This window comes from Syngnathus scovelli, chromosome 8 (assembly GCF_024217435.2).
Source record: "Syngnathus scovelli strain Florida chromosome 8, RoL_Ssco_1.2, whole genome shotgun sequence".
Classification (NCBI taxonomy): domain Eukaryota; kingdom Metazoa; phylum Chordata; class Actinopteri; order Syngnathiformes; family Syngnathidae; genus Syngnathus; species Syngnathus scovelli.
The window spans coordinates 5,149,219-5,293,397 of record NC_090854.1 but is presented as its reverse complement, the minus strand read 5'-3'; the positions used below and the strand labels follow the sequence as shown (position 1 = coordinate 5,293,397).

Genomic DNA, 144,179 nt, shown 5'->3' with positions numbered 1-144,179 from the left:
CCTTAAGAGCCCTCCTCTAACGAGCCTCATGAGCCGCACCTGGGACCTCTGCCACTCTGCTCACGGTTGCTCCCTGTGGAAAAAGGAGGTACACCACCCCGGACCCTGACGATTAGCATCTTTCCGCTAACTCGTTAGCCTGCCCAGTATTTATTAACATGTTACACGCACACAAGTATAATATTTATATTTTCAATATTTATTAAAGAAAATGTGTGTTATTTATACTATTAATGTATTATTTACATGTTTGAAACAATTATTTAATTATTTATTTGTTTTAATAATAAAATATGCAATAACATGGTTTCATATACATTTATTGACAAACAAAAAATGTACAGATGAGCGGGTGACCCTACTTCACGGATTTCACTTATTGCGGGTGGTTTTTGACAGGGGTCCCCACCCCCCGGTCTGCGGACCGGTGCCGGTCCGTGGGTCACTTGGTACCGGACCGCCAAGCCGCACAGAAAAAGAAAATATATATTTCTTTTCTCGACGAGCAATTAATTCAGGTCAAGTCGCTACAATTGCGGTTCGTTTATTGCGGTTTCACTACATCACAGATTTTTTTTCCAAATTAAAAAAATAGAAATTCAAAATAAACTTTCTAATATGGGGAATTATGGCACGAAAGTTGCCCACACGCCAGCAGAAGGCAGGGGTGCCCACACAATTGCAGTGCGTACACTTGTACCTTTTTATATATAAAAAAGTTATAATAAGAGTTCTAAAAACATGTACAGTGTTGTATCTTGTTATAGAAAAACTGTTATAATAAAAAAAAGAGTTCTAACAACATATTTACAGTATGGACACTTGTACCTTGTTATATAAAATGTTATAATAATAAAAGCTGTTCTAAAAACATATTTACAGTATGTGTTAAGAATTCTCCATGTTGTGTTCAGTCGTGCTTTGATTTTGATTTGCTTTATTTTGGAGGCAGTTTTCAGGCGATACCACTTCCAATTGCTCCAATTGTTGGTTCACATTCCTTTAGAGGTCCGTTTTTGCGCGTTAGCACGATCGCGAATTAGCATCTTTCCGCTAACTGGTTAGCCTGCCTAGTTCATCTTGTTAACATGTTACACGCACACACGTATAATATTTATATTTTCAATATTCATAAAAAAATTGTGTATGTTATTTATACTATTAATGTATTATTTACATTTTTTAAACAATTATTCAATGTTTTAATAATAAAATAGGCACTTAAATGGTTTCAAAGACATTTATTGACACACATAAAATGTACAGATGAGCTGGTGACCCTACTTCACAGATTTCACTTATCGCGGGTGGTTTTTGGCAGGGGTCCCCACCCCCCTGTCTGCGGACCGGTACCGGTCCGTGGGTCACTTGGAACCGGGCCGCCAAGCCGCACAGAATTTTTTTATTTATTTATTTTTATCAGCAATCAATTAATTCAGGTCAAGACGCTCATCCCGGTCACGTGAGATGTTTCCCCAGTCGAACCCGCAAAGCTAGCAAAAATTAGTAAAAATTTACTTTGAAAAATATTTTAAAAAATTGGCAATTCTCTCCGTCGGTTCAGGTCAAGACGCTCGTCTCGGTCACGTGACATGTCACCTCAGTCGAGCCCGCAAAGCAAACAAATATGAGCAAGAAAGATGTTTGGAAAGCTTCTTCGGAAAGGGAAAAAAGCCCAATGAGGAGACGGATGAAAAAGAGGCTACGACTTATAAGAAAAGGAAAGCTGCATTTAAAAGAACATTTCTGGAGTCCTACTTAAAATCTGGATTTATCGCCACAGGTGACTCTGACGCGCCAAGCCCACTCTGCATAATATGTGGCGACAAGCTAGCTAACGAGGCAATGAAGCCTTCAAAACTGCTTTGGCACATGGAGACCAGGCATCCTGCATTAAAAGACAAACCTTAACCACTTCGGTTGTCATTGTCTCTGATTATGCCTAGATGGGACCGGCTTGTTTCTGAGAAACAAGCTCAGTGCTCCCACTAATTCAACGTAATGGTGAGTTTTATCATCATGTCGTTTGCATTTTCTTTTATGCCAGTCGTATCATTTTATTTCATCGTACAGTGGAGCCTTGGTTTTCGACCACAATCCGTTCCAGAAGGTTGTTCGAGAAGTGAATCGTTTGAATTCTGAATCATGTTTTCCCATTACAAATAATGGAAAATAATTAAATCTGTTCCACGCAAAAAAAAAAAAAAAACGCCTTTTTTAAGCATTTAAGCATTTTTAAGCACTTTCCAAAATTAAGTGGACCTCAGTGTGCAGGGAGCTTAATTTGGTCCGATCGCGCAAACCGCAGCGCGCTGGGCGCTCACTGTCGCATTGCTTTAGGAGTGTCTTTGTGTTTTAGGATGGCTTTATTGCTTCCACTTGCTTCCTTTGGAGGCATTATTAGAGTTGATGCAATCCTCAGAGTAATGAGAAGGTAATAACGAACGGAGTCAGTTGGCATGCGGGTCCTCTCGGCTCATCTCGAGGTTCGACAACCGAATTTCGTCCGACATCCGAAGCAAAAAAATCTCAAATTTTTTGTTCGAATACCGATTTGTTCGAGAACCGGGACGTTCGAAAACCGAGGCTCCACTGTATTTATATATTTATTAGAAATGTATTATTTATTTAAATAAATATATTGTTTATTTATATAAAGGCCGGTCCGCGAAAATATTTCTGACACGTAACGGGTCCGTGACGCAAAAAAAGGTTGGGGACCACTGGTTTTTAGAACCAATTATCCGCGATAAACGAGGGATTACTGTAGTTACCTATTTACAAGTTCATTTACAATGGTAATGGTTCGAGGAATGTCGGTGCGAATGGTCGGCCCCTATACATTTTCATCTAACCAAATCTGGCACTCGTTGCAAAATGTTTGGACACCCCTGGTTTAAATGTATAATAAAATGCCTTAAAGCATGGCTTCTTCCCTGAGTACTTGGAGCAACGAATATGACTTTTTGAGAGTATAAACAGGAGGTTAATCATATATAGTGCATCACTTTTGACGTGGGTATTTTTGTGCATACCAAACAATATACCCTTCCACAAAATAGCAAAATCTTGCACAATATTATGAACAAAAAAATCACAGTTTCTGCCAAAAGTCTTTCACAATGGGACAATGCCAAAATGAGTGTACTGCAGTTTCAGGACAGTCATTACAGAACGTACAGTTTACATCAATCTCTTTTTCAAATCTATACTTAATATACAGTTTGGTCTGATAGAATCTGTGTATCAGTTTAAAAGAGACTTCCCTGACCTTGTTGGTGATCATATATCTATTTGATAATAGCCAGACCTTTTTCCATGGTATCCCATCCCCTTGGTTGTCCCAATAACTCTAAACATAAGGTAAAGAAATTATGTCTCTTAATAAAACACGGATGGATCTAGTATTGTTGTTGCCTGGCAGGAAACGGTGTTAACGTTACCCCCAGAGGAGAGATAACGGAGGTTAAATCTTGGTTGACTCTTAAACAACATACAAACACCAGAAGGAATGGCTCCGAAAACCTTTGCATCGTCACCTGGGGTAACAGTAATGTTATGTTTCTTGAGAAATGTTTCATATGGAAGAAGGCCTATCATCATTGAAAAGTTAATCCACCCATTTGTTATTGTTTTCAAACCAGTATTGGAAGAATAGAGATTTGTGCATGTAAAGAATATCCCTATTGTTCCATATGAAATATCTGAGAGAAATTATGCTTGTACATGAGAGACCATGAGAGAAAAGCCTGTCGATGAAATGCAGACATTTTAACAGAGATTTTATCTATCTATTTGCAAACAAGGAAGAAATCAATACCACCCAGTTTGTACATATCATGGGCTGGAATAATATTCCATATTGAGGTGGGGTTTTTGAACAGTTGCCTTATCCAATTTATCTTAAAAAAAAGTTAAAAGTTAAAGTCCCAATGATCGTCACACACACATCTGGTTGTGGTGAATTTTTTCCTCTGCATTTAACCCATCCCCGTGTGATTTTGATCCATGCCCTGGGGGAGAGGGGAGAAGTGAGCAGCAGTGGTGCCGCGCTCGGGAATCATTTGGTGAGTATTATTCCGAGATTTAAAATCCAAAAAATTACGTCCACCACCCTCATAAGAACACAACAGACTTTTTCAAATACCGTATTTTTCGGAGTATAAGTCATGGTTTTTTTTCATAGTTTGGGTGGGGCGGGGCAACTTATACTCAGCGACTTATATGTGAAATTATTCACAAATGTTCAAAATGAAAAAAAAACGCAATGTAGTGAATGTTAGGGTTTTCCAGGTTACCTTTATCATAGGATTATGTTGGAATGTAGACTATAATGATTAACCAATCTTGTCTTGCTCTCACAACGCAGTAAAATAAAGTGGTTGCTTCCTCTGCTTGATTGACCAGCTACAATCAAAGTTGTTCTGTTTCCCACAACATCGTAAAACACCCCCTGCTCTGATCTTACCAGAGGCCGGGGGTTCACCAAACCTGTCAACTCTCAACCCCCACTCTGTTTCTCTTAATAAATATCCTCTTGCAGGAAGGAGAGTTCAGAGCTCTATTCGAATATCGCTGTACGCACAGCGAAGAATGGACTCTCTGTTGGAAATAATATACTTTATATCATTGGATTCTATGTAACTACTTTTGTGTGCAAGATTCTCCGCATCTGGCCTCGTGAAAATGACTTGGGGGCATATGGCAGTCATTAGCCGCGCTATACAATAAGCCCCACAGTTAGCTAGACATGTGCAGATCATGAGATTGTCATGGGACGGCTGAAGCGGACAAAGGTCTTATTTAAGTTGAAGTCATGAGTACGGCACAGCAATGTATTCCCAGAGGCACTAAAGACTACGTCTTTGTTGAGCTAATGGTCATGAGACGTCCATACTGCCCGTCCATAAGAGTACCCCCTGTGTTCTGTGGTAATGGGATATAACTATGGAATGTTCTTCCTGTCTGGAAACCTATTCGACCATGTACACTTGCCCCTTTGTCTCTCTCTCAATGAAAGGCACGGCTAAATTCGAGCAGAGCGCGTATCTCAGCCACACTTGCTGCGTGTGTTTGGGGTGCGCCCTTCTGCGCAGAAGAAAACGCTAAGCCAAAAAGACCTACCGCCTCTGAGATTGATTTCAGATGAATGTTGTAAACCCAACACTCTCCACCTGCAGGTGTCTAAAAGGACTTACTTGTCTCCCGTGTGGTTCTTGCAAAATAAGTTGGAGTGAGCAAATCTCTAACAGTGAAACAGCGATAAACGAACCGCGATGTAGCGAGGGATTACTTGCTAATTTGAACTGCAGCTGACGATGTCAGCGGCGCGGCGCATACGTCTTTACATAAAAGACGAGGAATTTGATCGATGGATTTAATGATTTGGAGTGACACAGATGGTTTGATAAAATTGTTGTTTATATTATAGCTATTTCATATATAGTTTATAATCGTTATATGGGCATGTGGAATAATTTGAACTGCAACTGACGACGAGTCCGACGTCAGCGGCGCGCACGGGGCGTTATTTACATAAAGGACGACGAATCTGATCGATGGATTTAATGATTTGGAGTGACACAGATGGTTTGATAATATTGTTGTTTATCTGGTCGTTATTTAATATGTAGTTTATATATCATTATGTGGGCCTGTGGAATAATTTGAACTGCAACTGCCGACGAGTCAGACGTCAGTGGCGCGGCGCACACGCGGCGTTGTTTACATAAAGGACGAAGAATTCGATCGATGGATTTAATGATTTGGAGTGACACAGATGGTTTGATAAAGGTGTTATGTATCTTATAGTTATTTGATATATAGTTTATATATCATTATATGTGCCTGTGGAATAATTTGAACTGCAACTGACGACGAGTCCGACGTCAGCAGCGCGGCGCACACGCGGCATTGTTTACATAAAAGACGAATAATTCAATCGATGGATTTGATTATTTGGAGTGCCACAGATGGTTTGATAAAATTTTTGTTTTTATTATAGCTATATGATATATAGTTTATATATCGTTATATGGGCCTGTGGAATAATTTGAAATTCAACTGGCAACAAGTCCGACGTCAGCGGCGTGGCGCACACGCGACATTGTTTACATAAAGGACGAAGAATTCGATCAATGAATTTAATGATTTGGAGTGACACAGATGGTTTGATGGTGTTATTTATGTTATAGTTATTTGGATAACTGTTAATGTTACGTCAGGCCCGTTCTCAGCTCCTCGTTTGTGTTTCATCACGTTAGCACAGCGTATCGTTTAGCCTGTTGTTGCTGGTTCATGTCTGTTTTTGGTGTTGGATTTTGTCAAATAAATTTCCCCCAAAATGCAACTTAAACTCCGGTGCGACTTATATATGTTTTTCCCCTTTATTGTGCACTTTATGGCTAATGCGACTTGTACTCCGGAGAGACTTTTAGTCCGAAAAATACGGTAGTGAATTATTTTTTTCCAATCAAAGTCAAAGTGTATCTCGTCAATTTCCTTTAATTTTTTTGTCATCTAGATGTAATGTCAAGGCTCCATACGTGAGGCATGAGATACCCTCTGATTTTGTTAACAAGATTCTACCTCTCAGTGATAAGTCTCGCATTAACCATTGGTTCAGTTTACGTTGTGTTGTTTGTATAAGGGGATCAACGTTTGAAGAGCTTCTTTTATCCATATTTGTACTTACTAAGATGTCCAGATATTTTACTTCAGTTTTTACCGGTACATTGTAAAGTTGCACATGAGGGCAATTTTTCATAGCAATAAACTCACATTTGTTAAGATTCAGATATAACCCATAGGCTCTTGAAAACTGTTCAACAGCTTTAATACTAACGGAATTTGTTTTTCATTTGTCAAGAATAGAGTAGTGTCGTCTGCTAGTTGAGTTACAGTCAACTCCCTACCCAGGGTTGAAAGACCTTCCATCCTTGTTTTTATGTGAGTCGCTAGAAGTTGTGCCACAATAAGAAAATGATAAGGGGATGCGGGCATTCTTGTCTTATGCCACGGTAAAGGTTAAATCTCGGGGATGTCTCCTATGGTAGTTTAATAGCGCTATTACAGTTTGTATAAAGCGTTTAGACCGCAGCAAAAAAATTGGCGCCAAAGCCAAACTTATATAAAGAATGAAGTTGTGTTCTATGGTGTCGAAAGCTTGGTAAAATTCCAAAAAGAAAATGTATCCATCATGTGCAAAACGTTCCTGGGTAATCAAGAATGTCCAAAACAAGCCTAATCTTATTCGTGATGTCTTATGGACATAAATCCTGACTGTTTCTTCAATTATAGTATCCAGTACCTGTTTTAGTCTTTTGGCAAAAATCAGAGCAAATATCTTATAATCATTATGAAGTAATGTGATAGGACGCCAGTTGTCAATCAGTGTGGTGTCTTTTTCTGATTTGGGAATAAGTGCAGTCAAGCCTTGAGTCATAGTTACAGGAAGCTGTTTGATCGTTAAACTCCTTTCTACATTCTACATATACTTAAGTACAAAGGGAGCCAAGTCATCAGCAAATTGTTTGTATAGTTCAGCTGTCAGACCATCTGTCCCAGGGGATTTCAAGTTCTTCAATGACTTTATAACATCTCGTACATCTTCGATTGTGATGGGTTTATCACACTTTTGCATATCCTCCTCTGAAATAGTTTGACTGCTTAAAAAATCTTCAGACAGCGTAGAAAAATATTTAGAGTGATACAAGTAGCGATACAAGTAGCCTCTCCGTGAGTCGTCACCTTACCGTTGTGGAGTGGTTTGCGTGGCCCAATGATCCTAGGAGCCATGTTGTCTGGGGCTTCATGCCCCTGGTAGGGTCACCCATGGCAAAAGGGTCCTAGGTGAGGGGCCAGGCAAAGCACGGCTCCAAAAGCCCCTTAAGACGAAAAAGATATATGGACTCAGATGTCCCTCGCCCGGGCGTGGGTCACCGGGGCCCCCCTCTGGAGCCAGGCCTGGAGGTGGGCCTTCGCCCATGTGGAAACGTGGGTCCCCCTTTCCATGGGCTCACCACCTGTGGGAGGGGTCAAAGGGGTCGGGTGCATTGTGAGCTGGGTGGTAACCAACGGCAGGGGCGGTGGCCAAAGGCAGGGACCTTGGCAGTCTGATCCCCGGCTGCAGAAGCTGGCTCTTGGGACATGGAATGTCACCTCTCTGGCTGGAAAGTGGCTCGAGCTGTTGTGTGAGGCAGAAAAATTCCGACTAGACATAGTTGGACTTGCCTCCACACACAGTTTGGGTTCTGGTACAAGCCCTCTCGAGAGGGGCTGGACTCTCTTCCACTCTGGAGTTGCCCACGGTGAGAGGCGTCGAGCAGGTGTGTGTATACTTATTGCCCCCCAGCTGGGCGCCTGCACATTGGGGTTCACCCCGGTGAACGAGAGGGTAGCCTCCCTCCGCCTTCGTCCTGACTGTTGTTTGTGTCTATGCACCAAACAGCAGCTCAGAGTACCCACCCTTCTTGGAGTCCCTGGAAGAAGTGCTGGAGAGCGCTCCTTCTGGAGACTCCATTGTTCTACTGGGTGACTTCAATGCTCACGTGGGCAATGACGGTGAGAACGGGAAGGGCGTGATTGGGAGGAACGCCCCCCCCCCATCTGAACCAGATCGGTGTTCAATTATTGGAATTCTGTGCTCGACACGGATTGTCAATAATGAACACCATGTTCAAGCAGAAGGGTGTCCATGTGTGCACTTGGCACGAGGAAACCCTAGGCCACGGGTAACTTGAGGGCCGAATTGGGTTCTAAATTTTGACCGGGGGACCGAACCGGGAGCAGATGGATTTAGTGTTTGTGTGAAGTAATAGGAATGACATGTAAAAGTCATTGCATAAAAGGTTTTTACTTTTATTAGGTAGTAAAGCATGGATAATCAAAAAAGCTTTTTGAAAACAAATGCATTTATTAACAGCATTAAAAAATATTTTACCCCCAAACTATTATTAGTGATTCTCATTAAATACGACACTGTTATTATGAACCAGGCCTGGTTGATGTAATATTTCCATTACTTCAGCGCCTGCTGGTCATATTTCTGAAAGATGTTTATCTAATGAGGTGAAATCACATCAAAGGGCAAACATTCTGACCAAATACATCATCTTGAAGAATCAGTGAAAGAATATGTACATCTAAATAAAGTAATAAAGAAATCAATAGTATTGTTGGTTTCTTAGGATAGAGCCAAGGTGTTGGTCCGTTAACCTAGATCTGTGAAGGGCTTTGTTGACGTTCATGTGGCTGAACGTCTGCTCACACATGTAGGTGGAGCCAAAATGTCCAGTCTTTTTTAACATTAACGGCACTCAGTGTGAACCTTTCTTTTCCTCAAGACACTCATTTTAATGGAAGGATTCCAGGGGAAGGTTTGTGGGTGGCATTAGCGTAAAACTGTATCTGAAAGCTCAGTGCGCGAATAACGAGAATGCTGACGTCACAGCCCGCACTCGAAATTCGACACTGATGGAAATAAAGAGCGGAGTGCGCGGGGTCCCTACTACTTAGTACGTACACGCAATTGTGAGTGCGCACTGAGCTTTCTGACACGGCTTCCGGGAGTAAATGTGCGGGTGGGCGCTTTCCCATCTACTAGGGAAACATAGTAATTGCATAGAAAATGACCCAAAAAATGTTTAATAATAAAAAAAAATCAGATTTTGTGGGCCGGATTAAATGGCTCCGTGGGCTGGATGTGGCCCGCGGGCAGTACTTTGCCCATAACTGCCCTAGGCCGCAGTTCAATGATCGACTTTGTCGTCGTGTCATCGGATTTGCGGCCACATGTTTTGGATACTCGGATGAAGAGAGGGGCGGAGCTGTCAACTGATCACCACATTGGCTCCAATGGTGGGTCCGACCTGGCAGGCCCAAATGTACTGTGAGGGTCTGCTGAGAACGTGTGGCAGTATCAGTCAGGAAGAGCTTCAACTCACACCTCCGGCAGGGCTTTCCCCACGTCCCGGAGGAGGCGGGGGACATTGAGTCCGAGTGAACCATGTTCCGCGCTTCCATTGTTGAGGCAGCCGACCGGAGCTGTGGCCGTACAGTCGTTGGTGCCTGTCGTGGCGGCAGTCCCCGAACCCGCTGGTGGACACCGCCGGTAAGGAATGCCGTCAAGCTGAAGAAGGAGTCCTATCAGGCCGTTTTGGCCTGTGGGACTCCGGAGGCAGCTGTCAGGTACCGGATGGCCAAGCGGAACGCAGCTTCGGTGGTTGCTGAGGCAAAAACCCGGGCGTGGGAGGATTTTAGCGAGGCCATGGAAAATGACATTCGAACGGCTTCGAGGAAATTCTGGTCCACCATCCGGCGTCTCAGGAGGGGGAAGCAGTGCACCGTCAACACTGTTTATAGTGGAGATGGCGTGCTGCTGACCTCGGCTCAGGACGTAGTGAGTCGGTGGGGAAAATACTTTGAAGACCACCTCAATTCCACCTACACGCCTTCCATTGTGAAAGCAGGGCCTGGAGACTCTGAGGCGGACTTTCCAATCTCTAGGGTCAAAGTCACTGAGGTAGTTAAACAAATTCCTCGCGGGCAAGGCCCCTGGGGTGGATATCTGCCCGGAGTTCTTAAAGGCTCTGAATGTTGTGGGGCTGTCATGGCTGACACGCCTCTACAACATTGCGTGGACATCAGGGACGGTGCCTCTGGATTGGCAGACTGGGCTGGTGGTTCCCTTCTTTAAGAAGGGGGACCGGATGGTGTGTCCAATTACAGGGGAATCACACTCCTCAGCCTCCCTGGTAAGGTCTATTCAGGGGTGCTGGAGAGAAGGGTCCGTCAGGAGATCGAACCTCGGATTCAGGAGGAGCAGTGTGGCTTTCGTCCTGGCCGTGGAACAGTGGACCAATTCTACACCCTCGGCAGTTCGCCCAACCAGTGCACATGTGTTTTGTGGACTTGGAGAAGGCGTTCGGCCGTGTCCCTCGGGAAGTTCTGTGGAGGGTGCTTCGGGAGTACGGGGTGCCGAGCCAACTGAAAGGGCGGTTCGGTCCCTGTATCACCGATGCATGAGTATGGTCCGCATTTCCGGCAGTAAGTCGGATTTGTTCCCAGTGTGGGTTGGACTCCGTCAAGGCTGCCCTTTGTCACCGATTCTGTTCATAATTTTTATGGACAAAATTTCTAGGCGCAGCCGAGGTGTTGAGGGTATCCGGTTTGGGACCTCAGCATCGCGTCTCTGGTTTTTGCAGACGATGTGGTGCTGTTGGTTTCTTCAAGCCGTGATCTCCAGCTCTCACTGGAGCAGTTCGGAGCCGAGTGTGAAGCAGTCGGGATGAGGGTCAGCACCTCCAAATCCGAGGCAATGGTCCTTGGTCAGAAAAGGGTGGAATGCCCTCTCTGGATCGTGGATGAGATCCTGCCCCAAGTGGAGGAGTTCAAGTATCTTGGGGTCTTGTTCACGAGTGAGGGCAGGATGGAGCGCGAGATCGACAAGCGGATCGGTGCAGCGTCGGCGATAATGCGGACTCTGTAGTGGTCTGTCGTGGTGAAGATGAGCTGAGCTAAAAGGCAAAGCTCTCAATTTACCAGTCGATCTACGTTCCTTCCCTCACCTATGGTCACGAGCTTTGGGTCGTGACCGAAAGAACGAGATCCCGGATACAAGCGGCCGAAATGAGTTTCCTCCGCAGGGTGTCCAGGCTCTCTCTTAGAGATAAGGTGAGAAGCTCGGTCATCCGGGAGGGACTCGGAGTAGAGCCCGCTGCTCCTCCACGTTGAGAGGAGCCAGATGAGGTTACTCGGGCATCTCATCAGGATGCCTCCTGGACGCCTCCCTGGGGAGGTGTTCCGGGCATGGCCCACCGGTAGGTGACCCAGGACGCACTGGAGAGACTATGTCTCTCGGCTGGCCCGGGAACGCTTTGGGATCCCCCGGGATGAGCTGGATGAAGTGGCTGGGGAGAGGGAAGTCTGGGAGTCCCTCCTAAAGCTGCTGCCCCCGCGACCCGACCCCGGATAAGCGGAAGAGAATGGATGGATGGATGGCATACAGTTTAAGAAAACTCAAATATCCTATCTCAAAATATTAGAATATCATGAAAAAGTAGTAGGGTATTCAACTAATCACTTGAATCGTCTATCCATCCATCCATTTTCTGAACCGCTTAGTCCCCACGGGGGTCGCGGGCGTGCTGGAGCCTATCCCAGCCGTCATCGGGCAGTAGGCGGGGGACACCCTGAACTGGTTGCCAGCCAATCGCAGGGCACACAGAGACAGACAACCAATCGCACTCACACTCACACCTAAGGACAATTTGGAGTCTTCAATCGGCTTACCAAGCATGTTTTTGGAATGTGGGAGGAAACCGGAGTGCCCGGAGAAAACCCACGCGGGCCCGGGGAGAACATGCAAACTCCACACAGGGAGGGCCGGAGGTGGAATCGAACCCGCACCCTCCTAACTGTGAGGCGGACGTGCTACCCAGTGCGCCACCGAGTCTAATTAACACAAAATACCTGCAAGGGTTTCCTGAGCCTTGAAAAACACACAGCTTGGTTCAGTAAATTAAATCACAAATATGAGGAAGACTGCTGATTTGACTGCTGTCCAGAGGACCTTCATTGACACCCTCCTGATGGAGGGTAAGACACAAAAAGAAATTTCTCAAAGAGCAAGCTGTTCACAGAGTGGAGTTTCAAAGCATAGCCACAAAAAGTCTGTTAGAAGGGGGAGATGTGGCAGGAAACGCTGCACTGCACAACGAAGAGAGATGACCGCAGCCTTAACAGCATTGTGAAGAAGAGTCGCTTCCAGAATTTGGGGGAGCTTCAAAGACAGTGGACTGAAGCTGGAGTCCAGGTATCAAAAGCCACTGTTCACAGACGTGTCTGGGAAATGGCCTACAATAGCTGTATTCCCATGGTCAAGCCACTTCTGAAGCGTCTGACTTGGGCTATGGAAAAGAACCACTGGACAGTTGCAGAGTGGTCCAAAGTCCTCTTTTCAGACGAAAGCAAGTTTTGTATTTCATTTGAAAGTCAAGGCTCCAGGATCTGGAGAAAGGCTGGAGAGGAGCGAAATCCAAGTTGCTTGAAATCCAGTGTGAAGTTCCCACAGTCAGCGCTGGTTTGGGGAGCCATGTCAGCTGCTGGTGTTGGTCCACTCTGTTTCATCAAGTTCAGAGTAAATGCAGCTGTGTACCAAGAGATTTTAGAGGACGACATGCTTCCGTTTGCTGAAAAGCTCTATGGACATGATGATTTCATTTTCCAGCATGATCTGGCACCTGCACGCAGTGCCAAAACCACCAGTAAATGGTGTACTGACCATGGCATTACTGTCCTCGATTGGCCTGCCAATTCCCCTGACCTGAACCCCATAGTTAATTTGTGGGGTATTGTGAAGAAGTAGCTAAAAGACACCATACCTAACAATGCAAATAAGCTAAAGGCCGCTATTGAAGCATCCTGGGCATCCATAACACCTCAGCAATGCCACAGGCTGATTGCCTCCATGCCACGCCGCATTGATGCAGTAATCTGTGCAAAAAGATTCCCAACCAAGTCCTGAGTGAATTAATGGCCATTTTCAAATGTTTGGTTTTGTTTTGCTGTTATAAATATTTTGTTTTTTACTTGGTCTGAGGAAATATTCTAATATTTTGAGATAGGATATTTGAGTTTCCTTAAGCTGTATCCCATAATCACTAATATTAAAATAATAAAAGGCTTGCAATATTTCAGTTGATCTGTAATGAATTCAGAATGTATGAAATTTTTGTTTATTTAATTGCATTACAGAAAATAATGAATTTTATCACAATATTCAAATTGAGACAGTCCTGTATATATAAATATATACATATATATACTATATACATATATATGTATACATGTATGTATGTATATATATATATATATATATATATATATATATATATATATATATACACACATACATACATACATATATACATATATACATAATAAAGGGAAATGTGCTTTTGGGAGTTTGCAAACATATTTTTTAAGGTTGTGTTAAACTTATAATCATATTAATATCTAGTATTAGAGTGCACGTGTGGATTGGTGGGGGGCAAAGAATGTGCAGGCAAACTGCATGAACTTGTTTTCTTGGAAGTGTTGTGTATAGGCCCAGACAGGGAGTACCGGACGGGAGAACACCTCAAGGTCGGGAATGAGAACAACAGCACGTCTATGTGTCTTGGACTTCGCGGGAAATTCCAACCACCTGACCTCCGCGATAGCACCGACACGGGGAGGAGATGGCCATCCACCAATCATCTCACAATATTTTGCATGCTTTAATATTCATATTGTGTTTCTTTAAAACTGGGCAACCCGGAAGAATGTGTCGTCTTTTGGTGGTCACAAAAACGCACGAGTTTTAGTGTGAGGGACCCGGGACCCAGGCCTGTATTAGTGCGCTTTGTCAGGAATAAACAATTGGTAAATTTGGTCTGATTGATCTACTGGTCTTCTCTTTGACAGAACGAACTCGCAAAATTGTTAGGTGCGCCAGTGTGTGGATTAGGACATAGCAATTTATGTGTTAAGTGTTGATCGCAATTTGGAGTCAGATCAATAACTAGAATCCGTAACCTAACAATTTCTTGGTGACCGCGGACGTGATGTCAAGAGAAGGGTAATTGACAACTCGTGGTCTTTAGCCAAGACACCGGACAGTGTCAGGGACACTGTCTCCCGGTCGGCGAACCGTTTGGAATAAGCGCACAACGTTGAGCTGGTACGACGTCTCCTCAAACCCTGAGCTCATCACCGATAAGGTAAGCAGAATACCTGTTACTATAAGTCGAAATGCTGCAAATTGAAAGAGGAAATTTAAGAGGAGACTGTCGTTCAGATCAAATAAGGTGTGCATGAAGTTAAGATACATACGGTGAATAAGTTTGGAACTTACGTGTGTAACGTGTAGGGTAAAGTCAGGGACTTGCGCGTACTAAGGATAGGTCAGGGACCTAGTGCTTCGTCGTGGCGGACAAGGGTGCGGTGACGATCGTATTCAAATAGCTGGGGTTAATAAAGAGATCCCCGAGGGGAAGTGAGGCCTCCTCAAAAAATATCCGGTGGTAACAGTTCCTCCTGTGAGAGATCAGACCGCTAAAACATCCAAAATGAACCAAATTGGGGGGAGAGAGTGTGTGCGCGCAGAGGATCCTCATGAGTGATGTGTGTTCTATGGAAGAATGGTGTGTTTAAGTTAAGTTGGTTAGAGAAACTAAGATGAGCAAGGTGTGGCAGTAGAGAAAATAAGGCATGTGACAGAAAGTTACTAGAACGGTGGCTTGATAGGATGAGAATAAGAGACAACAAATGTTGTGTAGAAGACATTGAAAGATGTCGAATGTGAACATGATGAAGGGCGCAACAGCAAAGTTGGCCTGCCCTTTGAGAGGTTGAGACTGATGACCGTGCCTGCACTCGCGCGTAGTCGCAGGTCTGGGCTGTGCGCGTGGGCCTGTGCTATGCTTGTGCGGGCGGTGGGCCGGCATCATGATTGTTGCAGGAAATGGCCAGCCTGTAACCAGTCAACATTGATGCCGCGACCCCCCCCCCGATAGAAAGTGGCAAAGAAGCTACATGAGAGATGGATTGTGCGTGCGTGCGTGCGTGCGTGCGTGCGTGCGCTCGGATGCGTGTGTGTGTGTGTGTACGTGCGGTTGTGTGCGCGCTCGGTGTGTGCGTTTATGTGCACACCCTGTGTGGGTGCAGGCGTGTGAGGAGGAAGACGGCATGGATCAGAGAATGTTCAAGAAAGGGGGGCTAACTCGTAAATAATGAGGAGCTATTGGGAGTAATCTGTTTGTCCTTTCTTTAAGGTTAGGTTAGGTTAGGTTAGGTTAGGTTAGGTTAGGTTAGGTTAGGTTAGGTTAGGTTAGGTTAGGTTAGCAACACGAGCGATTTAGAGGTTCAAAAGAAAGACAGTTAAAAGAAAATAACATTTTTGATTTGGACAATTGCAGGCTAACAAGAGCATGAGAAAGAAGGGTAGAGAAAGCGGTGAAAATAGACAAGGAAAGAAATGAATACAAGGGCATTTATCCATCTTTACATGATGTGACACACCCGAGTGCCCCGAAACTCGGAGTGAGCTATGTTGGACCGCCGCCGTACGGCGACCCCGGAGTAATGGTTCCGGTGGTGACGCTGGGTGGCAGGATGGTAGTGGATGTCGAGGGCGAAGGCGAAAGGGCGGATCAGAGTATTGTACAATTGATTGAACAAGCAGTAAATAAAGAGAGGCGACGGGCCCGGGAGGGGGACACATCCCGCGTGGACACATCCCGCGTGGACACCTCCACCCCCGGTCTGAGCCCTCAACCGTCCAATGTGACGAAAGGAGAAAGCTGGCATAGACTTACTGCCGAGAATGAGGAGCTAAAAAAGAAAATTGATCAAGCCGATGAGCAGCGTAGACAGGAAGCGCAGATGTTAAAATGGGCAACAGAGAGAGAGAGAGAGAGAGAGAGACACGGAGAAAATATAATTTGCGGAGTGGTCAGGGACAGATGACACAGGCCGAGGTGCAGAAAAATGAATTGATGTATCCGCTGGTGACCACATCGGGCGGTCAGCACTACGAGCCCATGGTGCTCCGTGATGTGACCGCGATAATGGAAAATATGCCCCCACTTCACAGAGGAGGCAAGGTGTGGCTGAACAAATTTTTGGCTCTGATGAGTGGGCAGAGCTGTACACTCGGTGACATGCGCCAGATGTTGGCAGGAGCATGCTCCCTGGTGCAACTGCAGGCAATTGAGGAAGCAGCAGGCACCGCGAGACTGGGGAGGGAGGTGCCCTTGCCACAAGTAGCAGCGCCCCTGTTTGAAAACATTAAATTGACTTTCCCACAACCCACCGATCTGGCCCCCACTATGTTTCCTTATGATGTGAAAATGTCACCTGCACAACATTATGTAACATGTGTGGAGAGTTGGATTGAAACTACAGGTCGCCATCCGGCTCTCACGCACGAAGCAGAGGTGCTCTTCCGAACGGCGCTGCTGGATGGACTTCCGCCAGATGTGAAGAAGCAGCTAATGTCAGATCCTGACATTCTGGTTTGTGCCGAAGAACGATTTAAACGTCATCTTTTGCATCACTGCAGAATGTTCACTGAGTCACAAGCTAAAGTTGAAAACGAGACAGACGCATTATTTAAACAGTTGTTGAAATTACAGTTGGCAAAAATGCATGGTGAAGCTAAACAGTCTAAATCACAGAAAAAGGAAATGCAAATGTCACAGGCTCTTCAGGTGGTGGGGCGCGGAAGGGGCCAGTTCCGGGGCGGATACAGAGGCCGGGGAGGGAGTGCACCTGCTTACCCGGGGAGGGCAGCAGCATACAAACCCCTTTCGCCCAACGCATGCTTCATCTGCGGCGAAACCGACCACTGGGCAAAAGAATGCCCACAGTATCGACCGCGCGGAGCCACCCGCCCACAAACGCACGGAGGTCAACATGATGATCTCTGGTGTGGACCATTTGAATAGGGCTGCCCGGGGAGCCAAGAAAGCAGTGGCCCGGCGGAGCCAATGCTTCATGTGACAGTGGAAGGAAAAACCTGTGAAGATGCTGGTGGACACAGGAGCAACTTATTCATCAATAAACACTGCCCTTCCTGTATCCTCACTGTCAAAGAAAACAACAACTTTAGTCGGCTTCTCGGGACAACCACGTACTCTGCCTTTTACCAAACCACTTGAAACTGTGATCACCCGGACAGGGTGTAGACTGTGGTACAAATACATCCATTCCACAGACACTCCGATCAATTTGATGGGAAGGGACTTGCTGTCAGCCGTTCAAGCCAGAATTCTGTGTGGGCCAGAGGGAGTGATTATTCAATTTCCAGATGGCGTCAGCATCCAGTGCTCACAGCAGCTACAACAATATGGTCAGTGGCTGATGGCGCCCCTACCGGCAGAAGCAGAAACTGCAACCATCTACTGGGCCAGGCTGGAGCCAGAGACCCCTGCTGGTGGCGGTGTGTTCTCGACCTACCTACTGTGGAAGCCTGGATCTGCTCACTGGCGCCATACCACCCACCTGTTGATCCTTTGCATTGCACTCTATATTATGACCGAGAAAGTGATGATGTATATCGGGATTTGTTTGAAGAAATTGAAGGGCACATGTGGGATTTAACTTCATCGTGCATTTTGATTGGTAAAGAGGGAGTCGCAGCGGCAACTGAATTGACATATGAACAAATGCAGTGGTTCAAAATGACAGAGAAAGGGGTGCCACACATTTCGCTGGCTCTTGCCCCAGGACACGAGGCCAGACAATTGGGCTCAATGGTCAAGCAGTTGTTGCAACAGACTGATTGGCGTAAAACTCACATTCCTAATTTGTACTGGTCTGAGTCTCAGAATGCATACCAAATTAAACAACCCATGGCAGACACAGGATTGCTGGAGGAGATGATGGTGTCCCGCACACACGGTAGGGAGTTAACTGATCATGAGGACGCTGAAGTAATGCTGGCGGCCTTGCCCGACACACTGTGGTCCCAGGGTCCATTTGATGTCGGGTTTTGTCATTCGGTGGCCCCTATTGATCTCCAAATGGATGAGACGCAGCCTATCAAACGGCCTCAATATCGTTGGCCGAAAGAGGCGGACCAAGGCATGGAAGACACTCTGTGTGGCCTCTGGGACGCAGGGGTGTTGGAAGTGTCCGACAGCCAAATCGCACTCCTTGCTGTGGCGTTACCAAACTAGGTGGAGCTCGGGTCAAGGTGGACAGGAGCTTCATTGTGCACTGAGTTTGATAGAACTGAGGAGATTTGATAAAAATTGAATAATGCGTAGAGCTACAGAGAAAAGCATCATAGTCAGAGATTGAACAGATTTGGATAAAACAAATAGGCTAAAACGGTAAGAAACAAGAGCGAGATCTGATATTTTGGCTCGTCAGGCTTAAGAAGTAGAAGTCGAGTTAGATACATTTTAGAATAGGACATTTGGACTAAATTGGATTCGGTCAAGAGGAACAGGGGCATTTTGGCATTTTAACAGGGATTGACAGCAAGGGAGATTGAGGATAGAAGATCTGGACAGCAATGACGTAAATTACATTAAAAACTGCCCATTCTAGGGAGAGGTGCTGGATGGTGTGACAGGCAGGATTTTTAGGAAGAGAAAAAGGGGCGAGTTAGACTCGCCAAGAGGGGCAATAAAGAGAAGCAGACTGACAAACATATTTGAGCTAGACAACAGGAAAAAGGGGGAGAGCCAAATGATGATGTAAAAATCCAGAGGGAATAGTCGGACCCATCTTTATTGAATTTAATTAGGATAATTAATAGAGATCGAGTTTGTAGGAGCAATCTGAGGTTATGGAGGCTCCCCTGACACGCGGGTCCCACAGTCGTCTCCCCCCAGATAGACATATATGACAATTTGCGATGAATCTGATGGGCGAGTTTATGGAAAATTAAATTGGAGATTTTACAATAGGTCATGTTGACAAGTATGTCCAAATGTGAAGAGTTACTATTAGGAGTCAATGTTTGCCTGCACACTAACATACTAACTTTGCTTAGTGTGGGAGGAGAGCTGAGTGATAGAGACGGATGTGTGTGTCTGCGAGTGTGTGGATGGGTGCGTGCGCATGTGATCATCTATGACTGTGTGTGCGCAGTATGATTGGCCAGAGAGGTCTGAAGTTGGGGTGATGTGTTTGCAATTGAGGATAAAATTCCTCTCACCTGAAGGGGTGGTACAGACTGGCGGTCTGGAACTGGTAAGTGATGAGTTCTGACCGGAACCATGGCTCAATGATCAATCAGGGGCACCATCGACAACAAAACGGTGTGATGGAGAAGGCCCATTTCAGTGATATGGTCAGACAAGACAGAACTAGTATCGAACAGCAAGACTTTGGACGATTTGACGTGTGACGACTTTGAGCTCACCCGACGGGGTGACGGACTAGGTGGACAGTGACCAATTGTTTGACGCTTGAACGTGTTTGCGACAATAGCACGCTCTGCTTTGTTTTTCTGTGTGACTTGATTTTTTTTTTTGCAGCATCAGCCACCAGCCAAGGAGCGGATTGCGCGTTGCTTGCGTAACTTGTTTTCATTCTTGCAGGTTGTCGATTGCATTCGTGGAAAGTTTGTGTTGGATTTACAAGAATATGTTAACCCTTGCCCTTTTGGTTTTTATGATGAACTTGTTGATGACGTGGTTTTCAGGACATGATCCGCGGGCGCCAGGATTCATTTTATGACTGTTTTTATTTTGATACTTGATGTCTGTTTTTGTGTGTACAAATGTCCGCTGTCAGCCGGGCTATAAGCTCACTGACAGCAGTGCGATGATTTTTGTTTGTGTTGCTGAGTGTGTGTGGTGGATAGTCAAGTTTCAAGGACTTGGGGTGATGGTCCCGGGGCCCAGATGGTAACTAGAGGTTCCGCAGGCCTGGCTACAATGAGTGTGGTGATGAGAGGGGACGCTTTGCAGGTTCCTTTTGATACGTAATGACACATTGGGTGAATGTGTCAAAGGGGGAGAGTGGTAAAATAGAAATGGGTGAGTAGGTTTCAATTTGTAATTGTGATATACAAAGTTTTTTCCAAATTCACTTGCTTTCAAGCTTTAACAGGACATGCCAGAATTCACCCAGCAATGATGGAAGGAGCAGAGGAAGACCAGTGACATCTGGTTGTGGTGTGGAGATGACAAATTATAGGATCGCTTGCCGAAGAATACATCAGGTATCTGTGCCCTCGTGTCGTTGATAATGCCTGTGGTGGTTGTCCCCATTGAAATACAGAATCTCAATTGGAACCTGGAGTCCCCACTGGCGGGGCTCCTGAAGCGAGCCAAAAGAGACGTTTTGCCCCGTGGTTGAGCGACGACGATCCAACATATATTGACACTATGGGAGTGCCCCGGGGTGTGCCAGATAAGTATAAACTCGTTAATCGAGTGTCCTCGGGATTCGAAAGTATCTTCCTATGGATCACCCCCAATAAAAATGTAGACCGTATTAATTACGTTCATTACAATGTCCAACGACTGGGTAATTATACAGCTGAATCATTTGCCGCAGTTCATGAACAATTGGCTGCAACGTCGTTAATGGCGTTCCAAAATAGAATTGCCAAGGAACATGGTGTGTGTGGAATGTTTGGTGATGCATGTTGTACTTTCATCCCAAACAACACGGCACCAGGAGGCCGACTGACCAGGGCGTTGGAAGGACTAAGGACACTGAACAAAAAGATGAAAGATCATTCAGGCGTACACACCGATATTTGGTCTGATTGGATGAAAACGTTCGGAAGCTGGAAAGGGATCATCATGTCTGTGCTTGTTGCTGTAGCTATTTTTATTACAATTATGATTTTATGAGATTGTTGTTGTATTCCATGTATTAGGTCACTCACTGTCCGGTTGATCGAGAAAACCGTTGGCCCGTTGCCACCGATGGGCCAATATGCCCTGGTGACTCAACATGAGCAGCGGGGGGAAGGAAGGATCGACAGCGCAATGGTAGCTGTTTGCTAAAGTAACGGGTGATGACCTCATAAATGAGGTCATGAGAGGGAATAAAGGGAAATGTGCTTTTGGGAGTTTGCAAACATATTTTTTAAGGTTGTGTTAAACTTATAATCATATTAATATCTAGTATTAGAGTGCACGTGTGGATTGGTGGGGGGCGAAGAATGTGCAGGCAAACTGCATGAACTTGTTTTCTTGGAAGTGTTGTGTATAGGCCCAGACAGGGAGTACCGGACGGGAGAACACCTCAAGGTCAGGAATGAGAACAACAGCACGTCTATGTGTCTTGGACTTCGCGGGAAATTCCAACCACCTGACCTCCGCGATAGCACCGACACGGGGAGGAGATGGCCATCCACCAATCATCTCACAATATTTTGCATGCTTTAATATTCATATTGTGTTTCTTTAAAACTGGGCAACCCGGAAGAATGTGTCGTCTTTTGGTGGTCACAAAAACGCACGAGTTTTAGTGTGAGGGACCCGGGACCCAGGCCTGTATTAGTGCGCTTTGTCAGGAATAAACAATTGGTAAATTTGGTCTGATTGATCTACTGGTCTTCTCTTTGACAGAACGAACTCGCAAAATTGTTAGGTGCGCCAGTGTGTGGATTAGGACATAGCAATTTATGTGTTAAGTGTTGATCGCAATTTGGAGTCAGATCAATAACTAGAATCCGTAACCTAACAATACATACGTATATATAGTATATATATTGTCACGGTCGGGGGTAGCATGGAGCAGGACGACCAAGTGCAGCTTGGACCAGGGTTTATTGAAGCAACTCAAAAGGCAAACCGACATGACTTAACAAACAATAACTTGACTGACTGACCGGGACGTGAAACAAGAAGATAGCAGGACATGACGGCATCAAGACAGTACGACAACCCCGAACGACAGCAACCGAAACCAAAACCAATGATCCAACAGGGAGTGAGGGGCAGACAGGACTTTTATACACGACAGGTAACGAGAGGCAGGTGGGAACAATCACACTGATCATGGGCACACAGGAGGGGAGGGGCGAGCACACAGACAGAATCCAAGACAACAGACGCATAGTGGAGCAGTTGGGGACGAGACGTGACAGAACCCCCCCCACAAGGGACGTCTCCCGACGTCCCAAAAAAAAAAAAAAAACTAGGGGAACCAAACCGCACCGCACTCGGGCGGCGACTTGGGGAACCGAACCGCACCGCACTCGGGCGGCGACTTGGGGAACCGAACCGCACCGCACTCGGGCGGCGACATGGGGAACCGAACCGCACCGCACTCGGGTGGCGACTTGGGGAACCAAACCGCACTCGGGCGGCGACTTGGGGAACCGAACCGCACCGCACTCGGGCGGCGACTTGGGGAACCGAACCGCACCGCACTCGGGCGGCGACTTGGGGAACCGAACCGCACTCGGGCGGCGACTTGGGGAAACAGAACCGCGCTCGGGAGGCGACCTAGGGGACAGAACCGCACTCCGGCGGCGACCTAGGGGACAGAACCGCACTCGGGCGGCGACTTGGGCGACAGAACCGCACTCGGGCGGCCACTTCGGGGACAGAACCGCACTCGGGCGGCCACTTCGGGGACAGATCCGCACTCGGGCGGCGACTGCGGGGACAGATCCGCACTCGGGCGGCGACTGCGGGGACAGATACGCACTCGGGCGGCGACTGCGGGGACAGATCCGCACTCGGGCGGCGACTGCGGGGACAGATCCGCACTCGGGCGGCGACTTCGGGGACAGAACCGCACTCGGGCGGCGATTTCAGGGACAGAACCGCACTCGGGCGGCGACTTCGAGGACAGAACCGCACTTGGGCGGCGACTTCAGGGACAGAACCGCGCTCGGGCGGCGACTTCAGGGAACAGAACCGCGCTCGGGCGGCGACCTAGGGGACAGAACCGCACTCTGGCGGTGACTTGGGGAAAAAAAAAAAAACTAGGGGAACCGAACCGCACTCGTGCGGCGACTTGGAAGTCTGTGCCGCGATCGGCGGCAACTCAGGAAGTCCGTACGGCAATTGGCGGCGACTCCGGAGTCTGTACCGCGATCGGCGGCCACTCACAAAGTCCGTACCGTGAAGGGCGGGATTCGGAAGGCGGGGCTGTGCGCGGCGGCAAGAGCCATCACACGCCGCAGCAGTGGGAGTGGAGCCAGGGACGATCGCGGGTCCGACGCAGCTGGCTTGGATGTCTGCTGACGTTCGCGGGTCCTGCGACGCTGGGGTGGAGCCCGATGGCGGCCGTGAGTCTGATGACGCCGGGAGGCACTCCAACGGCGGCCGTGGGTCCGGCGTCGCGGCACCAGAGTCCGATCGCGGCCGCAAAGCCGCTGGCGCCAGAAGCACTCCGATGGCGGCCGCGGGTTCGAAGTTGCGGGAGCAAGTTCGACAGCAGCTGTGGAACCCACGGCGATGGAACCTGCTCAGACGTGGATCGGGCGTCGCAGTGGAAGCTGGTGGTGGAGGGGGGGCCAAGCGCTGGTCGTTTTGGTGGTCGGATCATTCTGTCACGGTCGGGGGTAGCATGGAGCAGGACGACCAAGTGCAGCTTGGACCAGGGTTTATTGAAGCAACGCAAAAGGCAAACCGACATGACTTAACAAACAATAACTTGACTGACTGACCGGGACGTGAAACAAGAAGATAGCAGGACATGACGGCATCAAGACAGTACGACAACCCCGAACGACAGCAACCAAAACCAAAACCAATGATCCGACAGGGAGTGAGGGGCAGACAGGACTTTTATAAACGACAGGTAACGAGAGGCAGGTGGGAATAATCACACTGATCATGGGCACACAGGAGGGGAGGGGCGAGCACACAGACAGAAACCAAGACAACAGACACATAGTGGAGCAGTTGGGGACGAGACGTGACATATATATTTATATATATACAGCATAGACTTCTATTTTTACTACACTTTTAGAACATTTTTAGACATTATTTAGCCAAGACATCTGGTTCCCATATGGACGTCTATTAGACGTCAAAATATATATTTAGGAAATTACAAAGGTTTGCAAAAGATCAAAATGGGTTGTGATGAACGAGACCAACAATCTATCTGAAGCAGCCATAGTTGTTATTGCCATTCCATTCGCCTTGAACGCTTTGTGGTCGGAACTGGGAAAATCTGAGTGGGACCACCATGTTAGGACCTCAAATTTCGTACTGTCTTCAAATGTACACTTCGAGTACCTTATCCTGTCACTTCTTGTCATTTTATTTTACTCTAATGCCGTTGTGCAGTTATTTTGGGGGGTTATTTAATGCATTTAAGGCAGGTGGATGTGTGTGTTGTGAGCAAGTGTGTGTAGGAATGTGTATATGAGTGTGTGTGTGTGTGAGTTTATTTTTTTTTTATGGCGCAGTCTTGCGCTGACGCTGCTCTTTTATCTCTTTTTCTCTTGACTTTCTTTTTTCCTCCTTTCTCTTTCTTTTTGTTTGTAATGTTGAGTTGGCCTGGACCGATGTGTGGCCACGGTCGGGCCGTCACGGGTTTGGCTATCCATTCGGCGATGCCGGTGCCTCCTACCACACCTCGACGTGTGCAGATCGGGTCGGCACGGGTGGATATTTTTCCCGTGCCTGGCATTCGGGATGGCTGCGCGTATGGGTCGGTACCTGCGTGACTCAGCATAAACCGTCCTGCCTGGCAGTCGGGATGGCTGCACGTATCGGTCGGGACCAGTGTGACTCAGCAACAGCCGTCCTCGGTTGCAGACCAGGTCTGGCTCCCACGCCTTGGCCTCGCAGCGGCGACCCCTGTGACTGGTCCGCTCCCTTGTGCTTGTCTGTCTGTCTGTCTGTCCGTCTGTCTCTCTATTTCACACTACACACTTCACTACATTTATTAATCTGTGTCCAATAAATGATAAGTTCAGAATGTTTTTCTCAATGTTGTTATTATGAGTGACATTTTAGCCTGCAAATAAAGCACAAAACATCACCCTGACATTCGGCCAAACCAATCAGTTGACCCTGACCTCTATTGATCAACCGAATTTTGGTCTAAATTTAGACGAGATATCGAAGAGATGTCTAAGGTTCGCTAGGATGTGCATGTGTTGAATGAATACCAACATCCTTAAATGTCTGTACTGATCAGATTATTTTAGTCACTTTAAAAGTTGATAATAATACACCTAAATCTCGATTTGACGCGGATTTTGGGGTCTAGAATTTTGGAATCGCATTAACCCCCAAAGTGCGTTGTATAGAAAGTCTTGTTTTTATAGAAAGGCATGTTTTTAGGCAACTAAAGGGGTTCTTTGTTGCGTTAATTTATGTCAGGCATGTTGTTGGGCAGACGAAGGGGTCCGCCTACCGCCCGTGACCGTGAATGCTCCCCACACAGTCTGTGGACATTTATGTGGAGAATCAATACGCAGATCAAAATATCAGGAGGATTGAGTAAGTAATTTTGATGCGATGTAAATTGGATGAAAGAAAGGATAAAGAAGGCACTTATTCTACGACTGTGTCCGGCCACGCTGTTTGACTATGAATGAGGGGCTTCGGCGAACTGTTTTTCCGAATAAAAAACAATCCTAGCTATCCGTAACACTGTATTAAAGCATTCAGAAAGATCAAACAGCATAATTTCTTATTATCAAATGCCTTTAAAATGGTCTCAGAAGTTAATCAAACCCCTAGCGCTAAGGTTTACGTGCTAGTTATTTAGCTTTATACGGTCCTTATATCGGGCGGCTCGGTGGGGCACTGGTTAGCACGTCCGCCTCACAGTTAGGAGGGTGCCGGTGATGGATTTTGAAATAGTAGTGTAAGGACCGTTAAAATGTGATGAATAGAGACAAACAACTGTAAAGCCAATAAAGGTGAATTTTACTAGTGTAACACAAACATAACCTAATAACACAATACAACATAAATTAGACCAGGGGTCACTAACACGGTGCCCGCGGGCACCAGGTCGCCCGTGAGGACTGCATGAGTCGCCCCAGGACTGTTCTAAAATTAGCTCAAATAGCGGCACTTGTCAGCGAGCTGCATCTATTTATTTTACAGTCAAACCTCGGTTTCCGAACGTCCCGTTTCTCGAACAAATCAGAATTTGAACAAAAAATTCGAGATTTTTTTGCTTCGGTTGTTGAACAAAATTCGGAGGTCGAACCTCGCGAGATGAGCCGGGAGGAACCGGGAAAACCCGACCGCGCAGCCCGGATGCCGACTGACTCCGTAGTTATTGTATTTTCGCTACTTTGAGGATTGTATTAACCCCTAATCATGCCTCCAAAGAAAGTAAGTGGGAGCAGTAAAGCCATCCTAAAACACAAAGATGCTCCTAAAGCAATGCGACAGTGAGCGCCCGGCGCGCTGTGGTTGCGCGATCGGACAAAATTAACCTCCCTGCGCACTTAGGTCCACTTAAATTCTGGAAAGTACATCAGGACTTTAAAAATATTTTCTAAATTTCAGCGATGGCTCTGTCACAATAATACAACCAGCACGGTGCAGTTGCGTGGTGGACGACGCGTTACGGTTGCGCGTTCGGCGGTGCGCTGCAGTTGCGCAATCGGACAAAAATGCGCAAATAAAAAAATGCTTAAAAAAAAAATGCTTTTTTGTCTTGGAACGGACTAAAAAAAATTCTATTATTTGTAATGGGAAAAATAGATTCGGAATTCGACCGATTCACTTCTCGAACGGATTGTGGTCGAAAACCGAGGTTTGACTGTATTTTTGCTATTCTTGTTAAAATAACACTTACATGTGAACTGGAAATGACAATAATGACACATAGTGAAAGCTAAATTGAGCAAATTGGCTATTTCAGAAGTGCGTGTCAAACTGGTAGCCCTTTGCCTTAATCAGTACCCAGGAAGTAGCTCTCGGTTTAAGAAAGGTTGGTGACCCCTGATTTAGACTCGCGAGGAAGCTGTCAAACTTGAACATTGGGTGCGCGTGTATTCAAATGCCTCTAAGGACTTTTGAATATTAACGTTTTGCAAAGAGTGCTATGATGTCAAACTTAACAGAACAATAAATATTCCTTGGCTGGGGGACCCCCCCCGTGAGTTGTCACCTTATCGTGGTGGAGGGGTTTGCGTGCCCCTATGATCCTAGGAGCCATGTTGTCTGGGGCTTCATGCCCCAGGTCGGGTCACTCATGGCAAACGGGTCCTAGGTGAGGGGCCAGACAAAGCACGGCTCACATAAGCCCCTTATGAAGAAAAACATAAATGGATTTCGTTTTCCCTCGCCCAGACGTGGGTCACCGGGTCCCCCTCTGGAGCCAGGCCTGGAGGCAGGGCTCGAAGGCGAGCGTCTGGTGGCCGGGCCTTCGCCCATGGGGCCCGGCCGGGCACAGCCCGAAAAGGAAACGCGGGTTCCCCTTCCCATGGGCTCACCACCTGTGGGAGGGGCCAAAGGGGTCGGGTGCAGTGTAAGCTGGGCGGCGGCCAAAGGCAGTGATCTTGGCGGTCCGATCCCCGGCTGCAGAAGCTGGCTCTTGGGACATGGAAGGTCGCTGGAAAGGAGCCTGAGCTGGTGTGCGAGGCAGAAAAGTTCCGACTAGACATAGTCGGACTTGCCGCCACAAACAGTTCGGGTTCCGGTACAAGCCCTCTCGAGAGGGTCTGGACTCTCTTCCACTCTGGAGTTGCCCATGGTGAGAGGCGTCGAGCAGGTGTGGATATACTTATTGCCCCCCGGCTGGGCGCCTGCACATTGGGGTTCACCCCGAAAAAACGAGAGGGTAGCCTCCCTCCGCCTTCGGGTGGGGGGACGGGTCCTGACTGTTGTTTGTGTCTATGCACCAAACGGCAGCTCAGAGTACCCACCCTTCTTGGGGTCCCTGGAGGAAGTGCTGGAGAGCGCTCCTTCTGGGGACTCCATCGTTCTACTGGGTGACTTCAGTGCTCACGTGGGCAATGACAGTGAGACCAGGAAGGGCATGATTGGGAGGAACCGTCCCCCCGATCTGAACCCGAGCGGTGTTCTATTATTGGACTTCTGTGCTCGACACGGATTTTCTATAATGAACACCGTGTTCAAACATAAGGGCGTCCATGTGTGCACTTGGCACCAGGACGCCCTAGGCCGCAGTTCGATGATCGACTTTGTAGTTGTGTCATCGGATTTGCGGCCACATGTTTTGGACACTCGAGTGAAGAGAGGGGCGGAGCTGTCAACTGATTACCACCTGGTGGTGGGTTGGCTCCGATGGTGGGGGAAGATGCTGGTCCGACCTGGCCGACCCAAACGCTCTGTGAAGGTCTGCTGGGAACGTCTGGCAAAATCCCCTGTCAAGAAAAGCTTCAAACTCCCACCTCCGGCAGGGCTTTTTCCACGTCCCAGGGGAGGCGGAGGACATTGAGTCCGAGTGGACCATGTTCCTCGCCTCCATTGTTGAGGTGGCAGACCGGAGCTGTGGCCGTAAGGTCATTGGTGCCTGTCGTGGCGGCAGTTCCCGAACCCGCTGGTGGACACCGGCTGTAAGGGATGCCGTCAAGCTGAAGGAGTCCTATCGGGCCGTTTTGGCCTGCGGGACTCCAGAGTTCTTAAAGGCTCTGGATGTTGTGGGGCTGTCATGGCTGGCACGCCTCTACAACATTGTGTGGACATCGGGGACAGTGCCTCTGGATTGACAGACTGGGGTGGTGGTTCCCCTCTTTAAGAAGTCAACTATAGGGGAATCACACTCCTCAGCCTCCCTGGTAAGGTCTATTCAGGGGTGCTGGAGAGGAGGGTCGACCCTCGGATTCAGGAGGAGCGGTGTGGCTTTCATCCTGGCCGTGGAACAGTGGACCAGCTCTACACCTTCGGCAGGATCCTCGAGGGTGCATGGGAGTTCGCCCAACCAGTTCACATGTGTTTTGTGGACTTGGAGAAGGCATTCGACCGTGTCCCTCGGGAGGTTCTGTGGCGGGTGCTTCGGGAGTACGGGGTGCCGAGCCAACTGATAAGGGCGTTTCGGTCCCTGTATCACCGATGCATGAGTATGGTCCGCATTTCCGGCATAAGTCGGATTTGTTCCCAGCATGGGTTGGACTCCGCCAACGCTGCCCTTTGTCACCGATTCTTTTCATAAATTTTATGGACAGAATTTCTAGGCGCAGCCGAGGCGTTTAGGGGGTTCGGTTTGGGGACCTCAGCATCGCGTCTCTGCTTTTTGCAGATGACGTGGTGCTGTTGGCTCCTTTAGGCCGTGATTTCCAGCTCTCACTGTAGCGGTTCGCAGCCGAGTGTGAAGCGGTCGGGATGAGGGTAAGCACCTCCAAATCCGAGTCCTTGGTCCTCGGTTGGAAAAGGGTGGAATGCCCTTCCATCGGGGATGAGATCCTGCCCCAAGTGGAGGAGTTCAAGTATCTTGGGGTCTTGTTCACGAGTGAGGGGAGGATGGAGCGCGAGATTGACTAGCAGATCGGTGCAGCGTCGCAGTAATGCGGACTCTGTACCGGTCCTTCGTGGTGAAGAGAGAGCTGAGCTAAAAGGCAAAGCTCTCAATTCGTGACCGAAAGAACGAGATCCCAGATACAAGCGGCCGGAATGAGTTTCCTCCGCAGGGTGTCCGGGCTCTCCCTTAGAGATACGGTGAGAAGCTCCGACATCTGGGAGAGACTCCACATTGAGAGGAGCCAGATGAGGTGGCTCGGGCATCTCGTCAGGATGCCTCCTGGACGCCTCCCTGGGAGGTGTTCCAGGCATATCCCACCGGTAGGGGACCCCGGGGACGACCCAGGACGCGCTGGAGAGACTATGTCTCTCAGCTGGCTTGGGAACGCCTTGTGATCCACCGGGATGAGCTGGATGAAGTGGCTGGGGAGAGAGAAGTCTAGGAGTCCCTCCTAAAGCTGCTGCCCCCGCGACCCAACCCCGTATAAGTGGAAGAAGATGGATGGATGGATGGATGGATGGATGGATGGATGGATGGATGGATGGATGGATGGATGGAGTCTGAGCAAGTGTACCACCTTTTCAGCGGTAAACTTTTGCATATCTCATCGCTCACCCTCCATGCGTTGCATGACAACCATTTGTGAAATTCGAAAGCCGATCAATATAACACCGCTGCTTTAGTGCTTGGACCTTTTCGTCGTGTCTAAAAAGTTGATCATGTCATAAATGCATTATGCCCTGCTGCGAAGTTAGCGTGAAGCCTGGGAACGCAACCATGTCAAGTTGTTTCCGATGAGCCAGTTAACATGGGTGGGTATACACAAGGCATCAATCAACGCGTACCCTCGCCGGGTAATTTAGTTTAGACTATATTGAGGATAATTTAATCCAGTTGCAGTGAGTATACGATAGCACAGCTGTTAAGGCGGTGCCTATTGAGCTGTCCTTTATTTCTTTACGTCCCGGGTTCAAATCCCGCTGATGACTGTTCTATTTTTCATTTTTTTAAATGTGAACGAGACGTTTTGTTCAACGTTTTTATTGAGAATTTGAACAGCAATCAGGCAAATTCCATTTCGCTTGTGACGAATCTGCAGTCGCGAAACAGAACTGAGCAACTTGCTTTACCCTAGCAGTCGTAACTCGAGACAGGGAGGAAGATAATATGGGAGCAAGTTGTCATGTAACACCAGTTCGATTCTACCTCCGACTGTGTGGAGTTTGCATCTCCCCGTGCCCGCGTGGGTTTTCTCCGGGCACTCCAGTTTCCTCCCACATCCCAAAAACATGCTTGGTAGGCTAATTGAGGACTCCAAATTGCCCCTAAGTGTGAGTGCGAGTGCTTATGGTTGTTCGTCTCTGTGTGCCCTGCGATCGGCTGGCACCGGTTCAGGGTGTTCTCCGCCTACTACCCAGTGACTGCTGGGATAGGTTCCAGCATGCCCGCAACCCCTGTAGGGACAAGCGGCAGAGAAAATGGATGGATGGTCCTAATATCATCCATTTAAAATACTACAAATGTATTTACGACAATATAAGCGTAAAATTGATGTTCAGGTGTACATGGATGTAATTTGCTTAATCACGGATGAGAATTTTCCGCGGATCGGCGGATTTCCGTGTTTTTTTTGTCCGTCTGAAGTATCATTTTCGTGAATCGTGTAGATCCGTTGAGAATTTTTTTTTCATATATGAGGGAGCGGCTGGCAGCAGTATTGCGACAACATCCACCTTATTTTCGGCAGCATTTTGGCGCTACCTACGTCACATCATTTGCCTACTCATTTGCCTAATCAGCAAAAGTTTTTGCCAGCATGGCGAATGTTTTAGAGAAAAAAGATGAGGATCGTGCCAGGGAAATAGACAAGTCGAACGGGATCAAGAGCTGCTTAAAATGGGCATGGCTCGAGAGCAGCGTCATCTTACAACTCAGAACACAGTCCGAAATCACCTGCCTGACGGAACATGTCCGTAAATTAGATGTCCCGGGGAAGGTTTTGTGCATTCCTTGTCAAGATGTTAGAAGCTATGGAGATCGCGGCGCTAGGGACATTAAGGAACACATCGAAACAAAAAACTCAAAGGTACGTTTTTACTTTTACAAGCATGTGGGTTTAGAACAGGTATGGGCAAACTACGGCCCGCGGGCCACATCCGGCCCGCGGGACCGTTTAATCCGGCCCGCCAACCCTAAATAAATTGTATTATTAAACTTTTTTTTCGGTCATTTTGTCTGCAATGACTGCGTTTCCCCAGTAGATGGGGAACCACTCGCCTGCGCATTTACTACCGGAAGCCGTGTCAGAAAGCTCGGTGCACACTCACAAGTGCGTGTACGTACTCAGTAGTACGGAAATGGCGCACTCGCGCTCTATTTGTAGCAGTGCCGAATTTAGTGACGACAGCATTCTTGTAATTTGCGCGCCGAGTTTTCGGATACAGTTTTACGCTAAAGCCACCCACAAACCTTCCCCTGGAATCCTTCCATTAAAATGAGTCGCCCACAAAAAAGCAAGGTGGACACTGAGTGTCGAGTGTTTAAAAAGAGTGGCCAATTTGGCTCGACGTACGCGACGTGACGTTCAGCCACATGAACATCAACATCAAATGAACACTGAAAATGAAGGGGAGGCTTTCAAGTTTGTTGTAAAAAAATGCATTTTGAATATGATCTGTACAAATAGCAGGGATTGAAACTAGCGACCATTCTCATTTTCAAACAATGCAGGATGCTCAACGACACCTGTTTGTGACTAATCTTAACCTTTAAAGTTCTTAAGGCTTACTTTAAGGAAGTGTTTTCCGTTTCCTCACTTCTGTTACCAGGTGTTTGTGAGTTAAAACTCTGCTCTGATTTTCAGATACCCCTCACCGTGTTGCCGTTTTGATTACTTTATTTGGATGTATGCTTTCACCGATTCTTCAAGATGATATATTTGGTCAGAATGTTTGCCGTTTGATGTGATCTCATAAGATAAACATACATCTTTCATTAATCTGACCTGCCTGCACTGAAGTGATGGAGACTGTTATTCATAATAACAGTGTCATATTTTATGAGAATCACTGATAGCAGTTTTTTAGGGATGTTTTTTTTTTTTTTTAATGCTGTTAATAAATGCATTTGTTTTCAAAAAACTTTTTTTGAATATCCATGCTTTACTACCTACTAAAGGCCAAAACCTTTTATGCAATGACCTTTACAGGTCGTTTATATTACTTCACACAAACACTACATCCATCTGCTCCTGGTTCGGCCCCCCGGTCAAAATTTAGAACCCAATTCGGCCCCCAAGTCAAAAAGTTTGCCCACCCCTGGTTTAGAAAGTCACATGTTACATGTAAGCTAATGTTAGGCTATTGTCACAATATTGTTTAAGAATAAATCTTAAATTCTGCATTCTCCATTCTCATCCCTGTTAATACTGACATCTAAAAACATCGTTCACTGAAAAACTGTTCATGTGACGAAAACACAATGTGGCAATAGCTAATCTGTTTTAAGGCAGGTCACGCGAAGTGAAGTTAAGTATAAACGATATAGTTTGGCTTTTTGGACTGCATCTGACTGGTCCTAATTAAAAAAACACATACCGATCCAGATATTTTGGCCTGAATCAGATTCAATATCGATCCATTGGATCAGACCATCTCTGTTTCTTATCATGTACGTCAACATCTATGACACATGTACTTTTTTTTTTTTTTTTTAAATGATTTTTTTATTAATTTGGGTGTTAAAATAGGCCTCTGATACTTGTGGTGCTGCTTTGTCATCATGTCATGGTTTAAAATGGAAATTTCATATTCATGTTCTTCCATCCCTATGCTTGAAAATATTGACTTCTTTCAGCAGATTGACATGAGTAAAATATGTATATCCTTGTCTCTTCTAACACTGACATCATTTTGAGGCATGTCCTCCCAGATAATTTGATATGCTTGGAAATGCTTTCTTACTGACACTTTTTCTCACCCCACAGATACCCAACTGTAAACTGCAAGAGGAGTATGGCGACTGTAAGTTCAGTGCTTGTATCATTTTCATGACATTTAATAGGTACAACTAGGTGCAGAGGTGTTTGGACGATTGCAATGTTTTTTTTTATTTTGACCTTTATACACCACCACATGGATTTGAACAAAACATAAGATTGTCATCTCAAATGTAAGAGACTGCACAAAACTACAGCATTTTTGACTTTAGAATTGTTATTTTATGAAAATTGCCTCAGGTTTCAGAGAGGCCTAAAAAATTATTTAACATTACAGTTGGTAAGGTCTATTCAGGGGTGCTGGAGAGGAGGGTCCGTCGGGAGGTCGAACCTCGGATTCAGGAGGAGCAGTGTGGCTTTCATCCTGGCCGTGGAACAGTGGACCAGCTCTACACCCTCAGCAGGATCCTCGAGGGTGCATGGGAGTTCGCCCAACCAGTCCATATGTGTTTTGTGGACTTGGAGAAGGCGTTTGATCGTGTCCCTCGGGAGGTTCTGTGGAGGGTGCTTCGGGAGTAAGGGGTGCCGAGCCGACTGATAAGGGCGGTTCGGTCCCTGTATCACCGATGCCAGAGTTTGGTCCGCATTTCCGGCAGTAAGTCGGATTCGTCCCCAGTGAGGGTTGGACTCCGCCAAGGCTGCCCTTTGTCACCGATTCTGTTCATAACTTTTATGGACAGAATTTCTAGGCGCAGCCGAGGCGTTGAGGGGGTCCGGTTTGGGGACCTCAGCATCGCGTCTCTGCTTTTTGCAGACGACATGGTGCTGTTGGCTTCTTCAGGCCGTGATCTCCAGCTCTCACTGGAGCGGTTCGCAGCCGAGTGTGAAGCGGTCGGGATGAGGGTCAGCACCTCCAAATCCGAGTCCATGGTCCTCGATCGGAAAAGGGTGGAATGCCCTCTCCGGATCGGGAATGAGATCCTGCCCCAAGTGGAGGAGTTTAAGTATCTTGGAGTCTTGTTCACGAGTGAGGGGAGGATGGAGCGTGAGATCGACAGCATCGGCAGTAATGCGGACTCTGTACCGGTCCGTTGTGGTAAAGAGAGAGCTGAGCCAAAAGGCAAAGCTCTCAATTTACCGGTAGATTTACGCTCCTACCCTCACCTATGGTCACGAGCTATGGGTCGTGACCGAAAGAACGAGATCCCGGATACAAGCGGCCGAAATGAGTTTTCTCCACAGGATGTCCGGGCTCTCCCTTAGAGTTAGGGTGAGAAGCTCGGTCATCCGGGAGAGACTCGGAGTAGAGTCGCTACTCCTCCACGTTGAGAGGAGCCAGATGAGGTGGCTCGGGCATCTCATCCGGATGCCTCCTGGGCGCCTCCCTGGGGAGGTGTTCCGGGCATGTCCCACCGGTAGGAGACCCCGGGGACGACCCAGGACGCGCTGGAGAGACTATGTCTCTCAGCTGGCCCGGGAACGCCTTGGGGTCCCCCGGGATGAGCTGGATGAAGTGGCTGGGGAGAGGAGAGTCCCTCCTGAAGCTGCTGCCCCCGCGACCTGACCCCGGATAAGCAGAAGATGGATGGATGGATGGATGGATGGATGGATGGATGGATGGATGGATGGATGGATGGATGGATGGATTACAGTTGTACAGGCTCCGGCAAAATGATCTGACACATTTGCAGGTTTATTAAAATGCAAATAAATTAACCCGTTTCAAAAAAGGTTTTTTTTATTTTCGAAAAGTACATATAATGCCATCTTGTTTTGTTTCGTTTCATTTCTTTTTCGTGTTCAAATAATGTTATTTTGTTTCGTTTCAGTTGCTAACATGAATTGGACCAGTGAGCATCGCGCTTTCATTGTGTCATTTCATTTCATTATTAAAACGATCATTATTTTTTGCGACACAAGAAAATATAATGTAAACATTTTTTAAGGCAAATAAATTTATTTGAAACACTTTATACACACACACACACGTTGTACACATGAGTTCCCTTTGGACCAAACACAATTTTAAATTTTTTTAAACATAGTACAGCATATAAACATAATACATTGAATATCAACATTGTGTATTAATAATATTTTTTAATGTAGATCAATTACACAGCCCTAGTTGTACTCCAAAGAATAGTAGTTGATTAAAAAATATAATCATGAGAACATTGCACACTTCCAAATCAAAAAATGAAGAAAAAAATACAGTCTCCCATATTTGGATATACTGAAGCGAGAATGGGAAAGGGAATGATAGCACTCCCAGCCCCCTCGCTGGAAGTCCGGTGCTCCAAATTTTCAATTTTGACAAGCCGACCTCTGGGGGTTGTCTCAAAAGTTAGTAATCCAAAATTTATGTACACGGGCCGGGTGATTGGCAGCAGCATGACGCACATGAGCCAGCTGATTGGCAGCGGGATGTACGCCACTGAACGGTGGGTGGCCGCCACGGGCAAGTCCAGCGGAGATGATGCTTGCCTCATCAGCGTCATCAAACACGGTCAGCTGCGGGCAGAAAGCTTCCTAGTAATGGGGCCGGCCTATGCGCCAGCAAGTCCTGCAAACACCGACGCCGGCAACGTAGCTGGCCAATGAGACTGGCAAGTCTGGCGAAGAACGTGCTGCTGGCCGCCTCACTGGCATCAGTGAACGTGCTGCTGGCCGCCTCACTGGCATCAGTGAACGAGGTCGTTGTCAGGGAGTGAGCTCTGGCTACTGATTGATGACGGGGTGTCTGCAACACAGATCCCCCATGTCTGGCTGTTAAGAAGCTGAAATGGTTTTGCTAATGTCTTTTAGATTTTCACAAGTTAAAGTGAACAAGAGTAGTAATGTGAATATGAATTATCGTGGCAAATAATCATTTCAAAAACTTGATGACAGCAGAATGTGACAAGCCAAGCTGGGAAACAATACGTATTGCAATGCTCGCCAGGACATAGACAGGCTGAGATTGGAAAATAAAACATGAAGCGAACTCCAAAAGTGGGTGGACCATTTCAGTGGCAAATCAGCATTTTAAAGACTTGATAAAAACAGAATGGACAAGCCAAGCCAGTAAACGATACGTATTGCATTGCTTGTCTGCCTGCCTTAGGTGACATAGACAGGCCGAGTTTGAAAAGAAAAAAAGAGGAAGCAAACTCCAAAAGGGTGTGGACCAGTTTGTCATAAATCTTGTCTCCAAAAAGCCTTTAAATCTTCTGTAAATCTAATAAACTTCCTTTTACTTCTTAAATATCACTGCGTTCATCTGCTCTATGTAACTGAAATTGCTGATCTGTACAACCCATCCATCCATCCAGCCAGCCAGCCATCATCTGAACCGCTTATCCCGCTGTGTAAATAATCATTTTAAATTTAATGCTGGACTTGGACAACGCAATCTCACTCAAATTTCGTCTAAACATTCTCCCATGGGAAATAACTTGGGTTAACCTACTAGAATGAATCTCATTTAAACAAATGACATGTTTTGTCAAGCCGGTAAACAAACTCGCCTCTGTCTTACTAAAGAATGTACTAAGTGAAGACTGTATGAACATTTACCATAGATGGAATCTCGGTTTTATGAATACAGTAATCCCTCACTACATCGCGGTTCGTTTATCGCGGTTTCACTACAACGCAGATTTTTTTTCCCCAAATTAAAAGAAATCTAAATTCAAAATAAAACTTCTAAATTGAGGAATCATGGCACAAAAGTTGCCCACACGCCAGCAGAAGGCAGGAGGTGCCCCCACAATTGCAGTGTGAACACTTGTAGCTTTTTATTTAAAAAAATGGTTATAATAATAAGAGTTTTAAAACCATATTTACAGTGTTGTACCTTGTTATAGAAAAAATGTTAGAATAATAAGAGTTTTAAAACCATATTTACAGTGTTGAACTTTGTTACATATTTTTTTTATAACAATAAGAGTTCTAAAACCATATTTACAGTATGTACACTTGTACCTTGTTATAAAAAAAAATATAATAATAAAAGCTGTTCTAAAAAAATATTTACAGTATGTGTTGAGAATTCTCCATTTTATATGTTATTCAGCCGTGCTTTGATTTGAGGTAGGGTGCTTTATTTTGAAGGCCCTTTTCAGGCTATACCACTTCCTGTTTCACGTTCGTGTACATATGTCGGTTACAGTGGTACAGCAGTCATTGACGATGTAAGTGGGTCTCCGAACAAGTGACAAATGAACGATCACGTGTCTAACCCAGGGATGGGCAAACCTTTTGACTGGCGGGCCGAATTTGGTTCTAAATTTTGACCGGGGTGCCGAACCAGGAGCAGATGGACGTAGTGTTTGTGTGAAGTAATAGAAATGAGATGTAAAGGTCATTGCATAAAAGGTTTGTACTTTTAGTAGGTAGTAATGCATGGATATTCAAAAAAGCTTTTTGAAAACAAATGCATTTATTAACAGCATTAAAAAAAATATTTCACCCAAAAACTACTATCAGTGATTCTCATTAAGTACGACACTGTTATTATGAATAAGAGTTTCCATCACTTCAGCGCCTGCAGGTCAGATTTATGAAATATGTTTATCTAATGAGGCGAAATCACGTCAAATGGCAAACATTCTGACCAAATACATCATCTTGAAGAATCAGTGAAAGAATACATTCAAATAAAGTAATAAAGAAATCAATGGTATTGTTGGTCTCCCATTTTTGCTAGTGCATCATGGTCTGGAGTGAAATTTGTTGGGGTAATTCTTAGGATAGAGCCGAGGTGTCGGTCCGTTAACTTAGAGCTGTGACAGGCTTTGTTGACGTTCATGTGGCTGAACGTCTGCTCACACACGTAGGTCGAGCCAAATTGTCCTCTCTTTTTTTTTTTAAACACTTGGCACTCAGTGTCCACCTTTCTTTTCCTCGGGCCACTCATTTTAATGGAAGGATTCCAGGGGAAGGTTTGTGGGTGGCATTAGCGTAAAACTATCTGAAAGCTCAGCGCGCGAATTACGAGAATGCTGACGTCACAGCCCACACTCGAAATTCGGCACTGATGGAAATAGAGCGCTGAGTGCGCCGGGTCCGTACTACTTAGTACGTACACACACTTGTGAGTGTGCACTGAGCTTTCTCAAAGTCAAAGTCAGCTTTATTGTCAATTTCTCCACATGCCAAAGACACACAAAGAAACCGAAATTTCGTTCCCCCCTATCCCACGGTCACAAGACAAACAAACAAGTAAACAAGTATAACAAAAGCGTGCTGAATAAATAATGAATAAATAACACAACAATAAATAAATAAATAAGAGGAGCAGAAAAAAAAAGGAGCAAGTGCGCGTACAGCAGACATTCCCGAAAATAGCGCAACAGTGCCGCACGCTACGCAGAAGGGGGTAGCGTGTTCAGGGCCCTAACAGCTTGGAGAAAGAAGCTGTTGGCGAGTCTGGTGGTGCGGGAGCGCAGGCTCCTGTACCTCTTCCCAGAGGGCAGAAGGTCAAACAAAGAGTGAGCCGGGTGACTCACATCTCTGGCAATCGAGGTTGCCTTGCGAGCGAGATGGGAGGTGTAAATGTCCTTCAGGGAGGGGGGCGAAGCACCAATAATCTTACCAGTCGTATTCACTATGCGCTGCAGGGCCTTCAAGTTCTGTTCAGTGCAGTTACCACCCTAGACAGCGATGCAACTGGTGAGGACGCTCTCAATGGTGCCATGGTAGAATGTAGACAGGACTGCCTGAGGAGCACATGCATGCCTGAGCTTCCGCAGGAAGTACAGGCGGCGCTGAGCTTTCTTTGCCAGTGACGAGGTGTTTGCGGACCAGGAGAGGTCCTCGCTGATGTGCACCCCCAGGAACTTGGTGCAGCTCACCCTCTCCACCACAGCACCGTCGATGATCAGCGGCAGGTGTGTTGTGTGACCCTTCCGGAAGTCAACAATGATTTCCTTGGTCTTATTGACGTTCAGCAGGAGGTTGTTGTCCCTGCACCACGTGGTCAGAAGGTCAACTTCCGACCTGTACCGAGTCTCGTCGCCCTTCGTGATGAGACCCACCAGAGTCGTGTCGTCAGCAAACTTCACTATGCGGTTGTCGCTGTAGGTCGCAGTGCAGTCATGCGTCAGCAGGGTGAAGAGCAATGGACTGAGCACGCAGCCCTGGGGGGCCCCCGTGCTCAGCGTGATGCTGGCGGAGATTTTGTCGCCAACACGCACCACCTGAGGCCTCTGACAGAGGAAGTCCAGTATCCAGTTGCAGAGGGAGGTACTGAGGCCCAGCTCGTCGAGTTTGCAGATGAGTCGCTGCGGCACAATGGTGTTGAAGGCAGAGCTGAAGTCCACAAACAGCAACCTCACATATGAGTCCTTTCTCTCCAGGTGGGTGAGGGCCGAGTGGAGGGCAAAGCAGATGGCTGACACGGCTTCCGGGAGTAAATGTGCGGGCGGGCGCTTTCCCATCTATTGGGCAAACATAGTAATTGCAGGGAAAATGACCCCCCAAAAAAGTTCAATAATACAATTTATTCAGGTTTGCCGGGCCGGATTAAACAGCCCCGTGGGCCGTAGTTTGCCCATGTCTGGTCTAACCTTTAGGACAATTTAGTATTGCTCCAAATGTTCATTTACATTCCTTTAAAGTTCCGTTTTCGCGTGTTGGCATGATCGCGAATTAGGATCTTTCCGCTAACTCGTTAGCCTGCCCAGTACTTAACGTGTGTGTTATCCACCTACAGTCACATCTACATGTTACACGCACACACGTATAATATTTATATTTTCAATATTTATACAACATTTTCTGTGTTATTTATAGTATTAATATATTTACATGTTTGAAACAATTATTTAATGTAATTTAATAATAAAACATTCACTTAAATTTTTTCATATACATTTATTGACACACAAAAAATGTACAGATGAGAGGGTGACCCTACTTCGCAGATTTCACTTATCGCGGGTGGTTTTTGGAACCAATTATCCGCGATAAACGAGGGATTACTGTATTAGATAACTTTCTGCAAAAGGGCTACAAATTAATGACCACATTAGAGACCATAATCTTAACATGATTGGTCTATGTGAGACCTACTAGTTAATGACCACATTAGAGACCATAATCTTAACATGATGGGTCTTTGTGAGACCTGGTTAAAACCTAATGATTTAAGCTGCCGCTTAATGAGGCCTTGCCTCCAAACTTTGTGAGCGCTCATGTCGCATGTCCTCGCAAAAAGGGTGGGAGTGTGGCCCGTAATTTCCTAATCCGGTCTCAGATTTATTCATCGCTTAAATAATGCATTTGAAACAAAAAAAGTTTTGCAAAACTTGCTCCACAGATGATAGAGATGTGTTGATTGATGACTTGTTGACTCATGTTAGCTTCAAACTGCACTCTGGTGAATGATGCCTTCCTCTTACTATCATGTTGCGAAACATCCATCTAGCCATCATCTGAACCGCTTATCCTCATGCTCGTCGAGGACGTGCTGGAATCTTTCCCAGCTCATTTACGGGCAGTCGACGGGGGACACCCTGAACTGGTTGCCAGTAGGGCACACATAGACAACCATTTGCCTACTAGCTGTGTTTTCGTGGTGTGTCAGCTCCCCTTAAAACATTAAGGAGAATATTGTACACAAGTGGACTGAGCTGAACATACACAAAACATTTTATACACACACGTATATCATTAAAGGCGTTACACCCTCACACAACAACAACTTCGTGATTTGGCCGAGAAGGTACCAAGTCGGTGACAACTCCCTTTAGGACATCTGCTATAGTCTCAGTGCTTGGTAATTTTTTTGAAAGGCCTCTTGTGTTTTAAATGTGTTTGTTTGCAACTAACATAAACTAGGTGTGCTTATTCGATCAGGTGTTGTACAGTAAAACCAGGCTGGCAACCTATCTCCCTGGGATTAATGGTCTGGTGCATCACTTTGCCAGCACCATGGGTTACTCTACTGTTGGATCCTATGGCTCTGGTGATCCCCATGCTGCAGTAGCTACATCCATAAATGGTATGGCTTGCCATTTTCTCTTTCACATTTTAAATCGTGAGAAAATTAAAAGGCCGCTGTATTGACTAAGTGCTTTTTGTTCAGAATTTGAGCAAATTTCTGGACCAGATTTAAAAAAATACTGTTATACTACTGAAATACTGCTTGTTTATTTACAGTTGCAGTTGCTTTCTGTTTCAGGACCTCTTAGATTGCAGCATGATGAGACCATGAGTCCTTCTAATGTTAAAGACCACCTCCACTGCATGCCTGGTAGTGTGGGGTTTGAAAGTAATTTGAAGGTTTCAAAACAAAAGAGGATTCTGACAGAAAAAATGATCCCTGATCCGCTGCCTACCCCATCGAGACCTGAGAGATGTATCTCTGGACTGCTTATCAAAGATTTTTTTGTAAGTATAGCACAGTGGTGGTCTGTTTGGGGTTCACTGTGTTATGGGGCGGTAGGGTGTGTAGAGTGTGGGGCTTTGGGCGTTTTGTTATATCATCGCCCCCCCCAGACCCCCGGCTACTTTTCAGTGTTTTTTTCACATTTGCCATTCTCATCCCTTCATGGATTATCTGACAGTGGCAAAGATGGTGCTCTCTGGGATGTTTTCACTTCCTCCTTTGCACAATCCAAGGCAGATTTTACTGGGTTTGTCTGCCTCATTTCCTCTATGACATTGTAGGGATTCATCCATCCATCCATTTTCTGTACCGCTTTGTCCCTACCGGGGTCGCGGGCGTGTTGGAGCCTATCCCAGCGGTCATCGGGCAGTAGGCGGGGGAAACCCTGAACCGGTTGCCAGCCAATCGCAGGTGTTTCTTTCTGGTCTGACATATTTGTATATTTTTTAGCCGAGATAGCATTTACTTGCGCAGCAAACTTTTTGATAGATTAAAAGATGTCAACGGCAGAAGACTTGTCCATACATACATAACACGTAACAAAATAAATCCCCTCACAATATTTATGAACATGTCTTGTAAACAAGCACAGTAGTCAAGTTAACCAGTAAGCTAATGCTAGGGTTAGCGAGAAGCTAACGAATGCATTTAACACATTAGTGTGTTCCCCAAGAATAATACTGCACATTCATTGCAATTCATCTGATACAACTACCGTATTTTCTGCAACATAAGGTGCACCCAAAAGCCTTCAATTTTCTTAGAAAACGGATGTGCACCTTTTAATAAGATGTGCCTTTTGTGTGGACCAAATTCCAAAATCTGTAAAGTTGTTTTGTGTGGTTTCTGTAATGTACAGGTGAAATATGAAGACCCGATGAACCAATCAGAGGACATTGTTTTACATAGGTCGGGGCAAAAAACAATCAGAGGATTTGACTTAACACGTAAAGGAGTACATACCTCCGCCGCCATTGGTAAATAAGTACTATCGTTTGTGCAAATCTGTAAAGTTGTTTTGTGTGGCGTCCGCCACACAGAAACGTAATATACAGGCAACCGATGAACCAATCAGTGTACATTATGTTTTACGTAAGTCAGGGTGGTAAACCAATCAGAGGACTGGACGTAACACGTACATGAGTACGTACCTCCGCCACCACTGATAAATAAATATTATCGTTGGTGCAAAGCATTAGGACCCTCGAAAATGGCATAGACAAAGAGACATGTCTACGAGGCACGATTAGAGGTTTCTGGAAAGCCAGGATCATTGCAGAAGAGCAATGTGACAACGACGAGACAATGACGAGAGGGAACTTTGCATGTTTAATGGCGAACTTGCCGAAGTGTTTAATTTGGATACAGAAGATGACGACTTGGACAGATTTGCGTGTGAATATCAATTAACAATAATGTGAGTACAGTGGAGTAGATCGTTAAACAGTAGAATAAAGTACAATCAAACTCACTGTCTTGCTCCTGTGACGTTTTTTTTGTATGTTATGGCATGCATGCGCCCTATAATACGGTGCGCCCTATGTGTGGATTAAATACAAAATAGACCCCGGAATTGAGTCTGCGCTTTTCAACGTGAAGCGCCTTAGGGTGCAGAAAATATGGTACTCAAAATACTCTCACAAAAAGTGAAAAGAGTGCACAGCTCTAAAATCAGCAGAAAGACTGACACTAACGCTATAGAAACAAGTGCATCATAGACACGCAATAATATGAAAATGAAATACAGTTGTTTATTTTTGCATCATGTCAAGCTTGCCACTTTACTGGGTCGGTCATTTCCATAGATTGGAAGAACTGAACCATCAACAAAACAAAGTCTTTTGGCGAATCCTTCTCTATACCAGGGGTCACTAACACGGTGCCCGCGGGCGCCAGGTCGCCCGTGGGCGCCAGGTCGCCCGTGAGGATTGCATGAGTCGCCCGCAGGACTGTTCAAAAATTAGCTCAAATAGCGGCACTTGTCAGCAAGCTGCATCTATTTATTTTACAGTCAAACCTCGGTTTCCGAACGCCCCGTTTCTCGAACAAATCGGAATTTGAACAAAAAATTCGAGATTTTTTTGCTTCGGTTGTTGAACAAAATTTGGAGGTCGAACCTCGCGAAATGAGCCAGGAGGAACCGAGAAAACCCGACCGCGCGGCCCGGATGCCGACTGACTCCGTAGTTATTGTATTTTCGTTACTTTTAGGATTGTATTAACCCCTAATCATGCCTCCAAATAAAGTAAGTGGGAGCAGTAAAGCCACCCTAAAACACAAAGACGCTCTTAAAGCAATGCGACAGTGAGCGCCCGGCGCGCTGCGGTTGCGCGATCGGACAAAATTAAGCTCCCTGCGCACTTAGGTCCACTTAAATTCTGGAAAGTACATCAGGACTTTAAAAATATTTTCTGAATTTCAGCAACGGCTCTGTCACAATAATGCGACCAGCGCGGTGCCGTTGCGCGGTCGGCGACGCGCTACGGTTGCGCGTTCGGTGGTGCGCTGCAGTTGCGCAATCGGACAATAATGCGCAAACAAAAAAATGCTTAAAAAAGGGTTTTTTTATTAGTCTTGGAACGGACTAAAAATGTTTCTATTATTTGTAATGGGAAAAATAGATTCGGAATTCGACCGATTCGCTTCTTGAACGGATTGTGGTCGAAAACCGAGGTTTGACTGTATTTTTGCTATTCTTGTTAAAATCACACTTACATGTGAACTGGAAATGACAATAATAACACACAGCGAAAGCTAAATTGAGCAAATTGGCTATTTCAGAAGTGTGTGTCAAAATGGTAGCCCTTTGCCTTAATCAGTACCCTGGAGGTAGCTCTCGTTTTAAGAAAGGTTGGTGACCCCTGCTCTATACTGACAAAAGATTTCTGTAACAGTTGTCCTTGAACAAGCAGGACTTTGCCCACAGATGTGGGAACACTGCTTGAATAATGAAATTTGACCAGGCACTTCTTTGAGGTTCTGATGCTGGGGGACGGTGGAATGAGTCGTGTGGATTGATGCATCCAACAACGTAACATTTTTATCTCTCCACTTCGCCATCCTTGACTTGTTTGGACTACAAAAGTCACTCTGAGTAATAAAGATGGCCGATTTGCCAAACTGTTTGGCCACACAGTTTAGCCACACTTGTTTGGTAGTCCTGCCCCAATGGGTGTGATGTAATTGATAAAAATACGTAATAGAAAACGGAGAAAACTAAAGTAATAAGTAATAAAATAGCCCCCAAACAGATCATAAAAGTATCTCTGCAGCACATGTAGGGATAGATTAAACTTTTCTACAATTTTGGAGACTCCAAGTACACAATAAAATGAATATAAAAGCTAAAAAGTGGATTTTCCATGATACGTCGCAAAACAGTAAAGCAGGTCCAACATTGGCACTTGTATGATAGGACTATTAAAAGATTATGTCAGTACTACAAGTTCCCCTAACAAAATAATTCAGAAGTGATTTGACAGTATTTTGGAACGGAGTTGCGGTGGACTTACTGACGCCCACTTTTTACATCAGCCTTACGATGTCAGTGAAGGAAGCTAAAGGATATTACCCTTGTTTTCTGACTTGCTTATTATACTTAGTCAACGTCCTGTTGTTTTGGAATGCACTATTTGTTGCATCTACTATCTACAATTCTAGATGTGTGGTAGTCAGGTGTCGCAACACGCCGAAAGAAAGGATCAACGTAGCTCTATTCACGAAAGATAAAAAAGTAGGCTTGTCGTTCAGCAAAGAGGCTCGCCATGGATCGCATCAGCCGGCCTGCCGCTAAGCAAGGAGGCTCTCTGCTTGCCGCGGACCGCATCAACCGGCCGGAAGAGACTTTTCGTGGACAAACAAATGGAGTTGGCCAGCCCGCTGTAGAGCGAGGAGTCCCTCCGTGAACCCCGTTAGCCAGCCAGCCGCTTAGCTACTTACTCACTTCAAGCTTGTACCGTATTTCCGGACTAAAATTGCTCCGGAGTATAAGTCGCACCAGCCATCCATCCATCCATTCATTTTCTATACTGCTTGTCCCCACGGGGGTCGCGAGCGTGGTGGAGCCTATCCCAGCAATCATCGGGCAGTAGGCGGGGGACACCCAGAACCGGTTGCCAGCCGATCACAGGGCACACAGAGACGAACAACCATCCGCACTCGCACTCACACCTAGGGATAATTTGGAGTGCTCAATTGGCCTACCAAGCAAGTTTTTGGGATGTAGGAGGAAACCAGAATGCCCAGAGAAAACCCATGCGGGCCCGGGGAGAACATGCAAACTCCACACAGGGAGGGTCCGAGGTGGAATTGAACCGGCACCCTCCTAACTGCGAGGCGGACGTGCTAACAGTGTGCCACCGAGCTGCCCCACAGCAGTCATAAAATAAATAAAGAAGAAAAAAACAAACATACAAGTCGCACTGTACGATAAGTCGGGGGAAATTTATTTGATAAAATCCATCACCAAGAACAGAAATGTCATCTTGAAAGGTAATTTAAAATAAAAATAGAATAGGCAACAACAGGCTGAATAGTACGTTTTGCTAACGTTAGATAAACACATAAACAAGGAACTGAGAATGTGCCTGACGTAACATTTTAAGACGTATTCAAATAACTATAGCATAAATAACATGCTAACAAGTTTATCGAACCATCCGTGTCACTCCAAATCATTAAATCCAACGAAATCTTCATCCTCTGTGTCACTTACAAACAACTCCGCTAACTCCGGAAGTAGAAGATGCAGCGCTTCCTCTTCTACGTCGTAGCCCAGTCAATGACTTGACATCAGATACACTGCATTGTGCATTAAAATAAACCAGGGAGTTATTTTATCAAATACAAGACTAGACACAAAAATTGAAGCACCAGATACTTAGCAAACTTTAGGATATTGCTCTCTTTACCCATCAAGACCTAAATGTAAGAGCCACGGAGTTACACTTTAAGTATTACTGTACAAAATATTATACAAACTTAATGGTGCAATTTGTCGGTGGCTATCTGAATACTTAAATTTTTGTTGTGAAAGCTAATGTGATACAACATAATATTGTAATTGGCAGTGATATGTGATGTTGGAATACTAATCATCTGGAACTAAAATTTGGAATCACAGTGAAACTACCCTGAACAAAAATCTAAACCTTAACACTTTTGTTGTGTATGTTTTTGCATGTGTGGTCTCATTAATGAATGTGCAGCACGACCCAGCTACGAATCACAGCACCCGTGAAGAAAACCAGGATTTAGACAACTCATCTGTGGAGTGCATCATACAGTCATGCCCCGAAAAACTAAAACAAGGTAATTCACAGAGCCTACACTATAAACGTAACGTTCTCCTAAAATGTAGTTTATGATGTATAATATGTACCGTATTTTTCGGACTAAAAGTCGCCATAAAATGCACAATAACGTGAAGAAAAACATATATAAGTCGCTCCGGAGTACAAGTCGCATTTTGGGGAAAATTTATTCGAAAAAATCCAACACCAAGAACAGACATGAACGAGCAACAACAGGCTAAATGATAGATATGCTAACGTGACATAAACACAATTGAAGAGCTGAGAACGGGCCTGACGTAACATTCAGTTATTCAAATAACTATTACATAAATAACACGTTTATAAAACCATCTGTGTCACTCCAATTCATTAAATCCAGCGATCGTCCTTTATGGAAACGATGCTGCGTATGCGCCGCCCCGCTGATGTCTAAATATTCTAAATATTCCACAGGCCCATATGATGATATATAAATTATATATCAAATAACTATTATATAAGCAATAATATTATCAAACCATCTGTGTCACTCCAAATCATTAAATCCATCGATCAAATTCCTCGTCCTTTGTCAACAACGCCGCGCGTGAGCCCTGACGTCAGCCTCATCTTTATTCCACAGATCTAGTATATAACTATATTATAGCGTTAACAAAGTACAAGGAAAGACGTGGGTTTGGTAAACGTCTCTTTATTTAACAAAACAAGAGTTCAACGAGCCAACAACTACGGAACTGTAACGATAAAAACATATACAAGTTCTTATACGAAATAAAATATATCATATAACTATAACATAAATAGTTCACCGCCGTGTGATGGTGAACCGGCGTCGACTTCCAGGTGTGTGGCGGTGTGGACTTCCATCCCTGGAGGTGGCACTTCCAGCCACGAAGGTGGAAGAGAGCTCCATAGAATAGGACCGGGCGTGCGTAAAAGCCATGTCCGAGCCCCATCCACCGTCCCCGGACAGCCACCCGGCCGAGCGCCGGCCCCAGACTTCCATCCACGGAGGTGAAAGAGAGCTCCGTAGAGTAGGACCAGGCGTGCGTAAAAGCCATGTCCGAGCCCCATCCACCGTCCCTGGACAGCCACCTGGCCGAGCGCCGGGCCCCGACTTCAATCCACGGAGGTGAAAAAGAGCTTCGTAGAGTAGGACCGGGCGTGCGTAAAAGCCATAATAGTTTTTCAAACCTTCTGTGTCACTCCAAATCCTTAAATCCTTCAAACTCTTCGTCCTCCGTGTCACTTACAAACAAAGCCGCTAATGATGCCGGTAGTACGTGGGGCCCTTCGTCATCTTCATCATCCCTTGATCGAATATATGTCCTTTATGTAAGCAACCGCCGCGCCTCGCCACTGACGTCACTTGAAATTCAAATTACAGTAATCCCTTGCTACATCGCGGTTCGTTTATCACAGTTGAACTTTTTTTTTTTTTAATTTTGAAAATTTGTGAAAAAATTCACGTATATTCATGTCTCTGAATCAGTGAAAATGTATTAGAATTGGTTTTCTCCTGTTTACCTTCACTTGTCATGTTACAGAACCCCACAGACAGCCATCCCATTTTTGAGTTGTTTTGTTTTTTACAACAGGAATATCATATATTCCTAACTGTTGGTGATTTCTCTTAAATATTGTGATAACCAGATCTGCAATACCTGTTTCCCGAGGCGTCAAGCTCTCATGTGACAGTGATCACCGTGACACAAAAGACTAAGAACGAAATGACAGCATGGTGTTTAGCAGTGGAAGAAGAGCGAGACCACATGCTTGACAAGGTGAGCTATCTTAAACATGGAGACACTGGAAAAAATGTAGATACCCTTTAAACAAAATTGTCACTGAATTTAAAGAAAGCAAAGAAAACATTTCTTAAATCCTTTTGTGACTGAACAGAAAATGTTCTTACACCATCCATTTCCTGTACCGCTTTTCCCCACGGGGGTCGCAGGCATGCTGGAGTCAGCAGTCAGCCAGTAGCAGGGCACACACAGGCGAACAACCATCCACACTCGCGCTCACCTACGGGAGAATATGCACACACAGAGAGGGCTAGAGGTAGAATCAAACTCACAACTTCCGAATCATGAGGTGGACGTGCTAAACAGCTCGCCACCGTGAGAAATTCAAGATGTAAGATCTATTTTGTCAAAAAACAATGGGGAAGTGCAGTTGGGCCTTACAATAGGCTTGAATGCCACAGGTCGCCGGTCATGGCAGCATAATCAAGTCGCAGGTGAATGTCCTCATTACCAACCAAAAAAGGCAGTCAGCAACGTTGTCCTGGACAGCCATGTGCTGGATGTCTGTAGTGAACTCAGATATGGCAGCAAGTTGGCATTGTTGCTGATCAGACCATGGCTTTAATGTCTTGGCCATGGCAAATGTTTGTGGTCCACAAAGGCAGTGAACTGGTGGGCCTCCAAGAGAAACCAGGGATTAAGGAAAAGGCCTAGGAGCACTCTGTCAAAGGTGCTGTACTACCTGACATTGACACAGAGCTGCCTGCCACTGATTGCCAGGTCCCACAACCCACTGCTCACACTACAATGTCTGACGATGTCAATTCAAGTCGACAAACAAAAACGGCATGTCACACAGCATGCATTCAGTGCATAAGGCACTGAAATGTCTGTGCTGCCCCTTTGAGGCTGAGAGGCATCCATAGAAACTCAAACGCGCAAAGCTGTGATGACTGCTGTTTTAGATACATCCTGTGGGTGTACTGGTAACTGATTGTCATCGTTTATCAAATGTATCTTGGAAAAGATGGTGGCCCCCGTCAGGTAGGCAGAGAAGTCCTTGTATTTGCAAGACGGAATACCGGTTGGGGCTTGTGGCCAGTGTTCCCTCTAAACTGCGCAGCTGCGCAATTGCGCACTGGTCGCGCAATCTCTGCGCTCAAAAAACTCCATGCTGCGCACAAAATAAAATTCCGCATAAACTGATTGATTAATATTTAATGTTAGACGTAATCTAATCTAATTAAGTGGATGAATTATTTTCTTCCTGTGCCTTTTTGTAGTGTAAATCAGTAATTGACAGGTGTCCAGCCAATGATATGATATGGTTCACTTACGTTATATAGCCAATCATAGGATTGAAAGTGACTGAACATGTGTCCTGCCGCGCAGGTTAGCTACGTAGCTAACGACAGTGCGGCGGAGTCAAGCGATGCAAATGCTAAATTAGCTAATCATGGCAAAACGAATGAGCAGCGACACACCCACTCGCCAAGCCAAAATAAATAAGAGATGCAGCAGTTCTTTTAAGATTGAATGGCTGTCGGAGTGTGTGCAAGTACAAGAGGGAACGGTGAAACTGGGTGAGATTTTCTCTTTTTCGAATGAGAAAGGTCTCCTCTGCAAAACATGCAGTAAAGCCAAAGTGGCGGGCGAGTATACGGAGGGAAAAATATGGAAGGAATGGAAGTTGGACTACCTCAAGCGTCACATTCAGCAGAAATGTCATTTGAAAGCAGTTGGAATTGTACACAGACTCAAAATGGGACAGGGGATCGGTACATTATTGCAAGAGAGCGCAAAAGACCGACAGAAAAGGAACGAGCTGTCACACAAAACAAAATCCGACCCCGAGCAAGTTAAAGTTCTCATTGACAATATTTTATTTATTTTTTAAATCTGTCAATCAATCAACCAATCAACCAATCAATCAACCAAAATTAATTAATTAATTAATTAATTTGGTGTTGCACACAGTGGTCCACAGTGTGCACAGGGAGCTTGTGTGTTTGCACAGACACTTGAAAAATTAGAGGAAACATTGGTTGTGGTATATTTCAGGTGACAGAAATAACCAAAGGGCTGCCGACCGCCATCGGGTCATCATGTGCTAGGGGGAAGCCCATGTGCTGTTCGAGTGGCAGACTATACCAAGGAGTTTCATGGTAGCCAACTGCTTTTTGGCAATTGCAAGTTTGGCAGAGTTAAGGCCCTGCACACGACTATAGACTGTTGGGCCTACAATGGTGATGTGGTGCTTCACGCCAAGCTTAGCTACAGCTGTCAAGAATGGACAACGTGTGGTTTGGTGAAGTCATGGAACTCAGTGAGCAGGTATTCATACTAGTAGGTAGTCTATTTGATAGGCAGAGTGTGCCAGCCCCTCCAAGCATGCAGGGGTACATAGCAAAAGAGACCACATCAATAAGGTGGGAGTTTGTAACATCCACAAGCAGGTTAAAGGCACAGAGAGTCCGCGCCCATCACTGACGTTGAAACAGAGGCCATTTCAAAGTCCCAGCCCAAACGCTGTCTACCAAAACACACTTCCACATACCTGGTGCCATAGGTATGTAAAACGTGCCATTTGTAGCGTCCGTTTGACGACCTTGTCTGCCAGCCATCGTGTCTACAGGCTTTGCCAGCAAGATGCTGGGAGAGTCGAAAACAAAAAACAGCTGAACTTTTCTGCCTCACACATCAACTTGGGCTCCTTCCCTGCCAGAGAGATAACATTCTCTAGAGCCAGCTTCTGTATCCGGCTGACACACAGCTCAAACCGCACCTGACCCCTTTGTCGCAGGTGGTGAGCCTATGGGAAAGGTATACACATTGTCCATTCAGCCTCCATGGTTTCAGGCCCGCCCGGCCACCGGGCGCTCGCCAATGAGCTCCACCTCCAGGCTGAGCCCCAGAGGGGGCTAGACCCGCGTCCAGGGAAGGGAAAACTACATCCATTTGTTGTATTCATCATAAGGGATCTTTTAAGCCATGCTTTGTCTGGCCCCTAACCTAGGACCTGTTTGCCATGGGTGACCCTGCCAGGGGCATAAATCCTCCAATAACGTAGCTCCTATGCTCATTGGCATGCGCAAACCCCTCCACCAAACGCATGTAGGGAACATTACATATAGTAGATTGGAAATTGATAACTGTGGGGTTCAAAAATAAAACTGCCCATCCGAAGGGCAGGTGCTTGAGCAAATACACAAAACTAAACTATGACCTTTGTAGTTTGTAGATGGAGCGAAGGAGATCTGCTTCATTCTGCATAGAGAAGGATTCTGGGCAGACTTCATAGATCCGTCCTCAGGCCTGGCGGTAAGACCATGTATAAACGAAACTAAACTAAACAGCATTTTATTAAAAAAAGAGGCAATGCGTTGATGACAATATCAGGCAGATTGAGTACTATGTGAACTGGATGGAAGAGAAAATAAAAAAACCACTTAGTCTCTGCCACTGTGTTCGGCCACACTTTCTGACTTGTGAGTGACTGTGTAGATGAGGTTCTTACGTGAACTTCCCCCTTTCTGAATCAAAAACAATCCTAGCTATCCGTAACACTGTAATAAAGCAATCATAAAGATCAAGTACTTATTATTATGAAACACCTTTAAATTGGTCATGAAAATTCATCAAATCACTAGCGCTAAGGTTTACGCGCAAGTCATTTAGCTTCGTATGGTCCTTATATCATCCATTTAAAATACTACTTAAAGAGAGTCAGCTTTATTGTCAATTTCTCCACATGCCAAAGACACACAAAGAAACCGAAATTTCGTTCCCCCCTATCCCACGGTGACAAGACAGACAAACAAGTAAACAAGTATAACAAAAGCGTGCTGAATAAATAATGAATAAATAACAGAACAATAAATAAATAAATAAGAGGAGCAGAAAAAAAAGGAGCAAGTGCGCGTACAGCAGACATTCCCGAAAATAGCGCAACAGTGCCGCACGCTACGCATAAGGGGGTAGCGTGTTCAGGGCCCTAACAGCCTGGAGAAAGAAGCTGTTGGCGAGTCTGGTGGTGCGGGAGCGCAGGCTCCTGTACCTCTTCCCAGAGGGCAGAAGGTCAAACAAAGAGTGAGCCGGGTGACTCACATCTCTGGCAATCGAGGTTGCCTTGCGGGTGAGATGGGAGGTGTAAATGTCCTTCAGGGAGGGGAGCGAAGCACCAATAATCTTACCAGCCGTATTCACTATGCGCTGCAGGGCCTTCAAGTTCTGTTCAGTGCAGTTACCACCCCAGACAGCGATGCAACTGGTGAGGACGCTCTCAATGGTGCCATGGTAGAATGTAGACAGGACTGCCTGAGGAGCACATGCACGCCTGAGCTTCCGCAGGACGTACAGGCGGCGCTGAGCTTTCTTTGCCAATGACGAGGTGTTTGCGGACCAGGAGAGATCCTCACTTGAACATGTATTTATGATGATTCATATATTATGGGGGGGGTGATGACATACAGTGCCTTGCGAAAGTATTCGGCCCCCTTGAACCTTTCAACATTTCGCCACATTTCAGGCTTCAAACATAAAGATATAAAATTATTTTTTTTTGTCAAGAATCAACAAGTGGGACACAATCGTGAAGTGGAACGAAATCTATTGGATAATTTAAACTTTTTTAACAAATAAAAAACTGAAAAGTGGGGCGTGCAATATTATTCGGCCCCCTTGCGCTAATACTTTGTAGCGCCACCTTTTGCTGCGATTACAGCTGCAAGTCGCTTGGGGTATGTCTCTATCAGTTTTGCACATCGAGAGACTGGAATTCTCGCCCATTCTTCTTTGCAAAACAGCTCGAGCTCAGTGAGGTTGGATGGAGAGCGTTTGTGAACAGCAGTCTTCAGCTCTTTCCACAGATTCTCGATTGGATTCAGGTCTGGACTTTGACTTGGCCATTCTAACAACTGGATACGTCTATTTGTGAACCATTCCATTGTAGATTTGGCTTTATGTTTTGGATCATTGTCCTGTTGGAAGATAAATCTCCGTCCCAGTCTCAGGTCTTTTGCAGACTCCAACAGGTTTTCTTCCAGAATGGTCCTGTATTTGGCTCCATCCATCATCCCATCAATTTTAGCCATCTTTTGTTAAAAAAGTTTAAATTATCCAATAAATTTCGTTCCACTTCACGATTGTGTCCCACTTGTTGTTGATTCTTGACAAAAAATTAAAATTTTATATCTTTATGTTTGAAGCCTGAAATATGGCGGAATGTTGAAAGGTTCAAGGGGGCCGAATACTTTCACAAGGCACTGTACCAGCAAATCGGTGTGACTTCTGCTGTTGCCTTTGCAAGACCAGTTCAGATATGCGTTATCGCGAATTTACACGACATTCAGGTGTGTTCGGCCATCCGTGGACGGGGGGGCGGGGCAATGACATACCAGCTCTGCCGAACCCCTGAAGCCGACTCACCGAACCCCTAGGGTTCGATCGAACCCAGGTTAAGAACCACTGCTCTAACTTCTTTGCAAGAATCACACGTGAGACAGTTTGGCCATTTTACGCTTGCAAGCGGAGATGCCATCAGCACCCTTTTTCAAGCACAGAGATGCTTGAAAGCAGTCTGACTTAGACCTCTTGTAAGGGCATATTTATTGAGAGAAAACAGGGTGGGGGTGAGCGTAGACAGGTTTGGTGAATTCCCGGCATCTGGTCAAGTCTTAGCACTTTGTTTTACGATGTTGGGGGAAACAGATGAAGTTTGATTTTTTCCTCTGCAGCTGGTCAAGCAGGGAAGCAACTGGTTAATCAATATACTCTACAGTCACTGCTGTGCAATAACATCCTGCTCCCCACACCCTTTTTGAACTGTCTACACTATTTGCACTATGTGTCCTCTCTGCATCCATTGCAGCCTGGTCATCCTGGAAGAGGGATCCTCCCATCTGTGGTCTCTTCTCAAGGTTTCTCATTTCCCCTAGTTGGAGTTTTGAGTTTATCCTTGCCCTCCTGGGAGTTTAAGATCATAGAATATTTGTCATTTTTCACACGTCCTGAGTGTTATTAGTCACCTAAATGTTGAACAGAGGCTGTGATGTACCGAAGTCAATTTCCTTGTTTGGCACGCCCAAACATGGCGAATAAAAATTCTTGAATCTTGAATTTCAACATAATCATACGATCAAGATATTTTTTTCAACCCTAACACACTTATTTGAAGAAAGACTCTTACCGTCTAAAGGGGCTGTTTGACAATCATCTTTGAACACTTACACCCCTTAACATTTCCCAGGAAGGGACTATTTGACAAAAGAATTACTCATCCAAAAAAAACACCTACTTGAACAGGTATCTTTTTGAACAAATAATTTTTTAAACACTCTTTCCACCCCTGTGGCTTCTTTACATAAAGACATAAAAATTGTTCTTTCTGGCATTTACTGCAACACACAATATTGTGTAACTACAGTACATCTAAAACATAAATCCCAATCCTCGTGCTCAGAAATTTCAACAATCTACCCCTTGGAGGTAGTAGGCTGAAGTGTTTCTATTAAAAGAAGATATTCCGCTCACCTTATTTTTAGGCCCAGTCGAATTGCTGACATTTCCGTGAGGTTGGCGGCGAAGGAAAAGGAGCAGCGAGCATAAGACAAAGTGAAAGAGGAATTACAATGTAGAAGGCAGAAAATATCAAGCGGGTGACAACCAACTCAATGATGTGCATCCACGATGCCTGTTCCAAAGTAAAACAGAGGCAAATCCCGGATATGTGTGGACCTTCTTTCGAAACAACCCTGCCCATAAACCTGACTTTAGGCTTAGTTCACATTTCTTAGGACTTAGTTTGACTCTGTCCTTCTGGTACCTTTGCAAAACTGTCCTCAGGTGTTCAACATGGTCCTGACGACTTACTCTGAACTAAGTTCTCATCAAGGTAGGGTAGGCAAATGTCATCCCGCAACCCCCACAGACATGCTTTTCTGAAATATGGCCAGGATAGAACTAAGGTCAATTGGGATCCGCACCCATTGGTATAGACCTCAAGGCGTGATGAATGCTGTTAGTGGCTGACTTTCTTCATTCAAAAACCCTTTGGGTGACCCCTGATCAAGCACTGTAAACCACAAACTACCCGTCAGGGTATCAAGCATGTCTTGTATCGTGGGAATTGGGTGTCTGTCAGGTGCTGATTAAGTTTGCGGTAGTCTACAAGGAGTCTAAGCTCTCCCGATTTCTTTCTTACACGCACTATTGGTGAAGAGTACAGGGGCTTTGATTTCGTGACCCAACCCCGGTTGATTAAATCCTATAGATAAGATTTTACTTCCTGGTTTAGGGGTTTTGGGACGCTAATGTATGTTTTTTGGACTGGTGTATTATCATGAAGGGAAATGTAAATGCGGAGAGATGCTGCCGACATCATTTTCGTCTTCACCAAATGCCCTGCAATCTTCCCAGAGCATTTCCCTCACTACCTGTTGCTGCTCATTCGTTAAATGGTCTAGCACAGTGGTTCTTAACCTGGGTTCGATTGAACCCTAGGGGTTAGGTGAGTTGGTCTCAGGGGTTCGACAGAGCCTCCACTGAGGAGGTCCAAACAAACCTGATTTATCATGTAAATTCTGATTTGCCAGGATGTAATTTGTTGTGAGTTCATGCTGGTTGGTTTTGTTCTTTGAACAAGGTGATGTTCATGCACGGCTCATTTTGTGCACCAGTAAAAAATATCTATGTCTTGAATTTAAAGAAAATAACTTCACTAACTGGGGGTTCGGTGAATGCGCATATGAAACTGGTGGGGTTCGGTGCCTCAAACAACGTTAAGAACCACTGATCTAGCACGTAGGGTACCAAGTTTCACTAATGTTATTGGGAAAAGATGATGAAAGTTTGAGGTCTGCCTTGTTTTTATCAATTTTTGGCTTACTCGCAGGCTGTAGGCTTAGAATGCAACTTCTACATAGGTATTTAAAGGCCCATTTCCAGCAACCACCCCTCCAGTGTTCTAATGGTTATTGCATTTGCTAATTGTGTTAGAAGGCTAATGGATGATTAGAAAACCATTGAAAACCATTGTGCAATTATATTAGTTTTTATGTAAGTAGTGTAGGTAATAAATCATTGTGATTAATAATCGGGATTATGACATTGATCAAAATACACTGCTCCAAAAAATTAAAGGAACAGTTTTTTATCCGGGTATGGCATGAATTCAATGAGACTTTTCTGATAAGGTTTTGGTCAGGTAGGTGGCAGAAGGGGTTGTTAATCAGTTTCATCTGCATTGGTGTTGATGGAATTAACAACAGGTGCACTAGAGGGGCAACAACAAGATGGTCCCCAAAACAGAACTGGTTTTGCAGGTGGAGGCCATTTCATGTTCCTCACTCTTGATCTTTTTTAACTGTTTTTCCACAAGTGTTGGCTTTAGCTAGAGTCATTATCACGACTGGTAGCATGAGGTGATTTCTTAACCCTCCTGAAGTTGCTCAGATTGTCCAACTCCTCCAGGATGGCACATCCATGCGTGCTGTTGCAAGAAGATTTGATGTGTCTCCCAGTACAATCTCCAGAGCATGGAGGAGATTCCAGGAGACAGGGCCGTAGACGGTCCTCATTCCATCAGGAGGACCGATATCTGCTACTTTGCGCAAGGAGGAACAGGTTGAGCACTGCCCGAGCCCTACAGAAGGACCTCCAGCAGGCTACTGGTCTGAATGTCTCTGCCCAAGCAGTCAGAAACAGACTTCACGAGAGTGGTCTCAGGGCACAACGTCCTGTAGTGTGCCCTGTGCTCATTGCTCACCACCGTGGAGATCGATAGGCATTTGCCATAGAACACCAGAATTAGCAAGTCCGCCACTGGCGCTCTGTGCGTTACACAGATGAGAGCAGGTTTACCCTGGATAGACGTGAAAGGGTCTGGAGAAGCCAAGGAGAGTGCTATGCTGCCTGCAACATCATTCAGCATGACCGGTTCGGTGGTGGGTCTGGGGAGGCATTTCCATGGAGGGACGAACAGACCTCTATAGGCTAGAGGACGGCAGTCTGACTGCCATTAGGTACCCGGATGAAATCCTTGCACCCATGGTCAGACCCTACGCTGGTGCAGTAGGTCCTGGGTTCCTCCTGATCCACAACAATGCTCGGCCTCACGTGGCAAGAGTATGCAGACAGTATCTGGAGGATGAAGGAATTTACACAATTTAATGGCCCTCACAATCACCTGATCTAAACCCGATAGAACACCTCTGGGACATAATGTTTCGGTCCATCATACGCCGCCAGGTTGCTTCTCAGACTTTACAGGAGCTCACTGATGCCCAACTCAAATATCCTAATAATATCCAAATAAAAAAAAGTACTATAACAGCAAAACAAAATCAAACATTTGAAAATGTCCATTAACGCACTCAGTACTTGGTTGGGAATCCTTTTGCGCGAATTACTGCATAAATGCAGCATGGCATGGGGGCAATCAGCCTGTGGCATTGCTGAGGTGTTATGTCATTGAGAGCGTCCTCACCAGTTGCATCGCTGTCTGGGGTGGTAACTGCACTGAACAGAACTTGAAGGCCCTGCAGCGCATTGTGAATACGGCTGGTGAGATTATTGGTGCTTCGCTCCCCTCCCTGAAGGACATTTACACCTCCCATCTCGCCCGTAAGGCAACCTCGATTGCCAGAGATGTGAGTCACCCGGCTCACTCTTTGTTTGACCTTCTGCCCTCTGGGAAGAGTTACAGGAGCCTGCGCTCCCGCACCACCAGACTTGCCAACAGCTTCTTTCTCCAGGCTGTTAGGGCCCTGAACTCGCTACCCCCTTCTGCGTAGCGTGCGGAATGTCTGCTGTACGCGCACTTGCTCCTTTTTTTTCTGCTCCTCTTATTTATTTATTTATTGTTGTGTTATTTATTCATTATTTATTCAGCACGCTTTTGTTATACTTGTTTACTTGTTTGTCTGTTGTGAGCCATGTCTTGTCACCGTGGGATAGGGGGGAACGAAATTTCGGTTTCTTTGTGTGTCTTTGGCATGTGGAGAAATTGACAATAAAGCTGACTTTGACTTTGACTTTGACTTTGACTTTAGCTCATTTGCATTGTTGGGTCTGGTGTCTTTCAGCTTCTTCTTCACAATACCCCACAAATTCTCTATGGGGTTCAGGTCAGGGAAATTGGCAGGCCAATTGAGGACAGTAATGCCATGGTTAGTACACCATTTACTGGTGGTTTTGGCACTGTGGGCAGGTGCCAGATCATGCTGGAAAATGAAATCATCTCCATAGAGCTTTTCAGCAGACGGAAGCATGTAGTGCTCTAAAATCTGCATTTACTCTGGACTTGATGAAACACAGTGGACCAACACCAGCAGCTGACATGGCTCCCCAAACCATCGCTGACTGTGGGAACTTCACATTGGATTTCAAGCAACTTGGATTTCGCTCCTCTCCAGCCTTTCTCCAGAATCTGGCGCCTTGACTTCCAAATGAAATACAAAACTTGCTTTCGTCTGAAAAGAGGACTTTGGACCACTCTGCAACTGTCTCGTGCTTCTTTTCCATAGCCCAAGTCAGACCCTTCAGAAGTGGCTTGACTATGGGAATACGGCTATTATAGCCCATTCCCGGACACGTCTGTGAACAGTGGCATTTGATACCTGGACTCCACCTTCAGTCCACTGTCTTTGAAGCTACCCCAAATTCTGGAAGCGACTCTTCTTCACAATGCTGTTAAGGCTGCGGTCATCTCTCTTGGTTGTGCAGCGTTTCCTGCCACATTTCCCCCTTCCAACAAACTTTTTGTGGATGTGCTTTGAAACTGCACTCTGTGAACAGCTTGCTCTTGGAGAAATTTCTTTTTGTGTCTTACCCTCCTGATGGAGGGTGTCAATGATGGTCCTCTGGACAGGAGTCAGATCAGCAGTCTTCCCCATACTTGTGATTTAGTTTACTGAACCAAGCTGAGTGTTTTTCAAGGCTGCAGGTGTTTTGAGTTAATTAGACCAGTGTTTCCCAACCTGTTTTCATTCATGGCACACCTTTTCATTGGAAAAAAATCTCGCTGCACACCGCCAACAAAAATCTGTTAAGCTCCTATATTAAAATCAGTTATATTACAACGAAACACGTAGAGTCCTATTCCTATATATGTATGGAGAGTCGAATAATTTAATAGAAATAAATACTAAATATTCTTTAAATTGTATTCCTTTTTTTAAATAAAAGTGACAGTTTTTTAAAAAGGTTTTAGACGGTGTAAGAAATAAACTATTTAAAGTGATTGTGATTAAAATAAAAGAATCAACGTGATTTTGTTTACTGTTTTAGACTAGGTCTATAAATATTGCAACAATAAGAACAAAGTCACTTTTAAAGACGCTCTGCTGTTCTGACAGCAGCTGAGTGGCTATCACAGTCAAGGAGTCTCGACTTGACTGCTTATTTTACGTATGTGAAAAATAACCAATCCAGGTTCTCCGGTTGAACTGCATTCTCTGATTTCCATCGGACCACAAACGCACCACAACCGTCATAGTGTCTGTCACTGTTAGCAAAAGCACACAGCAACACACACATAAACTGAATGTGCCGATGCAATACAATCATATCGACACAATATGAAATCTCAAGATGCTCCGATTCTCCACACATGCACGATTAGCAAGTGGCTGACCAGGCCTTGCGCGAACTGACCAGTTGTTTGGCGATCCTATTTACAATGCGCTCCTTAATTAATATTGGACAGTCCCACGGCACAGCTGAACGTCTCTCACGGCACACCAGTGTGCCGCGGCACAGTGGTTGGGAAACACTGAATTAGACAATTCAAGTTATTAGTTGAAAACCCTACTAGTATACTTTTGCATGATATTCTAATATTTTGAGATAGGATATTTGAATTTTCTTAAGCTGTATGCCATAATCAGCAATATTAAAATAATAAAAGGCTTGCAATATTTCAATTGATTTGTAATGAATCCAGAATGTATGACATTATTGTTTTTTTAATTGTATTACAGAAAATAAAGAACTTTATCACAATATTCAAATCTTCTGAGACAGTCATGTGTATATATATATATTGTATATATATATATATAATGTATATAATGTATATATATATATATATACCGTATTTATTCTAATTATCGCCCATAACTCTCTTCCCCCTTCTGCGTAGCGTCCTGTACTTATTTATTGTTATTTGTTTATTTATTATTTATTCATCACTCTTATTTGTTCATTGATTGTGCCTTCTTTGTTTATTTTTCTTGTGTTTACTTTTATGTACATTGTGAACTATGTCTTTTCACCGTGGGATAGTGGGAACGTAATTTCGATCTCTGTGTGTCTTGGCATGTGAAGAAATTGACAATAAAGCAGACTTTGACTTTTACTTTGACTTTATTCTAATAATCTTCCAGTGTGGTAGCGATGACATAAATACAAAACATTGATACCTCTAATTATCCCCCATGCTGCTAAAAATTTCCCCCAAAACTTACGTTTTCCTCCGCGACCGCATGCAGACGTCATTGCGCAAGTTTAAATATGACTGATTTGACAGCACGTTGAATGTCCCTTTTAAATTGTTTTTCTCCATATACTCTGATACAATTACACTCTTCCCTCCGCTACAATATCCTCACACAATTACATTATCGGGGCGTGCGCTCGAACGAGACGATCGCGATATCATGACGTGCGCAACGTGATGTGCGACGGTAACGTGTCGCATCGATGGAGCGTCAATTGTCCCACCCCGCTGTTAGAGGTAGATCAAACAGCCGCTGTTCTAGTGTTAAGAACACCAGTAAGATGCTGGTATTGCATACTGCATAAGGAAAATATACATATATTTCAGTGCCCCTTGGCGATCGGACAAAAAGTGTTCTTTATTAATCGCCCACCCCCCTGTTGGACAGCCCTGGGCGCTAATTAGAATACATATGGTATATATTTATCATCGGCTCCCCCAGACCCCCGGTCGGTCTCCCAGACCCCCGGTCGGCCCCCCAGACCCCCGGCTACTTTTCACTGTTTTTTCACATTTTCCATTCTCATCCCTTGTGAATGTGTCACGGCTCCACTCCGCTCTTGCGGTGCTGACCGGCTGACGCACCCCGGCAGCCCAGCACATTACTGCCGTTGTCCCGACTGTTTCTGCACGCCGGTACATTTTTCCTTCATGCGTGAGTGTGTCACGTCTCCGCTCTCGCCCTGCTGGCCTATGGCATCACACGCCGTCCGCGCTAGACCTCTGAGGCGCGTGTCGCATCGAGTTGTCGCTGATGGTGTAGGGGTGCACTTGTGTGCTTCGATTCCTGCATTTGACGTGCAAACAGGACAATCTAATCGGGAGTGACAAGCACACATTCAGCTCTACTCTGCTTGGCGATCGAGGAGCAGAGACGTGTGTGTGTGTGTGTGTGTGTGTGTGTGTGTGTGTGTGTGTGTGTGTGTGTGTGTGTGTACTTGTTTTTATTAGTATGGGGGGTCCGAAGACAGGGAGCCCACCAACAAAGTGGGGCCCTGTGTCGTTGTGGGGTCCAAAATCATGGACCCCACTCGGGAAACCACTCTAAAACAGCTTGAAATGCTCTAACAACATGCCTCACGAATTTTTTTCACTTACCCCTCATGGTCGCAATGTTGAGAATTGTGTGTGTGAAGTGTGTGTGCTCAGTAGCGGCCCCCCGACCATGGCAAGTGGTATTGCAAGTATACACACTACCGGAAGTGTGTGTGATTCAACCAATCAGGGCACCTCGTGATCCGAGTGTTGATTAAGAAAATAAAATGCTATTTCCTGTAGATTTAAACCAGGTAATTATTATTTTAGTAACCATAGCAGCTAAAATAATACTGTAAACATAAAATTCCTGCATTACAATTGCAATTTATCTACGTTATTTAATATTCATTACACTTGCTTTATAAAAATACGCTCATTCTATTAGGCTTATTTTAAAAACTGTCTCGTGCATTTTTCATGTTCTAAACATAAAAATAAAGGTATAAATAAATAGTAATTTATTCTTTACCATCAGTTTACATATTAGTTAAATCAGCATCTCGTGCATTTTTCATGTTCTAAACATAAAAATAAAGGTATAAATAAATAGTAATTTATTCTTTACCATCAGTTTACATATTAGTTAAATCAGCAGGTATTGCATGTGTTAGCTTCATGCGGCTAAAACCACCAGCTTAACGTCACTTCGCCACGTGTGACGCCGCCAGACTGAGACTGCTCCGCGACGAAGACACGCTGCTCATAACGAAACACAACATACACGGTGAGTAAATCAACTGCATGTAAATACTAAGTACAAGAAACTGATGTAGAAATGCTTTTTGTCCAGACCCCGAGGGGTTTATATGCAATGATTATGGCTTCGGATTCGGTATATTGTCACTCGGATGGCGTAACGTTTTCCCCTCAGACAGTCCGGCTTTTTAACTTGTTATTCATCTTAGCTTGCAGTGGTTTTAAAAACAATGGTGTAAAAGAGAACGACAGAATGTATAATTGCTCCGTGTTATATTCAGGATGATTTCGATGTGCTAATGTTTCATAATTGCTAAGCCCAGAACCGGACTCTGGCCGTAATTGCCGAAACCACTTCAAAACTCGTCAAACACGTGTGTGCTCAGTGTTATGATATATCTGCATGTCTTCTGTATTTCTCGGTGGTTTTCTATCAGAATGCTTTCTTTAAATAACACAAGCATTCTGACGCAAATAAAACTATCCGGAAACTAGCTTATTGGCTAATTAGCTACCGCTAATCAGGATGCTACGTTCACTTTTCAAACACAAACATAATAAAAACGAGTTGGTAGCTCCTGAAAAGTATAACGAGTTATACTGGTAAAACTATTGAAATAACTTTTCTTTGGATGCAGCACCTGGTTGGAACTGTGACTAGTTAAAAGTAACAAAGCTCAGCTTCAAACCGACAAACATTTTCATTAATATATCAGTATTTTCTGAAAAATATTCTTTCTTTAATCACTCTTGTTCTGTTAGTTCTCAGGCCAGGCTTATTCCTTCAGTCTTTATACAGTGGATGATTACAAATCTTTTAAAATTAATATAGAGTGCTTGTTAAAGTTCTCTCTGCCATGTTTTGAATTATTTTTTAGAGCCAGAAATGTCCAAAAGGAAAGCAAGAAAAAAGCCTGCTGATGAAGCAGCCTTTTACATTTAATCCTCAAAGGACAAACCTGGACTAGTGGAAAGATTTATTGATGATCAAAAAGGTAATAAACTCATTTTTAGACCATTTATCCATTAAGTATATATTTATTTATTTTATAAAACAACACAAAAAACAATCAAATTCAGATTGGTTGTTGTATTTCTGTTTCTAAGCGAGAACTTAGTATTAAAATTGTAAGATAACACCACAATTATTTGGTTAAAGGTGTATCTTAAAGAAATATTTTCTCATAACCAATGGTTTTATATAAAATGTCCTTGCAGGAAGAGGCGTGTTTGCTACCCAGCACTTTGAACAAGGAGAGTTCATCTTATAATACAGGGGTCAACTTCTGTCAGCAGAAAAATGCCAAACAAGCAAGTACTCTGAAAAGGAGAGTACATTTCTCTTTTCTTTGAATGGCAGAATCATTACTGGTGGTATGTATATCCAAATATTTTCTATACAATAATTATGAACTCTAGAAAGAGACTGGAATAAAATACCCTAAATTAGTGAGTCACTCAGAAGCAATATTTCAATAACACATCAGGATTGTGGCATTAACAATTTTTTTTATTTAGTGCTATGATGTTCAAAAAGACATTGTTTCCCTCTCAACTTTTCTTTTAAAATGTTGCAAGTTTTTATTTCTGTAAGCCAACTTTTATTTTACTAAAAAACTAGTTATATGATACAAAATGTTTGATTTCTGTTTTTTCTTTCCTAGTATTGATGCATCAACAGAGGATGGCTCTCTTGGAAGATTAGTGAATGACAACCACAAGTCTCCAAACTGCACCATGAAAAAAATAGTAAATGACGAGCCCCATTTGTGCCTTTTTGCCATCAAAAACATAGAAATGGGAACTGAAATCAATTACAACTATGGTGATTCTAAATGGCCATGGCGTGAAAAAGTAAGTCAGTAAGATCAAGTATGCAAGTTGGAATATTAATTTGTTATTAAAAAAAGGAAGATTTTTGTCTCTTTTATTTGAATTACTCTCAGTATGATGTTGGTAAGTTATTTGTGGTTTTGATTCCAGGTGACAGGCTCTCAGGCTCCTGTTGACGGTGCGCTGCCTGAACCAGCCAGAACTTGGCAGGACTCTGGCCCTGATGATAACATCAAACAAGATGCCAGCCAACAGGTAACATTCAGTTAGACTTTGTTGTAAGAAATAAACTTTGTAGACCTTTTCTTGTTCTCTTAGTTTACAGCTTTTAATTGGAAAGCTGTTCTTTAGTCAGAAGGTACCTTAAACAGCATTCAGCCAACCATTGGATCACATGGTTTTAGTGGTTCTCCTCATAGAGCCCAAACGAACCAGTGGCACACACACCTATAGAAGGATTGTTGAAACATGCGCCCATGGGTGTCCAACCAAGCCAATCATTCACACACACATAACAGATTTCTGATGGCTACTTGTGGGGCCCTCCGTATGGATCTAAAGTTGTCTTGGTTATTCCAACCAAGCCAATCATTCACACACACACAATAACAGATTTCTGATGGCTACTTGTGGGGCTCTCCGTATGGATCGAAAGTTGTCTCATGTTTTTAGATCATATTTTGGTTATGGACATTATGGAGGCTGATTATATTACAGCTATAGTTCCACACATCCTCAACAGCAAAACGACTAAAGTGTCATGCTGAAGGATGCTCCACTACATCCATAAAGATGCTGTTATAGGACCTGATTAGACATCAGGTCTGACTGGAACACTTTAGTTAGAAAAGCTTGTTTGGTTTTGGGGACTAACTTCACATGATTTAACTATACAGGTCTTGAGTCTGTCATTTGTGGTGTCTGTATGATGTTGGTAAGTTATTTGTGGTTTTAATTCCAGGTGACAGGCTCTCAGGCTCCTGTTGATGGTGCGCTGCCTGAACCAGCCAGAACTTGGCAGGACTCTGACCCTGATGATAACATCAAACAAGATGCCAGCCAACAGGTAACATTCAGTTAGACTTTGTTGTAAGAAATAAACTTTGTAGACCTTTTCTTGTTCTCTTAGTTTACAGCTTTTAGTTGGAAAGCTGTTCTTTAGTCAGAAGGTACCTTAAACAGCATTCAGCCAACCATTGGATCACACGGTTTTAGTGGTTCTCCTCATAGAGCCCAAACGAACCAGTGGCACACACACCTATAGAAGGATTGTTGAAACATGCGCCCATGGGTGTCCAACCAAGCCAATCATTCACACACACATAACAGATTTCTGATGGCTACTTGTGGGGCCCTCCGTATGGATCTAAAGTTGTCTTGGTTATTCCAACCAAGCCAATCATTCACACACACACAATAACAGATTTCTGATGGCTACTTGTGGGGCCCTCCGTATGGATCAAAGGTTGCCTCATGTTTTTAGATCATATTTTGGTTATGGACATTATGGAGGCTGATTATATTACAGCTATAGTTCCACACATCCTCAACAGCTAAACGGCTAAAGTGTCATGCTGAAGGATGCTCCACTACATCCATAAAGATGCTGTTATAGGACCTGATTAGACATCAGGTCTGACTGGAACACTTTAGTTAGAAAAGCTTGTTTGGTTTTGGGGACTAACTTCACATGATTTAACTATACAGGTCTTGAGTCTGTCATTTGTGGTGTCTGTATGATGTTGGTAAGTTATTTGTGGTTTTAATTCCAGGTGACAGGCTCTCAGGCTCCTGTTGACGGTGCTCTGCCTGAACCAGCCAGAACTTGGCAGGACTCTGACCCTGATGATAACATCAAACAAGATGCCAGCCAACAGGTAACATTCAGTTAGACTTTGTTGTAAGAAATCAACTTTGTAGACCTTTTCTTGTTCTCTTAGTTTACAGCTTTTAGTTGGAAAGCTGTTCTTTAGTCAGAAGGTACCTTAAACAGCATTCAGCCAACCATTGGATCACATGGTTTTAGTGATTCTCCTCATAGAGCCCAAACGAACCAGTGGCACACACACCTATAGAAGGATTGTTGAAACATGCGCCCATGGGTGTCCAACCAAGCCAATCATTCACACACACATAACAGATTTCTGATGGCTACTTGTGGGGCCCTCCGTATGGATCTAAAGTTGTCTTGGTTATTCCAACCAAGCCAATCATTCACACACACACAATAACAGATTTCTGATGGCTACTTGTGGGGTCCTCCGTATGGATCGAAAGTTGTCTTGGTTATTCCAACCAAGCCAATCATTCACACACACATAATAACAGATTTCTCATGGCTACTTGTGGGGCCCTCCGTATGGATCGAAAGTTGTCTTGGTTGTTCCAACCAAGCCAATCATTCACACACACATAATAACAGATTTCTGACAGCTACTTGTGGGGCCCTCCGTATTGACCGAAGGTTGTCTCATGTTTTTAGATCATATTTTGGTTATGGACATTATGGAGGCTGATTATATTACAGCTATAGTTCCACACATCCTCAACAGCAAAACGGCTAAAGTGTCATGCTGAAGGATGCTCCACTACATCCATAAAGATGCTGTTATAGGACCTGATTAGACATCAGGGCTGACTGGAACACTTTAGTTAGAAAAACTTGTTTGGTTTTGGGGACTAACTTCACATGATTTAACTATACAGGTCTTGAGTCTGTCATTTGTGGTGTCTGTATGATGTTGGTAAGTTATTTGTGGTTTTAATTCCAGGTGACAGGCTCTCAGGCTCCTGTTGACGGTGCGCTGCCTGAACCAGCCAGAACTTGGCAGGACTCTGACCCTGATGATAACATCAAACAAGATGCCAGCCAACAGGTAACATTCAGTTAGACTTTGTTGTAAGAAATAAACTTTGTAGACCTTTTCTTGTTCTCTTAGTTTACAGCTTTTAGTTGGAAAGCTGTTCTTTAGTCAGAAGGTACCTTAAACAGCATTCAGCCAACCATTGGATCACACGGTTTTAGTGGTTCTCCTCATAGAGCCCAAACGAACCAGTGGCACACACACCTATAGAAGGATTGTTGAAACATGCGCCCATGGGTGTCCAACCAAGCCAATCATTCACACACACACATAACAGATTTCTGATGGCTACTTGTGGGGCCCTCCATATGGATCTAAAGTTGTCTTGGTTATTCCAACCAAGCCAATCATTCACACACACACAATAACAGATTTCTGATGGCTACTTGTGGGGCCCTCCGTATGGATCAAAGGTTGCCTCATGTTTTTAGATCATATTTTGGTTATGGACATTATGGAGGCTGATTATATTACAGCTATAGTTCCACACATCCTCAACAGCTAAACGGCTAAAGTGTCATGCTGAAGCATGCTCCACTACATCCATAAAGATGCTGTTATAGGACCTGATTAGACATCAGGTCTGACTGGAACACTTTAGTTAGAAAAGCTTGTTTGGTTTTGGGGACTAACTTCACATGATTTAACTATACAGGTCTTGAGTCTGTCATTTGTGGTGTCTGTATGATGTTGGTAAGTTATTTGTGGTTTTAATTCCAGGTGACAGGCTCTCAGGCTCCTGTTGACGGTGCTCTGCCTGAACCAGCCAGAACTTGGCAGGACTCTGACCCTGATGATAACATCAAACAAGATGCCAGCCAACAGGTAACATTCAGTTAGACTTTGTTGTAAGAAATAAACTTTGTAGACCTTTTCTTGTTCTCTTAGTTTACAGTTTTTAGTTGGAAAGCTGTTCTTTAGTCAGAAGGTACCTTAAACAGCATTCAGCCAACCATTGGATCACACGGTTTTAGTGGTTCTCCTCATAGAGCCCAAACGAACCAGTGGCACACACACCTATACATGGATATTTGAAACATGCGCCCATGGGTGTCCAACCAAGCCAATCATTCACACACACATAACAGATTTCTGATGGCTACTTGTGGGGCCCTCCGTATGGATCGAAAGTTGTCTTGGTTATTTCAACCAAGCCAATCATTCACACACACATAACAGATTTCTCATGGCTACTTGTGGGGCCCTCCGTATGGATCGAAAGTTGTCTTGGTTATTCCAACCAAGCCAATCATTCACACACACATAATAACAGATTTCTGACGGCTACTTGTGGGGCCCTCCGTATTGACCGAAGGTTGTCTCATGTTTTTAGATCATATTTTGGTTATGGACATTATGGAGGCTGATTATATTACAGCTATAGTTCCACACATCCTCAACAGCAAAACGGCTAAAGTGTCATGCTGAAGGATGCTCCACTACATCCATAAAGATGCTGTTATAGGACCTGATTAGACATCAGGGCTGACTGGAACACTTTAGTTAGAAAAGCTTGTTTGGTTTTGGGGACTAACTTCACATGATTTAACTATACAGGTCTTGAGTCTGTCATTTGTGGTGTCTGTATGATGTTGGTAAGTTATTTGTGGTTTTAATTCCAGGTGACAGGCTCTCAGGCTCCTGTTGACGGTGCGCTGCCTGAACCAGCCAGAACTTGGCAGGACTCTGACCCTGATGATAACATCAAACAAGATGCCAGCCAACAGGTAACATTCAGTTAGACTTTGTTGTAAGAAATAAACTTTGTAGACCTTTTCTTGTTCTCTTAGTTTACAGCATTTAGTTGGAAAGCTGTTCTTTAGTCAGAAGGTACCTTAAACAGCATTCAGCCAACCATTGGATCACACGGTTTTAGTGGTTCTCCTCATAGAGCCCAAACGAACCAGTGGCACACACACCTATAGAAGGATTGTTAAAACATGCGCCCATGGGTGTCCAACCAAGCCAATCATTCACACACACAACAGATTTCTGATGGCTACTTGTGGGGCCCTCCGTATGGATCTAAAGTTGTCTTGGTTATTCCAACCAAGCCAATCATTCACACACACACAATAACAGATTTCTGATGGCTACTTGTGGGGCCCTCCGTATGGATCGAAAGTTGTCTTGGTTATTAGATCATATTTTGGTTATGGACATTATGGAGGCTGATTATATTACAGCTATAGTTCCACACATCCTCAACAGCTAAACGGCTAAAGTGTCATGCTGAAGGATGCTCCACTACATCCATAAAGATGCTGTTATAGGACCTGATTAGACATCAGGTCTGACTGGAACACTTTAGTTAGAAAAGCTTGTTTGGTTTTGGGGACTAACTTCACATGATTTAACTATACAGGTCTTGAGTCTGTCATTTGTGGTGTCTGTATGATGTTGGTAAGTTATTTGTGGTTTTAATTCCAGGTGACAGGCTCTCAGGCTCCTGTTGACGGTGCTCTGCCTGAACCAGCCAGAACTTGGCAGGACTCTGACCCTGATGATAACATCAAACAAGATGCCAGCCAACAGGTAACATTCAGTTAGACTTTGTTGTAAGAAATAAACTTTGTAGACCTTTTCTTGTTCTCTTAGTTTACAGCTTTTAGTTGGAAAGCTGTTCTTTAGTCAGAAGGTACCTTAAACAGCATTCAGCCAACCATTGGATCACACGGTTTTAGTGGTTCTCCTCATAGAGCCCAAACGAACCAGTGGCACACACACCTATACATGGATATTTAAAACATGCGCCCATGGGTGTCCAACCAAGCCAATCATTCACACACACATAACAGATTTCTGATGGCTACTTGTGGGGCCCTCCGTATGGATCGAAAGTTGTCTTGGTTATTCCAACCAAGCCAATCATTCACACACACATAATAACAGATTTCTCATGGCTACTTGTGGGGCCCTCCGTATGGATCGAAAGTTGTCTTGGTTATTCCAACCAAGCCAATCATTCACACACACATAATAACAGATTTCTGAAAGCTACTTGTGGGGCCCTCCGTATTGATTGAAGGTTGTCTCATGTTTTTAGATCATATTTTGGTTATGGACATTATGGAGGCTGATTATATTACAGCTATAGTTCCACACATCCTCAACAGTTAAACGGCTAAAGTGTCATGCTCAAGGATGCTCCACTACATCCATAAAGATGCTGTTATAGGACCTGATTAGACATCCAGAACTGACTGTAACACTTTAGTTAGAAAAGCTTGTTTGGTTTCGGGGACTAACTTCACATGATTTAACTATACAGGTCTTGAGTCTGTCATTTGTGGTGTCTGTATGATGTTGGTAAGTTATTTGTGGTTTTAATTCCAGGTGACAGGCTCTCAGGCTCCCGTTGATGGTGCGCTGCCTGAACCAGCCAGAACTTGGCAGGACTCTGACCCTGATAATAACATCAAACAAGATGCCAGCCAACAGGTAACATTCAGTTAGACTTTGTTGTAAGAAATAAACTTTGTAGACCTTTTCTTGTTCTCTTAGTTTACAGCTTTTAGTTGGAAAGCTGTTCTTTAGTCAGAAGGTACCTTAAACAGCATTCAGCCAACCATTGGATCACACGGTTTTAGTGGTTCTCCTCATAGAGCCCAAACGAACCAGTGGCACACACACCTATAGATGGATATTTGAAACATGCGCCCATGGGTGTCCAACCAAGCCAATCATTCACACACACATAAAAGATTTCTGATGGCTACTTGTGGGGCCCTCCGCATGGATCGAAAGTTGTCTTGGTTATTCCAACCAAGCCAATCATTCACACACACATAATAACAGATTTCTGATGGCTACTTGTGGGGCCCTCCGTATGGATCTAAAGTTGTCTTGGTTATTCCAACCAAGCCAATCATTCACACACACATAATAACAGATTTCTGATAGCTACTTGTGGGGCCCTCCGTATGGATCGAAGGTTGTCTCATGTTTTTAGATCATATTTTGGTTATGGACATTATGGAGGCTGATTATATTACAGCTATAGTTCCACACATCCTCAACAGTTAAACGGCTAAAGTGTCATGCTCAAGGATGCTCCACTACATCCATAAAGATGCTGTTATAGGACCTGATTAGACATCCAGAACTGACTGGAACACTTTAGTTAGAAAAGCTTGTTTGGTTTTGGGGACTAACTTCACATGATTTAACTATACAGGTCTTGAGTCTGTCATTTGTGGTGTCTGTATGATGTTGGTAAGTTATTTGTGGTTTTAATTCCAGGTGACAGGCTCTCAGGCTCCTGTCTATGGTGCGCTGCCTGAATCAGCCAGAACTTGGCAGGACTCTGACCCTGATGATAACATCAAACAAGATGCCAGCCAACAGGTAACATTCAGTTAGACTTTGTTGTAAGAAATAAACTTTGTAGACCTTTTCTTGTTCTCTTAGTTTACAGCTTTTAGTTGGAAAGCTGTTCTTTAGTCAGAAGGTACCTTAAACAGCATTCAGCCAACCATTGGATCACACGGTTTTAGTGGTTCTCCTCATAGAGCCCAAACGAACCAGTGGCACACACACCTATAGATGGATTGTTGAAACATGCGCCCATGGGTGTCCAACCAAGCCAATCATTCACACACACATAACAGATTTGTGATGGCTACTTGTGGGGCCCTCCGTATGGATCTAAAGTTGTCTTGGTTATTCCAACCAAGCCAATCATTCACACTCACATAATAACAGATTTCTGATGGCTACTTGTGGGGCCCTCCGTATGGATCGAAGGTTGTCTCATGTTTTTAGATCATATTTTGGTTATGGACATTATGGAGGCTGATTATATTACAGCTATAGTTCCACACATCCTCAACAGCTAAACGGCTAAAGTGTCATGCTGAAGGATGCTCCACTACATCCATAAAGATGCTGTTATAGGACCTGATTAGACATCCAGAACTGACTGGAACACTTTAGTTAGAAAAGCTTGTTTGGTTTCGGGGACTAACTTCACATGATTTAACTATACAGGTCTTGAGTCTGTCATTTGTGGTGTCTGTATGATGTTGGTAAGTTATTTGTGGTTTTAATTCCAGGTGACAGGCTCTCAGGCTCCTGTTGACGGTGCGCTGCCTGAACCAGCCAGAACTTGGCAGGACTCTGACCCTGATGATAACATCAAACAAGATGCCAGCCAACGGGTAACATTCAGTGCGACTTTGTTGTAAGAAATAAACTTTGTAGACCTTTTCTTGTTCTCTTAGTTTACAGCTTTTAGTTGGAAAGCTGTTCTTTAGTCAGAAGGTACCTTAAACAGCATTCAGCCAACCATTGGATCACACGGTTTTAGTGGTTCTCCTCATAGAGCCCAAACGAACCAGTGGCACACACACCTATAGATGGATTGTTGAAACATGCGCCCATGGGTGTCCAACCAAGCCAATCATTCACACACACATAACAGATTTCTGATGGCTACTTGTGGGGCCCTCCGTATGGATCTAAGGTTGTCATGGTTATTCCAACCAAGCCAATCATTCACACACACATAACAGATTTCTGAAATATGGTTTCTTGTGGCTTCTTTGTTGTAAATTTTGGAGCCTTTTCCATGTTTTATATGTAAAATTTCCTGTGATATAAGGTTTTGGCATATTTCAGAGGATGTGTACAGCACCGGTCGTCTACCAGTTAAGATATTGGACAGAAATTTTAATTATTTTGAGCAAAGAAATTCTAGTCTTTATATTAATACAGCATATAAGAGTAGCTTGCAGAAACTAACAACACATTTCTTTTAATTCCCTCCATAGAGCTATCAATTATCAAAGGAGTTTCTCAAAGTGGACTACTCAGACAGTGATGATACTGACAATGATTCCCAAAAGGACTGCTCTGTACCTCTGCAAATCAATCTGCTCAAAACAAGAGTATATTAAATTTGACCAAGCATTCTTATACAGGTGCAGTTAATTTTTGTTTTAGAATATTGCTATACTGTGGTTTTTTTCTGTACTTAAAAATCATCATTTCAGATGGGCTGATCCCAGAAGTGATAGAAGTGACCTCTTGTACCTCCGCATCTCGTGGCCCAAGTAATGAAAAGTCTGCCAAAAAGGGAGGTGAGTTTAGAGTAATCCTTTTCAATATATAACTTTATCACAGTTGCTTTTAAATTGCCCAATTGTTACTACTGTATCAGTATCTAATTATCCTCACATATGCTGCTTACTAAGATTTAGATGACCCAAGCAAGATATATTAAACACCACTTGACTTTTTTTCTTAGACATGTAAGGTCTAAACTTTTGAATTTTGTCATAAAATGAAAATTGACCCATCCTTTCTCATGTGAGTTACAGGTCATTGCTAACCTTGATTATATGTGAGATGTTTGTTTACATCTATTTTTAAATAGAGGTAATGTATACATGACACATTTACCTCAAAAGAGAGAAAGAAAAATTGCTCTAGATTAACCTATTAGTGAATATGCAAATTCACACATTGTCACACCAAGGCAGATACCATTCTTACACAGCTTGCATTTAATTTTTTACACATTATATATTTCCAAATTTACTTTTATCATCTTTGTTTGTCCATGTGTAGCACGTTATCAAAGCAAATTCCCCATACATGTAAAACACTGTCTGAAAAAAGTTTTTCTCTGATTTTTATTTTTTATTTTCCCTGATTTTGCAACAACTTGTATCTGTTCTTAATGGTTTTGTCAGAGAAATGGTGCATCCCAATGTGCTGCCATGGTGGAGTTTGACTGCCTGTGCAACCTCTGTAGGGTCCAGGAATTGCTTCATCTACCAGCAGTGACATTCTGGTCAAATGCAAAACTGCTTAAAAGTAATCAAGAAAATGAGAGACCTCTTTCCCCCACCACCAAAACTGGGGGCATTCTAATGTTACCCTTTTGTGCATCTATTTTTAATTTTGTTAATATCAAAACAGCTGACACTGAAGACCACCTAGCAACTTAAATGACCGGATTAATATCTCAGATATTAACTGATTTACTTATGTCTATTGTAGGCTCATCACTGTTGACAAAGATAGTTGACGTTATAAAATATCTCATTTGAATTATATTGTCGGATAATTGTACATAAAGTGAATGTATTCTTTATGCAATTTTGTTCTAATTAAGTTGTAAACTAAAAAGTGCTCTTCCTATGCCCTTAGGTAACGGAAAAGTTGTGAAAAGAAGCTGGACCCCAGAGGAATGTGCTGCAGTAAATAAACATTCAAGGAAGTATATATTGACAAATCAGGTTCCTGGTAAGCTTGACTGCGAGAGATGCATTGCTGCAGAACCACAAGCACCGCGCTGTTAAGTACTTTGTCAAAAAGAGAATAACCACCATGAGGAGAAAATATGAGTGAAACAGCTTCCCTTAACAGAGATAGAAACACATGGCTGGTCCTGTTTCACCATTTGTTCACTATTTGTTTGTGATTTTTTTTATGCTCCACTTCTCCTGTTCGTAAATGTTAGATTAAATAAGTTCCTTTATTCATTGGCTACATTTGTAATGTGTCCATTTAAAATTTTGACTCGACAATTATTACTTGTAAATCCTGTGTACTTTATAGTTAGCTAAAATGCAGAATTTAAATATTTTAAAATGTACCAATATGACTGAACAAATTGAAGAATATTAAGACTGTGACCAAGGAAAATGGACCAGAATCTGAATAAAGACTTCAGAATGTATTTTAGAATGCACATTTCAATGTATATCTAGTATATTTAGCCAGATGAAAGTATTAATAACACTAACAAAATTTTTAGGTTTTCTCAAATGATTAAGTCCACACAAATGCATGTTTGGGTTAGATTAGGGTTGGGGTTGAACTTGATAGATCCTCTTTATAAAGGCAGACCTAACAAGTCTTAAATCTTAACAGCAAGCTCCATAACTGGCTAAAAAAATAATGTGTGTATAGGTAGACCTCTTAAGGTTGAAATATTAAAAGCGATCCCCATAACTGACTAAAAATCTCATGTGTGTAAAGGTGGACCCCGCAAAGCCGGAATGTTAGAAACAGGCCCCAGATATGACTGAAAAACTGACATGAAAAAAAAAGTTTCAAATTGTGTTTATTGAAAGTGATTTTTAGTAACAAGATTTTTTTTGGGAGTTGCCTGATTTTTTTCATAGTTCTTGGACCACTAGAAAGGGTGGACCCCAGAACTCGGTAAATTAAGTTGGGTCCTGCAGAGGGAGGTTAACAAGGATGTGTGTGTGTGTGTGTGTGTGTGTGTGCGCGCGCGCGCGCGCGCGGGCGGGCGGGCGGGCGGGCGGGCGGGCGGGCGTGCGTGAGCTCGCTTGTGTGTAATGAAGTACAAGTCTGAGGTGCTGCCAATATGTTCACACAGACGGAGTGAATAAAGTGCAGGAGGCTGAGATAAAGTGTCGTTAGAACTGCTAAGCTAATCAGCTGCTAGGACACAGATCAACAAGTTCCCATTGGCCAGTCATATGGGCAGACAAAGCCCTGATCTCCAAGCTGCAAGTGCCGCAAAATGCCACGACGCATTGGGTGTAGGGGTGGACATGCCTGTCTTGTTGCCTGTCTTGTGTGCTTTATTGCGTATGACGGTGTGAATATGTGTGTGTGTGAGACAACAACAAAAAATCAGAATCTATCTGCAATAATTGTTTAAAAAAAATCTGCGGTGGACCAAGCTTGCGATAGGTAAACCGCGCAGTAGCGAGGGATTACTGTAAAGCAGGTAAAATAATTTTCCCTGTCTAACTAAAAACTGTTTAAATAATACAAAGATTTCAAGTTGCATCCATCCTTGGTTGGTTTGACAGTTTTGCTGAATGGCATACCAGTTTAATAACACTTAAGCATGTATACTTTCTGAGCATAACATGAGTTTTCTTGTGTATGTAATTTCCCTCTTTCATTTAATTCACTCGCTTTTTTTTCCTCCCTAGTTTTTTGGACCTTACACAAACAAGACATTGTTTGAGACAGACGACAGGTACCGTCTTCTTGGCTTTCACATTGAAGACCTGGGTTGCTGTAGAGTTATTCAACATCCTTTGTGGGGATCACATGTGTTTGTGGGAATAATATTTACCAACGCACCACCCAGCAACCTTAATATAAAGAATTCTCATGGCTTTTAAACACAAGTCCATATGCTTTTTTGTAATCGAAATGTTCTTAGCTATAGATCTATCTACGGTTTGCGTGTTGGTATCATTATTTAGTGGACTGAATGTAATGCTTGCATGAAAACTTTAAAAGGTTGTTATTGTTTCACAATAAAATCTCAAATTAAACATTATTTTTGTCCTGTAATATTTAAAATAATTTTTCCGTATCTGTCAAATGCATACCGGATTTTCCAGATTATAAAACGCACCTGATTATATGCCGTATCAGCTAAAATTAGAGGGATTTTTTTTTTTCACATATAAGCCGCATGTATACACAAAAAGGATGTTCAGGAAAGAGATGGTTATTTGTGGACCCATACCTTTTATTAACATAACGTTTATGGACCGGGGAGGCTGGGAAGATGGCGGAGTAGTCACTGCATTTTTTTGGAAGCTCGCTAAAAAACTGTAAAATTCTATTGTTTGACCTTACTTTACTCAACTCAAAGTAAAACGATGGACACACACAAGATATTAAACCAGCAACATTAAAACATCTAGCCTCTACAAGACCTAAAATGCCAGGAATAACGAAGGAAAACGAACATGACTATTATTCAATGGATGTGACAACGCAGGCAAAACGCGGACCAAGCTCCACGCCGTCAACGCCAAGTAAGTCGATGAAGGAGAAAGCAAGCTAAGACTACTGAAGAGAAAGAAGATGACCAAGCTACCAATGATGATACAGTACCTCCTCGTTTATCGCAGATAATTGGTTCCAAAAACCACCCGCGATAAGTGAAATCCGCGAAGTAGGGTCACCCGCTCATCTGTACATTTTTTGTGTGTCAATAAATGTATATGAAACAATTTAAGTGCATATTTTATTATTAGAACATTAAATAATTGTTTCAAACATGTAAATAATACATTAGTAGTATAAATAACAGAACATTTTGTATAAATATTGAAAATATAAATATCCTACGTGTGTGCGTGTAACATGTTAACAAGAAGGACTGGGCAGGCTAACTAGTTAGTAGAAAGATGCTAATTCGCGATCGTGCTAACGCGAAAACGGACCTGTAATGTAAACCAACATTTGGAGCAATACGACATTGTCCTAAAGGTTAGACATATGTGATCATTCATTTCTCTTATTAGGAGACCCACTTACATCGTGACTGCTGTACCACTGTAACATGTAAGTTGCTGTAGCTTTATGCTCTGATGAACTATTGTAGTGCTGTCACTTATAGTGGGTTGCTTATTGATCGCTCAAACAATAACACACGGAGGCAAGGATGCAGTACGAGCCGATCTTTACTGGGTGCTCCGTCACGACTACACACAGACCTCACCACATGATCACTGAACCTCCAGTACTGACAGACAAACACAGTCGAGCACTGAGTGCTCGATCCAATCTACCTTCATCCCTCTTTTCCAACTGAGAAGTAGCTTATCCATCAGTTACCTTAACTCTTTAGTATCAACACTGATCAAAATTTCAACATGCATATTTCAATTATAAACAAAGCATGTTTCAATAAACCAAATGGCTTTCAACAATCTTTTCTGTTAACCTTATCGTTTGGCGAATCATGTTGACCTTTCTTTTTTTTACTTTCTCTTCGAACTTATAACATTTTATAACATTTCAAGATAAACACATCATCCACCCCTTAGTTTCGCCATCTTTTGTCTTTTTTTTTTTTTTTTAACACTGAGTAACAACATCACTTCATGTCAATCAGTGTACCTGGCAGGGCGCCTAACTGCTCTCCCACTCCTGGTATAGCATGTGGGTGTGCTGTTCACAGACACAGGAGAAAGGTTGTGTGGTAACGGCTCCAGTGGTGGTGAGTCCACTGTTGCAGTAGTCTGAGAATGTTGTAACTCAGAGTCCAAATGTTCATCAGGATGAGAGTCTCTGAACAGGCTTGGGTGTACCTTTCTCAGATGTCGCCTGTTCCTCCTTTGTGTCCTCCCTGCCGGTGTCTATACAGTGTAGGAGCGTGGTTCATCTCGCTGCCTGATGACAACCGCAGGCTTCCAGCCGCGTTGTGTCTGCATGTGTACCGTGTCTCCTGGAATCAACACTGGCAGTAGCTTTGCACGCTGGTCGTAGTGTTGCTTTTGTCGGGACTGCAAGTCCTGCAACTTTTTGAGAACATGCTGTGGGGCTGACTGTTTCAGCACAGCACTGGAACATGGAAGTGTGCTGCGCAGGACTCTACCCATCAACATTTGTGCAGGTTGTTAGAGTTGTGCACACTCCAACTTATTTTGCAAGAACCAAACAGGAGACAAGTAAGTCCTCTTAAGCACCTGCAGGTGGAGAGTCCATTCGTCGCTGTCTGAACACCGATGATCGAATGAAGTCTCCACCTGCAGGTGCTTAAGAGGACTTACTTGTCTCCTGTTTGGTTCTTGCAAAATAAGTTGGAGTGTGCACAACTCTAACATTTTGGTGCCGAAACCCGGGATCCTCATACCCACCATCTGACCGGTGAAGGAGGACGTGCTGCATTGTCGACAAGCCAGCGTCCATTAGGAGGACCTGGAAAAGAAAGTCCTGGGAAGAGAATTCTTCGCTGGGCCAGCATCTTAGGTCTGCCTTCGTCTGACAGAGGTGGATTGACGGGATCCGGCGGTGCAACGAACCAGGGGACAAGTAAGTTAAAGCGCTAAAGATACGGCTTTGGTTTGTCCGAGCTATGAGAATACGGCTTTGGTTTGTCCGGGCTATGAGATGAGATACGGCTTTGGTTTGTCCAAGCTATGAGAATGCGGCTTTGGTTTTTCCAAGCCATGAAACAGTTGGGATTCTAGTCCCAGCTGAAGAAACGGGCTAAGAAAAAAAAAAAAAAAAAGAGCTTCTTTTTCCTAATTGAAGAAGGGCGTAGATTCTTTTTTTGTCCGTTTTTCTAAGCTGTTTGGAAGGGTTTTATACCCATCCTGAATAGGCCTAAAAATAAAAAGCGCTTGAGTTTGTGTGGTTGAGAGTGTGACTGGTAGGATAAATTGACAAAAAAGCAGTTCTAGCATTGATCCACGGCAATAATACAGGCTAGTAATTTGTTGAAAGGTCAATTTAAACCTGCATTGAGGATCCTCAAAGAAATAAATAAGTAATAATAGTAATAATAATAATAATAATATTTTTGAGACAAAGAGATTGTAAAACCTAAAACTACTAGAATTAAGATGGGAAATAAAAACGGTAAATGTCTACCTCTTGACGGAGATGAGAAGTACATGGCGAGTAGATTTCTTAATTGTATGCAATATATGCCGAAGTGGAAGAAAAAGTATGGAGTAGAAGGGAAGTTGAGAGTTGAAGTGTGGAAGATAGTAGTTGATGTTTTAGAAGAGAGTGTGGATAGAAAGAAAAATGGACTGAAAAAGAAAAGAAGAGAGAGTGAATTGGATTGTGCTAAAATGTGGTTGAAAGCTTCACAAGAAAGAAGAGAACAAATCCAAAAGACAAAAGATAGAAAGTTGAAAAGTGATGAAGCCGCCATTCAATTGAGATTTGAAAAAGAATTCTGGGTACATAGTGGCATCCCATTCAATGATGCAGATGAGAGTTCTTATCAGCAACATCTTAAAATTGCGCTCCTCACTGGTTTCCCCCCTGACTTGGGCAGTTGGGTGAGGAAACACTTGGTGGAAGCGGACACTGCTTGGTTTACAAAAAACATGCAGTGCCCCAGAGACGCTGATAAAGGGATTGAGAAAGGCAAAAGTTCTGATGTATTTCATCTAGATGATGATAATGATCTAAATGAAGATACAACGATCTTCTTCCAAAGTTCCCAAAGGGGCAGAGCGAGAGTTAGATACCAACAAGGTCGCAAGCCACCATTCAGATCAAAACCCCTATCAGATTCAGACAACTGTTGGAACTGTGGGAGACGAGGACACTATGCAAGAGTGTGTCATTTTGCAAAACAATATCAATCAAAGGGTGGAGGAAGGAGCAGAGGAAAAGCCAAATTTTTAGCATGACAAGCTTCCTCCTCTTTGACCGCTTATGCTCATACAGAGAAAGAAAGAATAGATGCCCATATGACAGCAAAACATGTCATTGTCAGAATATTAGAATTTTTTTAGATTATTAGAAGTCCTGTCCATCCAAGAAGTATGACAATGCTGTTTGTATGCCCAATTACAAATGACTAGAGATCAATTTGTGTTACACTAAAGTTAAAATATGCAAATCAAGTGGTAAAGAAATGCAACTTGCTTCTAGAAGATAAATAAATAAAATTAGAATGTGCTGTCCTCGTGTGCATGGGAGGGACCAGCTCATGATCGACCACAGGAAATGGCCAGCCTGTGACGAATCATTGGTGCTGGGAACTACCTTTTGCGTGCGAGAGCTGAGCATGTGTGTGCGTATATGTTAAAATGATGAACATTGGCTAAAGTTTTAGTATAAAAAAAATTGCTAGACTGTGGTCTATCCAATTTGCACCACAGAACAGAAATGATTTTGAAAGAGAGAAGTCTGTTTGCGAGCAGAAACTAATCCACACTAGTGCATGTAAAGTGTCGAGCCCACATGAGAAATTCGAAGAAAAAAAAACGACAGAACATGCTTTCAGGAATTGGAAGAAGCTAAATTGTGAATTTAAGATTTTGCAATGCTACATTTAATAGGAATAATTGATTGGTTGTGTTATAAGACTATACAAAATTCTAAATGCAAGCTAAATCTGAGAGATTGGGTTCTTCAAATTTAAAAACAAAGAAAAAATTCAGATTAATTTGCCAATTGTTTTTTTCAGTTAAGTTTTTTTTGAATTGGTGGATTGTTCTACCAGGAAACCTGAGTTGAAAATGATATATGAATGTTGTGTGGTGAGCTTGGATGAATTGGGACCAATGTGATAGAAAGACTCCTTTTTGGAGACTGTGTGTGAGATGCAAATGAACATTGATGAATGATAGCCTGAATGAAAAGAAATTACAGGTTGAATGGTTGAAGTTGTTGGCGACTACTATGGAAAATTAGTAGAGCGACTTTGATGAAAGAGTGATTTTGAGCAGGTTGAATGTTAGAAAGAAACACGTAGCTTTTGGATTGATAATTAACTAGAGAAAAAAAAACTGGAGAACCAGTAACACATGCAGAAGATGTGTGAACTGAGAAATTGAGAAGCGTTTTGGAAAGAAAGTCAAATTAAATGATGATGGAATCGTATGTAGTAAAGAACGCATTCTCCCAAAAAGTTTGTCAAGGTGTGAGGCATGGGCGTTGCCAAGCCTCAAAAGGAGGGAATGAGTAGGACAGATAGTGGAAGATAGTAATAATACAACACTTTATGACAATGAATTTTCGAATACATTTGGTGTTATACTGTGGTAAATTTTTTGTTCTGGTGTAGATAGGTTAACAACTCTAACACAGGTGTCAGGTTTAGTCCTGTCACCGGTGTGTTTCTCAGCGACAGCAACACTAGATGTGGGTCAGTGCCGGTCTGCACTGCTTTCTTCAGTGTGTGTTTTACTGTCTTTTTGGCCCGCTCTGCCATTCCATTTGAAGAGGGAAAACCTGGGCTGGAGTGAGTGAGCTTGAACTCCCATGAAGCTGCAAATGACTGCATCTCATAACAGGCGAATGGGACATGATCACTCACTACCTCCTTAGGAATCCCATGTCTGGCAAAGACAGACTTCATCTTTTGAATCACTGTGCGAGCTGTTTTATCAGTCAGGTTGAGCACTTCTGGATATTTTGTCAGGTAATCTACCAACAACAGGTACGACTGACCATGCAGCTCGAAGATGTCAGCTCCAACTTTCATCCATGGCAGTTCAGGAACCTGGTGTGGGATGAGTGGCTCAGCCTGATGCTTGGACTGTAGCTGCTGGCACTGCACACATTTTTCCACCATTGTCTCTATGTCTCGTGCCATGCCAGGCCAGTAAAGGACTCTTCTTGCTTTAGCTTTAGTACGCTGCACGCCTTGGTGTGCAAGGTGCAGCTTCTCCAAAATTACTCTGCTGAAGCTCTCGGGTATTATGATTTTGTCTCCGACCATTACAGTGTCATTCACTATGCTGATATTGTCCCTCATTGGCCAGTAACTGTGTAGTTTACTGTCCAGACTTTTCTTTTTCATGGGCCAGCCTTTCAAGTGTTTCTCACATACAGCTTGTAACACGCTATCTGCTGCCGTTGCTGTTTTCAGTAGGCTAAGTGTTTCCTTACTCAGTGCATCTGTGGCTTCCAAGGCGTACACAACTCTCTCGTCACAAGGGTTCTCATTGAGATTGCCACTGTCATTGCTCGCAGTGGCGCGTGATAGCGTGTCCACGATGTGCATGTGTTTGCCTGGTGTATATGTCACATTTAAATCATACCTCTGCAGGCTTCATTTGGTATGTACTGCGCCAGGAATTTTGTCATTCCCAGCAGGCGTTGGAGACTTTGTTTGTCGTCTGGGTTTGGCATGTTGACAATCGCTCTGATCCTGGCGTCATCAGCTCTCTGTCCTGCTGCCGTGATGATGTGTTCCATATATTTTACTGTGTTCACTTTGAACTGGGTCTTGTCTTTGTTAAACTTCACATTGGCAGACTTTGCACTCTCCATTACTTTCTGCAGGATTTCATCATGTTCCTGCTCTGAGGATGCTGCTATAATCATGTCGTCTGCTATGACGTACACACCTGGAATGTCGCCAAAGGTCTCACAGTTCTTCTGTTGAAAGACTTCACTGGCCGACTTCATCCCAAATGGTAGCCTGAGGAAGCGGAAGCGTCCCCACGGCGTGTTGAAGGTGCATAGCTTAGATGATGGCTCATCTAGCTTGATCTGCCAGTATCCATCCTTCTCATCCAAGATGGAGAAGATGGATTTTCCAGCTAGTCTGCTGCGCACATCTTCAGGAGTAGGAATGGAGTAATGCTGGCGCTTGACTGCCTCATTCAGGTTGCAAGGATCCAAACAAACCCTCAGCGACCTGTTCTTTTTCTTTGTGGCAACAAGAAACAAGTTCACCCATTCTGTTGGTTCATTTACTGGTGTTATGTAAAACTTTTCTGTTTTGTAAGTCTTTAATTGTCACCTTCAGCGCATCCATGATGGAGAGGGTTTGCATGCGTGAATCACAGGAGTGACGCTGGGGTCGACGTGTATGTGATGAACTCCAGGAAATTCCCCCAATCCTGTGAATACATCAGCTTATCTTTGTAGTAACTCCTCTTAGGTGGCTAGAGGTTGTCGTTGTTGTGGAGCCGTTGCTGTGAGTGACTCCATTCTTTTCACCAGTTGCAGCTTCTCACAAGGCTCCCCTCCTAGAATTGGCTTGTCTGCTGTCCTACTCACGTGGAAGTCCAGTACAGCTTTGCGTTTAGACGTTCTGCATTCCAATGATGCAACACCATCTGCTGGAAGGCGTGCCCCTCCAAAAGCTATTAACACAGTCTCTGTTGGAGGCAGCTGAATGGGCCCTGGTAGCTGCTGGTATAGCTGCCTGGGCAGTACATTAGCATCAGCACCAGTGTCCAGCTTGAAGTTAATTGCAACACCTCTGATTGTGGCTGTTTCATGCCATACAGTGTCTTTTGTTTGGTGTGCTAATTTCTTGTTTTCATTTCCAACCATGCCTATGTATAAACAGTCCATTTCTTTTTCTGTATTGTTTACAGTCTTCGTTTTACAATGGCTACTTACCTCCCCTACACACCTTTGAAAAGTGGTTATTTTTTCCACATTTATGACACACAGCGCCGTAAGCTGGGCATTGACGAGGCTCATGCTTGTTTCCGCATTTATGGCACACAGTTATTACCCGCTTCTTGTAGCTTGGTTTGTTCTTGTCCCAGCTGCGTGTTTGCCCTCCTGCTCTATATAACGCATCCACTGAGGAATCATGAACAACAGGTGATGCTTGCATTGCTTGTATTTGTGACTTGGCAAGTTCTGCTGATCTACATGTTTCCATTGCTCTGCGTAAAGTAAGCGCATTATCACGTAACAGTCTCTCTTTCAGATGTGTATCACTTATGCTGAACACCAATTTATCCCTTATCATGTCATCTTCATGTCTTCCAAACTCACAGTTTTTGCTCTTTTGACGTAGTTCCGTGATGAATCTGTCCACCGATGTTCCTGATGACATTGTGTGCGACCAAAACTGATGGCGCTCAAAAACAACATTCTTTTGTGGACTGCAGTAGAGTCTGAATGCCTCCAGAACTTCCTCCATCGTTGCTTCCTCTCCTCCTGGGGTAATGGTAAGTGTATTATACACTTCCAGCGCCTCCTCGCCGACAGTGTGAAGCAGGATGGCTATTTTAACCTCCTCATTTTTATCCACCGCACCAGAAGCAACTATATAGAGCTGAAAACGCTGCTCCCACCTGCGCCAGTTTTCAGCGAGGTTCCCCGTGAGTATCAGCGGAGACGGTGGCTTGAACTGTGTTAGTCCCCGTTAGCTTGCCGCTAATCTTCGGTTAACACGTGTTGAATACTGTCCTTGACTTACTCCGTAACTCTGTCTTCTGACACCATGTTGTAGCTTTATGCTCTGATGAACTATTGTAGTGTTGTCACTTATAGTGGGTTGCTTATTGATTGCTTAAACAATAACACACGGAGGCAAGGATGCAGTACGAGCCGATCTTTACTGGGTGCTCTGTCACGACTACACACAGACATCACCACACGATCACTGAACTTCCAGTACTGACAGACAAACACAGTCGAGCACTGAGTGCTCGATCCAATCCACCACATATGTACACGAACGTGAAACAGGAAGTGGTATCGCCTGAAAACGGCCTTCAAAATTAAGCACCCTACCTCAAATCAACCACGACTGAATAACATAACATGAAGAATTATGTTTGTAGAACAGCTTTTATTATTATAACGTTTTTTATTACAAGGTCCAAGTGTACATACTGTAAATCTGTTTTTAGAACTCTTATTATTATAACTATTTTTCTATTGTAGTGTATTTTTATTTAGGTCTCATGCAATGTATATTTCATTTCTAAGCTCAGAGGTGACTAGGTCACGCGCGCATGGGATTTTATGGGGCCTGGGCCAGGAAGGCAGACTTCCTGGCACCAGCATACAGGAATCGGCCATTTGGTTAGAATCAACAAGGCAGGCTGGGGGTCAGAGGACATCCAGCAGCCCTCGTGTGCGTGCGCCCGAGTAAGGGGTGGGGGGCACGGGGTATAAGACCCAAGGCGGGAGAAGACAGGGGGACTTCTTTTTTTGGCTAGAGACACTTCAATTCTGACATGGGTTGAATAAAATCTTTCCCCAATCAGCCGTGTACCACTGAAGTTTTCCTCCTCTGAGTCAGCCACATATCCACCGTTTGATCTTGGAGACCAGCAGAACATCGAAGAAAATTTACCATATTTTGGGCGTCACGAACAGTTCTCTTGTTCTCCGGGGAGCCCTCGTCCACCTGGGTGTGAGTATAGGGCGTCCGGCCGGCCGGCTGAGTTTGAGGTGAGGCGCTTTCACTCATGTTTTTTGCGGTATGCTCGTGCCTGGTGTGGGGGAATAGAGTGGGGCTCCTCAGGGGGATAGTTAATGGATCTGATGTGCACGTGGCTGGCTCAGAGGGGGGTTTGTCTCCCCTAGTCAAAAGTCGTCAAAATGTGAATTTTGAAAGGGGGAGTGGCCCCAATAGGAAAATGAAATTGTTCAATAAAAATAGAAAAAAGAAAAAGGCAAATAAAAATGGAGAAATAACATGAAACCTAATGGGGAAACGTGAACAGTGTGAGTGACGTCTGGTGTGAATGATGAATGAGAAAGAAGAAATGCACCGAGAGAGGGGCTACGTGAAACAGGATAGGATGTCTGGGTCATCTCTGATCGACTGTCATGAGAGAAGAATAATAGAAAAGTCCCATAAAATGTGGACTTTATTTTGGCGACAGATACATTTTAGCGGTATGAGTGGGGCGGAAGCACAGATACGATTGAACAGTGTTTGCGATAAGAGACGTGCGCCACCAAGCCACCGGAGGCTAATTCCCGGGACGTGCTGAGATGTTGAGATCGCACCCAATGGCCGTACGGGCCGAGTGCGATTGTTGAGATGTTCGGTGGTGGCATTTGTCTCTGTCAAGGTTGCGCAAAAAAGGGAGGCTTGCTGCAGACCGCGATTGGCAGAGCGGAGGAGTGCGCAGCCTTGGCATCCGTAACTGTGTGAACGAATGTGGGAGAAATACCGGCCAGGTCTGGGACCATGAGTGCCGAAGAGAATGAAGTGCGCAGACCACGCTAATTGGGCACTGATCAGATTAGGAGTGTGTGTGGGTTGTGGAGTTCCCCCGGCTGACCATTGGGCGTTACCCTCTCAGAGATACTCTTTGGGCAACTTACCGGGGTGAACTGGTGTGCTGCGGTCGTACCCAAGTCGACACGGTTCGATTCCGATTGTCGAGGCGCACTGTAATAGCATACACGCCTGTCAAATTTGGATCTCTTTTTGTGTTGTTCCCTATGTATTTGTGCTAATCTCTGTGAAATATGTATGTCAGTCTTTTGTTGTTCTGGTGTGTGTGCTCAGGGGATCCCCGTGTGTGCGTTTGCGTGTGTGTGTGCATTGGCGCGTGTGTGTGCGTGTGTGTGTGTGTGTGTGTGTGTGTGTGTGTGTGTGTGTGTGTGTGTGTGTGTGTGTGTGTGTGTGTGTGTGTGTGTGTGTGTGTGTGTGTGTGTGTGTGTGTGTTTGGGGGGGGTTGTGCGTGTTGGCTTCACTTGAGTTCAATTTGGTATTTTCGTCAAAAGTGCATGTGGTGAAATTCCACAAAGTAGGATGGGCAAACACATTCCAGTAAACTATTAGTGTCAATTGGGCTCTCAAAATGGCAGGGAAAAGATGCACAGCAAAACGAAAATATGTAGATGAACACAGGACGTTTTTTATCAGAGTGGGAAAGTTTCTATTTTTTGTTGAACGTGATGGCAAACCATTCTGCCTGATACGTCAGACCTCAGCGCATTTCAAAGATTCAAATCTTCAGCGCCATGCACTTCAGCTCACTCCATGCTAACATTGATCAGGCGTCGAACCCGCAACATCATGCTTAAGAGGTGGACATGCTAACCAGTGCGCCATTATGTCAACGCATAATAACTAAGTCAAAACAGCGGTTACTATATGACGTCGCTACGTCGTGGTCACGTGACGCAGACAAGACGTCAATGGGCGGAACTTCCGCCGAAATTCAAATCCGTGGGCAGTTAACTTGTTTAAAAGGGAGTGGGCAGAAGAAATATTTAATTTATTTAAATCTATTTTGAGTGCACAGCATTATGTCAATGCATAACAACTGTAAATCTACTAAACAAAACAGCGGTTGCTATATGACATCTGCCACGTTGTGGTCACGTGACAGACGTGACGTTGATGGGCGGAACTTCCGCCGGAATTCAAATCCGCGGGGAGAGTTAACTTGTTTAAAAGGGAGTGGGCAGAAGAATTATTTAATTTATTTAAATCTATTTGGAGTGTGCGCCATTATGTCAATGCATAACAACTGTAAGTCTACTAAACAAAACAGCGGTTGCTATATGACGTCTGCCATGTCGTGGTCACGTGACGCGGACGTGACGTCGACGCCTACTTTACATCCCACTGATCACAGGACCCCTCAGCTGCATAACCACGCCCCCTTCCCAACCAATCGGATTTCATTCTCATTGCCGCACCCACTTTCTGATGCGTCAGCGAATCATGAAGCAGTATTTAACAAGCAAATTGAACCCCCCCAAAAAATGCAAGTTACAAACTTTATGCAGAAGTGAGAGAAAATGGACACAGTATAGCCCAAGGGCAGGTCTCGAACACTTGTTCCATCGTACCAGAGGTACTGTTGAGACGAGTTGGAAGCCGCACCCTCTCTGCCTGGGTGTGTCTCAGCCACACCCAAGGAGGCAGGCTGTTGAGAGCACCAGGTGGGGTTAATTAAGAGGGAGAGTGTTGGAGCTCACGGTAACTTGCCATGATTTAGACAAGGCAGCATTTCCAAAGGGCAGGACTGCAGCGGAAAGCTTGGAAAACGAAGCAAAAGAAGGAGCCGATGAGCCTTTGGACATTTGAATATGGGGCTACAGCTCACATCTGGGTGGCTTAGGAAATTAATATGTAAAATTGATATGGGTTATGGTTATGTTCAACATTATAGTGAAATTGTGGTAAATTATGTGGTGTATTCTAAAAAGTAAAAGCTAAAAAAGAAATCGGGAAAAATGTTTGTATGTACTTACCAGGGTTGAAAGCTGTTTGGCTAAGTCATCCTGACTTAGTATTTAAAACCTAAGTATTTGATTTTGGATTGTATTGCTTAATTATGGTTTAGAGTTTGACCATCTATTTGTGTTTATTTTAAGGTTTTTCACCTGTGTCAACTGTGTCAACTGTGTTGGCTGTGTTGGCCGTGTTTGGCCGTGTTTGGCTGTGTTTGGCTGAAGATACAAATAAACCAAAGACAAGGAAAAAAAACAGTCATGATCACTGAGTGAAGTCCAGTTCAAATCCTTTTGTCCAAGCGCCTTTCAAGTGGGGAGCTGCAGTTTAACCCCACAAAAGTGTGGGCCACTTGACAGGTACTGACGTTGCCACTCGACCAAAGACTCATGACTATGGCAGTGACAGAAGAGCAACGCACGTTCACCTCAAGAGTGAAAAGTGCCTTCAAAAACTAAAACACGCTCACCTCAAGAGTGAAAAGTGCCTTCAAAAACTAAAACCTAAGTGCCACTTTGAATGCCTCCTACCTCAGCCCAAATTCAGTCTGACCAATCAGACTTGCTGAACTGAACTTGGCCTGACCACGCCCATTTTTCCAACAGCTAATCGGAAGGCAGCATTTCAAATCGACGACACCGTGCACACTTTTCATCCCACTGATCACAGGACCCCTTGGCTGCATAACCGCGCCCCCTTCCCAACCAATCAGATTTACACGAAAACGACGCCAATGGGTAGAACTTCCGCCAAAATTTAAATCCGTGGGCGTGGCTCGCAACAGGAAGTAGGAAAACGGCGATGTTGACAAACAAGACACAGCGGATGGTAACACGACGACTAACAAGAGAAATATTTTTATTTTCTGCTTGCAACTGGACCTTTCAGAGCGTACACGGTAAGTACAACTCATCGTTTTTAGAAAGAAGTACTTTTGTTGCCCTGAAAAGCGAGTGAGTGTGGCGTTTGGGGGGAACGTCGAATTTCGACGATTCTTTCTGGTCAACGGTTGTAAATGATTGCGTTGATTAAAAAAGAAAACTTGATGTAACTCTACTTTTAACTGCCATTTCAGATAAGCGGGTATTACGTTGCAGTCATGTGCCGCGGATATGACGTAATTGGCGGAACTTCCGCCAAAATTCAAATCTGTTGGCGCGATGGCCGTGAGCCACTGAGCAACGACGATTATCAACAGAAATATCTTTATTTTCTGCTTGCAACTGGACCGTCTAGAGCGTACACGGTAAGTAACACTCAAAGTCAAAGTCAAAGTCAGCTTTATTGTCAATTTCTCCACATGCCAAAGACACACAAAGAAACCGAAATTTCGTTCCCCCCTATCCCACGGTGACAAGACATGGCTCACAACAGACAAACAAGTAAACAAGTATAACAAAAGTGTGCTGAATAAATAATGAATAAATAACACATTATGTTTAAGGAGATTTACGTTTGTGTAGTTTGACTAAAGTTGTCGATGTAGCTAGCGTTCACTGTAATAGCAACGTGTAGCTGAGGTGCTAACCCTAGCAGAAGTGTAGCCGCATTGCGTTGTACGTGTGAATATTGGTCGAGGCGAAATGTTAATGTTTAATTTCATTCCTTTAGGTTCCACGGTGTTTGTTGGCTGTAAGTTTTCCACTGCAAGAAGAGGCTCGTATCATTGACCAGGAGCGAGCTACAATGGTGAGTACCCCTTTCGTCCTCCATTTAAGCCACTCCTTCTCAAACAAGTAAACTCTGCCCATTTTGCACAGTAGATGTTCTGTTAATATCTAGTGTTTATACAAAGTCATAATTTAAATTGCTTTCAACCTTCATTCATCGGTTCAACCAACGTTACTCGCTCTTATTACCAACTTCTATCGATTTAACTAAGCGTTTAATACTTCCTATCAGGTCTCAAGTCAAGATTTGGCAAAATACAATTTCAGCAAATCCAATTTTGCCAGGGAACAAAAATAGATTAAATAAACTAAATAAGTCTTCTTCCCATTAAATAAATCAGAAAAGTCTGTCTTGTAACCAGTCCTCTTCAAACAAGTAAAGTCTGCCCATTTTGTGCCGTAGAGTTTGTGTCTATGCCTAGTATTTATACAAAATCATAATTTAAACAACTTCATTCCTTCATTCACTTTGGAAATTTGGAATTGCAGCAAATCGAATTTTGACAGGGAACAAAAATAGATCATTAAACTAAATAAGTCTTCTTCCCATTAAATAAATTAAAAAAGTCTGTCTTGTAACCAGTCCTTTTCAAACAAGTAAAGTCTGCCCATTTTGTGCCGTAGATTTTGTGTTTATGCCTAGTATTTATACAAAATCATAATTTAAAGGACTTCATTCCTTCATTCAGTTTGGAAATTTGGAATTGCAGCACATCAAATTTTGCCTGGGAAGAAAAGTAGATTAAATAAATTTAATAAGTCTTACTACTTCCCATTAAATAAATTAAATACGTCTTACTTGTCCCCACTCCTTTTCAAAAAAGTAGTTTAAAACGAGGGCCCTTCACTCAACATTTAACCCTATTTATTCTAGGCTAAGTGTTAAAGGCTAAGTGTTAAAGGCTAAGTGTTAGAGGCTAAGTGCCAGAGGCTAGTTTTTGTGGGCTGACGTTTTAGTGGTGTTAGTGTGAATACAATACAAAAGAGTACAACAGAATACAATACAATAGAATACAATACATAGAATAAATTCAATAGCTCTTACTACTTCCCATTAAATAAATTAAATACGTCTTACTTGTTCCCACTCCTTTTCAAAAAAGTAGTTTAAAACGAGGGCCCTTCACTCAACCTTTAACCTCAACCCCACACGTCACATTGTGTTGTATCTGTGAATGTTGGTTGTGGCCAAATGATAGTTTTCTTTCATTCGTTTAGGTTCCACGGTGTTTGTTGGCTATATGTTTTCCACTGTCAGAAGGATGAAAATACAAAGTACAACGCTTGGACGTGGGCGAACACGTCACCGGTGAGTCCTTCCTTCCTATTTATTCACCTTCTAGGTAAGGGGTGGGCAAACTTTTTGACTTGCGGGCCAAATTAGGTTCTAAATTTTGACCGGGGGGCCGAACCAGGAGCAGATGGATGTAGTGTTTGTGTGAAGTAATATAAACGACCTGTAAAGGTCATTGCATAAAAGGTTTTGGGCTTTATTAGGTAGTAAAGCATGGATATTCAAAAACATTTTTTTTGAAAACAAATGCATTTATTAACAGCATTAAAAAAACATCCCTAAAAAACTGCTATCAGTGATTCTCATAAAATACGACACTGTTATTATGAATAACAGTCTCCATCACTTCAGTGCCTGCAGGTCAGATTAATGAAAGATGTTTATCTTATGAGATCACATCAAACGGCAAACATTCTGACCAAATATATCATCTTGAAGAATCGGTGAAAGCATACATCCAAATAAAGTAATCAAAACGGCAACACGGTGAGGGGTATCTGAAAATCAGAGCAGAGTTTTAACTCACAAACACCTGGTAACAGAGGTGAGGAAACGGGAAACACTTCCTTAAAGTAAGCCTTAAGAACTTTACAGGTTAAGATTAGTCACAAACAGGTGGTGCATCAATGTCCTTGAGCATCCTGCATTGTTTGAAAATGAGAATGGTCGCTAGTTTCAATCCCTGCTATTTGTACAGATCATATTCAAAATGCATTTTTTTACAACAAACTTGAAAGCCTCCCCTTCATTTTCAGTGGGAACAGTGTTGTTGGTCTCCCTTTTTTGCTAGTGTGTCATAGTCTGGAGTAAAACTTGTTGTGGCAATTGTTAGGAGAGATCCGAGGTGTTGGTCCGTTTACCTAGATCTGTGACGGGTTGATGTTGATGTTCATGTGGCTGAACGTCACGTCCCGTACGTCGAGCCAAATTGGCCACTCTTTTTAAACACTCGGCACTCAGTGTCCACCTTGCTTTTCCTTGGGCGAATCATTTTAATGGAAGGATTCCAGGGGAAGGTTTGTGGGTGGCTTTAGCGTAAAACTGTATCCGAAAGCTCGGCGTGCAAATTACAAGAATGCTGTCGTCACAGCCCACGCTCTAAATTCGGCACTGATGCAAATAGAGCGCGAGTGCGCCATTTTCGTACTACTGAGTACGTACACGCACTTGTGAGTGTGCACCGAGCTTTCTGACACGGCTTCCGGTAGTAAATGCGCAGGCGAGTGGTTCCCCATCTACTGGGGAAACGCAGTCATTGCAGGCAAAATGACCCAAAAAAAATGTTTAATAATACAATTTATTTAGGGTTGGCGGGCCGGATTAAACGGTCACGTGGGCCGGATGTGGCCCGCGGGCCGTAGTTTGCCCATCCCTGTTCTAAGTGCTAGAGGCTAAGTGTTAGAGGCTAAGTGTTAGAGGCTAAGTGTTAGAGGCAACACAATACGAACAACACAACACAATACGAACAACTCAACACAATACGAACAACACAATATGAACAACACAACACAATACGAACAACACAACACAATACGAACAACACAACACAATACGAACAACACAACACATTACGAACAACACAACACAATACGAACAACACAACAATACCGCACTGAACAACACGATACTGCACTGAACAACACCATGCCGCACTGAACAACACCATGCCGCACTGAACAACACCATGCCGCACTGAACAACACCATGCCGCACTGAACAACACCATGCCGCACTGAACAACACCATGCCGCATTGAACACCATGCCGCACTGAACAACACCATGCCGCACTGAACAACACCATGCCGCACTGAACAACACGACACCGCAGTGAACAACAAAACACTGCACAGAACAACACAATACCGCACAGAACAACACAATACCGCACAGAACAACACAATACCGCACAAACAGTTTTAGATAATATTACCTCGCAGTCATGTGACGCGGACATGACGTCAATAGGCGGAACTCACGGCAAAATTATAATCCTTGGGCGTGGCTTGCAACAGGAAGTAGGAAAGCGGCAATGCTGGCCAACAAGACACAGCGGTTCGTAACACGACGACTAACAAGACAAATATTTTTGTTTTCAGCTTGCAACTTGAACGTCTAGAGCGTACAAGGTAATTACAACTCATTGTTTTGAAAAATACGTTCTTTTGTAGCCCTGAAAAGCGAGGGAGTGTGGCGTTTGGGAGGAATGTCGAACTCGGCGTCTGCTTCCAGCCACAGACGCCAAATTTTGATGATTATTTCAACTGGTCAACGGTTGTAAATTATTGCGTTGATTAAAAACTTTATTTAACTCTACTCTTAACTTTGCCGTTTCAGATATGCGGGTATTACATCGCAGGCATGTGCCGCGGAAATGACGTCAATAGGCTGAACTTTCGCCAAAGTTCAAATCTCTGGGCGCAATGGCCTTGAGCGAGACAGCGGATACAAACACGACGATTATCAACAGAAATATCTTTATTTTCTGCTTGCAAGTGGACCGTCTAGAGCAGGGGTATCCAAACTTTTTGCAAAGAGGGCCAGATATCATAAAGTGAAGGGGCCCGGGGGCCACTACTTTTTTCAGACATTTTTTAACTACAGAAATTTCATGCAAATACATACTGTTATGAAACAAATTTCATTGTCCCAATTGTCTTTATTTTTTAAATGACAAAATAACCAAAATATAAGCCACTCAGGCAGATGTGAACAACTTTAAAAACACAAATTCTGCCTTTCATTCATATCTAAGAGTCAGATAACATTGAAGAAACTGTATGAAATAATTTAATTTACAAGAGTTTAAAATTATTTTTGCCTCATGAACATTTTAACGCGCACTTGCTCCTTTTTTTCTGCTCCTCTTATTTATTTATTTATTTATTGTTGTGTTATTTATTCATTATTTATTCAGCATGCTTTTGTTATACTTGTTACTTGTTTGTCTGTTGTGAGCCATGTCTTGTCACCGTGGGATAGGGGGGAACGAAATTTCGGTTTCTTTGTGTGTCTTTGGCATGTGGAGAAATTGACAATAAAGCTGACTTTGACTTTGACTTTAAACAGGAGTTATAAGTAATGCAAAGTTGTCTGTTATTATTAAAACTTAAAACAAGTGAATTTTGCTCGTCATTTACAATATTTTTCAGAAAGTAATAGCTTGTGTCACGTCTACAGGTTCCTAACTTCAACAGTATTAACATAGCCACTTTGTAATATTTAATATTAAGTATTTTTTACTTTTGATTTACTTTTGACTCACAGCCCCACGTGATGAATCGCTGTTGTGATGCCAGTTCAGCTTGGAGCTGCTTCACTTTTTCAGCGCGGTCACTCCCTGTTAGCTTCTCGTATGTGTTAGCATGTTTAGTCTGATGGTGTCTCTTTAGGTTGAAATCCTTAAACAAAGCAACAGTCTCTTTACGAATTAGACAAACACAATTGCCTTGATTTTCATTGAAGAATGTAATTCCCATTTCTCTTGAAAGCGACGGCCCTCAATGTCAACTTTCCTCGTTTTCTTTGCAGTCGCCATGGCAGAAATGAGCGGAGAGGGCTGGTGCTGCCACCTTTTGGTAATAGGAGGAATTACAGTTTCAAGTGTCATGATTTTTTATTTTTATTTAGTTTGACAGTGCAGGCCATGAATAATACATTAAAAGACCGAAGATGTGGGCCGTATGAAATATGACCGGGGGCCGGATTTGGCCCGCGGGCCAGACTTTGGACATGCCTGGTCTAGAGCGTACACGGTAAGTACAACTCATTGTGTTTAAAAAGATTTACGTTTGTGTAGTTTGCGTTGCGTTGTATCTGTGGATGTTGGTTGAGGCTAAATGTTAATGTTTAATTCCATTCCTTTAGCTTCCACGGTGTTTGTTGGCTGTATGTTTTCCACTGCAAGAAGAGGCTCGTATCATTGACCAGCAGGAGCTACAATGGTGAGTACCCCTTTCGTCCTCCATTTATGTTAAACACTTCCTATTTCATGTCTAACAGTACTCGATTTAACAAATAACCATATATAAATACAGTGTGGGCACTCAAGTTAACATATGTGATTATATTGCCTAATATGTTTATCACAAATATGTCACTAATCACTAATATATTTATTTGTTTATCACAACACCTTTGGACCTTCAGCAATCGATTATTTCCCTTCATCTACACAGAGAAATAACGATGGTGTCTTAAACATCTCATTCATTTCACCAAATAACTTCACGCAGGTGGATAACGGCCGTCTCGGTCACGCTATGTTGCGTGATGCAGATTTGAAGAACCAAATGCATTTATTCAATGAATAAGTCAAGCTAGATCTATGTTTATGATGTTGTAAGTTACGGTACCGATTGAAGTTGAGTCTGAAGCCAGTGGAAAACAGCGCTGCGTTTGTGCTCTCCAGGTACAAATGTTGTGATCTCTGACTGACGACCGGGCGAGACTCGAGTAAGAGATTTTCAAAACGAGCTCCGGCAGGGCGGGCCAAGGCGGAGCGAACGGACGCCCTTCAAGCCGCCAATGACGAGCTGAGAGCCAAACTGATGGACGTCCAGTTAGAACTTCAGCAGGAGAAGAACAAGGTGAAAACCTCAACAGACAGACACTGCCTGCCTCCCTGCCTGCCTCCCTGCCTGCCTCCCTGCCTGCCTCCCTCCCTCCCAGTTTTCCCGATGTAGATTTGACATGCGTGTGCCATGTCTGTGTCAGCCTACATCAACAAATGCACCGAGGACGTCAGCACCACTAAGAATATCATCACCCTGTATATCACCCTGGATAGAATATCACGACCCTGGATGACTGAGGAGGTACGTCAAACGCTACGAGCGCGGAACTCTGCCTTCAAGTCTGGCGACAAGGAGACACTGAGGACAGCGAGAGCCAACTTGAACCGTGCCATCAGGGTAGCGAAGCGAGACCACAGTCGAAAAATTCAGGATTGTTTCCACGACGCCAACAACACCAGGAGTATGTGGCAAGGCATACGGGCGATTACAGACTACAACTCACCCTCACCTGGGTGAAGTTGATGCTGACTTCCTAAATGGTCTAAATAACTTCTTTGGGAGGTTCGAGGCACTAAACGGCACTCCAGCAGTTAAAACTGCCCCCCATCAGGAAGAGGAGGTACTCTGCCTTGACTCCGCCGATGTGTTAAAGACCCTGAGGAGAGTCAACCCCCGTAAGGCCCCTGGCCCCGACAACATTCCTGGGCGTGTGTTCAGGTAATATGCAAGTCAGCTGGCTGGGGTCATCACAGACATTTTTAACACCTCGCTGGGCCAAGCCACAGTGCCAGCGTGCTTTAAGACTGCCTCCATCATTCCGGTGCCGAAGAAACCTAAAATCACCTCATTTAATGATTGTTGCACTGACTCCGATCATGATGAAGTGCTTCGAAAGGCTGCTTAAAGATCACATCGTTTCCAGACTCCCCCCCAACATTCGACCCGTTCCAGTTTGCCTACCGGCAAAACCGCTCCACTCAGGACGCCATCTCCTCCGTTCTTCACCTGAGCCTGGCTCACCTGGAGGAGAAGAACACCCATGTGCGGATGCTGTTCCTGGACTTCAGCTCAGCGTTTTAACACCATCATCCCACAGCATTTGGTAGGAAAATTGGAACACCTGGGCTTCAACACTCCCCTTCGCAACTGGCTGCTAGACTTCCTCACCAACAGACCTCAGTCATTCCGGGTCGGACAGAACACCTCTGATGTCATCACCTTCAGCACAGGCTCCCCTCAGGGCTGCGTCCTGAGCCCCCTGCTGTTCACCCTGATGACACACGACTGCGTCCCCAGGTTCACCACCAATCACATTGTGAAGTTTGCAGACGACACAACGGTGGTGGGGCTCATCAGCGACAACAACGACCTGGACTACAGAGTGGAGGTGGAGCAGCTGGTGGGCTGGTGCAGAGACAACAGCCTGATCCTGAATGTGGAGAAGACAAAGGAGATCATCGTCGTCTTCAGGAAAAAACAGCCTCACCACGCTCCACTGATCATCAACAGCTCAGGTGTGGAGGTGGTCAGCAGCACCAAATTCCTGGGGGTCCACATCGCAGAAGACCTCACCTGGACTGTGAACACTACGGCACTGGTCAAGAGGGCACAGAAGCGCTTGTACTTCCTGTGGAAGATGAGGAGAGCCCACCTGCCCCCACCCATCATGAGGACGTTCAACAGGAGCACCATAGAGAGCATTCTGACAAGCTGTCCCTCTGTGTGGTGTGGAGGCTGCACCGCCTCCGATTTGAAGAACGTGAGGAAAGTGGTGAGGACAGCAGAGAGGATCATAGGGGCTCCTCTTCCCTCCATTCAGGACATTTCATCTCAGCGCTGCATGTCCCGTGCCCGTAACATCATCAATGACCCATCACATCCCCACCATGGACTGTTCTCCCTGCTGCCCTCTGGGAAGAGGTTTCGCAGCATCCGCTGCAGGTCCACCAGGTTCTGCAACAGTTTTTACCCTGCTGTCTTCAGACTGTTGAACACTAGAACTGTTGAGCTCTAAACTGAACTCTGCATCACACATTCACAGAACTGTACTTTATGACACTACGGACCTCTATCTTGCACTACCAACTTTACTGAACTTGTATGAACCCTTTAAATAGAAGTTTAATACATGGTTTAGCATTCCTCTGCACACTCTTGAATACTGTTTTGCCTACTTGCACTATTGCATAATTATCACTGCTGCACTTTATACTTATATATTTTCATAGGATATGTTACTTCTATTCAACTGCAATATTGTTGTAAGCTGTATGAAACGAAATTTCATTTTGTATGCACCATGTGCAGACAAGATGACAACAAAGTTTGTCTAAGTCATGTCAGGTCAGCTGTCTGGAGAGAGAGAGAAGTCAGGAACTGCGGGTGGAGCACCACCGTGCCACCGCCGCCATGACGGAACTCAAAAGCAAACTCCATGAGGAGAAGCAGAAAAAGTTAGCCGTTACCAGGGAGACATTACTGCGGCAGCATGAAATGGAGCTGATGAGAGTGATCAAAATCAAAGATGGAGAGATCCAGCGACTGAATGCCTTGGTCCTCAGCCTGAGGGACGGTTCCATGGACAAGGTGATCCGCTCAATCCGTGTCTGACTATCTGCACGCCACGTCGGGCTCCAATCCGGCCGCTACTGTATTGTGTAGCTTGTCCCCAGTAAGCGTCGCAGCGCTCCGTTGCGGTCTCATCGGCCCGGTGTGGCGCAATGTCTGCTCAGGTGAGGAGCGGGGGCGCTTTGCTGGCGGAGGTGGAAGAGACGCGGCGGTTTCGGGAGACCGAGCGGTGTCGCCTCCACCAGGAGCTTCAGGAGCAATGCGGGGCAAACAGGAGCGCGGAAGAAGCCCTGGCAGCGGCCCAGCAGGCTTGGCAGTCCCGAGCGGCCGAGCTCCGATCGGCTCATCACCAGCATCGGGAGGAGCTGAGCCGAACCAAGAGAGACTGCGAGAGGGAGATCCGCCGACTGGTAGGACTGATCAGATGCGCGGTGCGTGGCTATGTTCCTAATTTCGTTGTATACCTGCAGTGCAATGACACCTAAGGTATTCTATTCTTTTTCACAAGAAGAAAACGTCCGGTTGCTCGCTTCGCTTTTGTCACAATTCTGGCAAATGAGTTTGCCCGCCTGCCTGAGCGCTCCCCGTTTGTACATCCAGATGGATGAGATCAAGCTGAAAGACAGAGTGGTTAGTGTTTTGGATAAAGCCCTGGGGCCGGCCACGTCCACCGCCTTCAGCTGCAGACTCAGGCTGCAGCAGCTCGCTGCCCTGAGGGATTCCCAAAGGGCGGGCCTAAACTACCCTGGAAGTGGGGTCAACGCCGCTACTAGCAATCCTCTTCATAGCGTAAGCCACCTCATCACACACTTGCAGTACGCATGACTTAGTTCATTGCTGGAGGAAGGTAGCACAAAAACAGTTTTGAACTTTGAACGAGTGGTTGTGTGTGTGTGTGTTGCGGGGTGTTTTCAGTCTCAGGAGGATCGGGACTCACGAAGGTTTCATCTGAAAATCGCTGAGCTCAGCGCAGTCATCAGGAAACTGGAGGATCGAAACACCCTGCTTTCTGAAGAGCGCAACGAACTGGTAATTTATTGACGGCACGCTTGAAGGTTTGCGCTACGTTTGATGCGCGCCATCCAGCGAGGCACCCATTGCGCTTGCTTATTAGTTGCTTAAGAAGTATGCAGCTCATAGCGGCCGTTCTGCGCGGCCGTTGCAATTGGCTATTGCGCGCCGCCGTCCCGATCGGCCATTGCACGCGTCAATTCCAATCGGTCATAGCGGTTTCAACCGAGAGGAAGTGTGCAGCTTTGGAGCGGACGTTGCGCGCCGCCGCTGCAATCGGCAATTGCGCGCGGCCTTTCCGATCGCCCATTGCACGCGGTTGTTGCGCGCAGCAATTCCAATCGGCCATTGCAGTTGTAACCAAGAGGAAGTGTGCGGCCTTTGAGCGGCCGTTGCGCGCGGCGGTTGCTCGCGGCCGTTGAGCGCGGCCATTGCACGCGGCCGTTACGCGCTGGGTGCATGATTGTGCCAGGGACGTCGCACGCACAAGCGCGAGCGCACACGCGCACACACACACGCACATACACAATCAGTGATGTTCGGGGCTTTTTTAAGCGTCATTTGGAGCTTGGACGCTTCGCCCGAGTGCATCCTCGCGCGCGAGGCGGGCGAAAAAAGAACCAGGAGAGCGGATGGACACTTTTTAGCGGTCCGACGGCAATTTGTGCCTTTTCCACGTGCTCTTGGTACTACAAAGAGGCCGCGCACACGCGTGAAGTAGCCGAAAAAAGAAACAGGAGAGCAGATAGACACTTTTTAAGCTCCGCGGCGGAGATCACGGAGCGTTATTAGACTTCCAGCGGGCCGCTAGCCCACCAAAAGTGGCTTTGCTGACCGTGGAGTGCGATCTGGTACCTCGCACGGGACGCCTCTCACCCCCGCGCAGAGTTCCAGGAGCTCAGGGAGGCTTTTCAGCGCTGCCGCTGCAGCTGAATTACCTTCTCTGGCGGACAGGCCAAGTCAATACACCGTCACTTGCTCTTTGAGTCTATCAGCCTCTTCTCCGGTCCGACGGCACTTTGTGCCTTTCCCACGCGCTCCTGGGACTACCGGGAGGCCGGCACACACGCGCGGTGGCCGAAAAAAGCACCAGGAGAGCCTGATGTACACTTTGTAACGATCCGAGCGGATCGGCCCTTTCTAAGCAGCGCGGATGAGATCGCGGAGCGTTATTCGACTTCCGGCGGCCGGCGCACTCACACACGCCGCCCGGGACCAACGGGAGGCCATGCGCACGTGCCAGGTTGTTAGAAAAATTGTATATATATGTTATCATGCGTTCTCTAATGAGTACTTATTCACAATATTACTGTTCAGTATGCTTGCTGCTTTGCCTTGCTTATTCTTATCTTGTACAACAGAACAGAAGGATTACGGCTGGGTCAGGGGCGAGATGACGGTTGTGTCAAACAAGATGCTGCTGACAGCTCAGCGTCCACCAGAACAGATCGTGAAAACAACACGTCAAACAATGCGTCACGAACCTTCTGATCTTCCTTAAAGAACGTCACTTTCTCTTTTTATCTCTCAGAATATCGCTTAAACTGTTTTGCTGATATAGCCATATCTGCACGCAACACTTTGTGCGTTACTTTTTGTTTCTTACGAGACGAAGCCACAATCTCTTTCCCCCCCCCTTAAGGGCTAATCGTCTCACACTGTGGGTAGGGCATTCCAAATAAAAAGAGCGAGGAGTGTAAAACAGATTTTTAGTGTAGTCGGATTGCTGTAAGTCTGATTGCACTCCTCGCGAGAAAAGACTCAATATTCTGCCTCACTTGTTTTTTGTCTGCTGACCCTTTTCTCTTATTCAGATATTCAGTTAGCACTTTGAACCTAACAGATTTTTGGGGGCTCGTCCGGGATCTCAATAGACCTATTTCGGGATTCCAGCTGACTTTTCGACCCAGGACAAGTCCTTGGCCAAGGCATATAGAGGAAACCCTTTTCACGGGGCTGACTCGATCAGTCAGCTGGACGCCGGAGTGGTTGACGAGATCATCCGAGGAGAAGGCCCAGCAGACTGTGAGTACGAATCTTGATTCTGTTGAAAGTAATGAAAGTACAGTGACAAGAGGTCACTTAAAACCTTGACAATTCTAGACCCTATCAAGTGCAATTAGAAACAGTTAAATTCTGCAGGGGATGGTGGAGTCCCCTGACGTAAAAGTCAGTTAAATTCCACGGGAGGGCGGACTCCTCTGTTTTCTAAAAAGTACAGGTAATTTGGAGCAGTTAAATTCCACTGAGGTGTCGTGGGGCCTCCTAACTTAACCTTCCTAATGTGTTAGCTTTCTGCTGCCATCTGTGGTGTTTTTCTTAACTCTTGTTTAGCTGGTTTGGCTCATTTATCCATGAAAAGATAGGTTTTATATCTACTTCAAGAAAAAGGCAAAATAAGTTTTCTTACACAATAGGAAGGTTAAAGAGTTTGTTAAAATCCACGGGAGGGTGGACTCCCCTGCTTGCCTGTGAGACGATAAAAGTGCGCATTGTGTGTGTGTGTATGGTTTGACTGAGAGTGACCTCATTTGAGCTCTCCTCTATGTAAACAACACAGGATTGTAAACAGTGGCTTTGTGTGGATGAAAGCAAGGACTCTCTGCTTCCTCCGGGAAGGTGAAAAGAGACTCGCCACACATCGAACATTTAACCACTGTCCTGTGAATAAAGTTGGCTTTAGGACACTGTAGGTGCCATTCGAATTGCCAACTCCGAAATTTAGAAAATAAACCATGGGAAAATCAAATAGCAAACAAAAGCTGCTACCCCGACATGAATTAAAATGCAAAGATTGGAAATTGATGGAAGAGGTCGACACCGAAAATATAAAATATCTTGACAAATGCATATTTTGGACAGAGGTGGGTTGCATTATGCGACGTGGCGGTGGCGAGGCTCTCCGCACTTCAGTTGCTCCCCCCACCCTTGTTATCAGCTGGGAAGATTGTCATGTCTATGTTGTGGGCCCGTGTGTTTGTTTCTGTGTATGTTTGTCTTTGTGTATCAGTTCGTTATAAAGGTTGGAATTGCGCTAAATTGGTGCACGAAAACGGTGTGCTAGACAATGGTTTATCAGATTTGCATTGTTAAATGTAAAAATTAGAAATTATAGAATAATATGACGGTTGTGGGCAGAAACTCATCCGACGAGGAGAGTGCCCAACCCTCATAAAAATGTGAGAGTAAGAGAAAACATACATTGTAGAACTGGATAAAATTAGGTTAATGATTAGAAATCACTGGTGTTATTATTATTCTCTAATCCCCTGCATTGCAAATGTCTTCTTGATGCAGATAGGTTAACAGGCTAGGACTTTAGTGAGGAGATAATTTATCAATTGATGGGGGTTAGTAATTGTCCAAATTCTAGTCACATGTTTTGAGGGACCACAGCAACAACATTATATTTAATTTGCAGGCCATTATTTAGTACGATATGACAGTGTCTAGCTAAGTAGACTGTTCTATCAAAAAATGTGAGAGTGAAGGAGGAGGTTTGATTTGTAATCTGACATTTGGGTCCCATTTTGAAGAGTCTCTGCAGGAGCATAGATTGTTTTTGTTTAAAGATATGTTTAACAGTTTATCTCGGTGCAGTAAGGATATAGCAATTTTGCAAGACTTAAAATTAAAAATTAAAAAGCAAAATTACATTCTCATTTTCCCAGATGAGAGGAAAATTGAAAGATAAGGAAGACGAAGAAAAGATAAAAAAGAACTTGCTGTTGCACAGACAGGAAGATGATGACACAGTGTCAGCGCGAGCTCGCTTAAGAATCGCAGCTAAGAATGTGATGAATGAAGATGAGAAAAATGATCAAATTACAAAGACAGATGTTGTGGCACGGCAAAGCGAACCATCCTTTCCGTCTTTGTACCCCAAATTAAACAACTCATTGCTTCCTATAATTTGAGAGGTGATGAAGTACAACAGGTTTTCATGGCATCCTTAACCAAACATCGGGCAAGCGTTAAAGGCACCTGGAGTCCTTTTGATCTCCAGGGCCGTCCATTGGAATATAACGGGGTGCCATTACAAATACAAATTGACCAACTATTGGGCAGGATAAAAATAAAATTCCAACGTAGAGCAAATTACACAGACATTGGCCGAACTAAACAAAAACAAGATAAGTTGGTTGAAGACTTTAGACACAGACCAGAAAGAGTGTTCAACTGATGTCTATGATCAACAAATCAAAAATGCTCTACATGCAAATTTGCGACCAGTATTATGTCGACAACGAATAAATTCGACAAATTTTTCCCTATAAAATGGTGCCGTTTGGGTTTGAAGTACATAGTCGCTTCAAAGGAGGAAAAGCATGATTTAAGATACGCGATTGATCAATGAGAAGGCTATCCCTTGTGCCAGGGGTGTCAAACTCATTTGTTCAAGGGCCGCGGTGTAGTCATGGCTTCTTTTGGAGGGCCGGTATGACTGTCATACCCGAGTAGATGTGTGAGCGCCTCATATTGTGGGAGTTGCAAAACAAGCTGACGAGTAACTCGCTTTCAAATCAGACAAATACAAACTGGTCTAATATTTAAACTTACAACATTATTAAGAGGGAAGATAATTTGCAATTCGAGTAATGACATGAATATGAAGCACAATTTGACACCTGTGCCTTATACAAAGGTAAAGTAGGATTAGGAATTGCTTGCAATATAATTACAAATTAGTTAACACCTGTGTGATTGATTGATTGATTGATTGATTGATTGATTGATTGATTGATTGATTGATTGATTGATTGATTGTCAGATTGATTGAGTGAGTGAGTGAGTGAGTGAGTGAGTGAGTGAGTGAGTGAGTGAGTGAGTGAGTGAGTGAGTGAGTGAGTGAGTGAGTGAGTGAGTGAGTGAGTGACTTTTCTGTCGCCTGCACGTCATCTTTCTTGCATGGCTACGTTGCTGTCTCAGCTGTTCTCAATCCTGCCACTCTCATTCCCCTTCCTGACGACGGCGGATTCCATGATTGTGTCGATGCTGCCCAACAGATTGCAAAGGCTCGGCCTGATTTGGAAGATACGCCTCTGCCAGATGGTCATGTGGGTTTTGTTGATGGGTCTTCTAAGAAAATGAATCTGGTGTGACCCTTACTGGGTATGCCGCCGACGAAGTCTTGGAGGCTGCTAAACTGCCATCCTATATGTCAGCACAGGCCGCTGAGCTCATTGCTTTGACTGGGGCCTGCAAATTGTTTGCAAACAAGTCCGTCACTATCTGGACTGATAGTCAGTATGCTTTTGCTACAGTGCACGTTTTTGCTCAGCAGTGGAGCAACCGTGTCATGATAACTTCTACAGGGAAGCCCGTCACCCATTCCACATTACTAACTCAACTTTTGGACGCTGTCCAGCTACCTTTAAAGGTGGCGGTTTGCAAATGTGCTGCTCACACTGCAAGATCTGATCCTGTTTCTCTTGGTAATGCTTTTGCTGACAAATCCGCTAAGGCCGCTGCAGAAGGCCTGCTCCATGTCCTCTCGTCTCTCACTGATCATGATTCGATGGAAAAAACGGGGTGCAACTAAAAACACTGATGGTCTTTTTGTGTGACCTTTGGGCAAACCTGTCTTGCCTCGTAACTTGTTCAAATGGGCTGCTATTTCGAGTCATGGGGTCACCCATGTCTCGACGGGGGGTATGGTGAAACAAGTTGAAGCTATTTATACGACATATGGTTTTGCAGCTTTTTCACGAGGCAATTTAAGACCTCAGAGAGGAAAGTTCCCGACTCCATTGTATCCGCTTCAGACAATACATATTGTTTATATCCAATTACATAAATGTGAAGGGAAAAAATATTGTTTTTTTCTGCATTTATTTGTTTTCTGCATTTATCTTATTGTAAAAAGGTGATCTCCGCAGACCCAACCTAAGTACGGAAGGTGAGCAAAGTCTGGTAATAGTGCCTGATCCTGGTGCCAAGATCCAGGGTTGACACGAAAGCTAGCAGAAGCCAATTTCCAAGACACCAACCCGAAGCTCAGGGTGTTGACTCTGAGGAGATCCAAAAACATGAGCATTAGAGAGTCATTTGGTGAGTACTTTAATCCGGCTGTGGCCTGCGCAAAGTCTGCCATGTGTTTTTGGTTGCTTTTGCTGGTTTGTGTTACCATTGTATTTTTTTTTCGGGGGTTATTTTATTTGGAGGGATAGAGTACCATGAGCCTCGAACATTCTTCTCTCGGGCAACTACCAACGCTGATTCTAATCAATATGGCTCATGGGGAAAAATTGCTAGACATGAGCGCAACACAAAATCCCCTTTTGATCATGTTGTTTGTACACCAGAAACCGTCCGCGTTCCAACTTGCGTACCATGGCTTTTGTCTTGGACTTACAATAACTCATTAATGTTTACTGTGGCTCCTAATACATCTTCTTCTATTATTTTACCAATGAAAAGTTTGAAAGGTTTCGAAATGGTCACCCCGCTCTCTGGTTCCAGTTAAGAGGCTGTGTTCTTTGCTAAACGAGTGACTTTGAAGAATCGGGGCACAAGCCTCCTTTTGACTCTTACACTCCCTGATGGTCAAATTCGTCCTCCAAATGCCACCTTGTTTGACACTTTTTGTTGGGGTTTTCAACTGTGGGCCTGGTCCTCTGGAATCGATCCTCACTTTCCTATTGCTATTTGCCTTAATAAAACAATGTCGATCGCAGACCGTCCCGTTACAAATAATTACACCTTGTCAGCAGGAGCAAAAATCACAAGTATGCTCCTCACTGATATAGACAGCTATTTTGTAGCTTCCACAGGAATAAGCGGTCAAACCAACAACTGGCTTCTTATGGCTGAGCAAGCCGCAAAAATGGCTAACACCAGTTGCATTGCATGTATGGGTCCAAGACCTCTTTTGAAAATACTTGCAAATATAGTTCCTAAGTGTGCTGTTGTTTTAATGTTAAACTCATCCATTTCACCCACTCATGATTGTTTTAAATGGGATAAGGTTTACCCTGTTGCCTCTATGACAAAATATAAACCCCTTTTTTCGTCCGATGTAGATAAGGGTAATTTTACATGCATTAGATTACCTGGTACCGGTGAGAAGCTCGGCGCCCTACCTACTCCATGGTGTGGGTCCATGACCAATGTCACTGCCCCTTTTTGCCCATTGCTCGTAGTGATATTTGGTTTTGGTGTAATAGTAAAAAACTTTATGATAGGTTGCCTTTAAACAGCTCTGGAATTTGCGCTTTGTTAGGCCTATTGTTTCCTGTTCATTTGATACCAATGTCTTATGATCTAACATCTTTTGCTAAGTCCGTAGTGCCCGAATACTGGCCGAGAACGAAGCGAAACGCCGAATGGCAGGGCGCAGTTAATCCAACTTACATAGACGCCATTGGTGTTCCTAGAGGAGTACCGGATGAGTATAAGCTGGTGAATCAGATAGCAGCTGGTTTTGAATCCGCCCTGTGTTGGTGGTGTACTCTTAACAAAAATGTTGACAGGATTAACTACATCCACTACAACGTGCAGAGGCTTGGAAACTAGACCGAGGCGAGTTTCAAGGCGGTCCACTCCCAACTGGCCGCTACTTCCCTCATGGCTTTCCAGAATCGAATGGCCCTTGACATGCTACTCTCAAAAGAGGGCGGTGTCTGCGCCATGTTTGGTGAGCAATGTTGCACATTTATTCCAAATAATACTGCAGCCGACGGAAGCCTGTCCCGGGCCATTGAGGGTCTGAGGACCTTGAATGGGAGGATGAAGGAACACAGTGGGGTGAACACGGAGGTTTGGACCGACTGGTTGAACGTGTTCGGAAAGTACCGCACCCTGGTTTCCTCAGTCCTGGTCTCCATTGCCGTTTTCTCTGCCATTTTAACCCTGTGTGGATGTTGCTGCATTCCTTGTCTCCGATCCTTAATTATTAAGCTAATTACAACTGCTATCTCTCCACCAGCTGAGACTTTTCCGTTACTCCAAAGGGATGACCTTTCGATCGACGGGAGTTCTTTCTCTAGTGACGACTCTGTCAGCGAATCCATTGTGGTAAACCTGTCCGATTTGTTTCGTGACTCTGGCTTTGACGATTAAGACTCAATTTCCTCCCAAGTGTAAGTTAGTTCTTGCGAAATGTGATCCCTTGGCTGAAAATCTTTTGAAGTGGCCATATGGGTGATAAGTTAGTCCCCGAGAACTTATGATAAACAGGGGGGAATTGTTAGAAAAATTGTATATATATGTTATCATGCGTTCTCTAATGAGTACTTATTCACAATATTACTGTTCAGTATGCTTGCTGTTTTGCCTTGCTTATTCTTATCTTGTACAACAGAACAGAAGGATTACGGCTGGGTCAGGGGCGAGATGACGGTTGTGTCAAACAAGATGCTGCTGACAGCTCAGCGTCCACCAGAACAGATCGTGAAAACAACACGTCAAACAATGCGTCACGAACCTTCTGATCTTCCTTAAAGAACGTCACTTTCTCTTTTTATCTCTCAGAATATCGCTTAAACTGTTTTGCTGATATAGCCATATCTGCACGCAACACTTTGTGCGTTACTTTTTGTTTCTTACGAGACGAAGCCACAATCTCTTTCCCCCCCCCTTAAGGGCTAATCGTCTCACACTGTGGGTAGGGCATTCCAAATAAAAAGAGCGAGGAGTGTAAAACAGATTTTTAGTGTAGTCGGATTGCTGTAAGTCTGATTGCACTCCTCGCGAGAAAAGACTCAATATTCTGCCTCACTTGTTTTTTGTCTGCTGACCCTTTTCTCTTATTCAGATATTCAGTTAGCACTTTGAACCTAACACAGGTGGTCGAAAATAGCTCCAGCCGAGCGGATCGGCATTTTATAAGCACCGTGGATGTGAACGCGGAGCCTCATTCAACTTCCGGCGGCCGGAGCACTCACGCACGCCACCTGGGACCACCGGGAGGCCGTGCGCACGCGCCAGATGGCCGAAAATAGCTCCAGCCGAGCGGATCGGCACTTTATAAGTACCGCGGATGAGATCGAAGAGCCTCATTCGACTTCCGGCGGCCGGTGCACTCACGCACGCCACCTGGGACCACCGGGAGGCCGTGCGCACTCGCCAGGTGGCCGAAAATAGCTCCAGCCGAGCAAATAGGCACTTAATGAGCACCGCGGATGAGATCGCGGAGCCTTATTTGACTTCCAACGGGCCGCGCGCGCACGACGAGCGGCGCTGGTGACCGTCCAGCTCCATCTGGTACCTTGCACGGCCCGCTTCTCCCCCCGTGCGGACTTCCAAGCGCTCGGGGAGATATTCGGAAGCTGCCGGTGAAGCTGTGGCGGGGAATTACTTCCCTCTGGCGGACATGGCGAAAAATTACACCACCTCTCGCACTTAGCGTACACTCGCATTGCTCCGCGTCCGATTACACTTTAAGCGGCCAAACGGCGGGAGTAACTACAACTCTCTTAAGTTAGGCTCATTTGACATTTTTTTTAACGGTTCGTGGAGGCGACCGGGACCACCGGGAGGCCGTGCGCACGAGCGATGTGGCCGAAAATTGCTCCAGCCGAGCGGATCGGCACTGTATAAGCACTGCGGATGAGATCGCTGAGCCTCATTCGACTTCAAGCGGCTGGCGCACTCACACTCGCCACCAGGGAAAACCGGGAGGTCGTGCGCACGCGCCAGGTGGCCGAAAATAGCTCCACCTGAGCGGATCGGCAATTTATAAGCACCGCGGACGAGATCGCGGAGCCTCATTCGACTTCCGGCGGCCAGCGCACTCACGCATGCCGCCCGGGACCACCGGGAGGCCGTGCGCACGCACTAGGTGGCCGAAAATAGCTCCAGCCGAGCGGATAGGCACTTTATAAGCACCGCGGATGTGATCGCGGAGCCTCATTCGACTTCCAGCGGCCTTCGCACTCATGCACGCCGCCCGAGACCACCGGGAGGCTGTGCGCACGCGCCAGGTGGCCGAAAATAGCTCCATTCGAGCGGATCGGCACTGTATAAGCACCGCGGATGAGATCGCGCAGCCTTATTCGACTTCCGGCGGCCGGCGCAGTAATGCACGCTGCACGGGACCACCGGGAGGCCGTGCACACGCGCCGGGTGGCCGAAAACAGCTCCAGCCGAGCGGATCGGCACTTTATAAGCACCGCGGATGAGATTGCGCAGCCTTATTCGACTTCCAGCGGCCGGCGCACTCACGCACGCGGCCCGGCACCACCGGGAAGCCGTGCGCACGCGCCAGGTGGCTCAAAATAGCTCCAGCCGAGCGGATCGGCACTGTATAAGCACCGCGGATGAGATCGCGGAGCATTATTTGACTTCCGGCGGCCGGTGCACTCACGCACGCCGCCCGGGACCACCGGGAGGCCGTGCGGACGCGCCCGGTCGCCGAAAATAGCTCCAGCCGAGCGGATCGGCACTGTATAAGCACTGCGGATGGGATCGCAGATTCTCATTCGACTTCCGGCGGCCGGCGCACTCACGCGCGCCGCCCGGGACCACCAGGAAGCCGTGTGCACGCGCCAGGTGGCCGAAAATAGCTCAGCGGCTCGGCACTTTATAAGCACTGCGGATGAGATCGCGGAGCCCTCCCGTCACTCCAGTTAGGTGGGCATAGTAAAAAGTGCTCTTGGGGGCTTTAGAGTTCAAAGTTGACCTTGGCACATGAAAAAATGACCATCTGCAGCGTTTGGTTTAGGTTTTAGGTGTATTTTTGATTTTATTGCTTAAATCGCATTTTCTCGACGAGCTGAGCACGTTTTTCGGAATTGGGCCCCTCCCTTCGCTCCGGTTAGGTTGGCATAGTAAAAAGTTCTCTAGGGGGCTTTATAGTGCCGTGTTGATAAATGCAAATGAAGGAATGACTACCTGCAACGTTTAATTTAGGTTTTTTGCGCTGTTTTAATTTGATTGCTTAAATCGCATTTTCTCGATGAGCTGAGCATGTTTTCTGAATTGTGTCTCTCCCGTTACTGTGGTTAGGTTGGCATAGTAAAAAGTTCTCGAGGGGGCTTTAGATTGACGAGTTGACCACTGCGTATGAAGAAATGACCATCCGCACCGTTTGGTTTAGGTTTTAGGCGCTTCTTTAATTTTATTGCTTAAATCGAATATTCTCGACGAGCTGAGCACGTTTTCTGAATTATGCCCCTCCCGTTTCTCTGGTTAGGTTGGCATAGTAAAAAGTACTCTTGGGGGCTATAGAGTGCCGAGTTGACCACGGTACATGAAGAAATGACCACCTGCAACGTTTGGTTTAGGTTTTATCAGCATTTTTAATTTTATTGCTTAAATCGCATTTTCTTGACGAGCTGAGGACGTTTTCTGAATTGTGCCTCTCCCGTTACTGTGGTTAGGTTGGCATAGTAAAATGTTCTCTAGGGGGCTTTAGATTGACGAGTTGACCACTGCGTATGAAGAAATGACCATCTGCAGCGTTTGGTTTAGGTTTTAGGCGCTTTTTAAATTTTATTGCTTAAATCGAATTTTATCGACGAGCTGAGCACGTTTTCTAAATTTTGCCCCTCCCGTCACTCTGGTTAGGTTGGCATAGTAAAAATTGCTCTTGGGGGCTTTAGAGTGGCGAGTTGACCACGGCACATGAAGAAATGACCACCTGCAACGTTTGGATATACGTTTTTTGCGCTTTTTAAAATTTTATTGGTTAAATCGCATTTTATTGACGAGCTGAGCACGTTTTCTAAATTGTGCCCCTCCCGTCGTTCTGGTTAGGTTGGCATAGTAAAAAGTGATCTTGTGGGCTTTAGAGTGCCGAGTTGACCACGGCACATGAAGAAATGACCACCTGCAGCGTTCTGTTTAGGTTTTATAAGTATTTTTAATTTTATTGCTTAAATCGCATTTTCTTGACGAGCTGAGCACGTTTTCTGAAATGTGCCTCTCCCGTCACTCTGGTTAGGTTACCAAAAAAAAGTGCTTGTTAGAAAAATTGTATATATATATGTTATCATGCGTTCTCTAATGAGTACTTATTCATAATGTTAATGCTGAGTATGCTTGCTGCTTTGCCTTGCTTATTCTTATCTTGTGTAACAAAACAGAAGGATTACGGCTGAGTCAGGGGCGAGATGATGGTTGTGACAACAAGATACTGCTGACATCTCAGCAGAAAAATGACATCCACCAGAACAGATCACATCAAACGATGCGTCATGAACCTTCTGATCTTCCTTAAAGAACACTTTCTCTTTTTATCTCTCGGAATATTGCTTAAACTGTTTTGCTGATATAGCCATATCTCCACGCAACACTTTGTGCATTACTTTTTGTTTCTTTTCTAACGAGACGAAGCCCACAATCTTTTTTTTCCCCTCACCCTCAGGGGCTAATCGTCTCACACTGTGGGTAGGGCGTTCCAAATAAAAAGAGCGAGGAGTGTAAACAGATTTTTAGTGTAGTCAGATTGTAGAAAGCAATCTGTATCTCAGTCCTCGCGAGAAAACTCAATATTCTGCCTCACTTGTGTTTTTCTGCTGATCCTTTTCTTTTATGCAGATATTCAGTTAGCACTTTCAACCTGACAGAAATTGGGGGCTCGTCTGGGATTCTCAACAGACCTATTTCGGTGGTCCAGCTGACTTTTCGATGCAGGAAAAGTCCTTGGCCAAGGTACATAAAGAAACCCTTTTCACGGGGCTGACTCGATCAGTCGGCTGGACGCCAGAGTGGTTGACGAGAACATCCGAGGAAAAGAACCAGCAGACTGTGAGTACGAATATTGATTCTGTTAAAAGGAATGAAAGTGCCAAGAGGTCACTTAAAACCTTGACAATTCTAGACCCTATCAAGTGCAATTAGAAATAGTTAAATTCCGCTGGGATGATGGAGTCCCCTGACTTATAAGTCAGTTAAATTCCATGGGAGGGCGGACTCCTCTGTTTTCTAAAGAAGTACAGGTAATTTGGAGCAGTTAAATTCCGCTGAGGTGTCGTGGGGCCTCCTAAGTTAACTTTCCTAATGTGTTAGTGTTAGATGAATTGTATATATATGTTATCATGTGTTCCCTAATGAGTACTTATTAATAAAGTTATTGCACAGAAGGCTTGCTGTTTCGCCTTGCAGACATCACCCAGTCCACAACAAGTCAAACTATGCTGTCTGGAGCTTCCTGACCTTCTACACCTCTGGGAATCCAAGAAAGCTGTTGATAGCTCAAACTATTTTGTTGATGTCTGCACATGGCATTTCGTCTATGCACTCTTCATGTTTCTCATGGCATCCTGTCTGCGACTTCTAGTTTCACATAGAATCTCGTTTCTTCTCTCATCAGACAAAGCCCACGCTTCCACCCCCCCCCCCCCCCCCCACCTATCAGGGGTTAGTCTCACATTGTAGGTAGGGCATTCTTGAATAAAAAGAGTGAGGAGTGTAAGCAGACCTTTAGTGTATTTCGGGACTGCTGTAAGTCTGATTGCACTCCTCGCGAGAAAAGACTCAACATTCTGCCTCACTGGTTTTGTCTGCTGATCCTTTTTCTGATTTTGAACCTAACAGATTTTTGGGGGTTCGTTCCGGGATCTCAAAAGACCTATTTCGGGGTTCCGGCCGACTTTTCCACGCAGGACAAGTCCTTGGCCAGGGCATATAGATAGAGAAACCCTTTTCACGGGGCTGTCTCGATCAGTCGGTTGGACGCCGGAGTGGTTGACGAGATCATCTGAGGAGAAGGCCCAGCAGACTGTGAGTACGAATCTTGATTCTGTTGAAAGTAATGAAGTGCAGTGACAAGAGGTCACTTAAAACCTTGACAATTCTAGACCCTATCATGTGCAATTAGAAACAGTTAAATTCCGCTGGGATGATGGAGTCCCCTGACTGATGAGTCAGTTAAATTCCATGGGAGAGCGGACCCATCTGTTTTCTAAAGAAGTACAGGTAATTTGGAGCAGTTAAATTCCGCTGAGGTGTCGTGGGGCCTCCTAGTTAACCTTCCTAATGTGTTAGCTTTCTGCTGCCATCTGGGGTGTTTTTTTTAACTCTTGTTTAGCTGGTTTGTCTTCTTTATCCATGAAAAGATAGGTTTTATATCTACTTTGAGAAAAAGGCAAAAATAAGTTTTTCTTACACAATAGGAAGGTTAAAGAGTTTAGATTTTGTAAAGATCCACGGGAGGGCGGACTCCCCTGCTTGCCTGTGAGACGATAAGGATGCGCATTCTGTGTGTGTGTGTGTGTGTGTGTATGGTTTGACTGAGAGTGATCTCATTTGAGCTCTCCTTTATGTAAACAGTGGTTTTGTATAAAAGCAGAGGAAAGGAGACTTACCACTCATTGAATATTTTACCACTGTCCGGTGAATAAAGTTGGCTTTAGGACACTGTAGGTGCCATTCGAATTGCCAACTCCGAAATTTAGAGAAATAAACCATGGGAAAATCAAATAGCAAACAAAAGCCGCTACCCCGACATGAATTGAAATGCAAGGGGTCGGCACCGACAATATAAAATATCTTGACAAATGCATATTTTGGACAGAGGGGATTGCATTATGTGACGTGGCGGTGGCGAGGCTCTCCGCACTTCAGTTGCTCCCCCCACCCTTGTTATCAGCTGGGAAGATTGTCATGTCTATGTTGTGGGCCCGTGTGTTTGTTTCTGTGTATGTTTGTCTTTGTGTATCAGTTCGTTATAAAGGATGGAATTGCGTTAAATTGGTGCACGAAAGCGGTGTGCTAGACAATGGTTTATCAGATTTGCGTTGTTAAATGTAAAAAATTAGAAATGATAGAATAAACTGAGGGTTGTGGTCAGAAACTCGTCCAACGAGGAGAGTGCCCAGCCCTCATAAAAATGTGAGAGTAAGAGAGAACATACATTGTAGAATTGGATAAAATTAAATTATGATTGCAGATTTTAAATTTAGGAGGAATTATTGATTGGTTATGACATAAGACTATACAAGGACACATGTAAGGACAAGTCAAAGATTTGAATCACTTGGAGTTAAAAACAACATTGCAAGGGGGGCACTTTTTATCAACAGAACACCAAGTAAAGTATTAAGTAGTGGGCATTCGTGATTGGGATTGAATTAAGGATAAAATTAGGTCAATGATTAGAAATCAATGGTGCTCTACACAAAAAGGCTTAAATTTTAATGGGGAAATATTTGGAGTACTGACCCCCTCTCTGCACGTTGTTGGTTTACATAGGTCATGGGCCTAGTTTATTTGGTTTTGATTGTGGTTTGGGTTTATTTTGTTTATTGTTAAGGTGTTCTTGTTATTCTCTTATCCCCTGCATTACAAATGTCTTCTTGATGCAGATAGGTTAACGGGCTGGGACTTTAGTGAGGAGATAATTTGTCGATGGATGGGGGTTAGTAATTGTCCAAATTCTAGTCACATGTTTTGAGGGACCACAGCAACAACATTATATTAAATTTGCAGGCCATTATTTAGTATGATATGACGGTGTCTAGCTAAGTAGACTGTTCTAAAAAAAAAGAAATGTGAGAGTGAAGGAGGAGGTTTGATTTGTAATCTGACATTTGGGTCCCATTTTTGAAGAGCATAGATTGTTTTTGTTTGTTTATTTTTAAAGATATGTTTAACAGTTTATCTCGGTGCAGTAAGGATATAGCAATTTTGCAAGACTTAAAATTAAAAATTAAAAAGCAAAATTACATTCTCATTTTCCCAGATGTGAGGGAAATTGAAAGGTAAGGAAGACAAAGAAAAGATAAGAAAGAACTTGCTGTTGCACAGACAGGAAGATGATGACACAGTGTCAGCACGAGCTCGCTTAAAAACCGCAGCTGAGAATGTGATGAATGGAGATGAGAAAAATGATCAAATTACAAAGACAGATGTTGACAAAGCGAACCATCCTTTCCGTCTTTGTACACCAAATTAAACAACTCATTGCTTCCTATAATTTGAGAGGTGATGAAGTACAACAGGTTTTCATGGCATCCTTAACCAAACATTGGGCAAGCGTTAAAGACACCTGGAGTCCTTTTGATCTCCAGGGCCGTCCATTGGAATATAACGAGGTGCCATTACAAATACAAATTGACCAACTATTGCAGGATAGAAATAATATTTCAACGTAGAGCAAATTACACAGACATTGGCCGAACTAAACAAAGAGAAGATGAGTTGTTTGAAGACTTTAGACACAGACCAGAAAGAGTGTTCAACTGATGTCTATGATCAACAACTCAAAAATGCTCTGCATGCAAATTTGCGACGAGTATTATGTGGAAAATGAATAAATTCAACAAATTTTTTCCCTATAGAATGGTGCCGTTTGGGTTTGAAGTACATAGTCGCTTCAAAGGAGGAAAAGCATGATTTCAGATACGCGATTGATCTATGAGGAGGCTATCCCTTGTGCCAGGGGTGTCAAACTCATTTGTTCGCGGGCCGCGGTTTAGTCATGGCTTCTTTTGGAGGGTATGCGCACCCAACCAGAGTGACGGGAGGAGCACATTTCAGAAAACGTGCTCAGCTCGTCGAGAAAATGCGATTTAAGCAATAAAATTAAAAATGCACCCAAAACCTAAACCAAACGTTGCAGGTGGTTATTTCTTCATGCGCAGTGGTCAACGCGGCACTCTCTAGCTGCCAAGAGCACTTTTTACTATGCGCACCCAACCAGAGTGACGGGAGGAGCACATTTCAGAAAACGTGCTCAGCTCGTCGAGAAAATGCGATTTAAGCAATAAAATTAAAAATGCACCTAAAACCTAAACCAAACGCTGCAGGTGGTTATTTCTTCATGCGCAGTGGTCAACGCGGCACTCTCTAGCTGCCAAGAGCACTTTTTACTATGCGCACCCAACCAGAGTGACGGGAGGAGCACATTTCAGAAAACATGCTCAGCTCGTCGAGAAAATGCGATTTAAGCAAAAAAATTAAAAATGCACCTAAAACCTAAACCAAAAGTTGCAGTTGGTTATTTCTTCATGCGCAGCAGTCAACGCGGCACTCTCTAGCTGCCAAGAGCACTTTTGACTATGCACACCCAACCAGAGTGACGGGAGGAGCACATTTCAGAAAACGTGCTCAGCTCGTCGAGAAAATGCGATTTAAGCAATAAAATTAAAAATGCACCCAAAACCTAAACCAAACGTTGCAGGTGGTTATTTCTTCATGCGCAGTGGTCAACGCGGCACTCTCTAGCTGCCAAGAGCACTTTTTACTATGCGCACCCAACCAGAGTGACGGGAGGAACACATTTTAGAAAACGTGCTCAGCTCGACGAGAAAATGCGATTTAAGCAATAAAATTAAAAATGCACCCAAAACTTAAACCAAACGTTGCAGGTGGTTATTTCTTCATGCGCAGTGGTCAACGCGGCACTCTCTAGCTGCCAAGAGCACTTTTTACTACGCGCACCCAACCAGAGTGACGGGAGGAGCACATTTCAGAAAACGTGCTCAGCTCGTCGAGAAAATGCAATTTAAGCAATAAAATTAAAAATGCACCTAAAACCAAACCAAACGTTGCAGGTGGTTATTTCTTCATGTGCAGTGGTCAACGCGGCACTCTCTAGCTGCCAAGAGCACTTTTTACTATGCGCACCCACCCAGAGTGACGGGAGGAGCACATTTAAGAAAACGTGCTCAGCTCGTCGAGAAAATGCGATTTAAGCAATTAAATTAAAAATGCACCTAAAATCTATACCAAACGTTGCAGGTGGTTATTTCTTCATGCGCAGCAGTCAACACGGCACTCTCTAGCTGCCAAGAGCACTTTTTACTATGCACACCAAACCAGAGTGACGGGAGGAGCACATTTCAGAAAACGTGCTCAGCTCGTCGAGAAAATGCGATTTAAGCAATACAATTAAAAATGCACCCAAAACATTAAACCAAACGTTGCCGGTGGTTATTTCTTCATGCGCAGTGGTCAACGCGGCACTCTCTAGCTGCCAAGAGCATTTTTTACTATGCGCACCCAACCAGAGTGACGGGAGGAGCACATTTCAGAAAACGTGCTCAGCTCGTCGAGAAAATGCGATTTAAGCAATAAAATTAAAAATGCACCTAAAACCTAAACCAAACGTTGCAGGTGGTTATTTCTTCATGCGCAGTGGTCAACGCGGCACTCTCTAGCTGCCAAGAGCACTTTTTACTATGCGCACCCAACCAGAGCGACGGGAGGAGCACATTTCAGAAAACGTGCTCAGCTCGTCGAGAAAATGCGATTTAAGCAATAAAATTAAAAATGCACCTAAAACCTAAACTAAACGTTGCAGGTGGTTATTTCTTCGTGCGCAGCAGTCAACGCGGCACTCTCTAGCTGCCAAGAGCACTTTTTACTATGCGCACCCAACCAGAGTGACGGGAGGAGCACATGTCAGAAAACGTGCTCAGCTCGTCGAGTAAATGCAATTTAAGCAATAAAATTAAAAATGCACCCAAAACCTAAACCAAACGTTGCAGGTGGTTATTTCTTCATGCGCAGTGGTCAACGCGGCACTCTCTAGCTGCCAAGACCACTTTTTACTATGCGCACCCAACCAGAGTGACGGGATTAGCACATTTCAGAAAACGTGCTCAGCTCGTCCAGAAAATGCGATTTAAGCAATAAAATTAAAAATGCACCTAAAACCTAAACCAAACGTTGCAGATGGTCATTTCTTCATGCGCAGTGGTCAACGCGGCACTCTCTAGCTGCCAATAGCACTTTTTACTATGCGCACCCAACCAGAGTGACGGGAGGAGCACATTTCAGAAAACGTTCTCAGCTCGTCCAGACAATGCGATTTAAGCAATAAAATTAAAAATGTACCCAAAACCTAAACCAAACGTTGCAGGTGGTTATTTCTTCATGCGCAGTGGTCAACGCGGCACTCTCTAGCTGCCAAGAGCACTTTTTACTATGCGCACCCAACCAGAGTGACGGGAGGAGCGCATTTCAGAAAACGTGCTCAGCTCGACGAGAAAATGCGATTTAAGCAATAAAATTAAAAATGCACCCAAAACCTAAACCAAACGTTGCAGGTGGTTATTTCTTCATGCGCAGTGGTCAACGCGGCACTCTCTAGCTGCCAAGAGCACTTTTTACTATGCGCACCCAACCAGAGTGACGGGAGGAGCACATTTCAGAAAACGTGCTCAGCTCGTCGAGAAAATGCGATTTAAGCAATACAATTAAAAATGCACCTAAAACCTAAACCAAACGTTGCAGGTGGTTATTTCTTCATGCGCAGTGGTCAACGCGGCACTCTCTAGCTGCCAAGAGCACTTTTTACTATGCGCACCCACCCAGAGTGACGGGAGGAGCACATTTCAGAAAACGTGCTCAGCTCGTCGAGAAAATGCGATTTAAGCAATAAAATTAAAAATGCACCTAAAACCTATACCAAACGTTGCAGGTGGTTATTTCTTCATATGCAGTGGTCAACGCGGCACTCTCTAGCTGCCAAGAGCACTTTTTACTATGCGCACCCAACCAGAGTGACGGGAGGAGCACATTTCAGAAAACGTGCTCAGCTCGTCGAGAAAATGCGATTTAAGCAATAAAATTAAAAATGCACCCAAAACCTAAACCAAATGTTGCAGATGGTCATTTCTTCATGCGCAGTGGTCAACGCGGCACTCTCTATCTGCCAAGAGCACTTTTTACTATGCGCACCCAACCAGAGTGACGGGAGGAGCGCATTTCAGAAAACGTGCTCAGCTCGACGAGAAAATGCGATTTAAGCAATCAAATTAAAAATGCACCCAAAACCTAAATCAAACGTTGCAGGTGGTTATTTCTTCATGCGCAGTGGTCAACGTGGCACTCTCTAGCTGCCAAGAGCACTTTTTACTATGCGCACCCAACCAGAGTGACGGGAGGAGCACATTTCAGAAAACGTGCTCAGCTCGTCGAGAAAATGCGATTTAAGCAATAAAATTAAAAATGCACCTTAAACCTAAACCAAACGTTGCAGATGGTTATTTCTTCATGCGCAGTGGTCAACGCGGCACTCTCTAGCTGCCAAGAGCACTTATTACTATGCGCACCCAACCAGAGTGACGGGAGGAGCACATTTCAGAAAACGTGCTCAGCTCGTCGAGAAAATGCGATTTAAGCAATAAAATTAAAAATGCACCCAAAACCTAAACCAAACGTTGCAGGTGGTTATTTCTTCATGCGCAGTGGTCAACGCGGCACTCTCTAGCTGCCAAGAGCACTTTTTACTATGCGCACCCAACCAGAGTGACGGGAGGAGCACATTTCAGAAAACGTGCTCAGCTCGTTGAGAAAATGCGATTTAAGCAATAAAATTAAAAATGCACCCAAAACCTAAACCAAACGTTGCAGGTGGTTATTTCTTCATGCGCAGTGGTCAACGCAGCACTCTCTAGCTGCCAAGAGCACTTTTTACGATGCACACCCAACCAGAGAGACGGGAGGAGCGCATTTCAGAAAACGTGCTCAGCTCGACGAGAAAATGCGATTTAAGCAATAAAATTAAAAATGCACCCAAAACCTAAACCAAACGTTGCAGGTGGTAATTTCTTCATGCGCAGTGGTCAACGCGGCACTCTCTAGCTGCCAAGAGCACTTTTTACTATGCGCACCCAACCAGAGTGACGGGAGGAGCACATTTCAGAAAACGTGCTCAGCTCGTCGAGAAAATGCGATTTAAGCAATAAAATTAAAAATGCACCCAAAACCTAAACCAAACGTTGCAGGTGGTTATTTCTTCATGCGCAGTGGTCAACGCGGCACTCTCTAGCTGCCAAGAGCACTTTTTACTATGCGCACCCAACCAGAGTGACGGGAGGAGCACATTTCAGAAAACGTGCTCAGCTCGTCGAGAAAATGCGATTTAAGCAATAAAATTAAAAATGCACCTAAAACCTAAACCAAACGTTGCAGGTGGTTATTTCTTCGTGCGCAGCAGTCAACGCGGCACTCTCTAGCTGCCAAGAGCACTTTTTACTATGCGCACCCAACCAGAGTGACGGGAGGAGCACATTTCAGAAAACGTGCTCAGCTCGTCGAGTAAATGCAATTTAAGCAATAAAATTAAAAATGCACCCAAAACCTAAACCAAACGTTGCAGGTGGTTATTTCTTTATGCGCAGTTGTCAACGCGGCACTCTCTAGCTGCCAAGAGCACTTTTTACTATGCGCACCCAACCAGAGTGACGGGAGGAGCACATTCCAGAAAACGTGCTCAGCTCGTCGAGAAAATGCGATTTAAGCAATAAAATTAAAAATGCACCCAAAACCTAAACCAAACGTTGCAGATGGTCATTTCTTCATGCGCAGTGGTCAACGCGGCACTCTCTAGCTGCCAAGAGCACTTTTTACTATGCGCACCCAACCAGAGTGACGGGAGGAGCACATTTCAGAAAACGTGCTCAGCTCGTTGAGAAAATGCGATTTAAGCAATAAAATTAAAAATTCACCCAAAACCTAAACCAAACGTTGCAGGTGGTTATTTCTTCATGCGCAGTGGTCAACGCGGCACTCTCTAGCTGCCAAGAGCACTTTTTACTATGCACACCCAACCAGAGTGACGGGAGGAGCGCATTTCAGAAAACGTGCTCAGCTCGACGAGAAAATGCGATTTAAGCAATAAAATTAAAAATGCACCCAAAACCTAAACCAAACGTTGCAGGTGGTTATTTCTTCATGCGCAGTGGTCAACGCAGCACTCTCTAGCTGCCAAGAGCACTTTTTACGATGCACACCCAACCAGAGAGACGGGAGGAGCGCATTTCAGAAAACGTGCTCAGCTCGACGAGAAAATGCGATTTAAGCAATAAAATTAAAAATGCACCCAAAACCTAAACCAAACGTAGCAGGTGGTAATTTCTTCATGCGCAGTGGTCAACGCGGCACTCTCTAGCTGCCAAGAGCACTTTTTACTATGCGCACCCAACCAGAGTGACGGGAGGAGCACATTTCAGAAAACGTGCTCAGCTCGTCGAGAAAATGCGATTTAAGCAATAAAATTAAAAATGCCCCCAAAACCTAAACCAAACGTTGCAGGTGGTTATTTCTTCATGCGCAGTGGTCAACGCGGCACTCTCTAGCTGCCAAGAGCAGTTTTTACTATGCGCACCCAACCAGAGTGACGGGAGGAGCACATTTCAGAAAACGTGCTCAGCTCGTCCAGAAAATGCGATTTAAGCAATAAAATTAAAAATGCACCTAAAACCTAAACCAAACGTAGCAGGTGGTAATTTCTTCATGCGCAGTGGTCAACGCGGCACTCTCTAGCTGCCAAGAGCACTTTTTACTATGCGCACCCAACCAGAGTGACGGGAGGAGCACATTTCAGAAAACGTGCTCAGCTCGTCGAGAAAATGCGATTTAAGCAATAAAATTAAAAATGCACCTAAAACCTAAACCAAACGTTGCAGGTGGTTATTTCTTCATGCGCAGCAGTCAACGCGGCACTCTCTAGCTGCCAAGAGCACTTTTTACTATGCGCACCCAACCAGAGTGACGGGAGGAGCACATTTCAGAAAACGTGCTCAGCTCGTCGAGAAAATGCGATTTAAGCAATAAAATTAAAAATGCACCCAAAACCTAAACCAGACGTTGCAGGTGGTTATTTCTTCATGCGCAGTGGTCAACGCGGCACTCTCTAGCTGCCAAGAGCACTTTGTACTATGCGCACCCAACCAGAGTGACGGGAGGAGCACATTTCAGAAAACGTGCTCAGCTCGTCGAGAAAATGCGATTTAAGCAATAAAATTAAAAATGCACCCAAAACCTAAACCAAACGTTGCAGGTGGTTATTTCTTCATATGCAGCAGTCAACGCGGCACTCTCTAGCTGCCAAGAGCACTTTTTACTATGCGCACCCAACCAGAGTGACGGGAGGAGCACATTTCAGAAAACGTGCTCAGCTCGTCGAGAAAATGCGATTTAAGCAATAAAATAAAAAATGCACCTAAAACCTAAACCAAACGTTGCAGGTGGATATTTATTCATGCGCAGTGGTCAACGCGGCACTCTCTAGCTGCCAAGAGCACTTTTTACTATGCGCACCCAACCAGAGTGACGTGAGGAGCACATTTCAGAAAACGTGCTCAGCTCGTCGAGAAAATGCGATTTAAGCAATAAAATTAAAAATGTACCCAAAACATTAAACCAAACGTTGCAGGTGGTTATTTCTTCATTCGCAGTGGTCAACGCGGCACTCTCTCGCTGCCAAGAGCATTTTTTACTATGCGCACCCAACCAGAGTGACGGGAGGAGCACATTTCAGAAAACGTGCTCAGCTCATCGAGAAAATGCGATTTAAGCAATAAAATTAAAAATGCACCTAAAACCTAAAGCAAACGTTGCAGATGGTCATTTCTTCATGCGCAGCAGTCAACGCGGCACTCTCTAGCTTCCAAGAGCACTTTTTACTATGCGCACCCAACCAGAGTGACGGGAGGAGCACATTTCAGAAAACGTGCTCAGCTCGTCGAGAAAATGCGATTTAAGCAATAAAATTAAAAATGCACCTAAAACCTAAACCAAACGTTGCAGGTGGTTATTTCTTCGTGCGCAGCAGTCAACGCGGCACTCTCTAGCTGCCAAGAGCACTTTTTACTATGCGCACCCAACCAGAGTGACGGGAGGAGCACATTTCAGAAAACGTGCTCAGCTCGTCGAGTAAATGCGATTTAAGCAATAAAATTAAAAATGCACCCAAAACCTAAACCAAACGTTGCAGGTGGTTATTTCTTCATGCGCAGTGGTCAACGCGGCACTCTCTAGCTGCCAAGAGCACTTTTTACTATGCGCACCCAACCAGAGTGACGGGAGGAGCACATTTCAGAAAACGTGCGCAGCTCGTCCAGAAAATGCGATTTAAGCAATAAAATTAAAAATGCACCCAAAACCTAAACCAAACGTTGCAGGTGGTTATTTCTTCATGCGCAGTGGTCAACGCGGCACTCTCTAGCTGCCAAGAGCACTTTTTACTATGCGCACCCAACCAGAGTGACGGGAGGAGCACATTTCAGAAAACGTGCTCAGCTCGTCGAGAAAATGCGATTTAAGCAATAAAATTAAAAATGCACCTAAAACCTAAACCAAACGCTGCAGATGGTCATTTCTTCATGCGCAGTGGTCAACGCGGCACTCTCTAGCTGCCAAAAGCACTTTTTACTATACACACCCAACCAGAGTGACGGGAGGAGCACATTCCAGAAAACGTGCTCAGCTCGTCGAGAAAATGCGATTTAAGCAATAAAATTAAAAATGCACCCAAAACCTAAAGCAAACGTTGCAGATGGTCATTTCTTCATGTGCAGTGGTCAACGCGGCACTCTCTAGCTGCCAAGAGCACTTTTTACTATGCACACCCAACCAGAGTGACGGGAGGAGCGCATTTCAGGAAACGTGCTCAGCTCGTCGAGAAAATGCGATTTAAGCAATAAAATTAAAAATGCACCCAAAACCTAAACCAAACGTTGCAGGTGGTTATTTCTTCATGCGCAGTGGTCAACGCGGCACTCTCTAGCTGCCAAGAGCACTTTTTACTATGCGCACCCAACCAGAGTGACGAGAGGAGCACATTTCAGAAAACGTGCTCAGCTCGCCGAGAAAATGCGATTTAAGCAATACAATTAAAAATGCACCTAAAACCTAAACCAAACATTGCAGGTGGTTATTTCTTCATGTGCAGTGGTCAACGCGGCACTCTCTAGCTGCCAAGAGCACTTTTTACTATGCGCACCCACCCAGAGTGACGGGAGGAGCACATTTAAGAAAACGTGCTCAGCTCGTCGAGAAAATGCGATTTAAGCAATTAAATTAAAAATGCACCTAAAATCTATACCAAACGTTGCAGGTGGTTATTTCTTCATGCGCAGCAGTCAACACGGCACTCTCTAGCTGCCAAGAGCATTTTTTACTATGCGCACCCAACCAGAGTGACGGGAGGAGCACATTTCAGAAAACGTGCTCAGCTCGTCGAGAAAATGCGATTTAAGCAATACAATTAAAAATGCACCTAAAACCTAAACCAAACGTTGCAGGTGGTTATTTCTTCATGCGCAGCAGTCAACGCGGCACTCTCTAGCTGCCAAGAACACTTTTTACTATGCGCACCCAACCAGAGTGACGGGAGGAGCACATTTCAGAAAACGTGCTCAGCTCGTCGAGAAAATGCGATTTAAGCAATAAAATTAAAAATGCACCCAAAACCTAAACCAAACGTTGCAGGTGGTTATTTCTTCATGTGCAGTGGTCAACGCGGAACTCTCTAGCTGCCAAGAGCACTTTTTACTATGCGCACCCAACCAGAGTGACGGGAGGAGCACATTTCAGAAAAGGTGCTCAGCTCGTCGAGAAAATGCGATTTAAGCAATAAAATTAATAATGCACCCAAAACCTAAACCAAACGTTGCAGGTGGTTATTTCTTCATATGCAGCGGTCAACGCGGCACTCTCTAGCTGCCAAGAGCACTTTTTACTATGCGCACCCAACCAGAGTGACGGGAGGAGCACATTTCAGAAAACGTGCTCAGCTCGTCGAGAAAATGCGATTTAAGCAATAAAATAAAAAATGCACCTAAAACCTAAACCAAACGTTGCAGGTGGATATTTCTTCATGCGCAGTGGTCAACGCGGCACTCTCTAGCTGCCAAGAGCACTTTTTACTATGCGCACCCAACCAGAGTGACGTGAGGAGCACATTTCAGAAAACGTGCTCAGCTCGTCGAGAAAATGCGATTTAAGCAATAAAATTAAAAATGCACCCAAAACATTAAACCAAACGTTGCAGGTGGTTATTTCTTCATGCGCAGTGGTCAACGCGGCACTCTCTCGCTGCCAAGAGCATTTTTTACTATGCGCACCCAACCAGAGTGACGGGAGGAGCACATTTCAGAAAACGTGCTCAGCTCATCGAGAAAATGCGATTTAAGCAATAAAATTAAAAATGCACCTAAAACCTAAAGCAAACGTTGCAGATGGTCATTTCTTCATGCGCAGCAGTCAACGCGGCACTCTCTAGCTTCCAAGAGCACTTTTTACTATGCGCACCCAACCAGAGTGACGGGAGGAGCACATTTCAGAAAACGTGCGCAGCTCGTCCAGAAAATGCGATTGAAGCAATAAAATTAAAAATGCACCTAAAACCTAAACCAAACGCTGCAGATGGTCATTTCTTCATGCGCAGTGGTCAACGCGGCACTCTCTAGCTGCCAAGAGCACTTTTTACTATGCACACCCAACCAGAGTGACGGGAGGAGCACATTTCAGAAAACGTGCTCAGCTCGTCGAGTAAATGCGATTTAAGCAATAAAATTAAAAATGCACCCAAAACCTAAACCAAACGTTGCAGGTGGTTATTTCTTCATGCGCAGTGGTCAACGCGGCACTCTCTAGCTGCCAAGAGCACTTTTTACTATGCGCACCCAACCAGAGTGACGGGAGGAGCACATTTCAGAAAACGTGCTCAGCTCGTCGAGAAAATGCGATTTAAGCAATAAAATTAAAAATGCACCTAAAACCTAAACCAAACGCTGCAGATGGTCATTTCTTCATGCGCAGTGGTCAACGCGGCACTCTCTAGCTGCCAAAAGCACTTTTTACTATACACACCCAACCAGAGTGACGGGAGGAGCACATTCCAGAAAACGTGCTCAGCTCGTCAAGAAAATGCGATTTAAGCAATAAAATTAAAAATGCACCCAAAACCTAAAGCAAACGTTGCAGATGGTCATTTCTTCGTGTGCAGTCTTCAACGCGGCACTCTCTAGCTGCCAAGAGCACTTTTTACTATGCACACCCAACCAGAGTGACGGGAGGAGCGCATTTCAGGAAACGTGCTCAGCTCGTCGAGAAAATGCAATTTAAGCAATAAAATTAAAAATGCACCCAAAACCTAAACCAAACGTTGCAGGTGGTTATTTCTTCATGCGCAGTGGTCAACGCGGCACTCTCTAGCTGCCAAGAGCACTTTTTACTATGCGCACCCAACCAGAGTGACGGGAGGAGCACATTTCAGAAAACGTGCTCAGCTCGCCGAGAAAATGCGATTTAAGCAATACAATTAAAAATGCACCTAAAACCTAAACCAAACGTTGCAGGTGGTTATTTCTTCATGTGCAGTGGTCAACGCGGCACTCTCTAGCTGCCAAGAGCACTTTTTACTATGCGCACCCACCCAGAGTGACGGGAGGAGCACATTTAAGAAAACGTGCTCAGCTCGTCGAGAAAATGCGATTTAGACTTAGACTTAGACTTAGACTTAGACTCAACTTTATTAATCCCTTGGGATTACTCCTTCAGGGAAATTCTGTGTCCAGTAGCAGTAAAATACAAGATACACAAGAAAAACACAAGAGATCAAGATATACAGAAGATGCAGAAATACACACAGTGCAAGAGATAGCAATGAAATGTAAAAGAGGCCAAAAGATAAACTAGGCAAGAAAATCGAGGGAGGTAAAAACACTACACAGTAGTTGCCATAATATTGCGCATTGTATATTGACGTGAAGAATGTGTAGTTATTACAAGCATCTCCATGTCCCTGTTCATGTCCATGTCACCTCCTCCCCAGTGAGGAGTTGAATAGCTTGATGGCTTGGGGGACAAAGGAGTTCTTCAGTCTGCTTGTCCTACAATTGGGGAGGAGCAGTCTCCCACTGATCCGGCTCCTCTGATTAGTGATGACAGAGTGCAGAGGGTGACTGACATTGCCTATAATGTCCAACAGTTTTTTCAGTGTCCTTGCCTCTGCCACCGTCTCCAATGAGTCCAGCTTCTTGCCGATCAGAGAGCCGGCTCGCCTGACCAGTTTGTCCAGTCTGGAGGTGTCCTTCTTGGATGTGCTGCTGCCCCAGCACACCACGGTGTAAAACAGGACACTGGCAACCACGGACTGGTAGAACATCTCCAAGAGTTTGTTGCAGATGTTAAAAGAACGTAGTCTCCTCAGGAAGTACATCCTGCTCTGTGTCTTCCTGTGAAGGTGGTTGGTGTGAGTTGACCAGTCCAGTTTTTTATCCAGCCACACCCCAAGGTACTTGTAGGAGTCCACAGCCTCCACCTCAGCCCCCTCCAACAGTACGGGCCTAGGCTTAGGCCTGTTCCTCCCAAAGTCTATAACCAGCTCCTTGGTCTTGGAGATGTTGAGCTCCAGTTGGTTGGCACGGCACCAGGTGGCGAAATCCCCCACCAGGCTCCTATACTCCTCCTCTCTATTGTCCCTGATACACCCGACAATGGCTGTGTCATCCGCGTACTTCTGTATGTGACACAGCTCAGAGTTGTAACAGAAGTCTGAGGTGTACAAGGTGAAGAGTACAGGGGCCAGCACTGTGCCCTGTGGGGCTCCAGTGCTACTGACCACAGTGTCAGAGATGGTGTCTTTTAGTCTGACGTACTGTGGCCTGTCTGTGAGGTAGCTGGAGATCCAGGTCACCATGTATGGGTCCACTCCCATCCTGTCCAGTTTGTCTCTGAGCAGGGGGGGCTGGATGGTGTTGAACGCACTGGAGAAGTCTAGGAACAGAATCCTCGCTGTGGCGCTTCCCTTATCCATGTGGGAGTGAACTCGGTGCAGTAGGTGGAGGATGGCGTCCTCCACTCCAACATCTGACTGGTATGCAAACTGCAAGCAGTCCTGAGCATGTCGCACTTGAGGTCTGAGGAGACCGAGGAAGAGCCGCTCCAATGTCTTCATCAGGTGTGAAGTGAGTGCCACCGGCCGAAAGTCATTCAGTTCACTGGGCCGGGTCTTTTTAGGAACCGGCGTGATGCAGGATGTCTTCCATAGTGTAGGCACTGTCCCCAGCTGCAGGCTGAGGTTGAAGATCCATTGAAGTGGTTCCCCCAGTTCAGCAGCGCAGGTTTTCAGTAGTCTGGGACACACCTTGTCCGGGCCTGGTGCTTTCCTGGGTCGAAGCTTCCTCAGTTGTCCTCTGACCTGGTCTGCTGTGAAGTAAGGCAGAGCTTGTGTTGGCGTGGGGGGGCTGGAGGAGGAGAGTGGTGGTGCTGTGGCATCTGGGGTGGGGGGGCAGGAGGAGGAGGGTGGGGGTGCTGTGTCGTTTCGGGGGTGGTGTGTTGTGGAGGGAAGGAGAGATGGCTGCAGTAGAGGTGGGGGGGTCGAGGGCCGATCAAACCTATTGAAGAAGTTGTTCAGCTCGTTCGCCCTCTCCGTTGTCCCTTCAACGACCCTGGTCTTGATGTTGTGGCCCGTGATAGTCCTCACACCTTCCCAGACGGCCCTCATGTTGTTTTCCTTCAGCTTCTGCTCCACCTTTGTCCTGTAGGCGTCTTTGGCTACCCTCACACAGTGTTTTACCTCCTGCTGTGCTGCCTTCATGGCCTCCCTGTCTCTGCTCCTGAAGGCGGCTTTCTTCCTGTTCAGGACGGCTTTGACCTCCCGTGTTACCCAAGGCTTGTTATTCGGGTAGTAGCGGACTGTCTTAACAGGAGAGACCACATCCATGCAGAAGTTCAGGTAGTCCGTCAGGCAGTGTGTCAACCCCTCTATGTCCTCACGGTGCGGATCGATCAGCACATCCCAGTCTGTGGTGTTAAAACAGTCTCTCAGGACACTTTCCATCTCTGGGGTCCACTTCCTGATGGTGCGGGTCGCAACGGGCTGTTTTTTGACCAGGGGGGTGTACTCTGGTTGTAGGTGGATCAGGTTGTGGTCTGACTTCCCCAGTGGGGGGAGCGGTGTGGCCTTGTACGCATCCCTCACATTGACATACATGAGGTCTATTGTCCTGTTGTTTCTTGTGGGGCAGTCAACAGCCTGATGGAAAACGGGCAGAGTAGAGTCCAAGGTTGCATGATTAAAGTCTCCAGAGATTATTACAAAAGCATTGGGGTGCTGAGTCGTTAGCCTGGCTGTGACAGTGTGTATAGTCTCACAGGCAGTGGCTGCGTCCGCGCTCGGAGGGATGTAAACACAGATGGTAATCACGTGACTGAACTCCCTCGGCAGGTAGTATGGCCGCAAGCTAACCGCTAGCAGCAATTAATTTAAAAATGCACCTAAAATCTATACCAAACGTTGCAGGTGGTTATTTCTTCATGCGCAGCAGTCAACACGGCACTCTCTAGCTGCCAAGAGCACTTTTTACTATGCACACCCAACCAGAGTGACGGGAGGAGCACATTTCAGAAAACGTGCTCAGCTCGTCGAGAAAATGCGATTTAAGCAATAAAATTAAAAATGTACCCAAAACATTAAACCAAACGTTGCAGGTGGTTATTTCTTCATGCGCAGTGGTCAACGCGGCACTCTCTCGCTGCCAAGAGCATTTTTTACTATGCGCACCCAACCAGAGTGACGGGAGGAGCACATTTCAGAAAACGTGCTCAGCTCATCGAGAAAATGCGATTTAAGCAATAAAATTAAAAATGCACCTAAAACCTAAAGCAAACGTTGCAGATGGTCATTTCTTCATGCGCAGCAGTCAACGCGGCACTCTCTAGCTTCCAAGAGCACTTTTTACTATGCGCACCCAACCAGAGTGACGGGAGGAGCACATTTCAGAAAACGTGCTCAGCTCGTCGAGAAAATGCGATTTAAGCAATAAAATTAAAAATGCACCTAAAACCTAAACCAAACGTTGCAGGTGGTTATTTCTTCATGCGCAGCAGTCAACGCGGCACTCTCTAGCTGCCAAGAGCACTTTTTACTATGCGCACCCAACCAGAGTGACGGGAGGAGCACATTTCAGAAAACGTGCTCAGCTCGTCGAGAAAATGCGATTTAAGCAATAAAATTAAAAATGCACCCAAAACCTAAACCAGACGTTGCAGGTGGTTATTTCTTCATGCGCAGTGGTCAACGCGGCACTCTCTAGCTGCCAAGAGCACTTTTTACTATGCGCACCCAACCAGAGTGACGGGAGGAGCACATTTCAGAAAACGTGCTCAGCTCGTCGAGAAAATGCGATTTAAGCAATAAAATTAAAAATGCACCCAAAACCTAAACCAAACGTTGCAGGTGGTTATTTCTTCATATGCAGCGGTCAACGCGGCACTCTCTAGCTGCCAAGAGCACTTTTTACTATGCGCACCCAACCAGAGTGACGGGAGGAGCACATTTCAGAAAACGTGCTCAGCTCGTCGAGAAAATGCGATTTAAGCAATAAAATAAAAAATGCACCTAAAACCTAAACCAAACGTTGCAGGTGGATATTTCTTCATGCGCAGTGGTCAACGCGGCACTCTCTAGCTGCCAAGAGCACTTTTTACTATGCGCACCCAACCAGAGTGACGTGAGGAGCACATTTCAGAAAACGTGCTCAGCTCGTCGAGAAAATGCGATTTAAGCAATAAAATTAAAAATGTACCCAAAACATTAAACCAAACGTTGCAGGTGGTTATTTCTTCATGCGCAGTGGTCAACGCGGCACTCTCTCGCTGCCAAGAGCATTTTTTACTATGCGCACCCAACCAGAGTGACGGGAGGAGCACATTTCAGAAAACGTGCTCAGCTCATCGAGAAAATGCGATTTAAGCAATAAAATTAAAAATGCACCTAAAACCTAAAGCAAACGTTGCAGATGGTCATTTCTTCATGCGCAGCAGTCAACGCGGCACTCTCTAGCTTCCAAGAGCACTTTTTACTATGCGCACCCAACCAGAGTGACGGGAGGAGCACATTTCAGAAAACGTGCTCAGCTCGTCGAGAAAATGCGATTTAAGCAATAAAATTAAAAATGCACCTAAAACCTAAACCAAACGTTGCAGGTGGTTATTTCTTCATGCGCAGCAGTCAACGCGGCACTCTCTAGCTGCCAAGAGCACTTTTTACTATGCGCACCCAACCAGAGTGACGGGAGGAGCACATTTCAGAAAACGTGCTCAGCTCGTCGAGAAAATGCGATTTAAGCAATAAAATTAAAAATGCACCCAAAACCTAAACCAGACGTTGCAGGTGGTTATTTCTTCATGCGCAGTGGTCAACGCGGCACTCTCTAGCTGCCAAGAGCACTTTTTACTATGCGCACCCAACCAGAGTGACGGGAGGAGCACATTTCAGAAAACGTGCTCTGCTCGTCGAGAAAATGCGATTTAAGCAATAAAATTAAAAATGCACTCAAAACCTAAACCAAACGTTGCAGGTGGTTATTTCTTCATATGCAGCAGTCAACGCGGCACTCTCTAGCTGCCAAGAGCACTTTTTACTATGCGCACCCAACCAGAGTGACGGGAGGAGCACATTTCAGAAAACGTGCTCAGCTCGTCGAGAAAATGCGATTTAAGCAATAAAATAAAAAATGCACCTAAAACCTAAACCAAACGTTGCAGGTGGATATTTCTTCATGCGCAGTGGTCAACGCGGCACTCTCTAGCTGCCAAGAGCACTTTTTACTATGCGCACCCAACCAGAGTGACGTGAGGAGCACATTTCAGAAAACGTGCTCAGCTCGTCGAGAAAATGCGATTTAAGCAATAAAATTAAAAATGCACCTAAAACCTAAACCAAACGTTGCCGATGGTCATTTCTTCATGCGCAGTGGTCAACGCGGCACTCTCTAGCTGCCAAGAGCACTTTTTACTATGCACACCCAACCAGAGTGACGGGAGGAGCGCAGTTTAGAAAACGTGCTCAGCTCGACGAGAAAATGCGATTTAAGCAATAAAATTAAAAATGCACCCAAAACCTAAACCAAACGTTGCAGGTGGTTATTTCTTCATGCGCAGTGGTCAACGCGGCACTCTCTAGCTGCCAAGAGCACTTTTTACTATGCGCACCCAACCAGAGTGACGGGAGGAGCACATTTCAGAAAACGTGCTCAGCTCGTCGAGAAAATGCGATTTAAGCAATAAAATTAAAAATGCACCTAAAACCTAAACCAAACGTTGCAGGTGGTTATTTCTTCATGCGCAGCAGTCAACGCGGCACTCTCTAGCTGCCAAGAGCACTTTTTACTATGCGCACCCAACCAGAGTGACGGGAGGAGCACATTTCAGAAAACGTGCTCAGCTCGTCGAGAAAATGCGATTTAAGCAATAAAATTAAAAATGCACCCAAAACCTAAACCAAACGTTGCAGGTGGTTATTTCTTCATGCGCAGTGGTCAACGCGGCACTCTCTAGCTGCCAAGAGCACTTTTTACTATGCGCACCCAACCAGAGTGACGGGAGGAGCACATTTCAGAAAAGGTGCTCAGCTCCTCGAGAAAATGCGATTTAAGCAATAAAATTAATAATGCACCCAAAACCTAAACCAAACGTTGCAGGTGGTTATTTCTTCATATGCAGCAGTCAACGCGGCACTCTCTAGCTGCCAAGAGCACTTTTTACTATGCGCACCCAACCAGAGTGACGGGAGGAGCACATTTCAGAAAACGTGCTCAGCTCGTCGAGAAAATGCAATTTAAGCAATAAAATAAAAAATGCACCTAAAACCTAAACCAAACGTTGCAGGTGGATATTTCTTCATGCGCAGTGGTCAACGCGGCACTCTCTAGCTGCCAAGAGCACTTTTTACTATGCGCACCCAACCAGAGTGACGTGAGGAGCACATTTCAGAAAACGTGCTCAGCTCGTCGAGAAAATGCGATTTAAGCAATAAAATTAAAAATGCACCCAAAACATTAAACCAAACGTTGCAGGTGGTTATTTCTTCATGCGCAGTGGTCAACGCGGCACTCTCTCGCTGCCAAGAGCATTTTTTACTATGCGCACCCAACCAGAGTGACGGGAGGAGCACATTTCAGAAAACGTGCTCAGCTCATCGAGAAAATGCGATTTAAGCAATAAAATTAAAAATGCACCTAAAACCTAAAGCAAACGTTGCAGATGGTCATTTCTTCATGCGCAGCAGTCAACGCGGCACTCTCTAGCTTCCAAGAGCACTTTTTACTATGCGCACCCAACCAGAGTGACGGGAGGAGCACATTTCAGAAAACGTGCTCAGCTCGTCGAGAAAATGCGATTTAAGCAATAAAATTAAAAATGCACCTAAAACCTAAACCAAACGTTGCAGGTGGTTATTTCTTCGTGCGCAGCAGTCAACGCGGCACTCTCTAGCTGCCAAGAGCACTTTTTACTATGCGCACCCAACCAGAGTGACGGGAGGAGCACATTTCAGAAAACGTGCTCAGCTCGTCGAGTAAATGCGATTTAAGCAATAAAATTAAAAATGCACCCAAAACCTAAACCAAACGTTGCAGGTGGTTATTTCTTCATGCGCAGTGGTCAACGCGGCACTCTCTAGCTGCCAAGAGCACTTTTTACTATGCGCACCCAACCAGAGTGACGGGAGGAGCACATTTCAGAAAACGTGCGCAGCTCGTCCAGAAAATGCGATTTAAGCAATAAAATTAAAAATGCACCTAAAACCTAAACCAAACGTTGCAGATGGTCATTTCTTCATGCGCAGTGGTCAACGCGGCACTCTCTAGCTGCCAAGAGCACTTTTTACTATGCGCACCCAACCAGAGTGACGGGAGGAGCGCATTTCAGAAAACGTGCTCAGCTCGTCGAGAAAATGCGATTTAAGCAATAAAATTAAAAATGCACCTAAAACCTAAACCAAACGCTGCATATGGTTATTTCTTCATGCGCAGTGGTCAACGCGGCACTCTCTAGCTGCCAAGAGCACTTTTTACTATGCGCACCCAACCAGAGTGACGGGAGGAGCACATTTCAGAAAACGTGCTCAGCTCGTCGAGAAAATGCAATTTAAGCAATAAAATAAAAAATGCACCTAAAACCTAAACCAAACGCTGCATATGGTCATTTCTTCATGCGCAGTGGTCAACGCGGCACTCTCTAGCTGCCAAAAGCACTTTTTACTATACACACCCAACCAGAGTGACGGGAGGAGCACATTCCAGAAAACGTGCTCAGCTCGTCGAGAAAATGCGATTTAAGCAATAAAATTAAAAATGCACCCAAAACCTAAAGCAAACGTTGCAGGTGGTTATTTCTTCATGCGCAGTGGTCAACGCGGCACTCTCTAGCTGCCAAGAGCACTTTTTACTATGCGCACCCAACCAGAGTGACGGGAGGAGCACATTTCAGAAAACGTGCTCAGCTCGTCGAGAAAATGCGATTTAAGCAATACAATTAAAAATGCACCTAAAACCTAAACCAAACGTTGCAGGTGGTTATTTCTTCATGTGCAGTGGTCAACGCGGCACTCTCTAGCTGCCAAGAGCACTTTTTACTATGCGCACCCACCCAGAGTGACGGGAGGAGCACATTTAAGAAAACGTGCTCAGCTCGTCGAGAAAATGCGATTTAAGCAATTAAATTAAAAATGCACCTAAAATCTATACCAAACGTTGCAGGTGGCTATTTCTTCATGCGCAGCAGTCAACACGGCACTCTCTAGCTGCCAAGAGCACTTTTTACTATGCACACCCAACCAGAGTGACGGGAGGAGCACATTTCAGAAAACGTGCTCAGCTCGTCGAGAAAATGCGATTTAAGCAATAAAATTAAAAATGCACCCAAAACATTAAACCAAACGTTGCAGGTGGTTATTTCTTTATGCGCAGTGGTCAACGCGGCACTCTCTAGCTGCCAAGAGCATTTTTTACTATGCGCACCCAACCAGAGTGACGGGAGGAGCACATTTCAGAAAACGTGCTCAGCTCGTCCAGACAATGCGATTTAAGCAATAAAATTAAAAATGCACCCAAAACCTAAACCAAACGTTGCAGGTGGTTATTTCTTAATGTGCAGTGGTCAACGCGGCACTCTCTAGCTGCCAAGAGCACTTTTTACTATGCGCACCCAACCAGAGTGACGGGAGGAGCGCATTTCAGAAAACGTGCTCAGCTCGTCGAGAAAATGCGATTTAAGCAATAAAATTAAAAATGCACCCAAAACCTAAACCAAACGTTGCAGGTGGTTATTTCTTCATGCGCAGCGGTCAACGCGGCACTCTCTAGCTGCCAAGAGCACTTTTTACTATGCGCACCCAACCAGAGTGACGGGAGGAGCACATTTCAGAAAACGTGCTCAGCTCGTCGAGAAAATGCGATTTAAGCAATAAAATTAAAAATGCACCTAAAACCTAAACCAAACGCTGCATATGGTCATTTCTTCATGCGCAGTGGTCAACGCGGCACTCTCTAGCTGCCAAAAGCACTTTTTACTATACACACCCAACCAGAGTGACGGGAGGAGCACATTCCAGAAAACGTGCTCAGCTCGTCGAGAAAATGCGATTTAAGCAATAAAATTAAAAATGCACCCAAAACCTAAAGCAAACGTTGCAGATGGTCATTTCTTCGTGTGCAGTGGTCAACGCGGCACTCTCTAGCTGCCAAGAGCACTTTTTACTATGCACACCCAACCAGAGTGACGGGAGGAGCGCATTTTAGGAAACGTGCTCAGCTCGTCGAGAAAATGCGATTTAAGCAATAAAATTAAAAATGCACCCAAAACCTAAACCAAACGTTGCAGGTGGTTATTTCTTCATGCGCAGTGGTCAACGCGGCACTCTCTAGCTGCCAAGACCACTTTTTACTATGCGCACCCAACCAGAGTGACGGGAGGAGCACATTTCAGAAAACGTGCTCAGCTCGTCGAGTAAATGCGATTTAAGCAATAAAATTAAAAATGCACCCAAAACCTAAACCAAACGTTGCAGGTGGTTATTTCTTCATGCGCAGTGGTCAACGCGGCACTCTCTAGCTGCCAAGAGCACTTTTTACTATGCGCACCCAACCAGAGTGACGGGAGGAGCACATTTCAGAAAACGTGCGCAGCTCGTCCAGAAAATGCGATTTAAGCAATAAAATTAAAAATGCACCTAAAACCTACACCAAACGTTGCAGATGGTCATTTCTTCATGCGCAGTGGTCAACGCGGCACTCTCTAGCTGCCAAGAGCACTTTTTACTATGCACACCCAACCAGAGTGACGGGAGGAGCACATTTCAGAAAACGTGCTCAGCTCGTCCAGACAATGCGATTTAAGCAATAAAATTAAAAATGCACCCAAAACCTAAACCAAACGTTGCAGGTGGTTATTTCTTAATGTGCAGTGGTCAACGCGGCACTCTCTAGCTGCCAAGAGCACTTTTTACTATGCGCACCCAACCAGAGTGACGGGAGGAGCGCATTTCAGAAAATGTGCTCAGCTCGTCGAGAAAATGCGATTTAAGCAATAAAATTAAAAATGCACCCAAAACCTAAACCAAACGTTGCAGGTGGTTATTTCTTCATGCGCAGTGGTCAACGCGGCACTCTCTAGCTGCCAAGAGCACTTTTTACTATGCGCACCCAACCAGAGTGACGGGAGGAGCACATTTCAGAAAACGTGCTCAGCTCGTCGAGAAAATGCGATTTAAGCAATAAAATTAAAAATGCACCTAAAACCTAAACCAAACGCTGCATATGGTCATTTCTTCATGCGCAGTGGTCAACGCGGCACTCTCTAGCTGCCAAAAGCACTTTTTACTATACACACCCAACCAGAGTGACGGGAGGAGCACATTCCAGAAAACGTGCTCAGCTCGTCGAGAAAATGCGATTTAAGCAATAAAATTAAAAATGCACCCAAAACCTAAAGCAAACGTTGCAGATGGTCATTTCTTCGTGTGCAGTGGTCAACGCGGCACTCTCTAGCTGCCAAGAGCACTTTTTACTATGCACACCCAACCAGAGTGACGGGAGGAGCGCATTTCAGGAAACGTGCTCAGCTCGTCGAGAAAATGCGATTTAAGCAATAAAATTAAAAATGCACCCAAAACCTAAACCAAACGTTGCAGGTGGTTATTTCTTCATGCGCAGTGGTCAACGCGGCACTCTCTAGCTGCCAAGAGCACTTTTTACTATGCGCACCCAACCAGAGTGACGGGAGGAGCACATTTCAGAAAACGTGCTCAGCTCGTCGAGAAAATGCGATTTAAGCAATACAATTAAAAATGCACCTAAAACCTAAACCAAACGTTGCAGGTGGTTATTTCTTCATGTGCAGTGGTCAACGCGGCACTCTCTAGCTGCCAAGAGCACTTTTTACTATGCGCACCCACCCAGAGTGACGGGAGGAGCACATTTAAGAAAACGTGCTCAGCTCGTCGAGAAAATGCGATTTAAGCAATTAAATTAAAAATGCACCTAAAATCTATACCAAACGTTGCAGGTGGTTATTTCTTCATGCGCAGCAGTCAACACGGCACTCTCTAGCTGCCAAGAGCACTTTTTACTATGCACACCCAACCAGAGTGACGGGAGGAGCACATTTCAGAAAACGTGCTCAGCTCGTCGAGAAAATGCGATTTAAGCAATAAAATTAAAAATGCACCCAAAACATTAAACCAAACGTTGCAGGTGGTTATTTCTTTATGCGCAGTGGTCAACGCGGCACTCTCTAGCTGCCAAGAGCATTTTTTACTATGCGCACCCAACCAGAGTGACGGGAGGAGCACATTTCAGAAAACGTGCTCAGCTCGTCGAGAAAATGCGATTTAAGCAATAAAATTAAAAATGCACCTAAAACCTAAACCAAACGTTGCAGGTGGTTATTTCTTCATGCGCAGTGGTCAACGCGGCACTCTCTAGCTGCCAAGAGCACTTTTTACTATGCGCATCCAACCAGAGCGACGGGAGGAGCACATTTCAGAAAACGTGCTCAGCTCGTCGAGAAAATGCGATTTAAGCAATAAAATTAAAAATGCACCTAAAACCTAAACTAAACGTTGCAGGTGGTTATTTCTTCGTGCGCAGCAGTCAACGCGGCACTCTCTAGCTGCCAAGAGCACTTTTTACTATGCGCACCCAACCAGAGTGACGGGAGGAGCACATTTCAGAAAACGTGCTCAGCTCGTCGAGTAAATGCAATTTAAGCAATAAAATTAAAAATGCACCCAAAACCTAAACCAAACGTTGCAGGTGGTTATTTCTTCATGCGCAGTGGTCAACGCGGCACTCTCTAGCTGCCAAGACCACTTTTTACTATGCGCACCCAACCAGAGTGACGGGAGGAGCACATTTCAGAAAACGTGCTCAGCTCGTCCAGAAAATGCGATTTAAGCAATAAAATTAAAAATGCACCTAAAACCTAAACCAAACGTTGCAGATGGTCATTTCTTCATGCGCAGTGGTCAACGCGGCACTCTCTAGCTGCCAAGAGCATTTTTTACTATGCGCACCCAACCAGAGTGACGGGAGGAGCACATTTCAGAAAACGTTCTCAGCTCGTCCAGACAATGCGATTTAAGCAATAAAATTAAAAATGCACCCAAAACCTAAACCAAACGTTGCAGGTGGTTATTTCTTCATGCGCAGTGGTCAACGCGGCACTCTCTAGCTGCCAAGAGCACTTTTTACTATGCGCACCCAACCAGAGTGACGGGAGGAGCGCATTTCAGAAAACGTGCTCAGCTCGTCGAGAAAATGCGATTTAAGCAATAAAATTAAAAATGCACCTAAAACCTAAACCAAAAGTTGCAGGTGGTTATTTCTTCATGCGCAGCAGTCAACACGGCACTCTCTAGCTGCCAAGAGCACTTTTTACTATGCGCACCCAACCAGAGTGACGGGAGGAGCACATTTCAGAAAACGTGCTCAGCTCGTCCAGAAAATGCGATTTAAGCAATAAAATTAAAAATGCACCTAAAACCTAAACCAAACGTTGCAGATGGTCATTTCTTCATGCGCAGTGGTCAACGCGGCACTCTCTAGCTGCCAAGAGCACTTTTTACTATGCACACCCAACCAGAGTGACGGGAGGAGCACATTTCAGAAAACGTGCTCAGCTCGTCCAGACAATGCGATTTAAGCAATAAAATTAAAAATGCACCCAAAACCTAAACCAAACGTTGCAGGTGGTTATTTCTTCATGCGCAGTGGTCAACGCGGCACTCTCTAGCTGCCAAGAGCACTTTTTACTATGCGCACCCAACCAGAGTGACGGGAGGAGCGCATTCCAGAAAACGTGCTCAGCTCGTCGAGAAAATGGGATTTAAGCAATAAAATTAAAAATGCACCCAAAACCTAAACCAAACGTTGCAGGTGGTTATTTCTTCATGCGCAGTGGTCAACGCGGCACTCTCTAGCTGCCAAGAGCACTTTTTACTATGCGCACCCAACCAGAGTGACGGGAGGAGCACATTTCAGAAAATGTGCTCAGCTCGTCGAGAAAATGCCATTTAAGCCGTACAATTAAAAATGCACCTAAAACCTAAACCAAACGTTGCAAGTGGTTATTTCTTCATGCGCAGTGGTCAACGCGGCACTCTCTAGCTGCCAAGAGCACTTTTTACTATGCGCACCCAACCAGAGTGACGGGAGGAGCACATTTCAGAAAACGTGCTCAGCTCGTCGAGAAAATGCGATTTAAGCAATAAAATTAAAAATGCACCCAAAACCTAAACCAAACGTTGCAGGTGGTTATTTCTTCATGCGCAGTGGTAAACGCGGCACTCTCTAGCTGCCAAGAGCACTTTTTACTAAGCGCACCCAACCAGAGTGACGGGAGGAGCACATTTCATAAAACGTGCTCAGCTCGTCTAGAAAATGCTATTTAAGCAATAAAATTAAAAATGCACCTAAAACGTAAACCAAACGTTGCAGATGGTCATTTCTTCATGCGCAGTGGTCAACGCGGCACTCTCTAGCTGCCAAGAGCACTTTTTACTATGCACACCCAACCAGAGTGACGGGAGGAGCACATTTCAGAAAACGTGCTCAGCTCGTCCAGAAAATGCGATTTAAGCAATAAAATTAAAAATGCACCCAAAACCTAAACCAAACGTTGCAGGTGGTTATTTCTTCATGCGCAGTGGTCAACGCGGCACTCTCTAGCTGCCAAGAGCACTTTTTACTATGCGCACCCAACCAGAGTGACGGGAGGAGCACATTTCAGAAAACGTGCTCTGCTCGTCGAGAAAATGCAATTTAAGCAATAAAATTAAAAATGCACCCAAAACCTAAACCAAACGTTGCAGGTGGTTATTTCTTCGTGCGCAGCAGTCAACGCGCCACTCTCTAGCTGCCAAGAACACTTTTTACTATGCGCACCCAACCAGAGTGACGGGAGGAGCACATTTCAGAAAACGTGCTCAGCTCGTCCAGAAAATGCGATTTAAGCAATAAAATTAAAAATGCACCTAAAACCTAAACCAAACGTTGCAGGTGGTTATTTCTTCGTGCGCAGCAGTCAACGCGGCACTCTCTAGCTGCCAAGAGCACTTTTTACTATGCGCACCCAACCAGAGTGACGGGAGGAGCACATTTCAGAAAACGTGCTCAGCTCGTCGAGTAAATGCAATTTAAGCAATAAAATTAAAAATGCACCCAAAACCTAAACCAAACGTTGCAGGTGGTTATTTCTTTATGCGCAGTGGTCAACGCGGCACTCTCTAGCTGCCAAGAGCACTTTTTACTATGCGCACCCAACCAGAGTGACGGGAGGAGCACATTCCAGAAAACGTGCTCAGCTCGTCGAGAAAATGCGATTTAAGCAATAAAATTAAAAATGCACCCAAAACCTAAACCAAACGTTGCAGATGGTCATTTCTTCATGCGCAGTGGTCAACGCGGCACTCTCTAGCTGCCAAGAGCACTTTTTACTATGCGCACCCAACCAGAGTGACGGGAGGAGCATATTTCAGAAAACGTGCTCAGCTCGTTGAGAAAATGCGATTTAAGCAATAAAATTAAAAATGCACCCAAAACCTAAACCAAACGTTGCAGGTGGTTATTTCTTCATGCGCAGTGGTCAACGCGGCACTCTCTAGCTGCCAAGAGCACTTTTTACTATGCACACCCAACCAGAGTGACGGGAGGAGCGCATTTCAGAAAACGTGCTCAGCTCGACGAGAAAATGCGATTTAAGCAATAAAATTAAAAATGCACCCAAAACCTAAACCAAACGTTGCAGGTGGTTATTTCTTCATGCGCAGTGGTCAACGCGGCACTCTCTAGCTGCCAAGAGCACTTTTTACGATGCACACCCAACCAGAGAGACGGGAGGAGCGCATTTCAGAAAACGTGCTCAGCTCGACGAGAAAATGCGATTTAAGCAATAAAATTAAAAATGCACCCAAAACCTAAACCAAACGTTGCAGGTGGTAATTTCTTCATGCGCAGTGGTCAACGCGGCACTCTCTAGCTGCCAAGAGCACTTTTTACTATGCGCACCCAACCAGAGTGACGGGAGGAGCACATTCCAGAAAACGTGCTCAGCTCGTCGAGAAAATGCGATTTAAGCAATAAAATTAAAAATGCACCCAAAACCTAAACCAAACGTTGCAGATGGTCATTTCTTCATGCGCAGTGGTCAACGCGGCACTCTCTAGCTGCCAAGAGCACTTTTTACTATGCGCACCCAACCAGAGTGACGGGAGGAGCATATTTCAGAAAACGTGCTCAGCTCGTTGAGAAAATGCGATTTAAGCAATAAAATTAAAAATGCACCAAAACCTAAACCAAACGTTGCAGGTGGTTATTTCTTCATGCGCAGTGGTCAACGCGGCACTCTCTAGCTGCCAAGAGCACTTTTTACTATGCACACCCAACCAGAGTGACGGGAGGAGCGCATTTCAGAAAACGTGCTCAGCTCGACGAGAAAATGCGATTTAAGCAATAAAATTAAAAATGCACCCAAAACCTAAACCAAACGTTGCAGGTGGTTATTTCTTCATGCGCAGTGGTCAACGCGGCACTCTCTAGCTGCCAAGAGCACTTTTTACGATGCACACCCAACCAGAGAGACGGGAGGAGCGCATTTCAGAAAACGTGCTCAGCTCGACGAGAAAATGCGATTTAAGCAATAAAATTAAAAATGCACCCAAAACCTAAACCAAACGTTGCAGGTGGTAATTTCTTCATGCGCAGTGGTCAACGCGGCACTCTCTAGCTGCCAAGAGCACTTTTTACTATGCGCACCCAACCAGAGTGACGGGAGGAGCACATTTCAGAAAACGTGCTCAGCTCGTCGAGAAAATGCGATTTAAGCAATAAAATTAAAAATAAAACCAAAACCTAAACCAAACGTTGCAGGTGGTTATTTCTTCATGCGCAGTGGTCAACGCGGCACTCTCTAGCTGCCAAGAGCACTTTTTACTATGCGCACCCAACCAGAGTGACGGGAGGAGCACATTTCAGAAAACGTGCTCAGCTCGTCCAGAAAATGCGATTTAAGCAATAAAATTAAAAATGCACCTAAAACCTAAACCAAACGTTGCAGATGGTCATTTCTTCATGCGCAGTGGTCAACGCGGCACTCTCTAGCTGCCAAGAGCACTTTTTACTATGCACACCCAACCAGAGTGACGGGAGGAGCGCATTTTAGAAAACGTGCTCAGCTCGACGAGAAAATGCGATTTAAGCAATAAAATTAAAAATGCACCCAAAACCTAAACCAAACGTTGCAGGTGGTTATTTCTTCATGCGCAGTGGTCAACGCGGCACTCTCTAGCTGCCAAGAGCACTTTTTACTATGCGCACCCAACCAGAGTGACGGGAGGAGCACATTTCAGAAAACGTGCTCAGCTCGTCGAGAAAATGCGATTTAAGCAATAAAATTAAAAAAGGACCTAAAACCTAAACCAAACGTTGCAGGTGGTTATTTCTTCATGCGCAGCAGTCAACGCGGCACTCTCTAGCTGCCAAGAGCACTTTTTACTATGCGCACCCCACCAGAGTGACGGGAGGAGCACATTTCAGAAAACGTGCTCAGCTCGTCGAGAAAATGCAATTTAAGCAATAAAATTAAAAATGCACCTAAAACCTAAACCAAACGTTGCAGGTGGTTATTTCTTCATATGCAGCAGTCAACGCGGCACTCTCTAGCTTC

At 44.8% G+C, this 144,179-nt stretch overlaps 1 protein-coding gene and 1 long non-coding RNA gene across 10 annotated transcripts; both read left to right on the top strand.

Annotated features, from left to right (window-relative positions):
* Positions 1-25,775: 25,775 nt before the first annotated feature.
* On the top strand, positions 25,776-77,437 carry LOC137840518 (cobalamin trafficking protein CblD-like). Of its 6 annotated transcripts, none has more exons than XM_068651591.1 (8): positions 25,776-25,934; positions 33,866-33,902; positions 47,399-47,501; positions 49,139-49,269; positions 52,468-52,554; positions 59,316-64,458; positions 64,682-64,837; positions 65,128-65,415. In XM_068651591.1, the coding sequence occupies exons 1-6, from the start codon at positions 25,864-25,866 to the stop codon at positions 59,511-59,513; spliced, it is 627 nt and encodes a 208-aa protein (XP_068507692.1). In that variant the 5' UTR covers positions 25,776-25,863; the 3' UTR covers positions 59,514-64,458; positions 64,682-64,837; positions 65,128-65,415. The 6 variants fall into 6 exon arrangements, with proteins under 6 accessions (XP_068507692.1, XP_068507687.1, XP_068507690.1 ...); XM_068651586.1 differs by lacking the exons at positions 64,682-64,837; positions 65,128-65,415 and adding exons at positions 41,642-41,804; positions 41,985-42,193 and having other exon boundaries at positions 25,777-25,934; positions 59,316-61,276; XM_068651589.1 differs by lacking the exons at positions 64,682-64,837; positions 65,128-65,415 and adding exons at positions 41,660-41,804; positions 41,985-42,193 and having other exon boundaries at positions 25,777-25,934; positions 59,316-61,271.
* On the top strand, positions 68,158-75,847 carry LOC137840555 (uncharacterized). Of its 4 annotated transcripts, XR_011087296.1 has the most exons (7): positions 68,158-68,172; positions 68,881-68,985; positions 69,783-69,887; positions 70,591-70,695; positions 73,932-74,081; positions 74,154-74,240; positions 75,316-75,847. It is a non-coding gene; the product is annotated as an uncharacterized lncRNA (long non-coding RNA). The 4 variants fall into 4 exon arrangements; XR_011087293.1 differs by lacking the exons at positions 68,158-68,172; positions 68,881-68,985; positions 69,783-69,887; positions 70,591-70,695 and adding exons at positions 72,422-72,507; positions 73,215-73,342; XR_011087295.1 differs by lacking the exons at positions 68,158-68,172; positions 68,881-68,985; positions 69,783-69,887; positions 70,591-70,695 and adding exons at positions 72,424-72,507; positions 73,215-73,319.
* Positions 77,438-144,179: the final 66,742 nt, after the last annotated feature.

What these genes read in the sequence shown, in the direction of transcription:
- LOC137840518 (XM_068651586.1), top strand. Translation starts at nt 25,864, where the DNA reads ATGCTCCCCACACAGTCTGTGGACATTTATGTGGAGAATCAATACGCA. An exon ending in TGCTTATCAAAGATTTTTTT is followed by an intron (nt 42,194 to 47,398) that starts GTAAGTATAGCA and finishes ATGAATGTGCAG; the next exon opens with CACGACCCAGCTACGAATCA. An exon ending in CCCCGAAAAACTAAAACAAG is followed by an intron (nt 47,502 to 49,138) that starts GTAATTCACAGA and finishes TGTGATAACCAG; the next exon opens with ATCTGCAATACCTGTTTCCC.